At 37.6% G+C, this 144,179-nt stretch overlaps 2 protein-coding genes across 2 annotated transcripts; both read right to left on the reverse strand.

Annotated features, from left to right (window-relative positions):
* Nucleotides 1–11,598: 11,598 nt before the first annotated feature.
* LOC142200029 (5-oxoprolinase-like) lies at nucleotides 11,599–77,190 on the reverse strand. The gene is made up of 29 exons (XM_075270029.1): nucleotides 77,101–77,190; nucleotides 76,589–76,684; nucleotides 73,092–73,310; nucleotides 72,817–73,008; nucleotides 72,562–72,676; nucleotides 72,006–72,129; nucleotides 71,705–71,900; nucleotides 71,429–71,594; nucleotides 69,529–69,667; nucleotides 69,373–69,440; nucleotides 66,517–66,782; nucleotides 66,275–66,387; nucleotides 66,023–66,193; nucleotides 65,186–65,323; nucleotides 64,667–64,805; nucleotides 63,357–63,469; nucleotides 62,925–63,076; nucleotides 62,683–62,843; nucleotides 62,184–62,285; nucleotides 61,094–61,268; nucleotides 44,753–44,937; nucleotides 17,292–17,438; nucleotides 17,020–17,034; nucleotides 13,785–13,907; nucleotides 13,436–13,585; nucleotides 13,154–13,311; nucleotides 12,854–13,014; nucleotides 12,535–12,632; nucleotides 11,599–11,859 (listed from the first exon to the last, which is right to left on the reverse strand). The coding sequence occupies exons 3-29, from the start codon at nucleotides 73,257–73,259 to the stop codon at nucleotides 11,710–11,712; spliced, it is 3,885 nt and encodes a 1,294-aa protein (XP_075126130.1). The 5' UTR covers nucleotides 73,260–73,310; nucleotides 76,589–76,684; nucleotides 77,101–77,190; the 3' UTR covers nucleotides 11,599–11,709.
* Nucleotides 77,191–82,286: 5,096 nt separating this feature from the next.
* Nucleotides 82,287–89,241, reverse strand: LOC142201232 (D-aminoacyl-tRNA deacylase 1-like). The gene is made up of 2 exons (XM_075272058.1): nucleotides 89,152–89,241; nucleotides 82,287–83,866 (listed from the first exon to the last, which is right to left on the reverse strand). Exons 1-2 carry the CDS (start codon nucleotides 89,192–89,194, stop codon nucleotides 83,283–83,285), a joined length of 627 nt encoding a protein of 208 aa, XP_075128159.1. The 5' UTR covers nucleotides 89,195–89,241; the 3' UTR covers nucleotides 82,287–83,282.
* Nucleotides 89,242–144,179: the final 54,938 nt, after the last annotated feature.

Here is a 144,179-nt window from a genome sequence, read left to right on the forward strand (position 1 = left end):
GTACTATCTATAGAGACCTTATACTATCTATAGAGACCCTCTGCTATCTAAAGAGACCCTGTACTATCTATAGAGACCTTATACTATCTATAGAGACCCTCTGCTATCTAAAGAGACCCTGTACTATCTATAGAGACCTTATACTATCTATAGAGACCCTCTGCTATCTAAAGAGACCCTGTACTATCTATAGAGACCTTATACTATCTATAGAGACCTTATACTATCTATAGAGACCTTATACTATCTATAGAGACCCTGTACTATCTATAGAGACCCTGTACTATCTATAAAGACCCTGTACTATCTATAGAGACCCTGTACTATCTATAAAGACCCTGTACTATCTATAGAGACCCTGTACTATCTATAGAGACCTTATACTATCTATAGAGACCTTATACTATCTATAGAGACCCTTTGCTATCTAAAGAGACCCTGTACTATCTATAGAGACCTTATACTATCTATAGAGACCCTCTGCTATCTAAAGAGACCCTGTACTATCTATAGAGACCTTATACTATCTATAGAGACCCTCTGCTATCTAAAGAGACCCTGTACTATCTATAGAGACCTTATACTATCTATAGAGACCCTCTGCTATCTAAAGAGACCCTGTACTATCTATAGAGACCTTATACTATCTATAGAGACCTTATACTATCTATAGAGACCTTATACTATCTATAGAGACCCTGTACTATCTATAGAGACCCTGTACTATCTATAAAGACCCTGTACTATCTATAGAGACCCTGGACTATCTATAGACAGCCTGTACTATCTATAAAGACCCTGTACTATCTAGAGAGACTGTATACTATCTATAGAGACCCTCTACTATCTATAGAGACTGTATACTATCTATAGAGACCCTGTACTATCTATAGAGATCCTGTACTATCTATAGAGACCTTATACTATCTATAGAGACCTTATACTATCTATAGAGACCCTCTGCTATCTAAAGAGACCCTTTACTATCTATATAGACCTTATACTATCTATAGAGACCCTCTGCTATCTAAAGAGACCCTGTACTATCTATAGAGACCTTATACTATCTATAGAGACTGTATACTATCTATAGAGACCCTGTACTATCTATAGAGACCCTCTGCTATCTATAGAGACCCTGTACTATCTATAGAGACCCTATACTATCTATAGAGACCTTATACTATTTATAGAGACCTTATACTATCTATCGAGACCCTGTACTATCTATAGAGACCCTGTACTATCTATAGAGACCCTGTACTATCTATAGAGACCCTGTACTATCTATAGAGACCCTCTGCTATCTATAGAGACTGTATACTATCTATAGAGACCCTGTACTATCTATAGAGACCCTGTACTATCTATAAAGACCCTGTACTATCTATAGAGACCCTCTGCTATCTAAAGAGACCCTGTACTATCTATAGAGACCTTATACTATCTATAGAGACCCTCTGCTATCTAAAGAGACCCTGTACTATCTATAGAGACCCTGTACTATCTGTAGAGACCTTATACTATCTATAGAGACCCTCTGCTATCTAAAGAGACCCTGTACTATCTATAGAGACCTTATACTATCTATAGAGACCTTATACTATTTATAGTGACCCTGTACTATCTATAGAGACCTTATACTATCTATAGAGACCCTGTACTATCTATAGAGACCCTGTACTATCTAAAGAGACCTTATACTATCTATAGAGACCTTATACTATCTATAGAGACCCTCTGCTATCTATAGAGACTGTATACTATCTATAGAGACCCTGTACTATCTATAGAGACCCTTTACTATCTATAAAAACCCTGTACTATCTATAGAGACCCTGGACTATCTATAAGGACCCTGTACTATCTATAGAGACCTTATACTATTTATAGAGACCTTATACTATCTATAGAGACCCTGTACTATCTATAGAGACCCTCTGCTATCTATAGAGGCTGTATACTATCTATAGAGACCCTGTACTATCTATAGAGACTGTATACTATCTATAGAGACCCTCTGCTATCTATAGAGACTCTGTACTATCTATAGAGACCCTCTGCTATCTATAGAGACCTTATACTATCTATAGAGATCCTGTACTATCTATGGAGACCTTATACTATCTATAGAGACCCTGTACTATCTATAGAGACCTTATACTATCTATAGAGACCTTATACTATCTATAGAGACCCTCTGCTATCTATAGAGACTGTATACTATCTATAGAGACCCTGTACTATTTATAGAGACCCTGTACTATCTATGGAGACCCTGGACTATCTATAGAGGCCCTGGACTATCTATAGAGGCCCTGGACTATCTATAGAGGCCCTGTACTATCTATAGAGACCTTATACTATCTATAGAGACCCTCTGCTATCTATAGAGACTGTATACTATCTATAGAGACCCTGTACTATCTATAGAGACCCTGTACTATCTATAAAGACCCTGTACTATCTATAGAGACCCTGGACTATCTATAGAGACCCTGTACTATCTATAAAGACCCTGTACTATCTATAGAGACCCTGTACTATCTATAGAGACCTTATACTATCTATAGAGACCTTATACTATCTATAGAGACCCTGTACTATCTATAGAGACCCTCTGCTATCTATAGAGACTGTATACTATCTATAGAGACCCTGTACTATCTATAGAGACTGTATACTATCTATAGAGACCCTGTACTATCTATAGAGACCCTGTACTATCTATAAAGACCCTGTACTATCTATAGAGATCCTGTACTATCTATAGAGACCTTATACTATCTATAGAGACCCTGTACTATCTATAGAGACCCTGTACTATCTATAGAGACCTTATACTATCTATAGAGACCCTGTACTATCTATAGAGACCCTGTACTATCTATAGAGACCCTCTGCTATCTATAGAGACTGTATACTATCTATAGAGACCCTGTACTATCTATAGAGACTGTATACTATCTATAGAGACTGTATACTATCTATAGAGACCCTGTACTATCTATAGAGACCCTGTACTATCTATAGAGACCCTCTGCTATCTATAGAGACCTTATACTATCTATAGAGATCCTGTACTATCTATAGAGACCTTATACTATCTATAGAGACCCTGTACTATCTATAGAGACCTTATACTATCTATAGAGACCCTGTACTATCTATAGAGACCTTATACTATCTATAGAGATCCTGTACTATCTATAGAGACCTTATACTATCTATAGAGACCCTGTACTATCTATAGAGACCCTCTGCTATCTATAGAGACTGTATACTATCTATAGAGACCCTGTACTATCTATAGAGACCCTCTGCTATCTATAGAGACCCTGTACTATCTATAGAGACCCTCTGCTATCTATAGAGACCTTATACTATCTATAGAGATCCTGTACTATCTATAGAGACCTTATACTATCTATAGAGACCCTGTACTATCTATAGAGACCTTATACTATCTATAGAGACCCTGTACTATCTATAGAGACCCTCTGCTATCTATAGAGACCTTATACTATCTATAGAGATCCTGTACTATCTATAGAGACCCTGTACTATCTATAGAGACCTTATACTATCTATAGAGATCCTGTACTATCTATAGAGACCTTATACTATCTATAGAGACCCTGTACTATCTATAGAGACCCTCTGCTATCTATAGAGACTGTATACTATCTATAGAGACCCTGTACTATCTATAGAGACTGTATACTATCTATAGAGACTGTATACTATCTATAGAGACCCTCTGCTATCTATAGAGACCCTGTACTATCTATAGAGACCCTCTGCTATCTATAGAGACCTTATACTATCTATAGAGATCCTGTACTATCTATAGAGACCTTATACTATCTATAGAGATCCTGTACTATCTATAGAGACCTTATACTATCTATAGAGACCCTGTACTATCTATAGAGACCTTATACTATCTATAGAGACCTTATACTATCTATAGAGACCCTCTGCTATCTATAGAGACTGTATACTATCTATAGAAGTCCTATATTATCTATATAGACCCTGTACTATCTATAGAGGTCCTGAACTATCTATAGAGGCCCTGGACTATCTATAGAGACCCTAGACTATTTGCTTGTAGTTGATTCTCTAAACACTAAGCTGTAATTTTTTATACGTCGTCTTAATGGAAGGGGAATGAAAAAAATTCAGGTCCTGAAATCCATCGGCGGCTTCTTCCTCTCCATATTTGGACCATTTTGCAGGTTCCAGTCTTCATATATTCACCTAATCTAATCCTTTGCCACACATCACACAGGTCAATGCCAAACGTCACCTCACTTGCTGTAAGAGCGTAACGAAGGATTATGAGGATAATCTTGTTTCCCTTAGTCCTAACAGCGGCACAATATGGGGTATTTCTGCCCGTGTGCTGGTAGGACAGGCGGATTTTTAATTAGCCAATTAATTAATCATGGCTTGCCCTATAAGAGGGCCCAAGAACCTCCCCCCTGCGTGTATATACAAGAGTAACCTAATTATACATAGGTAACATAGTATACTTATAACAATGAGAAGTCTTGTGCCGCTGTTAGGACTAAGGGAAACAAGATTATCTTCATAATCCTTCGATCCCTGTTGTCCTACAGCGGCACAATGTGGGGAGTTAGCAAGTAATCCCCTACGGCAGGTCCTCACCACCAACTGCACTTAAACCGTGACCAAAAGCAGTAGCTTCTGAAGCCCGAGTGTCCAGGCAGTAGTGGGACACAAGGGTTGCCTCCGAGGACCAATATGCAGCAGCAAATTTGACTTAGAGACAAGGCTTTTGTCTCTGCCCAGGAGGTGGAAACCAACCTCGTGGACTGCGCCCTTGAATAAGAGAACTTTATTGTCTCCCTGACCCAGCGTGAGATTGAGGCTTTGGAAGCCTTAAGCCCTTTGTGTCTCCCCAGGAGGTTGATGAGGTTTTCCTGACTTTCTGAAGGAACGCGTAGGCTGGAGGTAGATCCTCAGGCATCTCATCAGGTCCAGTGTATGGACAGAGGAAGGAGATGGAAAAAAGCTGGTAAGGGGATCAGCTGGTTTATATTTATGGTGGAAGGAATTTTGGGTCTGAAGCCCGGAAGGAACCTAAGCAGAACCTGATCCGGAAGGAGGAGGTATATGGCTTCTCCCAAGACTTGTAGCTCAGACCCTTTTGGCTGATGAATTGCTGTTTTGTAGGGCAGGAACTTTAGTTTGACCTCTTCCAGCGGCTCAAAGGGCTTTGTGAGTAGTGCCGAAAGGACCGTATTAAGGTGCCACTGGTGGACAAGTGTGGTAACCACAGGTCTCAGCCTAGTTGCCCCTTTCATAAAGGTGCTTACTAAGGATCCTGAGACAAACGCCTCCCCAGATAGGCGGACAGAGCGGCTACATGTACCTTTAGGGTGGCAGCAGCGAGCCAACTAGTCAATGAGGCTTTGAGAATCCCCAATAATACGTATTCTAGTGTAAACCTTCCTGTTGGATTTAATATGAAATCTGCACCGAAAATCAACAAAACAATCTGCCAAGTCTAAACGTGGCCCTATCCATCGACTTACTGTAGGGTCCACTTCTGACTTTATCTTTAAAGTGGGTGTCCAAGGAGTTAATTGATCCAGAAACCTCTTGATGATGGACCTTGGAGTTACGGCCTTTGTTTCGAGCCCTGGATCATGTGATCAGAGTCAGGCCCCACCCCCGAGGTCCCTCTGCCGACTCTAGTAAAGCTAGCACCCATGTCCAACTACCAGAGTCTATCACGTTCTTATTTTTCTGTCACGTCGCTATGTGAGGGCTTATTCTTGGGGTGACGGGTTGTGTTTTCATTTGCCGCCATTTTGGGGAACATATAATGTTTGATTACCTTTATCTTTTGGGGTCCATGTGAAATATCAGACAATTCCAGCATCATTTTCTGCATTTTGTTTGTACGGCGTTGGCTCTGCATTGATAATAACATGGCGACTTTGTCCATCGGTCATTACCTTATGGCGATATCAGATTTATATCGGTATTTATTACATTTTACCCCTTTTACAAATAAGACATCACTTTTTGAACATTTTTATTGTATTGGTGATGGAGATTTTTTCTTTTTATGTAGATTATGAGCCCCATAGAGGGATACTTGATATAGGGATCACAATGTACATTTTTTCCCCTATCAGTCTGTCTTTGTAGACTGGGAGGAAATCCACACAAACACAAGGAGAACATACAAACTCCTTGCAGATATTGTTCCCAGCGGGATTTGAACCCAGGACTCCAGCACTGCAAGGCTACAGTGCTAACCACTGAGCCACCCTGTTGCCCCTGGTGACAGAGATTTGTCAGGGCTCTTTATTTGTAGGACAGGTTGTACTTTTTATTGGTACCAATGTTTGCGATGTATTTATTGCAATTTTGGGGGTAAAGAGAGGTGACCAAAATACATTCATTGGCACGTTGCGGTATATTTTTTGTTACGACGCTCTCGACGCTTACACACGTGGGGATACTGAACATGTTTGATTATTTCCCACTATATCTGATTTTTTTGTTTCCCTTGGCAAAGCCTCACACCTCACAATCTCATCATGGGGGGGATCCCATGGAGTGGGAGGAGCCATATCCACGTTCCGGAAACTCCTGTGCCCACGGCATTACGGCACCGCACTATTATGGCACTGATTATATTACTACATGCTCAATCATTTATCAGTACGGAACGCTGAGGGGTTCTTGCAACTTTGTAACATATTTTGAATCAAAGTTTCCTATTGACCCTGTACAGTTCCATGTGTCTCCATGGTAACAGACTATAGAACACACGTGTAGTCCGATCTGCAGTCATACTCCTTTCCGTGTCCTCCTCGGCTCTTACTAATTTACTAATTACCGTACATATTAATGAGATATAAGGGACAGATGACAGCGGAGAAGGCTGCGGGATCAGACCACACAGGGCGCGCTTGTAGTCTGTTACCATAGAGACACAAGGTCTAAGATAATTACCCCTCAAATCCTAAATAAATGAAATAATGTAATGTAATGTAACGTAACGTAATGTAACGTAATGTAACGTAATGTAACGTAACGTAATGTAACGTAATGTAATGTAACGTAATGTAACGTAATGTAACGTAATGTAACGTAACGTAATGTAACGTAATGTAATGTAATGTAATGTAACGTAATGTAACGTAATGTAACGTAATGTAATGTAATGTAATGTAACGTAACGTAATGTAATGTAATGTAACGTAATGTAATGTAACGTAATGTAACGTAATGTAACGTAATGTAATGTAATGTAATGTAACGTAACGTAATGTAATGTAATGTAACGTAACGTAATGTAACGTAATGTAATGTAATGTAATGTAACGTAATGTAATGTAATGTAACGTAATGTAATGTAACGTAATGTAACGTAATGTAATGTAATGTAACGTAACGTAATGTAATGTAACGTAACGTAATGTAATGTAATGTAACGTAATGTAATGTAATGTAATGTAACGTAACGTAATGTAACGTAATGTAATGTAACGTAATGTAACGTAATGTAATGTAATGTAACGTAACGTAATGTAATGTAATGTAACGTAACGTAATGTAATGTAATGTAACGTAACGTAATGTAATGTAATGTAACGTAACGTAATGTAACGTAATGTAACGTAATGTAACGTAACGTAACGTAACGTAACATAACGTAACGTAATGTAATGTAACGTAACGTAACGTAACGTAATGTAACGTAACGTAATGTAACGTAATGTAATGTAATGTAATGTAACGTAATGTAACGTAATGTAATGTAACGTAACGTAATGTAATGTAATGTAACGTAATGTAACGTAACGTAATGTAACGTAATGTAATGTAATGTAATGTAACGTAATGTAACGTAATGTAACGTAATGTAACGTAACGTAATGTAACGTAATGTAATGTAATGTAACGTAACGTAATGTAATGTAATGTAACGTAATGTAATGTAATGTAACGTAACGTAATGTAATGTAATGTAACGTAATGTAATGTAACGTAATGTAACGTAATGTAATGTAATGTAACGTAACGTAATGTAATGTAACGTAATGTAATGTAATGTAATGTAACGTAACGTAATGTAATGTAACGTAACGTAATGTAATGTAATGTAACGTAACGTAATGTAATGTAATGTAACGTAATGTAATGTAACGTAATGTAACGTAATGTAATGTAACGTAATGTAATGTAACGTAATGTAATGTAACGTAACGTAATGTAATGTAACGTAACGTAATGTAATGTAATGTAACGTAACGTAATGTAATGTAATGTAACGTAACGTAATGTAATGTAATGTAACGTAACGTAATGTAATGTAATGTAACGTAACGTAATGTAATGTAATGTAACGTAACGTAATGTAACGTAATGTAACGTAATGTAACGTAACGTAACGTAACGTAACATAACGTAACGTAATGTAATGTAACGTAATGTAACGTAACGTAACGTAATGTAACGTAACGTAATGTAACGTAATGTAATGTAACGTAATGTAACGTAATGTAATGTAACGTAATGTAATGTAATGTAACGTAACGTAATGTAATGTAATGTAATGTAACGTAATGTAACGTAATGTAATGTAATGTAACGTAATGTAACGTAACGTAATGTAACGTAATGTAATGTAACGTAACGTAATGTAATGTAATGTAATGTAACGTAATGTAATGTAACGTAATGTAACGTAATGTAATGTAACGTAATGTAACGTAATGTAATGTAACGTAATGTAACGTAATGTAATGTAATGTAATGTAACGTAACGTAATGTAATGTAACGTAATGTAACGTAATGTAATGTAACGTAATGTAACGTAATGTAATGTAACGTAACGTAATGTAACGTAATGTAATGTAATGTAATGTAACGTAACGTAATGTAATGTAATGTAACGTAATGTAATGTAACGTAACGTAATGTAATGTAACGTAATGTAATGTAATGTAACGTAACGTAATGTAATGTAACGTAATGTAACGTAATGTAATGTAACGTAATGTAATGTAACGTAATGTAACGTAATGTAACGTAATGTAATGTAATGTAACGTAATGTAACGTAATGTAATGTAACGTAATGTAATGTAACGTAATGTAACGTAATGTAACGTAACGTAATGTAACGTAATGTAACGTAATGTAACGTAATGTAACGTAACGTAATGTAACGTAATGTAACGTAATGTAATGTAACGTAATGTAACGTAATGTAATGTAACGAAATGTAACGTAATGTAACGTAATGTAACGTAACGTAATGTAATGTAATGTAATGTAACGAAATGTAACGTAATGTAACGTAACGTAATGTAACGTAATGTAACGTAATGTAACGTAACGTAATGTAACGTAATATAATGTAACGTAATGTAACGTAATGTAACGTAACGTAATGTAACGTAATGTAACGTAATGTAATGTAACGTAACGTAATGTAATGTAACGTAATGTAACGTAACGTAATGTAACGTAACGTAATGTAACGTAACGTAATGTAACGTAATGTAATGTAACGTAATGTAATGTAATGTAACGTAACGTAATGTAATGTAACGTAATGTAATGTAATGTAACGTAATGTAATGTAACGTAACGTAACGTAATGTAATGTAACGTAACGTAATGTAACGTAATGTAATGTAATGTAACGTAACGTAATGTAATGTAACGTAACGTAACGTAACGTAATGTAATGTAACGTAACGTAACGTAATGTAATGTAATGTAACGTAACGTAATGTAATGTAATGTAACGTAACGTAATGTAATGTAATGTAACGTAATGTAATGTAATGTAACGTAACGTAACGTAATGTAACGTAATGTAATGTAACGTAACGTAACGTAATGTAACGTAACGTAATGTAATGTAACGTAACGTAATGTAATGTAATGTAACGTAACGTAACGTAACGTAATGTAACGTAATGTAACGTAATGTAATGTAACGTAATGTAACGTAACGTAATGTAACGTAATGTAATGTAACGTAATGTAATGTAATGTAACGTAATGTAATGTAACGTAACGTAATGTAATGTAATGTAACGTAATGTTATGTAACGTAATGTAACGTAACGTAATGTAACGTAATGTAACGAAATGTAACGTAACGTAATGTAACGTAACGTAACGTAATGTAATGTAACGTAATGTAACGTAACGTAATGTAACGTAACGTAATGTAATGTAACGTAATGTAACGTAACGTAATGTAACGTAACGTAACGTAATGTGACGTAATGTAATGTAATGTAACGTAATGTAATGTAACGTAATGTAATGTAATGTAATGTAATGTAACGTAACGTAACGTAATGTAATGTAATGTAACGTAATGTTATGTAACGTAATGTAACGTAACGTAATGTAACGTAATGTAACGAAATGTAATGTAATGTAACGTAACGTAATGTAATGTAACGTAATGTTATGTAACGTAATGTAACGTAATGTAATGTAATGTAACGTAACGTAACGTAATGTAATGTAACGTAATGTAATGTAATGTAACGTAATGTAATGTAACGTAACGTAATGTAATGTAATGTAACGTAATGTTATGTAACGTAATGTAACGTAACGTAATGTAACGTAATGTAACGAAATGTAACGTAACGTAATGTAATGTAATGTAACGTAATGTAACGTAACGTAATGTAACGTAATGTAACGAAATGTAATGTAACGTAACGTAATGTAATGTAACGTAATGTAACGTAACGTAATGTAACGTAACGTAACGTAATGTAACGTAATGTAATGTAACGTAATGTAACGTAACGTAATGTAACGTAACGTAATGTAATGTAACGTAATGTAACGTAACGTAATGTAATGTAACGTAATGTAATGTAATGTAATGTAACGTAACGTAACGTAATGTAATGTAACGTAATGTAATGTAATGTAACGTAATGTAATGTAACGTAACGTAATGTAACGTAATGTAACGTAATGTAATGTAATGTAATGTAACGTAATGTAACGTAACGTAACGTAACGTAATGTAACGAAATGTAATGTAACGTAATGTAACGAAATGTAATGTAACGTAATGTAACGTAATGTAACGTAATGTAATGTAACGTAATGTAATGTAACGTAACGTAATGTAATGTAATGTAACGTAATGTAATGTTATGTAACGTAATGTAACGTAACGTAATGTAACGTAATGTAACGAAATGTAACGTAACGTAATGTAACGTAACGTAACGTAACGTAATGTAACGTAATGTAACGTAACGTAATGTAACGTAACGTAATGTAACGTAACGTAACGTAACGTAATGTAACGAAATGTAATGTAACGTAATGTAACGAAATGTAACGTAACGTAATGTAACGTAACGTAACGTAACGTAATGTAACGAAATGTAATGTAACGTAATGTAACGAAATGTAATGTAACGTAATGTAACGTAACGTAATGTAATGTAACGTAATGTAACGTAATGTAACGCTTCAGTGGAACTTCAGGATTTTACTGATTTGTTGTGTCCGACGTCATCCACATCTACAATAGATACATTACACAATTTCCAGAAGTCATTACATTGATTTTCCAGAGATCACATGATCATTTTGTATGTTCCAGTCTGGTCCCGTTCTCCTCATGGTCCATACACGGGTCACTCATGGATCCCAGCAGGGTCACACCGTCTCCTGGGCCATGCGATAATCATAGACACTCCCCCGTTCTGCAAAGCTGCGGCTCTGACTCTTTATAGGCATCAAGGTCTTATCACCCGCCCGGTGGTCCCCGTATCCTCCTCCGCCTGGAGTATATAGGGTGAATATGTCCTGGGGAGAGAAAATGACCAGTGTTTATTAGACGAGTGTCCTGGGACTGTGAGCAGAGGCCTAACGTGAAGCTTCTGGACTCCGATGCAAAATCGGTACCGGGCCCCCCATTATAATGTATGCTGTATAGGACAGGCCTCCTTACTTATCTGCCACCTACAGCTCCAAGGCATGGGGGCGACTGTGCCCGCTACACCCCTTTAGGGTACACCCCTGACTGTCATGGTGAAGGAGCTCAACTGGTGGAGTTTTTCAGCAGGCCAATTATGGCTGGTGATTCAAGACCAAAGATGGGGCCTGGACACAACAATTGTGAGGTCTTTGGGTCCTCATCCTCATCTTTGGGTCCTCATCCTCATCTTTGGGTCCTCATCCTCATCTTTAGGTCCTCATCCTCATCTTTGGGTCCTCATCCTCATCTTTGGGTCCTCATCCTCATCTTTAGGTCCTCATTCTCATCTTTGGGTCCTCATCCTCATCTTTGGGTCCTCATCCTCATCTTTAGGTCCTCATCCTCATCTTTGGGTCCTCATCCTCATCTTTGGGTCCTCATCCTCATCTTTGGGTCCTCATCCTCATCTTTGGGTCCTCATCCTCATCTTTGGGTCCTCATCCTCATCTTTGGGTCCTCATCCTCATCTTTGGGTCCTCCAACCTCGTCCTTTAATGACTCACCCCAGGTTCTAAAGAAACTGACGTTTTCCCTCCCAAGTTAATGGTTTTTCCTTCGTTTCGATGCAAGAGGTTGAGCCCCGGAGCACCAGGAGATCCGCCTAGAAATAAAGGGACACAGGATAAGACAAGAGTGGTTATGGGGCAGAAGACCGGTCATCCATTGACCCTCCATTCATCAATGTCCAGCCACCTGTCTATAGACTATCCCAGAATCGGCAGGTGGGGTCCTCAGGCCTCTCCCAGCTTGGTGTGACCCCTGACCCCTCTGCCATGGACCAGGGGCAGGACTAGCCCCATGGCTGACCATCTATTACCCCACCTTGGATGCCGTATGGCTGGAACACCCTTCGCTCTGTCAGAACGGACAAGATGACGTGATCTCTGAACAGCAGCTCCCGGACCACTCCATCGCCACCACAGAACTTCCCCCGACCGCCGGAGCGGGGACGTAACTGGAAACGTTTCAGGACCGCCGGGTAGCTACAGAAAGAACATGGGGTCAAGGATTTACTCCTGGAATTTTACATTTTCGCATGGTATTTTTTTGGCATTCGGTCATGGAACTGATTTGCACACGTGGACCTAACGTGGTCACCTACACCGACAGAATTCCTCGTACCGTTTCTCTAGGATTTCGGGGTCTGTAATCCGCGTGTTGGTCATGTGACTGTGAATTCCGCTTCTCCCGTCCCAGTGTGGACCAGCCCCAGCACCCCCGGCCACTGTCTCATAGTAACCAATGTTCTGGTTACCAAACGTGATGTTGTTCATACAGCCCTGGAGAAAAATACATTATGGACAAGTGACTAGAGCGCCTCCAGTGGTCATACTGCAGAAGACATAGAGCCAAGGTATGGGGGCCAGCACTGCCTGTCCAGGTGACTGACCGCCAACGTCTCACCTGGGAAGCCGCACAGACTTGAAAGGCCTTAAAGATGACATCCACAATCCTCTGTGATGTCAGCACATTGCCCCCCACCACTGCCGCATCTGCAGAGGGGTCCAGTATTGATCCTTTGGGGATGATGACCCGGATGGGCACCAGACAACCCTATAGGAAATAACCAGATAGTACAGGGTCAGAAGAAAAAAGCTTTGTATTACACAACACTGCCACCCTTCTCCACAGGTTGTGTGTGGTATTGCAGTTCAGCAGAATTAAGCATAGACACATATGGCGCTGTTCCTAGAAGAAAGTAGCAATTGTTTTTCTAATCTAGTATGAGATGGTAAGAGAATCGGCAAGTGACCTGGTTAAGAGGAATCTCCTGGCCCACCATGCAGCGCAGACAGTAAATGAGGGCGGACAGGGTGATGGCGCGAGGGGCGTTACAGTTCCCAAAGACTTCAAATCCGGAGTCCGTAAAATCAAACTGTCACGGAGCAAAGGTATACGTCTTCCTCCGGATGGTCTTTTGAATCAACAGGGACGCAAGAGGTCGGGAGACAACAGCAATTTATTGTAATCCACAAAGTTAGTAGCCGGCGGCGGTCACATCAACCGTAATAACAATAAGTCCACAGAAGTCACAATCCAATGATAGCTTTGGTTCCTTGGTCCTGTAACTAAATTCTGGCTCTCTGCAGAGCTGTGCACAGGCCGGCTAACACATACTAACTCCAGCTACAACTATATACTAAAACTGTTACACCTATATCTGTGGGTGGGAAGGGCTGAGTCACAGATCCTTCCCCCCTCACCTATACCAAGGAGAGCAGACTCCCTGTCTACTATGGACAATGCACCATCCAACATCTTCTTGGAGACACTGATCAGATTATCTCCACCCATTGTCCTCACTGGTCCTCACTAGTTAGAGGTATTTGCATACAATGTGCTAACACACTAGACCCTAATCAGCCAACTACACATTGATGTATATAACAGGTTAGAGAATACATTCCACATGAAATATATATTACACATTGCCTATTGCCGACTCTAACCATCCCGTGACAACCCCTCCCCCTCTCAAAACATGTGCATGACACAATTGGCCTACACAGGTAAATTGGGGAATGCACATCAGTCTCTATAGCTCATATGTCCTCCTGCCGGGATAACCCATCTGCGTTCTGGTGTTGGTTCCCTCGGCGGTACTGAATGGTAAAGTTGTAGGTTTGAAGGGCTGGCATCTGGCAGAAACTCCGGTCGATCCATGTTGGCGTCTCTCTGAGCTTGGCTTCGGGTCACTGCTCCCACAAAGTGGCACTGTAGATTTCCAACATCGTTGCCTAACAGAACATCGGCCGGCAGCCCGCTCATCACACCAATTGTGCATCGTTTTGGTCCATAACCATAGTCGAGTTCCACGGTAGCTTTAGGAATACGTCTTTGAGTACCCCCTGCCAACTTGATAGAAATGCCAGGGCCCTCCTCTAGGGCCTCGGGTCGCACAACTCGGGGGTCCGCTACCGTTAGGAAAGCTCCCGAGTCCCGGAATCCAACAACTGTTCGGCCATCCAGTAGGACCTCCTGCAAGTGCTTCCTCTGAAGGTTTGCGGGATGTGTGGCGGAAGGCTGAATCCCATAGACCCCTGGAGGTGGAACAGATGGGTCATTCATGGAGTCATCTGGAAATGGGGCCAAACTTTCTGTCCTAGGGGTGGTTCCCAGGTAGTGAATAGGCCGGGATGCCACGGTGGCCCGTGCCCCCATGTTAGCAGGGCAACTAGCTTGCAAATGTCCAGGCCGCCCGCACCCAAAACATCTGCGCTCTAGCATTCTTCCAGTGGGTCGTTGTCTAGGGACAGGGTTGTTCATAGCTGGAGGCCGATGGGCTGGGGCAGGGGTAGAGGGGGAATTGTAATCCTGAGGCCGGACACGAAAGGTGGGTGGCTGGCTGAAGGGTGTCTGGCGGACTGTGGTAGTTTTCCGCTCCTCTGCAAACAACCTCTTCCACTGCGGCTTGATGGTCAGGCCCTCATCTGCAAGAGAAGCAGCTTGCTCAACTGTGGCTGGGTTCCGTTCCAGCACCCACTCACGGATCTCAGCGGGGCACTGGGAAAAGAACTGTTCCTTAAGTATGACTTGGAGGATCTTATCGACTGTGACAGCCTCCTCTCCTTCTAGCCAGCGCTTGCATGCTTGCTTCAACTTGTGGGCGAACATGTGGAAGGAGCTTCCCCCATTGTAAGACAAAGAGCGGAACTGAACTCGGTAGGTCTCTGGAGTGACTGCATAATACTTCTGCACCGCTCTTTTAATGGCCTCATAGTCCCGCTGATCACTAGGGTCCATAGCTCTGAGAGCTTCCGCAGCCCCATCTCGTAGGTGCCCCACCAGATACCGGACCCAATCCTTCTCTGGGACTTCCATCAGGTGGCACTGGTGTTCGAAGTCCTGAAAATATCCATCAACATCCCCAGCCGCTTCATCAAAGGTCTTGAAGTGTTTATGGGAGACATATGGTGGTTCTCTCACTGTTGGGCTGGGGGTCGGCGTTTGATTATAATTCCTCGTAGTTATCTCAGCCATTCGCCTTTCATGCGCCATTCTTTCCTTTTCATGCGCCATTCTCTGTTCCTCCTTCTCCGTTTCCTGAGCCCTCTGTAATGCTCTACTCCTTTGCTCTGCAGTTGCTCCTAGCCCCAGCACTGCCAATTCCTCCTCATACAAAACAACCCATCTGCTCTTTTGGGTCTGTACCTGCCACTCCCGTATCTCTCCAGTCTCCTGGGGGCAGCCCTCCTCATGGTCGCTTTGCAGGGTCATCTCCTCCAGTGCCTCGATCAGTTGATCTTTCGTTCTTCCCTGGTAACTCAGGTTTAGTTCCCGGGCCCTTACTTGTAGACTTGCCATAGTCCAGTTCCTGTATTCTGAGGTTGTGGCTCCATTAATCGCTGGGCTGCTGTAGTCCATCTCGCTGTCCGCTGTTGATCCCACCGCTGCCACCAGTTGTCACGGAGCAAAGGTATACGTCTTCCTCCGGATGGTCTTTTGAATCAACAGGGACGCAAGAGGTCGGGAGACAACAGCAATTTATTGTAATCCACAAAGTTAGTAGCCGGCGGCGGTCACATCAACCGTAATAACAATAAGTCCACAGAAGTCACAATCCAATGATAGCTTTGGTTCCTTGGTCCTGTAACTAAATTCTGGCTCTCTGCAGAGCTGTGCACAGGCCGGCTAACACATACTAACTCCAGCTACAACTATATACTAAAACTGTTACACCTATATCTGTGGGTGGGAAGGGCTGAGTCACAGATCCTTCCCCCCTCACCTATACCAAGGAGAGCAGACTCCCTGTCTACTATGGACAATGCACCATCCAACATCTTCTTGGAGACACTGATCAGATTATCTCCACCCATTGTCCTCACTGGTCCTCACTAGTTAGAGGTATTTGCATACAATGTGCTAACACACTAGACCCTAATCAGCCAACTACACATTGATGTATATAACAGGTTAGAGAATACATTCCACATGAAATATATATTACACATTGCCTATTGCCGACTCTAACCATCCCGTGACACAAACACAGCGCTTCCCTGAGACAAAGGAGGACAGAAAATTCTATAAACAACATAAAACAGAGATGTGCACCCTACAGGTGTAAAGAGGAATTACAATATATAAGTGTATACAAACAAATACTATCAATACATTGTATAAGAGCTCCAGACACTGATCGTGAGATATCCATAACCAAAGACTTCTATACAGAGACCGTCCATCATAGATACATGGCAGTATTATAAGTATATAATAATAAGTATGTAAGTATTATATATAAGCTCTGCATTACCTCCTCTTTATTAATCGTCACCTTCAGCCTGATAGGAGACCCGTCATCCATATAATCCACAGACTCCACCTCCAGTGCACCCGACTGCTGCTCCCACCGCTCAGCAAACTCCCGCAGCATATCCCGTACTGCCACCTCCGCATTGGCCTGCGGTATGTGCAAGAGACACAAATACCAAAGAAAAGTGATTAATGGTGAAAACCGACAAAATACCGCAGATAGAGGGGGAAAAAATAACGTATAATATAATATAGTAGTTATATTCTAATACACAGGGGGCAGTATTATAGTAGTTATATTCTTGTACATAGGAGCAGTATTATAGTAGTTATATTCTTGTATATAGGAGCAGTATTATAGTAGTTATATTCTTGTACATAGGAGTAGTATTATAGTAGTTATATTCTTGTACATAGGAGTAGTATTATAGTAGTTATATTCTTGTACATAGGAGGTAGTATTATAGTAGTTATATTCTTGTACATAGGAGGTAGTATTATAGTAGTTATATTCTTGTACATAGGAGTAGTATTATAGTAGTTATATTCTTGTACATAGGAGTAGTATTATAGTAGTTATATTCTTGTACATAGGAGGCAGTATTATAGTAGTTATATTCTTGTACATAGGAGTAGTATTATAGTAGTTATATTCTTGTACATAGGAGCAGTATTATAGTAGTTATATTCTTGTACATAGGAGGTAGTATTATAGTAGTTATATTCTTGTACATAGGAGTAGTATTATAGTAGTTATATTCTTGTACATAGGAGTAGTATTATAGTAGTTATATTCTTGTACATAGGAGGTAGTATTATAGTAGTTATTAGAGATGAGCGAACACTAAAATGTTCGAGGTTCGAAATTCGATTCGAACAGCCGCTCAATGTTCGTGTGTTCGAACGGGTTTCGAACCCCATTATAGTCTATGGGGAACAGATACTCGTTAAGGGGGAAACCCAAATCCGTGTCTGGAGGGTCACCAAGTCCACTATGACACCCCAGGAAATGATGCCAACACCTCTGGAATGACACTGGGACAGCAGGGGAAGCATGTCTGGGGGCATCTAACACACCAAAGACCCTCTATTACCCCAACATCACAGCCTAACAACTACACACTTTACACACTCAATACCACCTCTCTGACAGTAGGAAAACACCTTGAAACATGTGTATTTGGCACTTGCAGTGAGGAGAGCTTGTCACCAGCAGTGAATTTGGCCCTTGTAGTAAGTTGAGGTTGGCACCAACATTTGTTTTGAAAATCAGGGTGGATTGAGCCTCTAACCAGCAGAGTTTGGGCAAATTCATGGTGGAGGGAGCCTCTAAAAACCCCAGTTTGGACCAATTCATGGTGGAGGGAGCCTCTAACCAGCCCAGTTTGGGCAAATTCATGGTGGAGGGAGCCTCTAAAAAACCCAGTTTGGACCAATTCATGGTGGAGGGAGCCTCTAACCAGCCCAGTTTGGGCAAATTCATGGTGGAGGGAGCCTCTAACCAGCCCAGTTTGGACCAATTAATGGTGGAGGGAGCCTCTAAACAGCCAAGTTTTGGGAAATTCATGGTGGAGGGAGCCTCTAACCAGCCCAGTTTGGACCAATTCATGGTGGAGGGAGCCTCTAAACAGCCCAGTTTGGGCAAATTCATGGTGGAGGGAGCCTCTAACCAGCCCAGTTTGGACCAATTAATGGTGGAGGGAGCCTCTAACCAGCCCAGTTTGGACCAATTAATGGTGGAGGGAGCCTCTAAACAGCCAAGTTTTGGGAAATTCATGGTGGAGGGAGCCTCTAACCAGCCCAGTTTGGACCAATTCATGGTGGAGGGAGCCTCTAAACAGCCCAGTTTGGGCAAATTCATGGTGGAGGGAGCCTCTAAAAAACCCAGTTTGGACCAATTCATGGTGGAGGGAGCCTCTAATTAGCCCAGTTTGGACCAATTAATTGTGGAGGGAGCCTCTAACCAGCCCAGTTTGGACCAATTAATGGTGGAGGGAGCCTCTAACCACCCCAGTTTGGGCAAATTCATGGTGGAGGGAGCCTCTAACCAGCCCAGTTTGGGCAAATTCATGGTGGAGGGAGCCTCTAAAAAACCCAGTTTGGACCAATTCATGGTGGAGGGAGCCTCTAACCAGCCCAGTTTGGGCAAATTCATGGTGGAGGGAGCCTCTAACCAGCCCAGTTTGGACCAATTAATGGTGGAGGGAGCCTCTAAACAGCCAAGTTTTGGGAAATTCATGGTGGAGGGAGCCTCTAACCAGCCCAGTTTGGGCAAATTCATGGTGGAGGGAGCCTCTAACCAGCCCAGTTTGGACCAATTAATGGTGGAGGGAGCCTCTAAACAGCCAAGTTTTGGGAAATTCATGGTGGAGGGAGCCTCTAAACAGCCCAGTTTGGGCAAATTCATGGTGGAGGGAGCCTCTAACCAGCCCAGTTTGGACCAATTAATGGTGGAGGGAGCCTCTAACCAGCCCAGTTTGGACCAATTAATGGTGGAGGGAGCCTCTAACCAGCCCAGTTTGGACCAATTCATGGTGGAGGGAGCCTCTAAACAGCCCAGTTTGGGCAAATTCATGGTGGAGGGAGCCTCTAACCAGCCCAGTTTGGACCAATTAATGGTGGAGGGAGCCTCTAACCAGCCCAGTTTGGACCAATTAATGGTGGAGGGAGCCTCTAAACAGCCAAGTTTTGGGAAATTCATGGTGGAGGGAGCCTCTAACCAGCCCAGTTTGGACCAATTCATGGTGGAGGGAGCCTCTAAACAGCCCAGTTTGGGCAAATTCATGGTGGAGGGAGCCTCTAAAAAACCCAGTTTGGACCAATTCATGGTGGAGGGAGCCTCTAATTAGCCCAGTTTGGACCAATTAATTGTGGAGGGAGCCTCTAACCAGCCCAGTTTGGACCAATTAATGGTGGAGGGAGCCTCTAACCACCCCAGTTTGGGCAAATTCATGGTGGAGGGAGCCTCTAACCAGCCCAGTTTGGACCAATTAATGGTGGAGGGAGCCTCTAAACAGCCAAGTTTTGGGAAATTCATGGTGGAGGGAGCCTCTAACCAGCCCAGTTTGGGCAAATTCATGGTGGAGGGAGCCTCTAACCAGCCCAGTTTGGACCAATTAATGGTGGAGGGAGCCTCTAACCAGCCCAGTTTGGACCAATTAATGGTGGAGGGAGCCTCTAAACAGCCAAGTTTTGGGAAATTCATGGTGGAGGGAGCCTCTAACCAGCCCAGTTTGGACCAATTCATGGTGGAGGGAGCCTCTAAACAGCCCAGTTTTGGGCAAATTCATGGTGGAGGGAGCCTCTAAAAAACCCAGTTTGGACCAATTCATGGTGGAGGGAGCCTCTAATTAGCCCAGTTTGGACCAATTCATGGTGGAGGGAGCCTCTAACCAGCCCAGTTTGGACCAATTAATGGTGGAGGGAGCCTCTAAACAGCCAAGTTTTGGGAAATTCATGGTGGAGGGAGCCTCTAACCAGCCCAGTTTGGACCAATTCATGGTGGAGGGAGCCTCTAAACAGCCCAGTTTGGGCAAATTCATGGTGGAGGGAGCCTCTAACCAGCCCAGTTTGGACCAATTAATGGTGGAGGGAGCCTCTAAACAGCCAAGTTTTGGGAAATTCATGGTGGAGGGAGCCTCTAACCAGCCCAGTTTGGACCAATTCATGGTGGAGGGAGCCTCTAAACAGCCAAGTTTTGGGAAATTCATGGTGGAGGGAGCCTCTAAAAAACCCAGTTTGGACCAATTCATGGTGGAGGGAGCCTCTAATTAGCCCAGTTTGGACCAATTAATTGTGGAGGGAGCCTCTAACCAGCCCAGTTTGGACCAATTAATGGTGGAGGGAGCCTCTAACCACCCCAGTTTGGGCAAATTCATGGTGGAGGGAGCCTCTAACCAGCCCAGTTTGGACCAATTAATGGTGGAGGGAGCCTCTAAACAGCCAAGTTTTGGGAAATTCATGGTGGAGGGAGCCTCTAACCAGCCCAGTTTGGACCAATTCATGGTGGAGGGAGCCTCTAAACAGCCCAGTTTGGGCAAATTCATGGTGGAGGGAGCCTCTAAACAGCCCAGTTTGGGCAAATTCATGGTGGAGGGAGCCTCTAACCAGCCCAGTTTGGACCAATTAATGGTGGAGGGAGCCTCTAAACAGCCAAGTTTTGGGAAATTCATGGTGGAGGGAGCCTCTAACCAGCCCAGTTTGGACCAATTAATGGTGGAGGGAGCCTCTAACCAGCCCAGTTTGGACCAATTAATGGTGGAGGGAGCCTCTAACCAGCCCAGTTTGGACCAATTAATGGTGGAGGGAGCCTCTAACCAGCCCAGTTTGGACCAATTCATGGTGGAGGGAGCCTCTAACCAGCCCAGTTTGGACCAATTAATGGTGGAGGGAGCCTCTAAACAGCCAAGTTTTGGGAAATTCATGGTGGAGGGAGCCTCTAACCAGCCCAGTTTGGACCAATTCATGGTGGAGGGAGCCTCTAACCAGCCCAGTTTGGACCAATTAATGGTGGAGGGAGCCTCTAACCAGCCCAGTTTGGACCAATTAATGGTGGAGGGAGCCTCTAACCACCCCAGTTTGGACCAATTCATGGTGGAGGGAGCCTCTAACCAGCCCAGTTTGGACCAATTAATGGTGGAGGGAGCCTCTAAACAGCCAAGTTTTGGGAAATTCATGGTGGAGGGAGCCTCTAACCAGCCCAGTTTGGACCAATTCATGGTGGAGGGAGCCTCTAAACAGCCCAGTTTGGGCAAATTCATGGTGGAGGGAGCCTCTAAACAGCCCAGTTTGGACCAATTCATGGTGGAGGGAGCCTCTAAACAGCCCAGTTTGGGCAAATTCATGGTGGAGGGAGCCTCTAAAAAACCCAGTTTGGACCAATTCATGGTGGAGGGAGCCTCTAATTAGCCCAGTTTGGACCAATTAATTGTGGAGGGAGCCTCTAACCAGCCCAGTTTGGACCAATTAATGGTGGAGGGAGCCTCTAACCACCCCAGTTTGGACCAATTCATGGTGGAGGGAGCCTCTAACCAGCCCAGTTTGGACCAATTAATGGTGGAGGGAGCCTCTAAACAGCCAAGTTTTGGGAAATTCATGGTGGAGGGAGCCTCTAACCAGCCCAGTTTGGACCAATTCATGGTGGAGGGAGCCTCTAAACAGCCCAGTTTGGGCAAATTCATGGTGGAGGGAGCCTCTAACCAGCCCAGTTTGGACCAATTAATGGTGGAGGGAGCCTCTAAACAGCCAAGTTTTGGGAAATTCATGGTGGAGGGAGCCTCTAACCAGCCCAGTTTGGACCAATTCATGGTGGAGGGAGCCTCTAAACAGCCAAGTTTTGGGAAATTCATGGTGGAGGGAGCCTCTAAAAAACCCAGTTTGGACCAATTCATGGTGGAGGGAGCCTCTAATTAGCCCAGTTTGGACCAATTAATTGTGGAGGGAGCCTCTAACCAGCCCAGTTTGGACCAATTAATGGTGGAGGGAGCCTCTAACCACCCCAGTTTGGGCAAATTCATGGTGGAGGGAGCCTCTAACCAGCCCAGTTTGGACCAATTAATGGTGGAGGGAGCCTCTAAACAGCCAAGTTTTGGGAAATTCATGGTGGAGGGAGCCTCTAACCAGCCCAGTTTGGACCAATTCATGGTGGAGGGAGCCTCTAACCAGCCCAGTTTGGGCAAATTCATGGTGGAGGGAGCCTCTAACCAGCAGAGTTGGGGGAAATCATGGTGGAGGGAGCCTCTAACCAGCCCAGTTTGGACCAATTCATGGTGGAGGGAGCCTCTAAACAGCCCAGTTTGGGCAAATTCATGGTGGAAGGAGCCTCTAACCAGCAGAGTTGTGGGAAATCAGGGTGGAGGGAGCCTCTAACCAGCAGAGTTGGGGGAAATCATGTTGGAGGGAGCCTAGTATTAGCAGAATTGTGCAACGCTTATGGTGGATGAGTATGAGGATGCGGAGGAATTGGAGAGGTTGAGTACAGACATGGAGTTTCATGTTGGGGTGCTTTACACAGGTGGGCACAAAAATGACGGCTCTACCCAGTGGTGGTTCATTTTTATCAAAGTGAGCCGGTCGGCACTCTCAGCTGACAGACGGGTGCGCTTGTCAGTGATGATGCCACCGGCTGCACTGAACACCCTCTCAGATAGGACGCTGGCGGCAGGACAGGACAGCACCTCCAAGGCATATAGGGCAAGTTCAAGCCACAGGTCCAACTTCGACACCCAATACGTGTAGGGCGCAGAGGGGTCGGAGAGGACAGGGCTGTGGTCGGAAAGGTATTCCCGCAACATGCGCCTATACTTCTCACGCCTGGTGACACTAGGACCCTCCGTGGCGGCACTTTGGCGAGGGGGTGCCATCAAGGTGTCCCAGACCTTAGACAGTGTGCCCCTCGTTTGTGTGGACCGGTGAGAACTTGGTTGCCTACTGGAGGAACTGCCCTCCCTGCCGCCAACGTCACATGCTGGAAACATCTCCATCATATTCTGCACCAATTGCCTGTGGCAAGCATTGATGCGATTGGCCCTCCCCTCTACCGGAATAAAAGACGAGATGTTGTTTTTATACCGGGGGTCAAGGATAGCAAAGATCCAGTACTGGTTGTCCTCCATGATTTTGACAATACGCTTGTCGGTTGTAAAGCACCCCAACATGAACTCAGCCATGTCTGCCACAGTGTTAGTTGGCATGACTCCTCTGGCCCCACCGGAAAGTTCAATCTCCATTTCCTCCTCATCCTCCATGTCTACCCATCCGCGCTGCAACAATGGGACGATTCGAAGTTGCCCGGAAGCCTCCTGTATCACCATCACATCATCGGACAACTCTTCTTCCTCCTCCTCCTCCTCCTCCTCCTCCATTAAACGCAGTGAAGCGGACAGATGTGTGGACCTACTCTCCAGCTGTGACGGATCGGATGCTATCCCTGACTCCTCTGTGTGATCTGAGTTATCCCTGATGTCAATCAGGGATTCTCTCAGAACACACAAGAGCGGGATTGTAAGGCTCACCATCGCATCCTCAGAGCTCACCCTCCTTGTGGACTCCTCAAAGACCCGTAGGATGTCACAAAGGTCTCTCATCCATGGCCACTCATGGATGTGAAACTGAGGCAGCTGACTTTGTGGCACCCTAGGGTTTTGTAGCTGGTATTCCATCAAAGGTCTCTGCTGCTCAACCACTCTATTCAACATCTGAAACGTTGAGTTCCAGCGTGTGGGGACGTCGCACAAAAGCCGGTGTTGTGGCACATGCAGGCGTTGCTGGAGAGATTTTAAGCTAGCAGCGGCTACTGTCGACTTGCGAAAGTGGGCGCACATGCGCCGCACTTTCACCAGTAGCTCTGGAACATTGGGGTAGCTCTTTAGGAAACGTTGCACCACTAGGTTGAAGACGTGGGCCAGGCATGGAACATGTTGGAGTCCGGCAAGCTCCAGAGCTGCTACCAGGTTCCGGCCGTTATCACAAACGACCATGCCTGGGCCCAGGTGCAGCGGCTCAAACCATATTGCCGTCTCATCGAGGAGGGCATCCCTCACCTCGGAGGCAGTGTGCTGTCTGTCCCCCAAGCTGATCAGCTTCAGCACAGCCTGCTGACGTCTACCAACGCCAGTGCTGCAACGTTTCCAACTCGTAGCTGGGGTCAATCTAACAGCGGAGGAGGAGGCGGTGGCGGAGGAGGAGGCGGTGGCGGAGGAGGAGGCGGTAGAGGAGGAGGAGGAGGGGGGTGTTCTTCTCGTGTCCCTGCCAGGAATGTTAGGCAGGGAGACGAGGTACACCGGGCCAGTTTGGGAAGCAGTCCCAGCCTCAACTACATTCACCTAGTGTGCCGTCAGTGAAATGTAGCGTCCCTGTCTGCATGCACTTGTCCACGCGTCGGTGGTCAAGTGGACCTTTGTGCAAAGCGCGGAACTAAGGGCCCGCCTGATGTTGAGTGACACGTGCTGGTGCAAGGCGGGGACGGCACACCGGGAGAAGTAGTGACGGCTAGGGACGGCATAGCGAGGTGCCGCAGTTGCCATCAGGTCCAGGAAGGCGGGAGTTTCAACAAGCCGGAACGCCAACATCTCCTGGGCCAGCAGTTTAGCGATGTTGGCGTTCAAGGCTTGCGCGTGTGGGTGGTTAGCAGTGTATTTCTGCCGCCGCTCCAATGTCTGAGAGATGGTGGGTTGTTGTAAAGAAACGCCTGATGGTGCCTTTGATGGTGCAGGAGAAGGAGATAAGACAGGACCAGGGGAGGATGAGGTAGAAGTCAACAAAGTGGCGGAGGCAGATGAAGTGGTGTCCTGGCTCGTCCTCTGGAGTGCATCGCCAGCACAGTCAGCAGTGGCAGTGGCAGAGGCAGAGGCAGTGGCAGTGGCGTGAACGGCAGTCGGCCTTTGTCCTGCCGTTGCTGCCTGCCACTGATTCCAGTGCTTGGATTCCAAATGACGGCGCATTGAAGTGGTGGACAGGTTGCTCTTCTCAGAGCCCCTAATCAATTTCGAGAGGCAAATTGTGCAGACAACACTATATCTGTCCTCGGCGCATTCCTTGAAAAAACTCCACACCTTCGAGAAACGTGCCCTCGAGGTGGGAGTTTTTCGGGGCTGGGTACGAACTGGAACATCTTGGGAGATTCCGGGTGTGGCCTGGCTTCGCCTAAGCTGCTGACCTCTGCCTCTGCCTCTAGCTACCCTTTTTGGTGCTGCACCTGCCTCAACATCCACACTACTTTCCCCGCTTGACATCCCCCCTGTCCAGGTCGGGTCAGTGTCCTCATCATCCACCACTTCCTCTTCCAACTCCTGTCTCATCTCCTCCTCCCGCACAATGCGCCGGTCAACTGGATGCCCTGACGGCAACTGCGTCACATCATCGTCGATGAGGGTGGGTTGCTGGTCATCCACCACCAAATCGAACGGAGATGGAGGAGACTCTAGTGTTTGAGCATCTGGATACAGATGCTCCTCTGTTAGGTTCGTGGAATCGTGACGTGGAGAGGCAGGTTGAGGGACAATGAAAGGAGCGGAGAACAGCTCTGGGGAGCAGGGACAGTTTGGGTTATTGTTCTGTAAAGCTTCGGAATTTTGGGAGGAAGGAAGACAAGACTGTTGGGTAATAGGAGGAGAGGAGGCAGAGTCTGACTGGCTGCTGGACAATGTGCTGTAAGCGTTCTCTGACAGCCATTGCAAGACCTGTTCCTGGTTCTCGGGCCTACTAAGGTTTGTACCCTGCAGTTTAGTTAATGTGGCAAGCAACCCTGGCACTGTGGAGTGGCGCAATGCTTGCTGCCCCACAGGAGTAGGCACGGGACGCCCTGTGGCTTCACTGCTACCTTGCTCCCCAGAACCATTCCCCCGACCTCGCCCACGGCCTCGTCCACGTCCCTTTCCGGGAGCCTTGCGCATTTTGAATTCCTAGTTAGAAATTGGCACTGTATACCAGTAGTAAAAATTGTGGGTGCACGTAACCCCAATATATTCTTTGAATTCCCAGTCAGAAACTGGCACTATATGGCAGTAGCAAGAAATGAGGGTATTTATAACCCCAATATATTCTTTGAATTCCCAGTCAGACAATGGCACTGTATACCAGTAGTAAAAATTGTGGGTGCACGTAACCCCAATATATTCTTTGAATTCCCAGTCAGAAACTGGCACTATATGGCAGTAGCAAGAAATGAGGGTATTTATAACCCCAATATATTCTTTGAATTCCCAGTCAGACAATGGCACTGTATACCAGTAGTAAAAATTGTGGGTGCACGTAACCCCAATATATTCTTTGAATTCCCAGTCAGAAACTGGCACTATATGGCAGTAGCAAGAAATGAGGGTATTTGTATTCCCAATATACTCTTTGAATTCCCAGTCAGACAATGGCACTGTATACCAGTAGTAAAAATTGTGGGTGCACGTAACCCCAATATATTCTTTGAATTCCCAGTCAGACACTGGCACTATATGGCAGTAGCAAGAAATGAGGGTATTTGTATTCCCAATATATTCTTTGAATTCCCAGTCAGACAATGGCACTGTATACCAGTAGTAAAAATTGTGGGTGCACGTAACCCCAATATATTCTTTGAATTCCCAGTCAGAAACTGGCACTATATGGCAGTAGCAAGAAATGAGGGTATTTATAACCCCAATATATTCTTTGAATTCCCAGTCAGACAATGGCACTGTATACCAGTAGTAAAAATTGTGGGTGCACGTAACCCCAATATATTCTTTGAATTCCCAGTCAGAAACTGGCACTATATGGCAGTAGCAAGAAATGAGGGTATTTATAACCCCAATATATTCTTTGAATTCCCAGTCAGACAATGGCACTGTATACCAGTAGTAAAAATTGTGGGTGCACGTAACCCCAATATATTCTTTGAATTCCCAGTCAGAAACTGGCACTATATGGCAGTAGCAAGAAATGAGGGTATTTGTATTCCCAATATACTCTTTGAATTCCCAGTCAGACAATGGCACTGTATACCAGTAGTAAAAATTGTGGGTGCACGTAACCCCAATATATTCTTTGAATTCCCAGTCAGACACTGGCACTATATGGCAGTAGCAAGAAATGAGGGTATTTGTATTCCCAATATATTCTTTGAATTCCCAGTCAGACAATGGCACTGTATACCAGTAGTAAAAATTGTGGGTGCACGTAACCCCAATATATTCTTTGAATTCCCAGTCAGAAACTGGCACTATATGGCAGTAGCAAGAAATGAGGGTATTTATAACCCCAATATATTCTTTGAATTCCCAGTCAGACAATGGCACTGTATACCAGTAGTAAAAATTGTGGGTGCACGTAACCCCAATATATTCTTTGAATTCCCAGTCAGAAACTGGCACTATATGGCAGTAGCAAGAAATGAGGGTATTTATAACCCCAATATATTCTTTGAATTCCCAGTCAGACAATGGCACTGTATACCAGTAGTAAAAATTGTGGGTGCACGTAACCCCAATATATTCTTTGAATTCCCAGTCAGAAACTGGCACTATATGGCAGTAGCAAGAAATGAGGGTATTTGTATTCCCAATATACTCTTTGAATTCCCAGTCAGACAATGGCACTGTATACCAGTAGTAAAAATTGTGGGTGCACGTAACCCCAATATATTCTTTGAATTACCAGTCAGAAACTGGCACTATATGGCAGTAGCAAGAAATGAGGGTATTTGTATTCCCAATATACTCTTTGAATTCCCAGTCAGACAATGGCACTGTATACCAGTAGTAAAAATTGTGGGTGCACGTAACCCCAATATATTCTTTGAATTACCAGTCAGAAACTGGCACTATATGGCAGTAGCAAGAAATGAGGGTATTTGTATTCCCAATATATTCTTTGAATTCCCAGTCAGACAATGGCACTGTATACCAGTAGTAAAAATTGTGGGTGTATATAGCCCCAATTCTATTGCTAGGGGACTTGCAGGGTATTTCTGGGGTGAAGGTGGGGGGGCACACCGTTGGAACGGGTATCGGGGTATATATCGGGTATACGGGAATACACTGACAGTGTATTCCATTCAGGATCCTGGGAAAGCTGGGTTGCGGCGATTGAGCCCGTCAGTGCCACGTTACACTGACAAGCTTCTCCCTGCAATTTAGCTCTTACAAGAGCTGTTGGTTGTCTTCTCCTTCCTATCCTAGCCTGTCCCTGCCTACCCAGAATCTAAGCCCTAGCTAGCTGGACGGAAACCTCCGTCCTCGGTGAATTGCAAGCTCAGAATGACGCGAAGCTGGGCGTCGCTGTTCTTTTAAATTAGAGGTCACATGTTTTCGGCAGCCAATGGGTTTTGCCTACTTTTTTCAACGTCACCGGTGTCGTAGTTCCTGTCCCACCTACCCAGCGCTGTTATTGGAGCAAAAAAGGCGCCAGGGAAGGTGGGAGGGGAATCGAGTAATGGCGCACTTTACCACGCGGTGTTCGATTCGATTCGAACATGCCGAACAGCCTAATATCCGATCGAACATGAGTTCCATAGAACACTGTTCGCTCATCTCTAGTAGTTATATTCTTGTACATAGGAGTAGTATTATAGTAGTTATATTCTTGTACATAGGAGGTAGTATTATAGTAGTTATATTCTTGTACATAGGAGTAGTATTATAGTAGTTATATTCTTGTATATAGGAGTAGTATTATAGTAGTTATATTCTTGTACATAGGAGTAGTATTATAGTAGTTATATTCTTGTACATAGGAGGTAGTATTATAGTAGTTATATTCTTGTACATAGGAGGTAGTATTATAGTAGTTATATTCTTGTACATAGTAGTAGTATTATAGTAGTTATATTCTTGTACATAGGAGGTAGTATTATAGTAGTTATATTCTTGTACATAGGAGTAGTATTATAGTAGTTATATTCTTGTATATAGGAGTAGTATTATAGTAGTTATATTCTTGTACATAGGAGTAGTATTATAGTAGTTATATTCTTGTATATAGGAGTAGTATTATAGTAGTTATATTCTTGTACAGAGGGGGTAGTATTATAGTAGTTATATTCTAATACACAGGGGGCAGTATTATAGTAGTTATATTCTTGTACATAGGAGTAGTATTATAGTAGTTATATTCTTGTACATAGGAGTAGTATTATAGTGGTTATATTCTTGTACATAGGAGGTAGTATTATAGTAGATATATTCTTGTACATAGGAGTAGTATTATAGTAGTTATATTCTTGTACATAGGAGTAGTATTATAGTAGTTATATTCTTGTACATAGGAGGTAGTATTATAGTAGTTATATTCTTGTACATAGGAGTAGTATTATAGTAGTTATATTCTTGTACATAGGAGCAGTATTATAGTAGTTATATTCTTGTACATAGGAGCAGTATTATAGTAGTTATATTCTTGTACATAGGAGTAGTATTATAGTAGTTATATTCTTGTACATAGGAGCAGTATTATAGTAGTTATATTCTTGTACATAGGAGTAGTATTATAGTAGTTATATTCTTGTACATAGGAGGTAGTATTATAGTAGTTACATTCTTGTATATAGGAGTAGTATTATAGTAGTTATATTCTTGTACATAGGAGGTAGTATTATAGTAGTTATATTCTTGTACATAGGAGGTAGTATTATAGTAGTTATATTCTTGTACATAGGAGTAGCATTATAGTAGATATATTCTTGTACATAGGAGTAGTATTATAGTAGTTATATTCTTGTACATAGGAGCAGTATTATAGTAGTTATATTCTTGTACATAGGAGTAGTATTATAGTAGTTATATTCTTGTACATAGGAGGTAGTATTATAGTAGTTATATTCTTGTACATAGGAGTAGTATTATAGTAGTTATATTCTTGTACATAGGAGGTAGTATTATAGTAGTTATATTCTTGTACATAGGAGTAGTATTATAGTAGTTATATTCTTGTACATAGGAGGTAGTATTATAGTAGTTATATTCTTGTACATAGGAGTAGTATTATAGTAGTTATATTCTTGTACATAGGAGCAGTATTATAGTAGTTATATTCTTGTACATAGGAGTAGTATTATAGTAGTTATATTCTTGTACATAGGAGGTAGTATTATAGTAGTTACATTCTTGTATATAGGAGTAGTATTATAGTAGTTATATTCTTGTACATAGGAGGTAGTATTATAGTAGTTATATTCTTGTACATAGGAGGTAGTATTATAGTAGTTATATTCTTGTACATAGGAGTAGCATTATAGTAGATATATTCTTGTACATAGGAGTAGTATTATAGTAGTTATATTCTTGTACATAGGAGCAGTATTATAGTAGTTATATTCTTGTACATAGGAGTAGTATTATAGTAGTTATATTCTTGTACATAGGAGGTAGTATTATAGTAGTTATATTCTTGTACATAGGAGTAGTATTATAGTAGTTATATTCTTGTACATAGGAGGTAGTATTATAGTAGTTATATTCTTGTACATAGGAGTAGTATTATAGTAGTTATATTCTTGTACATAGGAGGTAGTATTATAGTAGTTATATTCTTGTACATAGGAGTAGTATTATAGTAGTTATATTCTTGTACATAGGAGGTAGTATTATAGTAGTTATATTCTTGTACATAGGAGTAGTATTATAGTAGTTATATTCTTGTACATAGGAGGTAGTATTATAGTAGTTATATTCTTGTACATAGGAGGTAGTATTATAGTAGATATATTCTTGTACATAGGAGTAGTATTATAGTAGTTATATTCTTGTACATAGGAGTAGTATTATAGTAGTTATATTCTTGTACATAGGAGGTAGTATTATAGTAGTTATATTCTTGTACATAGGAGTAGTATTATAGTAGTTATATTCTTGTACATAGGAGTAGTATTATAGTAGTTATATTCTTGTACATAGGAGTAGTATTATAGTAGTTATATTCTTGTACATAGGAGTAGTATTATAGTAGTTATATTCTTGTATATAGGAGTAGTATTATAGTAGTTATATTCTTGTACATAGGAGCAGTATTATAGTAGATATATTCTTGTACATAGGAGTAGTATTATAGTAGTTATATTGTTGTACATAGGAGTAGTATTATAGTAGTTATATTCTTGTACATAGGAGCAGTATTATAGTAGATATATTCTTGTACATAGGAGTAGTATTATAGTAGTTATATTCTTGTACATAGGAGCAGTATTATAGTAGATATATTCTTGTACATAGGAGTAGTATTATAGTAGTTATATTCTTGTACATAGGAGTAGTATTATAGTAGATATATTCTTGTACATAGGAGCAGTATTATAGTAGATATATTCTTGTACATAGGAGTAGTATTATAGTAGTTATATTCTTGTACATAGGAGCAGTATTATAGTAGATATATTCTTGTACATAGGAGTAGTATTATAGTAGTTATATTCTTGTACATAGGAGTAGTATTATAGTAGATATATTCTTGTACATAGGAGTAGTATTATAGTAGTTATATTCTTGTACATAGGAGTAGTATTATAGTAGTTATAGTCTTGTACATAGGAGTAGTATTATAGTAGTTATATTCCTGTACATAGGAGTAGTATTATAGTAGTTATATTCCTGTACATAGGAGTAGTATTATAGTAGTTATATTCTTGTACATAGGAGTAGTATTATAGTAGATATATTCTTGTACATAGCAGGTAGTATTACAGTAGTTATATTCTTGTACGTAGGATTAGTATTATAGTAGTTATATTCTTGTACATAGGAGTAGAATTATAGTAATTATATTCTTGTACATAGGAGTAGTATTATAGTAGTTACATTCTTGTACATAGTAGCAGTATTATAGTAGTTATATTCTTGTACATAGGAGCAGTATTATAGTAGTTATATTCTTGTACATAGGAGTAGTATTATAGTAGATATATTCTTGTACATAGGAGTAGTATTATAGTAGTTATATTCTTGTACATAGGAGCAGTATTATAGTAGTTATATTCTTGTACATAGGAGGTAGTATTATAGTAGTTATATTCTTATCCATAGGAGTAGTATTATAGTAGTTATATTCTTGTACATAGGAGTAGTATTATAGTAGTTATATCCTTGTACATAGGAGTAGTATTATAGTAGTTATATTCTTGTACATAGGAGTAGTATTATAGTAGTTATATTCTTGTACATAGGAGTAGTATTATAGTAGTTATATTCTTGTACATAGGAGGTAGTATTATAGTAGTTATATTCTTGTACATAGGAGGTAATTTTTATTAGTAAAAACAAAACAAAAATACATTACATTCCAGCAGAATTAATAACTAATAATAATAATAATAATAATAATAATAATAATAATAATAATATAACATAAATCAGACATGTCTGTCAGATAACAAAAATGAGAATCACTTTAACTTAAGAGTCCATTGCTGGCAGGATAAAGAGGGGGAAAAAAAATAAATCCATAAATAAATGAACAGACTTATTTGCAGTGTTATCAGAGTATTCAGCAATCGATATATACATTTCTCCACAATTTTACATTATCAGACTTTTTTCTGACCTCCAGAGACTTTATCCACCTCAGTTCAGACATGATATATGTGACAGCGGTCATATGACGGAAGGGCTCTCTGTGTAGGGACACCTGGGTCCTCGTATGCCAGTGATAATATTTGATGACAGTAATAATAATATACAGGGTCTCCCGGTTAATGTCACCTATATTACTGGGGATGCCATATACAATCTCGGGGTATTTGAGAGACTGTAATCGGGGAATTTTCAGCCTCCGGGATATTTCCTGCCAGATCTTTCGCCCTCCCCCGCACTCTGATATAAAATGTGCCATGGTCTCCTCCTGCTGACAACCTAATGGACATGCCCGATCTGTCACACTGAGATGTTTTAGGTTGCCTCTTACAAAAAGTTTCCCATGCAGAGATAGCCAGGCAATGTCAAAGAACTTTGCAGGGAGCCTCCGACCAGTGAGGAGCCTCAGACTATCCTGCAGGGTTATAGATGTACAGTCCCTCAATGCTGGCTGGAGACAATAGAAGGTCTTACATACCCTGGTGTATAGATCTCTCCTGGTCTTACTCACCAGATAGGTCTTTTCAATACCCCATTTTTTCAGGCACCTTATGCCATAGTCCAGATACTGGGGGAGGTAGTCACGAGTCGATCGACCCCTCTTAAGGCTGCCGCCTCGCACCCAGGATTCTGCAAAAGGCAATATCCAGTCCCTGATACTATTTACCCACAGGGAGCTGTTATCTGAGTCCAGGCAACCAAAATTTACTTTTAGAAACATGGAGTCAAAAAACACCCTTGGATTTAACATATCCAGCCCACCCTCTCTCCTCTGTAGGTAGGTTATCCCTCTTTTTACTGGGTTCAACCTGTTCCCCCACAAAAGTTGGAAGAACAGGCTAAAGAGCCTAGCGGAGAAAGATTCTGGCAAAGGAAAGACAACAGAGACGTACAAGAAGACAGGGACCAGGTAAGTCTTCAACATTTTAACCCTTTCTCTATAGGTCAGCCTCCAGTTCTTCCATCGCTGAACCTTTGCATTTCCGGATTCCAACTTTTCTTCCCAATTTAGTCTGCAATTATCATCCCTCCCGAATTTCACCCCAAGGATCTTAATATAGGAGGAGGCCTGGGCAAACTGCGGCAGATCAAATGTAGGACCAGTATGACCCGTCCAGAGAGCTTGACTCTTCTCAAGGTTGACAAGAGACCCGGAGGCCTCTGAGTAACTTCTGATGGCTGCAGACAACATCTCCACCTCACGAGGCTCAGATATCACCACAGTCACATCATCCGCGTAGGCAACAACTCTCAGGGGCAAGCAGTGGGGGACCGGCGCCCCCTGAAAATCACACTCCTGCAGTGACCTAAGAAACGGGTCTATGGCAAACACATACAGTAATGGACTCAGTGGGCAACCTTGTCTCACCCCTGCCTCAACCCTGAAAGCATCACCCTGCCAACCATTAATCAGAGGAAAGCTCTCCGCCTCACGGTACAAAGTTCTCAGCCAATCCACAAATTGTCCCGGAATACCGTACTTTGTCAAAGTCGCCCATAGATACTCATGGTCTACTCTGTCAAAGGCCTTAGCCTGGTCAAGACTCACAACATATCTCCCACACCTCAGAGCTTTACATCTCTCAAACATCTCCCTTATCGAGATAACTGCTCCAGAGATGTTCCGCCCTTTAACTGTGCCAAACTGTGAGCCTGCCAACAGTGCCGAGGACAAACAAACTAATCTAGAGAACAGAATTTTTGCAAGAATCTTCCTATCGACATTCAAGAGGGCAATCGGCCTCCAGTTCTTGATGTCACTAGGCTCTTTACCTTTAGACAGCAGGATCAGGGAGGACACTCTCATGGATGGAGGCATCAGGTGGTTTTCTAGACTAGTTTTGTATACATCCACGAGAATTGGTGCCAAGAGGTCTCGGAATTTCTTATAGAACTCAGCTGTAATCCCATCTGGACCTGGTGCCTTCTTCAGATGTAACTTATCTATGGCCTCTTTCACCTCCTCCACTGTTAACTCTGCTGTCAAAGGAGAAAAGTCCAAATCATTAGTATCAGGACCTGGAGTTGCCTCCAAGAATTGAGCCACCTTCTCTCTATCCAAAACCTTCTTCTGAAACAAGTCAGCATAGTAAGTTCTCACCACCCCCAGGATACCCTCCCGAGACTCCTGTAACACACCCTGGGAGTCAGTGAGACCTGTGACCGATTTATTTGCCACCCGCTCCCTGCAATTCTCAAAAGGATCCGGAGCCCCTAAGGACCCATAATCCCGTTCAAGAACCAGGGATGTATACCTGCGGTACTGATACCGACTGATCTCAGATTTCAGCCGGTCAATCTTCTGTTGGTTATCCCCGCCCGCCGAATAGAGTGACTCTAATTCTTTCCGCAGCCTGAGATACTGGCTATACTTACTCTTCCCCTTCTTAACTGACAGTCTCCTTAAGAGGGATCTGATCTCTTCCTTGACATCCTCCCACCAGTCTGCCATGTTGTCATAAAACACCACTCTCTCAAGCTGGTTCTGAAATAGAGAGTGGACACAACTCCGGACACAGTCATCGTCCAAGAGGCTGGAATTGAGCTTCCATAGGCCTCTCCCAATATCAGGGCGTTTTGTGGAGCCCAAGCAAAAATACAAAGCCAGATGGTCAGAATAAGGGACTGTCTTTTCACTTTTCTCACTAACATGCTCAGCGGGACTGACCAGAGCTAAGTCTATCCGACTGCATCTACCAGCGCAGGAGTAAGTGAATTTGGGTTTCCTACCACCCTCAGTAAACACATCAGACAGACCAGCCTGGGAAATAATTCTGCTTAAGACCTTGCAGTCCCTGGTGAGAGGCCGACCAGTAGGTCTGTCACTGGATGACATGGTGGCATTGAAGTCCCCTGCCATGACTACCGGAACAGATGTAAACAAGTACTGCTTGACTTCATCAAACAGACGTGCCCTTTCCATCACCGACTGCGGTGGACCATAGATATTAATGAGTCGGAGCCTTCTGCCTCGGATGGTAACTTCTAAAACCAGGCACCTCCCCATCAGAACCTCAGTGAATCTGTGTATGGTGACATCAGGGGTGTTAAACAGTATAGAAACCCCGGCATAAGGTTCCACAGCCAGAGACCAGAAGGACGGGCCAGATTTCCATTCTCTCTCTGCTTCTCGTATTAGTCCTAAAGTATTTAAACGGGTTTCTTGTAAGAAATAGACATCGGCATCAAGATATCTCAGATGTTCATACACTGCGTGTCTTGTCCTCCTTGCTCGGATGCTATTCACATTACTAGAGATAACTTTAAGATAGAAACCTGCCATCAGAACAACTAGGAATATGAGAAACAGAGAGATGGGCCCCATTGTCATAGATCAGAGTCAGAGGTGTCCTGGTGACCAGCTGTTTCCATGTCTGATTCGGACTGCCCCTCATCTCGGTGGGGTCTCCTCTTAGTGGGGGGATCGCCCTCTGGCTCCTCCTCATACTCCGCCATCATTCGTGAGAGTTCTCTGTCTAGTTCTGCTTCTCCGTCTGACTCTGATAGGACACTAAATCTATTCCCCGTTGCAGTGACCTCGCCTGCACTACTTACTCTCATCTTTGTGGGCTTTTCTACCGTGGTCCACTCACCCTCAGGCTTACGGCTGGCTTTATCCTTCTTCCTCCTTTTATTATTGTTGGATGATCGGGCAGGAGAAGAGACGACCACTGAGGGTTGTACAACCTGCTCGACAACCTCCATGGTCGTCTCTATGGGACCTGACTCGGCCTGGTCTTGGGTGGTATCACCTGTATGTGGTTGAGGCTCCGCCTCCGTGACTACTGACCCTGACAATAGCGCCTCCTCCTCCTCCTGTATGTCATCAGCCGCTGCCAGCAAGTCCTCATCAGGGCTATCCTTACAGATGTTATGCCAGGCATCAGGACAATCTCTGTGGGGGTGACCGATCCTACCGCACAGGTTACACCTAATGTTTTGGCATGTGGCACTCACGTGGCCCATTTCATTACAGAGGCTACACTTTACCATGGAGCATACACTGGCCACATGGCCGGCCTTCCCACACTTGAAGCACCGGCGAGGCTGACCCGCATAGAAGCAGATCCCTTTTTCTCGGCCTATAAAGAACGAATTGGGCAGATGTTGGGTTATGTTGTTCTGCTGACGCAACTTCACCAGGACCCTCCACCCACCGGTCCAGACCCCGTCTTCATCCCTGTTCTTACTAAGATCGGACATGAGGTCACAATGCCTCCTGAGCCAGATGACTATGTCCTGAGGGGGAACGGCTTCATTCCAAAATACAATTGTGACAGAGGCTGTATCTGGCCTAGAGATGGGGATGAAACTGAACTTATCCCAACCTTCAGTATCTCTCAACCTGGTGAGATTGGCCCAGAACCGGTCCAGATCAGACATCAGCTTAAAACTAACATCGTACCCCTGGCGGTCAGGAAGGTTTATGACGGCCAAGATATCAGTCGGCACAAAGCCCATCTGGGTACATAGGAGCTCTCGGACCACAAACCTCCTATCCGGCAGATCCTCCTTGGCACCTCCGTGCCTAAACCTGACTACATTCCTCCTCCTGAAAGCCTGGCCTGTATAATTGGAGTTTGATGCAAAAGATGGAGCACCGCGGCTCCAGGCATTCCCTGAGGAGGTACGGCCAGATCCGCCATCTTGGCGTGTTTGTGGGCGCTGTGTGGGCTGCTGAGCACCTGTACCATGTGGTTCTGCTACTGCGCGAGTATCTAGAGGGGGAAAGTCCTGCACACTGGACTGTCCTGTGTCCGCCCCACCATCAACCTCTATGTCTGCAATATCACCAGACTCCAGAGACTGGACTGCAGAGGGGTCTGACGCCATAGATCGTGAAGGATCCCCCCCAGAAACACCTTCCCCTGCTGGGCCGTTATCACATACAGGAATATCCATAATATCAGGCACATTAGTCAGACAATCAGCGGCAGCAGAGTCCTGCACAGCAGAGTCCATATTAGTATTATAGTCAGCGGCAGCAGAGTCCTGCATAGCAGAGTCCATATTACCACTACAGTCAGCGGCAGCAGAGTCCTGCACAACAGAGTCCACAACCTGTAACCCCAAATATGTTACTCCCCCAGTACCTTCAGGTAAGAGTCCATAGTCCTGCTGCAATGACTTGTCTCCTGGGACTTGTGGTGTCTGCACAGCTGCTACTTCATTACCATTAGGCAGGGGTCCATGACCTGGTTGCAAAGTGCTGGTTGCTGGGACTTGTGGTGCCTTGCTGAGAACTGCTGCAGGTTTTTGCTGTTGCTGAACACTGGTCGCTTTCCCGTACAAATTCCCTTCCTTAAAAGGGAAACTTGCTGGCTGCAGAACTGGTTTTACATGGGACTGCTGGCTGCCACCTTGCAAGGGTTCAGACCCAGCTTTGGCACAAGGTGATGGTGACTTCTGGTATTCCTGGAACCGCTGCTGGTTTCTGTATGATTCTCCCACCGGTCCCATTTGCTCCAGTACAGTCTCGGTCTCCCGTACGTTCTCGGCGAGCTCTTTCGCCAGTGCGCTCAGCTTCCTGTCCAGTAACACCAGTTTCTCAGGGCATGCAGACTTTTTTAGATTATACGCACATTCAATCTGTCTCTGCAGATACATTTTACTGGCCTTCAATGTCTCCAGTCGCTTGACCAGTGCTGGTATCTCATCTGCCAGGCGCAGTTCTGGTGCTCGCTCAGTAGCTGTGACAGTCTGTGCATTGTTGGAAAGCTTTGCAGGTTGGTTACCCCCAGTATGGCTTCTGGTTGGTGTAGCCTGTGATTTCTGACATGCTACGGCTGTTGTCACTGCCATGGGCCCACAATGTCCAGACTGGGGACTATGTCCCAGTTTATTTCCAGTGACTGTACTGCTGGTACCTTGAAGCTTCCCCGCTGGTCTCCCTTTGATCTCCTCCACTGCCTTCACTACATTTTTGTAGTTACCGCTTCCAGATCTTGTCCGCTCAGACCGTACCAATACAGACTGCTGCATGTTCTCCTGCATGGTCTGCTTCTCCAGGGATGTTCTCCTCTGTCTGCAGGAGGGTGGGGTGGACTGGACACCTGCAACCTGCAATGGAGTCTGCACAGGCTGCAAAGTTTGCTCCTTACATTCAACCATTTTGCTTGGTTGTTGCACCGTACTACTGCTTGCTTCCGTTACTTCTTCCTTTACAACTTTCTTCCCATCTTGGCTTGCTGCACTAGGACTGCTGACACACTGGACACGATTCCCATTACTGGGGACTTTAGGATTTCCATCCATTTTTTTAGTTGTCTGGGAATTGCTTCCCAGAGAAGGCCTTGGAGCCTGGGCCTTGGCAGGGGAACTTCCCCACCCAGGGTGGCCCCGCCCTGGGCTATCTCCAGACATCAGGAGCCTCAGGAGAGCTACAAAAACACGTCCTCACAGCTAGGAGGTAGTATTATAGTAGTTATATTCTTGTACATAGTAGCAGTATTATAGTAGTTATATTCTTGTACATAGGAGGTAGTATTATAGTAGTTATATTCTTGTACATAGGAGGTAGTATTATAGTAGTTATATTCTTGTACATAGTAGCAGTATTATAGTAGTTATATTCTTGTACATAGGAGGTAGTATTATAGTAGTTATATTCTTGTACATAGGAGTAGTATTATAGTAGTTATATCCTTGTACATAGGAGTAGTATTATAGTAGTTATATTCTTGTACATAGGAGTAGTATTATAGTAGTTATATTCTTGTACATAGGAGTAGTATTATAGTAGTTATATTCCTGTACATAGGAGTAGTATTATAGTAGTTATATTCTTGTACATAGGAGGTAGTATTATAGTAGTTATATTCTTGTACATAGTAGCAGTATTATAGTAGTTATATTCTTGTACATAGGAGGTAGTATTATAGTAGTTACATTCTTGTACATAGGGGGTAGTATTATAGTAGTTATATTCTTGTACATAGGAGTAGTATTATAGTAGTTATATTCTTGTACATAGGAGTAGTATTATAGTAGTTATATTCTTGTACATAGGAGCAGTATTATAGTAGTTATATTCTTGTACATAGGAGTAGTATTATAGTAGTTATATTCTTGTACATAGGAGGTAGTATTACAGTAATTATATTCTTGTACATAGGAGTAGTATTATAGTAGTTATATTCTTGTACATAGGAGGTAGTATTATAGTAGTTATATTCTTGTACATAGGAGGCAGTATTATAGTAGTTATATTCTTGTACATAGGAGGTAGTATTATAGTAGTTATATTCTTGTACATAGGAGGTAGTATTATAGTAGTTATATTCTTGTACATAGGAGTAGTATTATAGTAGTTATATTCTTGTACATAGGAGGTAGTATTATAGTAGTTATATTCTTGTACATAGGAGTAGTATTATAGTAGTTATATTCTTGTACATAGGAGTAGTATTATAGTAGTTATATTCTTGTACATAGGAGGTAGTATTATAGTAGATATATTCTTGTACATAGGAGTAGTATTATAGTAGTTATATTCTTGTACATAGGAGTAGTATTATAGTAGTTATATTCTTGTACATAGGAGCAGTATTATAGTAGTTATATTCTTGTACATAGGAGGTAGTATTATAGTAGATATATTCTTGTATATAGGAGTAGTATTATAGTAGTTATATTCTTGTACATAGGAGTAGTATTATAGTAGTTATATTCTTGTACATAGGAGGTAGTATTATAGTAGTTATATTCTTGTACATAGGAGTAGTATTATAGTAGTTATATTCTTGTACATAGGAGGTAGTATTATAGTAGATATATTCTTGTACATAGGAGTAGTATTATAGTAGTTATATTCTTGTACATAGGAGTAGTATTATAGTAGTTATATTCTTGTACATAGGAGTAGTATTATAGTAGTTATAGTCTTGTACATAGGAGTAGTATTATAGTAGTTATATTCTTGTACATAGGAGTAGTATTATAGTAGTTATATTCTTGTACATAGGAGTAGTATTATAGTAGTTATATTCTTGTACATAGGAGTAGTATTATAGTAGATATATTCTTGTACATAGCAGGTAGTATTACAGTAGTTATATTCTTGTACGTAGGATTAGTATTATAGTAGTTATATTCTTGTACATAGGAGTAGAATTATAGTAATTATATTCTTGTACATAGGAGTAGTATTATAGTAGTTACATTCTTGTACATAGTAGCAGTATTATAGTAGTTATATTCTTGTACATAGGAGCAGTATTATAGTAGTTATATTCTTGTACATAGGAGCAGTATTATAGTAGTTATATTCTTGTACATAGGAGTAGTATTATAGTAGATATATTCTTGTACATAGGAGTAGTATTATAGTAGTTATATTCTTGTACATAGGAGCAGTATTATAGTAGTTATATTCTTGTACATAGGAGCAGTATTATAGTAGTTATATTCTTGTACATAGGAGCAGTATTATAGTAGTTATATTCTTGTACATAGGAGCAGTATTATAGTAGTTATATTCTTGTACATAGGAGTAGTATTATAGTAGATATATTCTTGTACATAGGAGTAGTATTATAGTAGTTATATTCTTGTACATAGGAGCAGTATTATAGTAGTTATATTCTTGTACATAGGAGCAGTATTATAGTAGTTATATTCTTGTACATAGGAGGTAGTATTATAGTAGTTATATTCTTATCCATAGGAGTAGTATTATAGTAGTTATATTCTTGTACATAGGAGTAGTATTATAGTAGTTATATTCTTGTACATAGGAGGTAGTATTATAGTAGTTATATTCTTGTACATAGGAGGTAGTATTATAGTAGTTATATTCTTGTACATAGGAGTAGTATTATAGTAGTTATATTCCTGTACATAGGAGTAGTATTATAGTAGTTATATTCTTGTACAAAGGAGGTAGTATTATAGTAGTTATATTCTTGTACATAGGAGGTAGTATTATAGTAGTTATATTCTTGTACAAAGGAGGTAGTATTATAGTAGTTATATTCTTGTACATAGGAGTAGTATTATAGTAGTTATATTCTTGTACATAGTAGCAGTATTATAGTAGTTATATTCTTGTACATAGGAGGTAGTATTATAGTAGTTACATTCTTGTACATAGGGGGTAGTATTATAGTAGTTATATTCTTGTACATAGGAGTAGTATTATAGTAGTTATATTCTTGTACATAGGAGTAGTATTATAGTAGTTATATTCTTGTACATAGGAGCAGTATTATAGTAGTTATATTCTTGTACATAGGAGTAGTATTATAGTAGTTATATTCTTGTACATAGGAGGTAGTATTACAGTAATTATATTCTTGTACATAGGAGTAGTATTATAGTAGTTATATTCTTGTACATAGGAGGTAGTATTATAGTAGTTATATTCTTGTACATAGGAGGCAGTATTATAGTAGTTATATTCTTGTACATAGGAGGTAGTATTATAGTAGTTATATTCTTGTACATAGGAGGTAGTATTATAGTAGTTATATTCTTGTACATAGGGGTAGTATTATAGTAGTTATATTCTTGTACATAGGAGGTAGTATTATAGTAGTTATATTCTTGTACATAGGAGTAGTATTATAGTAGTTATATTCTTGTACATAGGAGGTAGTATTATAGTAGTTATATTCTTGTACATAGGAGTAGTATTATAGTAGTTATATTCTTGTACATAGGAGTAGTATTATAGTAGTTATATTCTTGTACATAGGAGGTAGTATTATAGTAGTTATATTCTTGTACATAGGAGTAGTATTATAGTAGTTATATTCTTGTACATAGGAGTAGTATTATAGTAGTTATATTCTTGTACATAGGAGGTAGTATTATAGTAGATATATTCTTGTACATAGGAGTAGTATTATAGTAGTTATATTCTTGTACATAGGAGTAGTATTATAGTAGTTATATTCTTGTACATAGGAGGTAGTATTATAGTAGTTTTATTCTTGTACATAGGAGTAGTATTATAGTAGTTATATTCTTGTACATAGGAGGTAGTATTATAGTAGTTATATTCTTGTACATAGGAGCAGTATTATAGTAGTTATATTCTTGTATATAGGAGGTAGTATTATAGTAGTTACATTCTTGTACATAGTAGCAGTATTATAGTAGTTATATTCTTGTACATAGGAGCAGTATTATAGTAGTTATATTCTTGTACATAGGAGTAGTATTATAGTAGTTATATTCTTGTACATAGGAGCAGTATTATAGTAGTTATATTCTTGTACATAGGAGGTAGTATTATAGTAGTTATATTCTTGTACATAGGAGTAGTATTATAGTAGTTATATTCTTGTACATAGGAGTAGTATTATAGTAGTTATATTCTTGTACATAGGAGTAGTATTATAGTAGATATATTCTTGTACATAGGAGTAGTATTATAGTAGTTATATTCTTGTACATAGGAGTAGTATTATAGTAGTTATATTCTTGTACATAGGAGTAGTATTATAGTAGTTATATTCTTGTACATAGGAGCAGTATTATAGTAGTTATATTCTTGTACATAGGAGTAGTATTATAGTAGTTATATTCTTGTACATAGGAGGTAGTATTATAGTAGTTATATTCTTGTACATAGGAGGTAGTATTATAGTAGTTATATTCTTGTACATAGGAGTAGTATTATAGTAGTTATATTCTTGTACATAGGAGTAGTATTATAGTAGTTATATTCCTGTACATAGGAGTAGTATTATAGTAGTTATATTCCTGTACATAGGAGTAGTATTATAGTAGTTATATTCTTGTACATAGGAGGTAGTATTATAGTAGTTATATTCTTGTACATAGTAGCAGTATTATAGTACTTATATTCTTGTACATAGGAGTAGTATTATAGTAGTTATATTCTTGTACATAGGAGTAGTATTATAGTAGTTATATTCTTGTACATAGTAGCAGTATTATAGTAGTTATATTCTTGTACATAGGAGCAGTATTATAGTAGTTATATTCTTGTACATAGGAGTAGTATTATAGTAGATATATTCTTGTACATAGGAGTAGTATTATAGTAGTTATATTCTTGTACATAGGAGCAGTATTATAGTAGTTATATTCTTGTACATAGGAGCAGTATTATAGTAGTTATATTCTTGTACATAGGAGGTAGTATTATAGTAGTTATATTCTTATCCATAGGAGTAGTATTATAGTAGTTATATTCTTGTACATAGGAGTAGTATTATAGTAGTTATATCCTTGTACATAGGAGTAGTATTATAGTAGTTATATTCTTGTACATAGGAGTAGTATTATAGTAGTTATATTCTTGTACATAGGAGTAGTATTATAGTAGTTATATTCTTGTACATAGGAGGTAGTATTATAGTAGTAGTGTAATAAACTAATGTTATATTGTATAATGTCAGTAATATGACAGGTAGAGTTATAGTTTAGTAAATATTGCAGAATGAATAATACTACTACTGACCTGGATATGTGCCATGTATGCCTGCACCACTTCAAGTCCATAGAAATCAATTAACTCATTTACCAACTGGATGCCCTTCTGATTGGCGGCCACCTGTGCTCGCAGGTCTGATAAGTTATCATGGAGATTACGGGTCCCACTGCTGCCAGGTATTAGTCCTGGGGCCATTAAAGCCTCAGTGACCGCTGTAAGGACAAATGAAAGTAAGAAAGAGGGAATATTCAAGATATATTTTAAAAAAAAAAAAAATAAATAAAGAACCCCAAATACACATATTAGTGAATAATTAACCAACTTGTATTACACACACACCTCTGAAATACATTTAAAAAAAAAATAAAAATCACTTTATAAATACATTACATTACTTATCCTGTATTATACTCCAGAGCTGCGCTCACTATTCTGCTGGTACAGTCACTGTGTACATACATTACATTACTTATCCTGTATTATACTCCAGAGCTGCACTCACTATTCTGCTGGTGCAGTCACTGTGTACATACATTACATTACTTATCCTGTATTATACTCCAGAGCTGCGCTCACTATTCTGCTGGTACAGTCACTATGTACATACATTACATTACTTATCCTGTATTATACTCCAGAGCTGCGCTCACTATTCTGCTGGTCACTGTGTACATACATTACATTACTTATCCTGTATTATACTCCAGAGCTGCGCTCACTGTTCTGCTGGTGCAGTCACTATGTACATACATTACATTACTTATCCTGTATTATACCCCAGAGCAGCGCTCACTATTCTGCTGGTACAGTCACTGTGTACATACATTACATTACTTATCCTGTATTATACTCCAGAGCTGCGCTCGCTATTCTGCTGCTACAGTCACTGTGTACATACATTACATTACTTATCCTGTATTATACTCCAGAGCTGCGCTCACTATTCTGCTGGTACAGTCACTGTGTACATACATTACATTACTTATCCTGTATTATACTCCAGAGCTGCGCTCACTATTCTGCTGGTACAGTCACTTTGTACATACATTACATTACTTATCCTGTATTATACTCCAGAGCTGCGCTCACTATTCTGCTGGTACAGTCACTATGTACATACATTACATTACTTATCCTGTATTATACTCCAGAGCTGCGCTCACTATTCTGCTGGTGCAGTCACTGTGTACATACATTACATTACTTATCCTGTATTATACTCCAGAGCTGCGCTCACTATTCTGCTGGTACAGTCACTGTGTACATACATTACATTACTTATCCTATATTATACCCCAGAGCTGCGCTCACTATTCTGCTGGTACAGTCACTGTGTACATACATTACATTACTTATCCTGTATTATACTCCAGAGCTCACTATTCTGCTGGTACAGTCACTGTGTACATACATTACTTATCCTGTATTATACTCCAGAGCTGCGCTCACTATTCTGCTGGTACAGTCACTGTGTACATACATTACATTACTTATCCTCTATTATACTCCAGAGCTGCGCTCACTATTCTGCTGGAACAGTCACTGTGTACATACATTACATTACTTATCCTGTATTATACTCCAGAGCTGCGCTCACTATTCTGCTGGTGCAGTCACTGTGTACATACATTACATTACTTATCCTGTATTATACTCCAGAGCTGCGCTCACTATTCTGTTGGTACAGTCACTGTGTACATACATTACATTACTTATCCTGTATTATACCCCAGAGCTGCGCTCACTATTCTGCTGGTACAGTCACTGTGTACATACATTACATTACTTATCCTGTATTATACTCCAGAGCTGCGCTCACTATTCTGCTGGTACAGTCACTGTGTACGTACATTACATTACTTATCCTGTATTATACTCCAGAGCTGCGCTCACTATTCTGCTGGTGCAGACACTGTGTACATACATTACATTACTTATCCTGTATTATACTCCAGAGCTGCGCTCACTGTTCTGCTGGTACAGTCACTGTGTACATACATTACATTACTTATCCTGTATTATACTCCAGAGCTGCGCTCACTATTCTGCTGGTGCAGTCACTGTGTACATACATTACATTACTACATTACTTATCCTGTATTATACTCCAGAGCTGTGCTCACTATTCTGCTGGTACAGTCACTATGTACATACATTACATTACTTATCCTGTATTATACCCCAGAGCAGCGCTCACTATTCTGCTGGTACAGTCTCTGTGTACATACATTACATTACTTATCCTGTATTATACTCCAGAGCTGCGCTCGCTATTCTGCTGGTACAGTCACTGTGTACATACATTACATTACTTATCCTGTATTATACTCCAGAGCTGCGCTCACTATTCTGCTGGTACAGTCACTGTGTACATACATTACATTACTTATCCTGTATTATACTCCAGAGCTGCGCTCACTATTCTGCTGGTACAGTCACTGTGTACATACATTACATTACTTATCCTGTATTATACTCCAGAGCTGCGCTCACTATTCTGCTGGTACAGTCACTGTGTACATACATTACATTACTTATCCTGTATTATACTCCAGAGCTGCGCTCACTATTCTGCTGGTACAGTCACTGTGTACATACATTACATTACTTATCCTGTATTATACTCCAGAGCTGCGCTCACTATTCTGCTGGTGCAGTCACTGTGTACATACATTACATTACTTATCCTGTATTATACTCCAGAGCTGCGCTCACTATTCTGCTGGTGCAGTCACTGTGTACATACATTACTTATCCTGTATTATACTCCAGAGCTGCGCTCACTATTCTGCTGGTACAGTCACTGTGTACATACATTACATTACTTATCCTGTATTATACTCCAGAGCTGCGCTCACTATTCTGCTGGTACAGTCACTGTGTACATACATTACATTACTTATCCTGTATTATACTCCAGAGCTGCGCTCACTATTCTGCTGGAACAGTCACTGTGTACATACATTACATTACTTATCCTGTATTATACTCCAGAGCTGCGCTCACTATTCTGCTGGTACAGTCACTGTGTACATACATTACATTACTTATCCTGTATTATACTCCAGAGCTGCGCTCACTATTCTGCTGGTACTGTCACTGTGTACATACATTAATTATCCTGTATTATACTCCAGAGCTGCGCTCACTATTCTGCTGGTACAGTCACTGTGTACATACATTACATTAGTGATCTTGTATTATACTCCAGAGCTGCGCTCACTATTCTGCTGGTACAGTCACTGTGTACATACATTACATTACTTATCCTGTATTATACTCCAGAGCTGCGCTCACTATTCAGCTGGTACAGTCACTATGTACATACATTACATTACTTATCCTGTATTATACCCCAGAGCAGCGCTCACTATTCTGCTGGTACAGTCACTGTGTACATACATTACATTACTTATCCTGTATTATACTCCAGAGCTGCGCTCGCTATTCTGCTGGTACAGTCACTGTGTACATACATTACATTACTTATCCTGTATTATACTCCAGAGCTGCGCTCACTATTCTGCTGGTACAGTCACTGTGTACATACATTACATTACTTATCCTGTATTATACCCCAGAGCAGCGCTCACTATTCTGCTGGTACAGTCACTGTGTACATACATTACATTACTTATCCTGTATTATACTCCAGAGCTGCGCTCACTATTCTGCTGGTACAGTCACTGTGTACATACATTACATTACTTATCCTGTATTATACTCCAGAGCTGCGCTCACTATTCTGCTGGTGCAGTCACTGTGTACATACATTACATTACTTATCCTGTATTATACTCCAGAGCTACGCTCACTATTCTGATGGTGCAGTCACTGTGTACATACATTACATTACTTATCCTGTATTATACCCCAGAGCTGCGCTCACTATTCTGATGGTGCAGTCACTGTGTACATACATTACATTACTTATCCTGTATTATACTCCAGAGCTGCGCTCACTATTCTGCTGGTACAGTCACTGTGTACATACATTACATTACTTATCCTGTATTATACTCCAGAGCTGCGCTCACTATTCTGCTGGTACAGTCACTGTGTACATACATTACATTACTTATCCTGTATTATACCCCAGAGCTGCGCTCACTATTCTGCTGGTACAGTCACTGTGTACATACATTACATTACTTATCCTGTATTATACTCCAGAGCTGCACTCACTATTCTGCTGGTGCAGTCACTGTGTACATACATTACATTACTTATCCTGTATTATACTCCAGAGCTGCGCTCACTATTCTGCTGGTACTGTCACTGTGTACATACATTACTTATCCTGTATTATACTCCAGAGCTGCGCTCACTATTCTGCTGGTACAGTCACTGTGTACATACATTACATTACTTATCCTGTATTATACTCCAGAGCTGCGCTCACTATTCTGCTGGAACAGTCACTGTGTACATACATTACATTACTTATCCTGTATTATACTCCAGAGCTGCGCTCACTATTCTGCTGGTACAGTCACTGTGTACATACATTACATTACTTATCCTGTATTATACCCCAGAGCAGCGCTCACTATTCTGCTGGTACAGTCACTGTGTACATACATTACATTACTACATTACTTATCCTGTATTATACTCCAGAGCTGCGCTCACTATTCTGCTGGAACAGTCACTGTGTACATACATTACATTACTTATCCTGTATTATACTCCAGAGCTGCGCTCACTATTCTGCTGGTACAGTCACTGTGTACATACATTACATTACTTATCCTGTATTATACCCCAGAGCAGCGCTCACTATTCTGCTGGTACAGTCACTGTGTACATACATTACATTACTACATTACTTATCCTGTATTATACTCCAGAGCTGCGCTCACTATTCTGCTGGTACAGTCACTGTGTACATACATTACATTACTTATCCTGTATTATACTCCAGAGCTGCGCTCACTATTCTGCTGGAACAGTCACTGTGTACATACATTACATTACTTATCCTGTATTATACTCCAGAGCTGCGCTCACTATTCTGCTGGTGCAGTCACTGTGTACATACATTACATTACTTATCCTGTATTATACCCCAGAGCAGCGCTCACTATTCTGCTGGTACAGTCACTGTGTACATACATTACATTACTTATCCTGTATTATACTCCAGAGCTGCGCTCGCTATTCTGCTGGTACAGTCACTGTGTACATACATTACATTACTTATCCTGTATTATACTCCAGAGCTGCGCTCACTATTCTGCTGGTACAGTCACTGTGTACATACATTACATTACTTATCCTGTATTATACCCCAGAGCAGCGCTCACTATTCTGCTGGTACAGTCACTGTGTACATACATTACATTACTTATCCTGTATTATACTCCAGAGCTGCGCTCACTATTCTGCTGGTACAGTCACTGTGTACATACATTACATTACTTATCCTGTATTATACTCCAGAGCTGCGCTCACTATTCTGCTGGTGCAGTCACTGTGTACATACATTACATTACTTATCCTGTATTATACTCCAGAGCTGCGCTCACTATTCTGATGGTGCAGTCACTGTGTACATACATTACATTACTTATCCTGTATTATACCCCAGAGCTGCGCTCACTATTCTGATGGTGCAGTCACTGTGTACATACATTACATTACTTATCCTGTATTATACTCCAGAGCTGCACTCACTATTCTGCTGGTGCAGTCACTGTGTACATACATTACATTACTTATCCTGTATTATACTCCAGAGCTGCGCTCACTATTCTGCTGGTACTGTCACTGTGTACATACATTACTTATCCTGTATTATACTCCAGAGCTGCGCTCACTATTCTGCTGGTACAGTCACTGTGTACATACATTACATTACTTATCCTGTATTATACTCCAGAGCTGCACTCACTATTCTGCTGGTGCAGTCACTGTGTACATACATTACATTACTTATCCTGTATTATACTCCAGAGCTGCGCTCACTATTCTGCTGGTACAGTCACTATGTACATACATTACATTACTTATCCTGTATTATACTCCAGAGCTGCGCTCACTATTCTGCTGGTCACTGTGTACATACATTACATTACTTATCCTGTATTATACTCCAGAGCTGCGCTCACTGTTCTGCTGGTGCAGTCACTATGTACATACATTACATTACTTATCCTGTATTATACCCCAGAGCAGCGCTCACTATTCTGCTGGTACAGTCACTGTGTACATACATTACATTACTTATCCTGTATTATACTCCAGAGCTGCGCTCGCTATTCTGCTGCTACAGTCACTGTGTACATACATTACATTACTTATCCTGTATTATACTCCAGAGCTGCGCTCACTATTCTGCTGGTACAGTCACTGTGTACATACATTACATTACTTATCCTGTATTATACTCCAGAGCTGCGCTCACTATTCTGCTGGTACAGTCACTTTGTACATACATTACATTACTTATCCTGTATTATACTCCAGAGCTGCGCTCACTATTCTGCTGGTACAGTCACTATGTACATACATTACATTACTTATCCTGTATTATACTCCAGAGCTGCGCTCACTATTCTGCTGGTGCAGTCACTGTGTACATACATTACATTACTTATCCTGTATTATACTCCAGAGCTGCGCTCACTATTCTGCTGGAACAGTCACTGTGTACATACATTACATTACTTATCCTGTATTATACTCCAGAGCTGCGCTCACTATTCTGCTGGTACAGTCACTGTGTACATACATTACATTACTTATCCTGTATTATACTCCAGAGCTGCGCTCGCTATTCTGCTGCTACAGTCACTGTGTACATACATTACATTACTTATCCTGTATTATACTCCAGAGCTGCGCTCACTATTCTGCTGGTACAGTCACTGTGTACATACATTACATTACTTATCCTGTATTATACTCCAGAGCTGCGCTCACTATTCTGCTGGTACAGTCACTTTGTACATACATTACATTACTTATCCTGTATTATACTCCAGAGCTACGCTCACTATTCTGATGGTGCAGTCACTGTGTACATACATTACATTACTTATCCTGTATTATACCCCAGAGCTGCGCTCACTATTCTGATGGTGCAGTCACTGTGTACATACATTACATTACTTATCCTGTATTATACTCCAGAGCTGCGCTCACTATTCTGCTGGTACAGTCACTGTGTACATACATTACATTACTTATCCTGTATTATACTCCAGAGCTGCGCTCACTATTCTGCTGGTACAGTCACTGTGTACATACATTACATTACTTATCCTGTATTATACCCCAGAGCTGCGCTCACTATTCTGCTGGTACAGTCACTGTGTACATACATTACATTACTTATCCTGTATTATACTCCAGAGCTGCACTCACTATTCTGCTGGTGCAGTCACTGTGTACATACATTACATTACTTATCCTGTATTATACTCCAGAGCTGCGCTCACTATTCTGCTGGTACTGTCACTGTGTACATACATTACTTATCCTGTATTATACTCCAGAGCTGCGCTCACTATTCTGCTGGTACAGTCACTGTGTACATACATTACATTACTTATCCTGTATTATACTCCAGAGCTGCGCTCACTATTCTGCTGGAACAGTCACTGTGTACATACATTACATTACTTATCCTGTATTATACTCCAGAGCTGCGCTCACTATTCTGCTGGTACAGTCACTGTGTACATACATTACATTACTTATCCTGTATTATACCCCAGAGCAGCGCTCACTATTCTGCTGGTACAGTCACTGTGTACATACATTACATTACTACATTACTTATCCTGTATTATACTCCAGAGCTGCGCTCACTATTCTGCTGGAACAGTCACTGTGTACATACATTACATTACTTATCCTGTATTATACTCCAGAGCTGCGCTCACTATTCTGCTGGTACAGTCACTGTGTACATACATTACATTACTTATCCTGTATTATACCCCAGAGCAGCGCTCACTATTCTGCTGGTACAGTCACTGTGTACATACATTACATTACTACATTACTTATCCTGTATTATACTCCAGAGCTGCGCTCACTATTCTGCTGGTACAGTCACTGTGTACATACATTACATTACTTATCCTGTATTATACTCCAGAGCTGCGCTCACTATTCTGCTGGAACAGTCACTGTGTACATACATTACATTACTTATCCTGTATTATACTCCAGAGCTGCGCTCACTATTCTGCTGGTGCAGTCACTGTGTACATACATTACATTACTTATCCTGTATTATACCCCAGAGCAGCGCTCACTATTCTGCTGGTACAGTCACTGTGTACATACATTACATTACTTATCCTGTATTATACTCCAGAGCTGCGCTCGCTATTCTGCTGGTACAGTCACTGTGTACATACATTACATTACTTATCCTGTATTATACTCCAGAGCTGCGCTCACTATTCTGCTGGTACAGTCACTGTGTACATACATTACATTACTTATCCTGTATTATACCCCAGAGCAGCGCTCACTATTCTGCTGGTACAGTCACTGTGTACATACATTACATTACTTATCCTGTATTATACTCCAGAGCTGCGCTCACTATTCTGCTGGTACAGTCACTGTGTACATACATTACATTACTTATCCTGTATTATACTCCAGAGCTGCGCTCACTATTCTGCTGGTGCAGTCACTGTGTACATACATTACATTACTTATCCTGTATTATACTCCAGAGCTGCGCTCACTATTCTGATGGTGCAGTCACTGTGTACATACATTACATTACTTATCCTGTATTATACCCCAGAGCTGCGCTCACTATTCTGATGGTGCAGTCACTGTGTACATACATTACATTACTTATCCTGTATTATACTCCAGAGCTGCACTCACTATTCTGCTGGTGCAGTCACTGTGTACATACATTACATTACTTATCCTGTATTATACTCCAGAGCTGCGCTCACTATTCTGCTGGTACTGTCACTGTGTACATACATTACTTATCCTGTATTATACTCCAGAGCTGCGCTCACTATTCTGCTGGTACAGTCACTGTGTACATACATTACATTACTTATCCTGTATTATACTCCTGAGCTGCGCTCACTATTCTGCTGGAACAGTCACTGTGTACATACATTACATTACTTATCCTGTATTATACTCCAGAGCTGCGCTCACTATTCTGCTGGTACAGTCACTGTGTACATACATTACATTACTTATCCTGTATTATACTCCAGAGCTGCGCTCACTATTCTGCTGGTACAGTCACTGTGTACATACATTACATTACTTATCCTGTATTATACTCCAGAGCTGCGCTCACTATTCTGCTGGTACAGTCACTGTGTGCATACATTACATTACTTATCCTGTATTATACTCCAGAGCTGCGCTCACTATTCTGCTGGTACAGTCACTGTGTACATACATTACATTACTTATCCTGTATTATACTCCAGAGCTGCGCTCACTGTTCTGCTGGTACAGTCACTGTGTACATACATTACATTACTTATCCTGTATTATACCCCAGAGCTGCGCTCACTATTCTGCTGGTACAGTCACTGTGTACATACATTACATTACTTATCCTGTATTATACCCCAGAGCTGCGCTCACTATTCTGCTGGTACAGTCACTGTGTACATACATTACATTACTTATCCTGTATTATACTCCAGAGCTGCACTCACTATTCTGCTGGTACAGTCACTGTGTACATACATTACATTACTTATCCTGTATTATACTCCAGAGCTGCACTCACCATTCTGCTGGTGCAGTCACTGTGTACATACATTACATTACTTATCCTGTATTATACCCCAGAGCTGCGCTCACTATTCTGTCGGTGCAGTCACTGTGTACATACATTACATTACTTATCCTGTATTATACTCCAGAGCTGCGCTCACTATTCTGCTGGTACAGTCACTGTGTACATACATTACATTACTTATCCTGTATTATACTCCAGAGCTGCGCTCACTATTCTGCTGGTGCAGTCACTGTGTACATACATTACATTACTTATCCTGTATTATACTCCAGAGCTGCGCTCACTATTCTGTTGGTACAGTCACTGTGTACATACATTACATTACTTATCCTGTATTATACCCCAGAGCTGCGCTCACTATTCTGCTGGTACAGTCACTGTGTACATACATTACATTACTTATCCTGTATTATACTCCAGAGCTGCGCTCACTATTCTGCTGGTACAGTCACTGTGTACGTACATTACATTACTTATCCTGTATTATACTCCAGAGCTGCGCTCACTATTCTGCTGGTGCAGTCACTGTGTACATACATTACATTACTTATCCTGTATTATACTCCAGAGCTGCGCTCACTGTTCTGCTGGTACAGTCACTGTGTACATACATTACATTACTTATCCTGTATTATACTCCAGAGCTGCGCTCACTATTCTGCTGGTGCAGTCACTGTGTACATACATTACATTACTTATCCTGTATTATACTCCAGAGCTGCGCTCACTGTTCTGCTGGTACAGTCACTGTGTACATACATTACATTACTTATCCTGTATTATACTCCAGAGCTGCACTCACTATTCTGCTGGTACAGTCACTGTGTACATACATTACATTACTTATCCTGTATTATACTCCAGAGCTGCGCTCACTATTCTGCTGGTACAGTCACTATGTACATACATTACATTACTTATCCTGTATTATACCCCAGAGCAGCGCTCACTATTCTGCTGGTACAGTCACTGTGTACATACATTACATTACTACATTACTTATCCTGTATTATACTCCAGAGCTGTGCTCACTATTCTGCTGGTACAGTCACTATGTACATACATTACATTACTTATCCTGTATTATACCCCAGAGCAGCGCTCACTATTCTGCTGGTACAGTCTCTGTGTACATACATTACATTACTTATCCTGTATTATACTCCAGAGCTGCGCTCGCTATTCTGCTGGTACAGTCACTGTGTACATACATTACATTACTTATCCTGTATTATACTCCAGAGCTGCGCTCACTATTCTGCTGGTACAGTCACTGTGTACATACATTACATTACTTATCCTGTATTATACTCCAGAGCTGCGCTCACTATTCTGCTGGTACAGTCACTGTGTACATACATTACATTACTTATCCTGTATTATACTCCAGAGCTGCGCTCACTATTCTGCTGGTACAGTCACTGTGTACATACATTACATTACTTATCCTGTATTATACTCCAGAGCTGCGCTCACTATTCTGCTGGTACAGTCACTGTGTACATACATTACATTACTTATCCTGTATTATACTCCAGAGCTGCGCTCACTATTCTGCTGGTGCAGTCACTGTGTACATACATTACATTACTTATCCTGTATTATACTCCAGAGCTGCGCTCACTATTCTGCTGGTGCAGTCACTGTGTACATACATTACTTATCCTGTATTATACTCCAGAGCTGCGCTCACTATTCTGCTGGTACAGTCACTGTGTACATACATTACATTACTTATCCTGTATTATACTCCAGAGCTGCGCTCACTATTCTGCTGGTACAGTCACTGTGTACATACATTACATTACTTATCCTGTATTATACTCCAGAGCTGCGCTCACTATTCTGCTGGAACAGTCACTGTGTACATACATTACATTACTTATCCTGTATTATACTCCAGAGCTGCGCTCACTATTCTGCTGGTGCAGTCACTGTGTACATACATTACATTACTTATCCTGTATTATACTCCAGAGCTGCGCTCACTATTCTGCTGGTACTGTCACTGTGTACATACATTAATTATCCTGTATTATACTCCAGAGCTGCGCTCACTATTCTGCTGGTACAGTCACTGTGTACATACATTACATTAGTGATCTTGTATTATACTCCAGAGCTGCGCTCACTATTCTGCTGGTACAGTCACTGTGTACATACATTACATTACTTATCCTGTATTATACTCCAGAGCTGCGCTCACTATTCAGCTGGTACAGTCACTATGTACATACATTACATTACTTATCCTGTATTATACCCCAGAGCAGCGCTCACTATTCTGCTGGTACAGTCACTGTGTACATACATTACATTACTTATCCTGTATTATACTCCAGAGCTGCGCTCGCTATTCTGCTGGTACAGTCACTGTGTACATACATTACATTACTTATCCTGTATTATACTCCAGAGCTGCGCTCACTATTCTGCTGGTACAGTCACTGTGTACATACATTACATTACTTATCCTGTATTATACCCCAGAGCAGCGCTCACTATTCTGCTGGTACAGTCACTGTGTACATACATTACATTACTTATCCTGTATTATACTCCAGAGCTGCGCTCACTATTCTGCTGGTACAGTCACTGTGTACATACATTACATTACTTATCCTGTATTATACTCCAGAGCTGCGCTCACTATTCTGCTGGTGCAGTCACTGTGTACATACATTACATTACTTATCCTGTATTATACTCCAGAGCTACGCTCACTATTCTGATGGTGCAGTCACTGTGTACATACATTACATTACTTATCCTGTATTATACCCCAGAGCTGCGCTCACTATTCTGATGGTGCAGTCACTGTGTACATACATTACATTACTTATCCTGTATTATACTCCAGAGCTGCGCTCACTATTCTGCTGGTACAGTCACTGTGTACATACATTACATTACTTATCCTGTATTATACCCCAGAGCTGCACTCACTATTCTGCTGGTACAGTCACTGTGTACATACATTACATTACTTATCCTGTATTATACTCCAGAGCTGCACTCACTATTCTGCTGGTGCAGTCACTGTGTACATACATTACATTACTTATCCTGTATTATACTCCAGAGCTGCGCTCACTATTCTGCTGGTACTGTCACTGTGTACATACATTACTTATCCTGTATTATACTCCAGAGCTGCGCTCACTATTCTGCTGGTACAGTCACTGTGTACATACATTACATTACTTATCCTGTATTATACTCCAGAGCTGCGCTCACTATTCTGCTGGAACAGTCACTGTGTACATACATTACATTACTTATCCTGTATTATACTCCAGAGCTGCGCTCACTATTCTGCTGGTACAGTCACTGTGTACATACATTACATTACTTATCCTGTATTATACCCCAGAGCAGCGCTCACTATTCTGCTGGTACAGTCACTGTGTACATACATTACATTACTACATTACTTATCCTGTATTATACTCCAGAGCTGTGCTCACTATTCTGCTGGTACAGTCACTATGTACATACATTACATTACTTATCCTGTATTATACCCCAGAGCAGCGCTCACTATTCTGCTGGTACAGTCACTGTGTACATACATTACATTACTTATCCTGTATTATACTCCAGAGCTGCGCTCGCTATTCTGCTGGTACAGTCACTGTGTACATACATTACATTACTTATCCTGTATTATACTCCAGAGCTGCGCTCACTATTCTGCTGGTACAGTCACTGTGTACATACATTACATTACTTATCCTGTATTATACCCCAGAGCAGCGCTCACTATTCTGCTGGTACAGTCACTGTGTACATACATTACATTACTTATCCTGTATTATACTCCAGAGCTGCGCTCACTATTCTGCTGGTACAGTCACTGTGTACATACATTACATTACTTATCCTGTATTATACTCCAGAGCTGCGCTCACTATTCTGCTGGTGCAGTCACTGTGTACATACATTACATTACTTATCCTGTATTATACTCCAGAGCTGCGCTCACTATTCTGATGGTGCAGTCACTGTGTACATACATTACATTACTTATCCTGTATTATACCCCAGAGCTGCGCTCACTATTCTGATGGTGCAGTCACTGTGTACATACATTACATTACTTATCCTGTATTATACTCCAGAGCTGCACTCACTATTCTGCTGGTGCAGTCACTGTGTACATACATTACATTACTTATCCTGTATTATACTCCAGAGCTGCGCTCACTATTCTGCTGGTACTGTCACTGTGTACATACATTACTTATCCTGTATTATACTCCAGAGCTGCGCTCACTATTCTGCTGGTACAGTCACTGTGTACATACATTACATTACTTATCCTGTATTATACTCCTGAGCTGCGCTCACTATTCTGCTGGAACAGTCACTGTGTACATACATTACATTACTTATCCTGTATTATACTCCAGAGCTGCGCTCACTATTCTGCTGGTACAGTCACTGTGTACATACATTACATTACTTATCCTGTATTATACTCCAGAGCTGCGCTCACTATTCTGCTGGTACAGTCACTGTGTACATACATTACATTACTTATCCTGTATTATACTCCAGAGCTGCGCTCACTATTCTGCTGGTACAGTCACTGTGTGCATACATTACATTACTTATCCTGTATTATACTCCAGAGCTGCGCTCACTATTCTGCTGGTACAGTCACTGTGTACATACATTACATTACTTATCCTGTATTATACTCCAGAGCTGCGCTCACTGTTCTGCTGGTACAGTCACTGTGTACATACATTACATTACTTATCCTGTATTATACCCCAGAGCTGCGCTCACTATTCTGCTGGTACAGTCACTGTGTACATACATTACATTACTTATCCTGTATTATACCCCAGAGCTGCGCTCACTATTCTGCTGGTACAGTCACTGTGTACATACATTACATTACTTATCCTGTATTATACTCCAGAGCTGCACTCACTATTCTGCTGGTACAGTCACTGTGTACATACATTACATTACTTATCCTGTATTATACTCCAGAGCTGCGCTCACCATTCTGCTGGTGCAGTCACTGTGTACATACATTACATTACTTATCCTGTATTATACTCCAGAGCTGCGCTCACCATTCTGCTGGTACAGTCACTGTGTACATACATTACATTACTTATCCTGTATTATACTCCAGAGCTGCGCTCACTATTCTGCTGGTGCAGTCACTGTGTACATACATTACATTACTTATCCTGTATTATACTCCAGAGCTGCGCTCACTATTCTGCTGGTACAGTCACTGTGTACATACATTACATTACTTATCCTGTATTATACTCCAGAGCTGCGCTCACTATTCTGCTGGTACAGTCACTGTGTGCATACATTACATTACTTATCCTGTATTATACTCCAGAGCTGCGCTCACCATTCTGCTGGTGCAGTCACTGTGTACATACATTACATTACTTATCCTGTATTATACTCCAGAGCTGCGCTCACTATTCTGCTGGTACAGTCACTGTGTACATACATTACATTACTTATCCTGTATTATACTGCAGAGCTGCGCTCACTATTCTGCTGGTACAGTCACTGTATACATACATTACATTACTTATCCTGTATTATACTCCAGAGCTGCGCTCACTATTCTGCTGGTACAGTCACTGTGTGCATACATTACATTACTTATCCTGTATTATACTCCAGAGCTGCGCTCACTATTCTGCTGGTGCAGTCACTGTGTACATACATTACTTATCCTGTATTATACTCCAGAGCTGCGCTCACTATTCTGCTGGTACAGTCACTGTGTACATACATTACATTACTTATCCTGTATTATACTCCAGAGCTGCGCTCACTATTCTGCTGGTGCAGTCACTGTGTACATACATCACATTACTTATCCTGTATTATACTCCAGAGCTGCGCTCACTATTCTGCTGGTGCAGTCACTGTGTACATACATTACTTATCCTGTATTATACTCCAGAGCTGCGCTCACTATTCTGCTGGTACAGTCACTGTGTACATACATTACATTACTTATCCTCTATTATACTCCAGAGCTGCGCTCACTATTCTGCTGGTACAGTCACTGTGTACATACATTACATTACTTATCCTGTATTATACTCCAGAGCTGCGCTCACTATTCTGCTGGTACAGTCACTGTATACATACATTACATTACTTATCCTGTATTATATTCCAGAGCTGCGCTCACTATTCTGCTGGTGCAGACACTGTGTACATACATTACATTACTTATCCTGTATTATACTCCAGAGCTGCGCTCACTATTCTGCTGGTACAGTCACTGTGTACATACATTACATTACTTATCCTGTATTATATTCCAGAGCTGCGCTCACTATTCTGCTGGTGCAGACACTGTGTACATACATTACATTACTTATTCTGTATTATACTCCAGAGCTGCGCTCACTGTTCTGCTAATGGAGTTACATATACTTTTTTATTACTTTAATACGCTAGACACGCTGAGTTATATTGTTGCATTCCCTGCTTGTTCAGTTCTGCACAGAGCTATCTAAATATCACATCAGCAGAATAATGAGTTCAGCTCATTACAGAATACAGAAATAATCTGGTGCACAATTGTATTGCTTTGTCTCATGTCCGCTCACCTTCTTCTTGGAATGTTCCTTCCTTCACAAGTTTAAAAGAGATAAAAACAGCTCCTTCTTCCTTCAAGGACTTGGAGTGTGGTGGCATGGAGCCCGGGGTGATGCCTCCGATGTCAGCATGGTGGCCTCGAGATGCCACAAAGAAAACAGGTCGTGGAGTTTCTACCCGGAACACCTACAGGACAAAGACCTACAGAAATACTGCAAAAAGTGACACAAAAACAATACAATAAAACATAATGGGATTGTAGGTCCTGGATGGTCGGCTGGTGTCACACAGGAGCTCAGGGGGGTCTCCATGATTTTTTTTTTATTTTGTACACTTGGAATACCCCATAATATGTGCCCGGGGGGGACGGAGGGACATGGACAATATAATATAAATCCTATCCTATTAATATTATACATGTGACAGTTTGGATGTTTGTCCCTCAATCACACATAAACCACTGAGCGGATTTGGATGAGATTTGTCCCATAGATACTCTGTAACCTGCAGTAACACATCAGCTACTTTGTATCCCGGTACATGACATGGCTTCACTACTGTTCTGGATTTATGGTCACATACTATATTACATGTCCCATAGATACTCTGTAACCTGGAGTAACACATCAGCTACTTTGTATCCCGGTACATGACATGGCTTCACTACTGTTCTGGATTTATGGTCACATACTATATTACACTGCTCCTGCAGCCGCTTATCTCAGGTCCCAGGTCTGTTATCTCTCTATGTAACACTCAGCTAACCCTCAGTCCATTGTGTACAAGCATCTGCATATTATCTGATCTGCTCCAGGCAGTGCTGACACACTGGAGGGGAATCACCTTTATTCCACCTTGGCAGTTTGCTACTTTTAAACATGTCAGGGAAAAGAAATTTTGCAAAATTTGTTGCAAAATTCTAAAACAACAACAGCTATGAAGGAGCCAGAAGTCACAGAGTTCTCCTCAAGCAGAGCTCAGGGGGATCATTGACGACAACAACCCGCAGACGAAGTCATGTGCAGAGGCTAGTAACCATATAAAGTGTAAGCTACGTCTTATGGCAGCACATAGAAGATGCTGGGTGGGGTAGATACATACTGGTGTGATAACCGTCAGGTCCGGCAGGTGACTGCCCCCGGCACTTGGGTGGTTGCTCAGGATCACATCGCCTTCTTTCAGATTGTCTTGTAGATTTTTAATCTAAAGTGAGAAGAAATATAAATAAACTGCACAAATCTTTATTCATTACATATTTACGTATTTTATGTAACTTTTTATTTTTTCTCCGTTCCACCAGGGACTTGATCTCTTGTCTTGCAGGATAACACTCTGCAGTAGTAACGTATCAGATTCTGTGTTGTACTAAGGTTACACCCGTGGAGGCCATTGTTAGCCACCGGGGACCATAACTACCGATCGGCACCCCATTATATTAACACACAGGTCGGCCATGATGGGGAGACCCCTCAATAGACGTCTCAGTGTTTGGATGCTGCCCCTGCTCTGTATTACGGCATCTATCAGGATCAGAATGATCTCCAACCTCCACCGATTCAGCCCGCGCCATCACTGCGCCGCGCATGTACGCTGACCTCACCTGAAACTGCACGGTTTCCTGCATGGCTCCTAAGTGCACCGGAATATGGGGGGCATTGGACACCAAACCCCCATCAGGACCAAAGAGAGCGCAGGAGAAGTCCAGCCGTTCTTTGATGTTGGTGGAGATGGCCGTTCTCTGAAGGATACGACCCATTTGTTCTATACAAGACGACAAGGAGAGGTTTGATGGTTGTTGGAATAAATACACGTCTCATAATGACAAGAAGGTAAGATTCTGACCGGCGATGCTCATGAAGCGGTGGGAAAAGATGGACAACTGGATGGTGTGAAGCTCAGTTCCAATCGTTTGCTGTTTTCCGCTCCCTACGGAGATGCGGATGTCGCCGTACTCTGTAATGGAGGCCGTGCAGTCTGGCTCCACCAGCACCGTGCTGAGGATAGAAACAGGTTACTACCAGAAGAATACCCAAACTCTTAAGTCTAGACTTCATTCACATGATGGGGTTCTTCTCTTCTTAATACTAGACTTCCAGGTGTGGCCCGTACCCCCTCGGCGTACAAAGACATCCGTGTACATTATGGGCTGCCTATTGTATTGGAGATTTCTCCTACGGTCATTGATGTTACGGATGAGATTTCTGGAGCTGCTCTTTGTTCTGGAGACTTATTACTGATAGATATTTAGTATTGATGAATGGGTCATGTCCTCACCTGTTCTTATCAATGATTATGGCCGGTCCGGCGATGGTGTGGTCACAGGACAAGTCCTCCAGGAGATACACGCTGGTGTCCAGGCAGCCTTCCTCAAAGTAGCATTTAGTGACCTGTGAGGGAAAAGGGTTGTCAGAGTCTAAGAATCGAGGCGGGAACCGCGCCATAATCAGCTGTGTCTGGGGTTAATGTGTCTCTCATTGATGGTTTTCACTGAAGCAATGCTGGAATAGTCTTTATATAGTCTATTCTACTCCTCCCTTTACTTGTCCAAAAAACCATTTTATTCTCATATGTAAATGCTGCTCAGGGAACACGCCATCGCCATCGCCTCCGGTGCTGCTTTTACCAGGTCAGTACACCAATACGCTGGTATAACAAACTCAAGAGGAATGGCTGATGGAGCAAGAAGATGAAGCAAGATGAAAAAAAGATGAAGCCGGGGGCGTGAAAAAGCAGCGCTGGAGGCGGGTTGCGGCGATGACGAAGGCGAGTTCCCTGAGCATCACTTACATAGGAGAATAAAACATTTTTTTGGACAAACAGAGGTGAGAAGAAAAGTATAAAGGTTATTCCAACATCGCTTCAGGTAAAAACATGTTCTCCCAATGATAGAATCCCTATAAAGGGCTTGTTGGCGCTGCAGGTGTCCCGTGGTCTGTAGGCCCCTAAATATGTCAAAATGGTGGTTGATGGCTGAGACCTTCATCACATCATCTATAATGGAAGCATGAAAATCAAAGCGTAAAATATAAATCCAATGGGTGTGAGAGGGTGAGTGGCATGTGTGTGACATGTATGTAACAGATGAGCGGCATGTGTGTGACATGTATGTAACAGATGAGCGGCATGTGTGTGACATGTATGTAACAGATGAGCGGCATGTGTGTGACATGTATGTAACAGATGAGCGGCATGTGTGTGACATGTATGTAACAGATGAGCGGCATGTGTGTGACATGTATGTAACAGATGAGCGGCATGTGTGTGACATGTATGTAACAGATGAGCGGCATGTGTGTGACATGTATGTAACAGATGAGCGGCGTGTGTGTGACATGTATGTAACAGATGAGCGGCGTGTGTGTGACATGTATGTAACAGATGAGTGGCATGTGTGTGACATGTATGTAACAGATGAGTGGCATGTGTGTGACATGTATGTAACAGGTGAGCGGCATGTGTGCTATATGTGGTGTAGATGCAGAGGGTCCGCTATAGATTTGCCCCCACCTATATGGATCTATATTCCTCTGGGGTTTTATGGCCATTAGGGGGCGATCACTAGTAAACCTCTGGCTCTCACTCACAGTCTCCACACGAGCCGGCCGACCGCTGGGCCTAATGCGGGTCTCACAGCGGATGCCGGTGCTGCCGGTCCCTCGTACACGGATGTCGTCCACTACAATACTCCGGGATGGGATGGTGAATCCAAACTCCTTCATATACCTGGTGAGGGGCAGACGCAGCGTAAGACTCCTTATATGATTACTATAAATACAGACCCCACTTTGTGCTTTCGGTTCCTATTCTGCTGAGTCTTCCTTCTTCTTACTACAATGTTCCTTAGGACCTAACAGTTAGACGGATCTACATCTCAGCCTTTCTTGTTGCTTCGTATAGACATAAGACACACAGTTCGGAGTCAGGTTTGATACAAATTCTCCCAACATCTCAGATTTGGCTACACCCAAGCTCTTTGGCGCTATCGGTAGTTCCGTGGGATTACCGCAGTCAGTACCGACACCAGGGAGTGGCTTTGGCCACAACCAGAATAGAAGAAGGATCTTGTATTACATTTAGTCTGCAGGTCTGGTGCCTTATATTACCGGGCAGTGAAGGCCTCCTTGAAATCCCCCACACGGCAGGAGTTGGGGTGCGCTGGGTACCCCCTCGCTGAACACATCAGGGCGCAGTCAGTTCGCTCATATCGGAGATGTAGGAAGGGCTCGGTGTCGATCTGAGACCTATAGAAAATAATACAGACATTCAGGTCATGTCCAGGGAATCCATATTGACGTCCATCAGGGACCCAGATCTGGATCATTGGGGGATGGGACAGAGGAACTCACAGATTCTTATTTCACGCTAGTTATTTTATAACACGGACATGTAGGGGTGCCATGCAGGGAATGTAGGAGACGCCATGCAGGGGATGTAGGAGGCGCCATGCAGGGGATGTAGGAGGCGCCATGCAGGGGATGTAGGAGGCGCCATGCAGGGGATGTAGGAGGCGCCATGCAGGGGATGTAGGAGGCGCCATGCAGGGGATGTAGGAGACGCCATGCAGGGGATGTAGGAGACGCCATGCAGGGGATGTAGGAGGCGCCATGCAGGGGATGTAGGAGACGCCATGCAGGGGATGTAGGAGACGCCATGCAGGGGATGTAGGAGGCGCCATGCAGGGGATGTAGGAGGCACCATGCAGGGGATGTAGGAGGCGCCATGCAGGGAATGTAGGAGACGCCATGCAGGGGATGTAGGAGGCACCATGCAGGGGATGTAGGAGACGCCATGCAGGGGATGTAGGAGGCACCATGCAGGGGATGTAGGAGACGCCATGCAGGGGATGTAGGAGGCACCATGTTGGCCAATCCCATCTATAAGCATGGAGACTATGACTTTTTGGTACCTGATAGATACAAGACATGGCGCCAATCTCCTACCGGTGAAATCCTTGTTGCTGAAGGGCTGCGATGCACTGCTTCTCCAAGGCTGTGATTCTCTCCTCCAGTTGAGGGAAGGATTCTTTACCATACACCATAGAGCTCGGCTCCTGGGCCTCATGTACCACGTCTGCCAGGGCCATGCCGAACGCCGAGAGGACCCCGCCATATCTGGAGACAAACACTCGGTAAGGTGCAGCACTACATAACCCAATCATGGAGTCTAGAGGAAGAAGTGCTGAAGGAGCTCACTTGTGGATGAACACAGTCTTCATGCCGAGAGAGCGAGCGATGGCGCAAGCGTGCTGCCCCCCGGCACCTCCAAAACACGCCAAGACGTGCCGAGAAGTGTCATGGCCTTTAGCCTGCAGATTACAAGATTATTAAGACTCCTCCAATGCCAGATTATCAACTCTCAGGTGTCACAACCTATCACATATACGGGCGGCAGAGATCACGTCCCACAACCTGGACGTTACAACCCCCCTCAGTACCTGCGTCAGCGATCGGATTGGACGACACATGGCTTCATTAGCCACCCGGATGAAACCCATGGCCACCTCCTCAATGCTGAGGGAAGCTCCACCCCCTGGTCGGCCATGTTGGAATTGGTTAATGTCCGCAGTCAGCTCTATAAACTTGCATATTGTGTCTTCCTTCGAGAGAGGCTGATCCTCAGACGGGCCGAAGATACAAGGAAAGTATTCGGGAAGGAGGCGGCCGAGGCAGAGATTGGCATCCGTCACAGTCAGTGGCCCCCCTGGAGAGGAAGGAATATATTGTTATATAGGGGGGGGGGGGGGTCACAGACACATTAGACAGCTGACTCTCCGCCCAGGTGCAATCTTGTTACATAAAGAGCACCACACATCTTCTCAGGTTGTTTGTGGTATTGCAGCTCAGCCTTCATCAGTGCAATACCAGATATAACCCACAGATAGGTGTGGCGCTGGTCTTGGAAGAAAGCCGCTATGTTTTACTAATCCTGTCCAGCCCCTGACCTTACATAGGACTATAAGCCCCATATCCCTGACCTTACATAGGACTATAAACCCCATACCCCTGACCTTACATAGGACTATAAACCCCATACCCCTGACCTTACATAGGACTATAAGCCCCATACCCCTGACCTTACATAGGACTATAAACCCCATATCCCTGACCTTACATAGGACTATAAACCCCATACCCCTGACCTTACATAGGACTATAAGCCCCATACCCCTGACCTTACATAGGACTATAAGCCCCATACCCCTGACCTTACATAGGACTATAAACCCCATACCCCTGACCTTACATAGGACTATAAACCCCATATCCCTGACCTTACATAGGACTATAAACCCCATATCCCTGACCTTACATAGGACTATAAACCCCATATCCCTGACCTTACATAGGACTATAAACCCCATATCCCTGACCTTACATAGGACTATAAGCCCCATACCCCTGACCTTACATAGGACTATAAACCCCATATCCCTGACCTTACATAGGACTATACACCCCATACCCCTGACCTTACATAGGACTATACACCCCATACCCCTGACCTTACATAGGACTATAAACCCCATATCCCTGACCTTACATAGGACTATAAACCCCATACCCCTGACCTCACATAGGACTATAAACCCCATATCCCTGACCTTACATAGGACTATAAGCCCCATACCCCTGACCTTACATAGGACTATACACCCCATACCCCTGACCTTACATAGGACTATAAGCCCAATATCCCTGACCTTACATAGGACTATAAACCCCATACCCCTGACCTTACATAGGACTATAAGCCCCATACCCCTGACCTTACATAGGACTATACACCCCATACCCCTGACCTTACATAGGACTATACACCCCATATCCCTGACCTTACATAGGACTATAAACCCCATACCCCTGACCTTACATAGGACTATAAGCCCCATACCCCTGACCTTACATAGGACTATAAGCCCCATATCCCTGACCTTACATAGGACTATAAACCCCATATCCCTGACCTTACATAGGACTATAAGCCCCATACCCCTGACCTTACATAGGACTATAAACCCCATACCCCTGACCTTACATAGGACTATACACCCCATACCCCTGACCTTACATAGGACTATAAACCCAATACCCCTGACCTTACATAGGACTATAAGCCCCATATCCCTAACCTTACATAGGACTATAAACCCCATACCCCTGACCTTACATAGGACTATAAACCCCATACCCCTGACCTTACATAGGACTATAAACCCCATACCCCTGACCTTACATAGGACTATAAACCCCATACCCCTGACCTTACATAGGACTATAAGCCCCATACCCCTGACCTTACATAGGACTATACACCCCATACCCCTGCCCTCACATAGGACTATAAGACCCATATCCCTGACCTTACATAGGACTATAAGCCCCATACCCCTGACCTTACATAGGACTATAAGCCCCATACCCCTGACCTTACATAGGACTATAAACCCCATATCCCTGACCTTACATAGGACTATAAGCCCCATATCCCTGACCTTACATAGGACTATAAGCCCCATACCCCTGACCTTACATAGGACTATAAACCCCATATCCCTGACCTTACATAGGACTATAAACCCCATATCCCTGACCTTACATAGGACTATACACCCCATACCCCTGACCTTACATAGGACTATAAACCCCATACCCCTGACCTTACATAGGACTATAAACCCCATACCACTGACCTTACATAGGACTATAAGCCCCATACCCCTGACCTTACATAGGACTATAAGCCCCATACCCCTGACCTTACATAGGACTATACACCCCATACCCCTGACCTCACATAGGACTATAAACCCCATACCCCTGACCTTACATAGGACTATAAGCCCCATACCCCTGACCTTACATAGGACTATAAGCCCCATATCCCTGACCTTACATAGGACTATAAGCCCCATACCCCTGACCTTACATAGGACTATAAGCCCCATACCCCTGACCTTACATAGGACTATAAGCCCCATACCCCTGACCTTACATAGGACTATAAGCCCCATACCCCTGACCTTACATAGGACTATAAGCCCCATATCCCTGACCTTACATAGGACTATAAGCCCCATACCCCTGACCTTACATAGGACTATAAGCCCCATACCCCTGACCTTACATAGGACTATAAACCCCATACCCCTGACCTTACATAGGACTATAAACCCCATACCCCTGACCTTACATAGGACTATAAGCCCCATATCCCTGACCTTACATAGGACTATAAGCCCCATACCCCTGACCTTACATAGGACTATAAGCCCCATACCCCTGACCTTTACCTTTCCTATAACAGGCGGGTCCTGGATGGGCCCCTGCAGACTCCGGTCCTACTACAAACAATCCAGACCTGCAAAAAACACATTCAGTTTATACAGGTATACGGTATATATATATATATCACCCCTTACTGTGAGCCATCGACAGCAGACACGGACCTGAAGAAGAGCATGGAGCCCCCTCCGGCGGCCACAGTGTTCACATCCAACTGCGGAGCCTGAATGCTGATTCCAGCCGTGGTGGCTTCAAAGACGTGTTCATACTCTCCGGCATAGCGGCTGACATCAGTGGAGGTGCCTGGGGGGGAGCGATGATGTCATATATTCAGCTTTATAGGGGGGGAGCGATGATGTCATATATTCAGCTTTATAGGGGGGGAGCGATGATGTCATATATTCAGCTTTATAGGGGGGGAGCGATGATGTCATATATTCAGCTTTATAGGGGGGGGAGCGATGATGTCATATATTCAGCTTTATAGGGGGGAGCGATGATGTCATATATTCAGCTTTATAGGGGGGGGAGCGATGATGTCATATGTTCAGCTTTATAGGGGGGAGCGATGATGTCATATATTCAGCTTTATAGGGGGGGGAGCGATGATGTCATATATTCAGCTTTATAGGGGGGGAGCGATGATGTCATATGTTCAGCTTTATAGGGGGGGAGCAATGATGTCATATATTCAGCTTTATAGGGGGAGGGGAGCGATGATGTCATATATTCAGCTTTATAGGGGGGGGGAGCGATGATGTCATATATTCAGCTTTATAGGGGGGGAGCGATGATGTCATATGTTCAGCTTTATAGGGGGGCAGCGATGATGTCATACGTTCAGCTTTATAGGGGGGGGGAGCGATGATGTCATACGTTCAGCTTTATAGGGGGGGAGCGATGATGTCATACGTTCAGCTTTATAGGGGGGGAGCGATGATGTCATATGTTCAGCTTTATAGGGGGGGAGCGATGATGTCATACGTTCAGCTTTATAGGGGGGGGAGCGATGATGTCATACGTTCAGCTTTATCTCTTCTACTGGTGCAGCAAGGTTTAAGTTGACACCTTATCACAGAGCAAAGACAGAAACCTTATAAAACATTGGGAAAGTGAATTGTGCGGCGCTTGTAGGAATAATGATGGACATGAGAACATTGTAGATAATACTAAGTGTAAGCTGCACAATCACCTTCAGGGGTGACGGATGGATTTGGTTCCCCGTTTAGGTCGGGGTCCCTTATAGCGTACATACAGTCCATTTTACAGTCCCTGCAGAGGGATTTTGGCTAAGCCCATCCCCACATTGCAGAAAAGTATGTTTAGCGAACATGCTGATATTTTAAAAACTGTTGCACTTTCGGAAATTGCAGCCTGCCAGTTATACCAATGGACAGGTCAGCCATTCCCATTATAGGTATACTGGAAGCAGAAAGTTTGCAGAGGAAACCTCTGCGGACTCTGCAGAAATAACCACAAAGCATTCCCAACGCAGTATTTCCTGCAGCGCTTTGTCACTGCGGCCCGCTACGTGATGTCTTAGCCTTAAAGTGGAGCTAAACTTTGGAAGAGCTTTTCATTTTCTGTGCCATTAATCCATTTGGCATGATATATATTTATTGCAGATTTTGTCTTCCACTTCTTCACCATTCAGAGCGGTTCCTGCGTCTCACTGTATACGCCGTAGATCAATCTCCCAATCCAGACTTTGTTTCCGACCAGCGATATCTCTATAAATAATCCAGGTAGAACGGCAATCCCAGTGTCGTATGAAAGATAACAATCTCCTCCTTCATACGACACCAGAAGTTTCTATGTTTGACAATTCATGAGCTGTAACTGTACGGCGTGATCTCCTCCTACGCGGATATTCTTTGTATTACACACAAGCCCATACACCATATACAGTGAGAAGCCGGGACAGCGCTGAATAGAGACGCAAGGGGACAAAATGTGATAATAAAGTATCTGACCATATGTAATAATGACACAAATCCTGCCCGGAAATCCGAAGTTGTTCTAGAGCTTAGTTACGTGTTAGCACCCGCCGATCTCCTGTCTCACCTCCCATGTCGAAGCCAATAACAGGCTGAGGATTTTCGGGCTGATAGGTGGTGATGGCGTAACCTACCACTCCCCCTGCTGGTCCAGAAAGGATGGCGCGAGACCCACTGAAGCTGTGCATTGGGGTCAGTCCTCCGTCTGAGCGCATGAAGAGAACCTGAAGGTCCTGCAAGGAAGCGACAACCCAAATCAATCCGGCACCACCACCCAACAGACAGCGACAATTCTCTTACGCCATGTTCTATGGTGAAACAACAAAATGATTCCATGTCTCACCTTGAGTTGGTTTTCAAAGCCACTGCGAAACCCATCCAGATACCGCTGTATACATGGGGTAAGATACGCATCCGCACATGCCGTGTACCCCCTCGGCACCATTCGAATCATAGGCATTACCTCCGAAGAAAGCGACACGTGGGTAAAACCCAATGAACGCGCCAGCTCCCCTATCTGATCCTCATGGGACGACCACCTGGGGGCGACATAAAGCAGCACCTCTATAATGAAAGAATGGAAAGTGACATGGCGATAAGGATGCTAGAAGAGTATTACCCTGTACTATATAGCGCAGACTCACGTATAAGAGTGCATAAGGACCACCGCTAAGCTTCGAATCCCCCGGGACAAGACGTCTTGCAGATGGATCCTGAGTTTATCCATGTTGACGGGTTCCCAGACTTCCAGAGTATCACCCGTAGAACCTGGAAATAGACAAAGGGTTCAACAGTTCTGGTCTTAGATGATCCACCAAGAAGCCATAAGTGAGTGTGACTGAGGGGGATGGAAATGAAGCGGGATCGTCCATGACATTCAGGGGACCGTCCTGTGGGACAGAAGGGTACTTGGCACGCAGGCAATGTCTGTATCCTAGGATTGTTATAGGTGCTGTCACGTCTTAGATGGTGACGACTACTCCTATACTACTACCACCTCCAAGGCCAACATGGGGGACGTGATCATCTAAGTCAACATCTAAGACTCAGCCGAGGTGACGTCGCTCTTCCATAAAAGACCATACTTTATATACTGAAGCCATGAGGCGACTAAGACTTGCCTGTGTGTTATTAATCCCTCCAGTACTTACTGTGTGGCGCCATACTCAATGAATGGTCATACATTTGGCGGTATCTCACCTACGAATGTCTTCAGAGAAGGGTCTTTAGGAAGCTGGCAGCCCTCCTGGTGAAGAACGACTCTTTCTTCCACTTCTATCACCTCTTCATAGAGAACTTCAGGCATCCGAATTTCCTGGAGGAGAAAAAAAGTGTAAAAAACCCCAAACAGTAGATGGTTAGATGCCATACTGGTCTACGTATGTGGCAGACGGGCCCACTCCGTACCAGGACAATGGCTATCTCCGTACACCCTACAGTAATACAGAAGCTTACCAGGTCAAAGATTTTTGGCCGGGCCTGGTTTCCAATATGCAGCAAATCCCTGAAGCCTTTGGTAATGAGCAGAGCGATTCTTTCTCCTTTTCTTTCTAGAAGAGCGTTGGTCGCCACCGTTGTCCCCATTCGGATCCATTCTATTTGCTTTGTGTCCAGAGGACAGTCCCGGGGGTAAGTACAACCAGTCTCCTGGCAGAGGAATATACAGTACAATCTGAGCCTACCATATTGATGAATCCAGTGAGGGATCTCTATGAGGCAGCCGCTCTTACCTCCTCTAGAATCCGCCGGATTCCCTCAGTGGGAGCATCCTTGTAATTTGCTGGGTCCTCGGACAATAATTTCATCACACGAACCTTTCCACTAGGACATCTTGCAAAAACATCGGTGAAGGTGCCACCACGGTCTATGGCAAACTGGAACTTTTGAAGACTGGCCATCGTCTGTCAGGTGCCACCTGTTGGAGACGGACAACTTCTCCGAGTGTCCACCTGGCTGGGGAGATTTAACATAGAATGATTCACAAACAGTAATTCTGCAATGTTCTGTTATAGTATTCTGCCACGAAAGGCCTAACTAATTCACCCAACATGTCTGGGCTCATGGGCATACATGGCAAGTGCTGGATCCATTTGTAAACAGATGACTGAACTATGAGTCCAGTGGATGTAATGAGGAAGGGAGTAAACCCGCTGTGTTAAACTGGTTTGATTTTAGACTAGTCCTGAGGGCAGGATCTAAAAGATCTGTAATTTTTGCCCATTCACCTCCATATAGGGACTACTTCAGAGACTACCAGGTCACTATCTCTCAGAGTAGTCACAGTACTGGTGACAGTTGACCCAGGAAGGTTGAAGGACACCAATGTGAGGCACCTAGGGAATAGGCAGGTGAGTATTCAGAGGTATGGGCCGAGGTCAGAGCAGGCAGAGTTTGGGCATAGTCAGTAATCCAGGCAATAGGTCAGAGCAGGCAGAGTTTGGGCATAGTCAGTAATCCAGGCAATAGGTCAGACCATTCACTGAGGGAGTAACTCTAAAACATAACTTTTAATAAATTTACTTAAAAAGGATTCTAAAATATTAGTCCAACATAAATTGGTATATGGAGACAGGTTAATTATAGATGAGCCTTAAAATGAGCCGGCTATAAGATTTGCTACTATCCCTGTACCACCAACATACCACTACCCCTATGATAGTCACTAAGGGGTTAAATATTTTGTCACAGCCGTCTGATTGTGTTTCAGCTCTGACCGATTCAGCAGGTATGACCAGGGTCTTGGGCATAACAGTTCCCTAGTTAGCTCACCTACAATAAGGCTAAGATCAGTGCCGATACCCTGCCTGCACTTCTATCATTCCCCTCAACGCGTTTCTATGTCCTTATAGCAGAACAGTTCATCAGGAGGAGTTTATAGTAACAATTTAGTAGATGAAGTGCGGTAAAAAACACAATTCCCCTGTTCCGTATGGTAGGACAGGGTACTGATGTATGCCGCCGAGCGCGGCGTTTCTCGCGACTATAAATCCAAAGACACGCCCCTTCTCCCGCCTCTCATGACGTGGCACGATTCCATTGGTCGCACCCTTTTTGCTCTATCGAGGGCCGAAGCTGCTGTGTCATGTGATTGTGTGTGTCACATGACACAGGTCAGACCAGGCAGAGTTTGTGCATAGTCAGTAATCCAGGCAAGAGGTCAGGACAGGCAGAGTTTGTGTGTACTCTCTATTCTAGGCAATAGGTCAAGGCAGGCAGCACAGGCTCATAGTCAGGAAACGGGTCAAGGTCAAGCTAAAGCAGTCAGAAGTCACAACAATGGGAAGACCTTTGCAGGGACTAGCTAGGAACCAACATTACTCAATAGCCGTGGGGATAAGTGAATTAAGTAACCAGGAACGAATAGGACTGGCAGGGAACAGATTAGCCAGTGCATATCATTGCTAGAACCGCCCACTGGACCCTTACACAATAAGCTGCATGTTCAAGAAGGGATAGGTCTATGGGTAGATGTACGAAGGGGTTGAGCTCAGAGAAGGCAAAGTCTGGATCTGAAGTTTCCACCAGCTGACAGGGCAGAATCCTTCGCACATTCCTCTGAAATAATCATTAATCCTATTCTTTCTGCTTTTGGATTTGTAAAGAACATTTTATGGTTCAACAGAGACGGGGAAATTAAAGTCCAGGAAAATAGCACCGAGGATGTCCATGTGCTGGAGAAGACGATTCCCGGAGGTGACACCTCGTGTGGATATAGGACAATATTACTCATCTGCTGACGGTGGTGGATTCCATGTTACCGCCATATAGGTGGAACAAGCCGTCATCAGGACAACAGATATAATAGTGGCCATGTAACCCCACAGATGTGACCAGCCGTGACTTACAATCTCCAGATCTTTCCGGATAATCTTACTTGTTTCATAAATATACAAAGTCACCGGATACAAAGCTAATAAAGGTTATAGTCATAGTCGGAGTCCATCACCCAGTACAGTCCTAGCCCAGTGACTACATACACCAGCACAAGACCAAGTGGCTTGTTAGGGCCCAGGGCACACAATTAGGGTCGAGGGATCGGAAAAGATTGGATTGGATCGAGGTCGGAGGTTATTTCTCACAATGCTTGGCTACTGGCCAATCATTGTGGGAAAAGCTAAGAATAATTGGCCAGTAGCCAAGCATTGTGGGAAATAACCTCCGACCTCGATCCCACGGGAAAAGATAGGAATCGGAATCCGATCTTTTCCGATCCCGATCGCTCAACCCGTCACTGCAGTGAATGAGCAAGTGTGATCACACGACAGGTCTACAACACTTTTCTATCAGTCCTTGATGATTTCAGGATCTCCTTTGTTATTTGCCCCTTGAATCTGAGACTCTACCCTGGTCATGTGACAATCACACGGCACAGGACTCGTTACAATGTATTCACACCTCTGTGATTGATTCTCAGCCTCGGGATCTACATAATGGAGGATTTCATTCACTGACAGTGAGCGGGATCTACTCAATCACTTTATGGAGAAAAGGGCGTCATCCAGGGAACTCGTAAATTCTGCCAAATGTATATACGTAGGTGAACAGACGGAAGTTTCTGCAAGGTCTGACACCAGGGGGCACATTTACCAATACTGTCGAACTTTGCACAATTTCCGCTCATAGTTTTAGACATATTTACAAATCGGTTGTGCGGACCTTCACAAATATGGAGGGCTTGTAGAAGCGCCAACATTCTGACTCAGATACCATCTGACTAAACGTGTTCAGCTTCACCACGAGACAAATATTTGGTGCAAAATCTGTGGTCAAAAACCTCAACGCAGAGGCTGTAAGGTGCAAATATTTGGCACTCGAATCAAAAACCCTACAATGTTTGGCACCCATTATAAACCTCGCCCATTCTGGAGCACATTTTTTCGTGTCGAACCTGTCAAATTTTTCTGTTCTTCTAGTGCACATTGTTCATAAATAAGCAGGAATTGACGTGCACCATAAATTGTGGAGCAAATATAGACAGAAAAGTGTTGGCATTCTATCGATAAACATGTCCCCAGGGGTGGAAAATTGGCAGTGCATTGGGCGCCCGGCACTCCGTTCCTCCTCTGCTAGGGCATGCTAGTGATTGAGATGCAATAAAATATCTGTCATGTGACATCTGCGCAAGGTTTTGATACATGACAGATGTCGCCATGCAGCCCTAACCATTATGGGCGGTATACAAACTGACACTGATCTGTCCCCTCAGCCCTGGTCACATTCTGGCCACTTACCTACTTCTCCAGCACCGGGCACCGCTTCGCCAAGGTCGGCCAACAAATTCCTCCCTGTGGAGGTGAGCCAAGGATGGATTATTTCAGAATCCCTGCAGGAATAATAATGCAGGACTATGTAGTGAGCAGACACCGGGGACAAGGAACTGACACCAGGGACAAGGAGCAGACACCGGGACAAGGAGCAGACACTGGGGACAAGGAGCAGACACCGGGGACAAGGAGCCGACACCGGGGACAAGGAGCCGACACCGGGGACAAGGAGCAGACACTGGGGACAAGGAACTGACACCAGGGACAAGGAACTGACACCAGGGACAAGGAGCAGACACCGGGGACAAGGAGCCACAACATGGGCAAACACCCCCTACAGAATGCAAGGACACCATACCAGCTGGAATATCAGACCATGCAGCAGGATATTCTATAATCCACACACACACGCCCCTACAGATCCTTCCATCCGGTATATTCTACAGTATAGGTCTCCGTCCTGCAGATTTCTCACCTCCTGCTCTTCTTCTTGCTCTGCCTTACACTTGCAGATTCTTGCCTGCAGCACTGAAGGGGTTAAGAGCATTCCTGGATGTATCTTTTTTCTCACACGCCTCCTCATCCACCAATCAGAGCCTAGGTGTGGAGAGAAGTCGCCTGTGATTGGTCAGAGTATTAGTAAATCCCACCCAGCCGGTCAATCCTATATAAGATGCAGACACGTGTGTTCAGTGCATTGTGCGGGGTCATGTGACCTGGCAGCTGCAAACACATTGTGCACTGGGTGTGAACAGCGGCCAAACTTTATAAAGTATGTAATTCTGCACAGTCTCTGAGTCTGGCAGGTACAAGTGTGCACAGTGGCATCAGGGATGCGACAGACTGCACAGACATCCCATCATCACGTGTCATTGTATCAGGGAACGGTGGTAATAAATACGACTATATAGAATAAGTCCTCGTACACACCTGAGTTATGGCTTTAGTGCAGTCTCCGGTTTTGTATGGAGACGATCCGGAAGAAAATGGATGGTTATGTAGATAATCTGTTTTCCTTTAGTTCCACCAGCGGCACAAGGTTGGTACTGTGCCGCTGGTGGGACGACAGGGAATGGCGGTGTAAGGAAGCATGTTGGGAAGAGAAAACTCGTATCCATGTAAGCCGTGCAGCCGTATACTACAGGAGGCGTGAAGCCCTGGGCCGCTGTGCAGGAGCCCTAAAGGAAATCCAGTAAAATCCTTCAGGTTCTGCATTTTATAGCGTCTGACTCTTCTGTGGTCGTCTTGCGTTATATTACAGTCTAGAAGTTTCCACAACACTGCTAGGAAATGTCTCTGCAGTATGTACAGCGCTGCGGAATAGGATGGTGCCATACAAGCCTAATAAATCACAGACATCGGCAGTGAGAGGAATAAAGGCGTATTCACACAGGGCAGGTAAAACTGCATAAGGAAAACACTGCATTCTGGTTAGATGGGTTTTTTGGTGCAGTTTACCCTAAATAACGATAAAAAGAGAAACAGCGTGTTACTGGAGCTTGTAGGGGCCAACAAGACCTGCACAAAAACTCCAACGTGGCCCATCCTAAGAGAAGGTCATCAATATTAGATCAGCGAGGGTCCTAGAGTTGGGCCCCCACAGATCTCCTGCCTTGGGACAGCGGGTCCTGCCTCGCGCCTGAGCAGGTAGACATTACTGGGAGCCGCAATGTCCTGGAGCCGCTGATCTGTGGGGTCCTGGGTGTTGCACCCTCACAGATACCCTAGCTCCTCAGGATTGTTTGCTGCTCAGACCATGTCAGGTTTCTACTAAACATTGTCATTCTAATTTTTTCTATTTTTTAGGGCCATTGAAGCAAATCCTTAGTTAAAAAAATAAAATAAAAAAATGTAAATTTAGTTTTTTCTCTCCATGGAACCAAGGAATAGATTAAGCCATGCAGGAGAACTATGAAAGGGACCAAGATCCTCCTCTACCCGAGACATCGAACAGGCCACTGCTAATACTGTGGCCTCCATGTTTAGGTGTGAGAGATCCTATAGGTGAGCTCGGAGGACAGCGATGATCAGAGAGGAGGACGAGGAGAAGGTGATGGCCATCGTGGTACAGCTTATATAAGATGGTATGGCCTGAGATGGAGCCACAGCTGGAGGTTCCTCATGGACGCCGTCTCTTCTACCTGCTGCTTCTTCTAATAAACACTCGATCCTCCTTCCTCTCCGTCACTCTCTCACTTGTTTTCATTCATTGCCATCCAGTCATTCTCCTACTCACATGCCCCTCCATCATCATCCAGATCATTGCAGCAGGGTCCCAGCCCAGTAGATGTAGGCCGTCAGTAATAAGTGAGTACTGCTCTCATGGCCTCTTCATTTCTGGGTCTGACTGGAGCATGCCGGATACCTTTAGCCCTCCCTCCGATGCCGCACTCTCCTACTGTTTCCCCGCACATGATGTTCCATGACCTGGTGCAGGAGTTGGCCTTCTTCTATTAGACTCCTTCCCTTCCTCCTTTTGAAGTGAAAGTTTGTCCACGTCTACTCCAGACTCTGCCTGACATCTACTGACCACCATGACACCGCTGTTATCAACCACTTCACTCACGCACTTTCTTTCATTCGATAACCCCTCTATCATCATGGAATACTCTGTGACATGAACCGTCCATCTGCCTCCAAACTCCTCTCATCACATCTCCTCCTTTGGCCTTTTTCAGAGCCCCCACCTCTGACGCCCATAATGGAGGACACACACTGGACCTGATCTTCACCCGACCTTTCACTATCCAGCTTCTCCAACTCCTCTCCCACCATCTCTGACCACAGATTAGACTTGGAGCCTTTGCTTTTTCTTCCCTTTCCTTCCATTTACCTGGTAGGGAACGTTGGCCTGGCCGATGCTCGCTATTCCCATTGCCAACATGAGGCCACATCTGCCTAAACTGGACTAAATGTCGCTCCAGCTGTAAGACTGACACCAGCTACCATGTCTGTCATCAAACCCTAAGGCCCCAAGTAGCGAGATGGAGCAAAAAACACTGCAGAAAAAAAAAGCATCACATTTTTCTGCACTGTGGACTTTCTGTTTCCTTTAGGGTAAGTTCACATGGAGATTTTTGGTCAGGATTTTGAGGCGGTATCTGCCTGAAAATCCTGACCAATTTTTTCTAGGAGCCGTTTCTTCCGTGAGGTGCTCATTCCCTCCTCCGCACTAGGCCCCTTCATTGAGTGTGTGGCTGGATGCCGCTGCAGTGCATTGGCTTTCAGTCCCGGCTACCCGGCTTTTGGCCTCTGCCTCAGGTTCCAGTCCAAAAACCCCGGTGTGGACTTACCCTTATAGGGACGCCGCCGGCGTTTCGGTCGGTATAATTGACCAGCTGTGATTTTCCACTGTAGATACTTTTTCTGCAGTGTTTGGATGGATTCGCTGTAATCCCTTCCACTTTGCAGGTCATGTAAAGCACATTTTTATTTGCCGCTTTTATTTACATTGTTATTGTACCTGCTCGGGCCCCTGGAGGGAGGAAAAGTGTTTGTTGCAGCGAACCCCAAAGTACCGCTATTATCTCTTCAGACCCCCGAGTATAATGATCGGAGGCCCAGGGACGACGAGCGAATGTAAAAACCAGTCTTACTCACTTCTCTGGTCCTTCTATGCAAGTCCCTCCTCCTGCTCTCAATTCACAGCCTCTGTCTCTTCCCTGCTTCTGGAAAAGGACCTGTGATGATGTCACTACAAGGTCCTTCATCGTCTAAGTAATGATCTATACACTGCAGGGGCTGCAGCATCCAGTGTCTATCATAGATCTCCACGTGCACAGTAGATCTATTATATGATAGACAGAGGGAACTGCAGCCCCTGCAGTGTATAAATCATTACTTAGACGACCAAGGACCTTGTAGTGATGTCATCACAGGTCCTTTTCCAGAAGCAGCGAAGAGACAGTTAGAGGCTGTGAACTGAAAGCAGGAGGAGGGACTTACATAGAAGAACCACAGAGGCGAGCGTGAACAGAGTATGACGTGAGGGGTGCACGGGAACCCCCACGGTGCACGGTAGGACTCATTTATATATATATATGTTTAAAAGGTAATTCATTAAAACAGGGGGGTCTTCTAACAAACAATTAGCAGGACTTGAATAGTCTTTTCAGGCTAAACAGGCATATGTGTATCTAAAATAGCGAAAATCCAGTGATGGAGCCCCTTTAATCCTCAGATATTTACCCCCTAACCAGTAGCTTGGGAGCCACAACTGACCCACGACTCACCATCTGTGTGGCCGGCCATGGAAGCCTCAGGTATAGCCAGAAGTTCTGGAGAGGAAATAACAAATACCGGCAATGGATTGTGAATTTTTTTTCAAAAGACATTTTATTAGACAGTCGTCAGCAGACAAGCTGGAGGTCACACATAGACACACACTGTACGAGGGAGAGGACTCCATGAGGAAATAATACACAGCAGAAGTCTTGTCCTGGTGGCCGGGAGGTCTACACCGCCCTGGGAAGAATCACAGTCAGTTGTAGGGTGAACTTCACAAGGAGAATTCTTACAGCCCTCGGTCATAACCTGCCATATCGGCTCGAGAAAAACACTCTCGTAGTAGATACTGATCGGGAATCGGCAGGGGGAGGGGACGAGGTGAATGACAATACCAGAACCTGATCGGGAGCACAGACCGGAGGACCCCAATTATCGAAGACCTCAGGGGCAGAGATATTATCCCAATTTAGGAGCTAAATAAAGTTCTCAGTTTGTATAGGGTTATATCTTTTGAAAATTCTCCAAGGTGACAGTACGGGGTCGGAGGAACTTTTGCAACTTGGCATTTGGAACAATTGCCTCCAATTGGGCACTTGCTCCAGCCAAGGCAAAAATCAAGTTCTAGTCCTCTAGTCCTAGTCCTCTCCTGCCTTCCACCCTGACCCCACGCCACCTACACCTAAAAGAGTACCCCAAACTTTTTTCTTTCAATGCTCCCAGGAATCCCCAAGCCGAGAGAAAAGGCAAAGAAGGAAACATCTAAAAGGGAATCTTTAGCCCTTTTCTTAAAGGGGACCTTTCACAACCTGCAACTTTTTGCATTTATCAATAGGCGGCCCTCCACTGATTTTATTTCTCTAACCCCCACCATTTCCGAGTAATGCTTTCTGTTATTTACAGCACAGTTATGCTTTATGCTGTCAAGTGGGCGGTCCTGGGGTGGAGCAGAAAGACAAGCACCGCCCACCTGACAGCAGGGCAGCATTGTGCTGAAAGTAACTGCAATCCTTGCTCAGGAACGGCGGGGGGAAAGAGGAAAAATTCCAAGTGTTGTGGAATTAGTGGAGCAGCGGCTAGTGAAGGATACAAAGAGATGGAGGAGGGGGTGAAAGGGATTTAACCAAAAACACACACTTCTCACACAACACGCAGAGAAAACTCACTTTTTAAAAGCCCCTCTATACCGACACAGCAGGTCAGGCCCCCGGGGCTTCTGATCGGGGCTAATGATGCCAAGTCCACCACACACGAGACCACCAACCAATCCCTAGCAAAACTGACTGTGACTACTGAGCAGCCAAGTGAATGATGGACGTGGGATAACCAACTCCAGTCCAATGGACAGCAGAAGCCTCTTCAGTGCAGGGACCGAGACAACCTCTTTAAGGGGTTCATTACACAAAGGGAGTCTGCCATAATAACCCAACCCCACAGACAGGCAAAGACAGAAAAATCAGACTACGTCCTCCCCTCACGAACCTCCACCACTGCTGCCGAGACATCACCACTCACGTCAATAGGCAGCTGAGCTGTCCGGAGCCAAAAGGACATCACCATCGTCCAAAGAGGCAATGACCTCGCTGACCCGACCTGCAAGGGAAAAATCCCGCCTAACCCAGCTAACCCCAAACCATCCACCTACAGAGTCAGACTGACACACTTCACTCCGGGGCCAAACCCCCACCAAGTACACGCCACATGATTAAGAGGGTTTAAAGGGATTGTCCACTCAAGAGATCACCAGAGGGGCGCACAGGCATCATAGATAGGGGCCCCAGCTTAGGAATCATCTCTATGAGCCAAAATTGTATAATTCCTGCAAAGATGTGACCCGACCATGGATTACGTGTTAGTGTTTGACTGCAACGTATTCTGTCTAATACTTCACTTCTCTGTGACATGTGGGTGACTTCTGAAGTGTCCACACCTAGCATGGGGGTGAACGTAGCCTTAGCGCGGGGGTCCCCAGCAGTGACCGTCAGGGGTTCCACATCCCCGGCACCAGAGCATGCTGTCCATGGAGCTGCCACATGAAAGGGGGGGTTGTCTTTAACAGGGAGGGGGAACGCCTACATATGTCTACTGTAAGGGTTCATGCACACGACCGAGCGTGCAGGCCAAGTGTCGTCAGTTTTACAAGGTTTTCAATGGGTGGCATATGGTGGTAAAATTTGGAAGACACTTGGGCTGCACACCAGATCGTGTACGTGAAGTCTTAGGCCCACTGGAGGAGGACACGACGCATTTGCACACAACAGACTAAGCAGATATCACACCTAACACAATGGACAGAGATTTCGATCTGTACAGTCTCTACAAGGACAGCAAGCACAAACAACGGGTATTGCATATACTGTGCTGTATTCCATAAGAACACCAATGCTTTGGTCCCTAAGGAAATTTTCTCGGGGCGTTTGGACGCAGTGAATCTTAGGGCTCTCGTTCAGAGGACACGTCTCCCTCTGCTCCGCTGCTTGCACTTGGATCATCCTTGCTCCGAGGAACGCTCTTCTCCCGGCTGGACTCGGACGAGGGTCCTTTGGTTCTCGTCTTCTCCTTCCTTTGTTGTTGTTTTTCCAGCTTTGCCAGATGTTTTGGGTCGGTTGTTGAGGCCGGAGGCTCCAGCTCTATTGTGACGGGGCCGTCGTTTTGTATGTGGACTTGCATATATGCCCCGAACTTGCCGTCTTTGATGAGCTCCGGCTTGTAGACCTTTCTCATCTGCTGGAGGAAGTCATTGTAAAAGGGCTCCGCTTGCTCGCTAGGCATGGCCATGTGATAGTCAGGCTTGTTCCCCTTTAAGATACACTGCAAGGTGAACTGGCTGATGCACAGCACCTCGTACTGCTTGTCCATGACACTTTTGGACCAGTGTTTGCCGCCATCATCCTCGAATATCCGCAGGTTGAGGATCTTTCTTACCATATAATCGATATCTTTCTGAGTGTCTTCCACGGAGATTCCCAGCAATACGCAGATCCCCCGACCAATGGAGCTGATCTGTTCGTCTCCCACTGCAAGAAGCACAAACATATAAAACATAAGTTACAAGGAGCGGACCCTCGATTTACTGACATGTCAGGTAGACATTTCAAGGAACCCGTCAGGACAATTTGGGACACTAAACCATATATGCATCCTGATGGGCAGGGGGTATAATGTCCCATATTGCCTTGTTATAAAGCGGATCCTTTATGGTCACCCGACACCGCCGCTGTCCTTCAGTGAAGATGGAGGAGAACACGTCCAGTGCGCATGCGCCAGACCACGCCGGGGGACACGTACTAAGGGGCAATGAACAACTGATAGCAGGAGCACCAGAGAGGAGTCCGATGGGAGGCAAGGACACGGGCATGGATGGGACACTAAACCCCCAACCCACAAAGATCGGAGGGTGATTTAATGTCCCATATTGACCTGTCGGCTTCCATTTAAAGGTCATTCTTGCAAAATGAGAGGTCCCTGTTAGTGCATAGAAGGGGCCACAGCGGCCATAGCCTGGAGATGTCCGCCTCCAAATATGATGATACATGTCTATATTGATTTGTTACGCCATATTTCCCTAGCAAGACCTCCTGTGCAATAAGTCCTCAGCACCAGTGACACATAAGGCTTCATTCTGAGACATCTGTGAGGGAGTCTATTAATATTACACCAGGAGGGGGACATTATACTGTGCGGCACACCAGGAGGGGGACATTATACTGTGCGGCACACCAGGAGGGGGACATTATACTGTGCGGCACACCAGGAGGGGGGGACATTATACTGTGGGCACACCAGGAGGGGGACATTATACTGTGCGGCACACCAGGAGGGGGGACATTATACTGTGCGGCACACCAGGAGGGGGGACATTATACTGTGCGGCACACCAGGAGGGGGACATTATACTGTGCGGCACACCAGGAGGGGGACATTATACTGTGCGGCACACCAGGAGGGGGGGACATTATACTGTGGGCACACCAGGAGGGGGGGACATTATACTGCGGGCACACCAGGAGGGGGGACATTATACTGTGCGGCACACCAGGAGGGGGACATTATACTGTGCGGCACACCAGGAGGGGGACATTATACTGCGGGCACACCAGGAGGGGGGGACATTATACTGTGCGGCACACCAGGAGGGGGACATTATACTGTGCGGCACACCAGGAGGGGGACATTATACTGTGGGCACACCAGGAGGGGGACATTATACTGTGCGGCACACCAGGAGGGGGGACATTATACTGTGCGGCACACCAGGAGGGGGACATTATACTGTGCGGCACACCAGGAGGGGGACATTATACTGTGCGGCACACCAGGAGGGGGGGACATTATACTGTGGGCACACCAGGAGGGGGGGACATTATACTGTGGGCACACCAGGAGGGGGGACATTATACTGCGGGCACACCAGGAGGGGGGGACATTATACTGTGCGGCACACCAGGAGGGGGACATTATACTGTGCGGCACACCAGGAGGGGGACATTATACTGTGGGCACACCAGGAGGGGGACATTATACTGTGCGGCACACCAGGAGGGGGGACATTATACTATGCGGCACACCAGGAGGGGGACATTATACTGTGCGGCACACCAGGAGGGGGACATTATACTGTGCGGCACACCAGGAGGGGGGGACATTATACTGTGGGCACACCAGGAGGGGGGGACATTATACTGTGGGCACACCAGGAGGGGGGGACATTATACTGCGGGCACACCAGGAGGGGGGACATTATACTGTGCGGCACACCAGGAGGGGGACATTATACTGTGCGGCACACCAGGAGGGGGACATTATACTGCGGGCACACCAGGAGGGGGGGACATTATACTGTGCGGCACACCAGGAGGGGGACATTATACTGTGCGGCACACCAGGAGGGGGACATTATACTGTGCGGCACACCAGGAGGGGGGACATTATACTGTGCGGCACACCAGGAGGGGGGACATTATACTGTGCGGCACACCAGGAGGGGGACATTATACTGTGCGGCACACCAGGAGGGGGACATTATACTGTGCGGCACACCAGGAGGGGGACATTATACTGTGCGGCACACCAGGAGGGGGACATTATACTGTGCGGCACACCAGGAGGGGGACATTATACTGTGCGGCACACCAGGAGGGGGACATTATACTGTGCGGCACACCAGGAGGGGGACATTATACTGTGGGCACACCAGGAGGGGGACATTATACTGTGCGGCACACCAGGAGGGGGGACATTATACTGTGCGGCACACCAGGAGGGGGGACATTATACTGTGCGGCACACCAGGAGGGGGGACATTATACTGTGCGGCACACCAGGAGGGGGGACATTATACTGTGCGGCACACCAGGAGGGGGGACATTATACTGTGCGGCACACCAGGAGGGGGACATTATACTGTGGGCACACCAGGAGGGGGACATTATACTGTGCGGCACACCAGGAGGGGGACATTATACTGTGCGGCACACCAGGAGGGGGACATTATACTGTGCGGCACACCAGGAGGGGGACATTATACTGTGGGCACACCAGGAGGGGGGACATTATACTGTGGGCACACCAGGAGGGGGGACATTATACTGTGCGGCACACCAGGAGGGGGGACATTATACTGTGCGGCACACCAGGAGGGGGACATTATACTGTGGGCACACCAGGAGGGGGACATTATACTGTGGGCACACCAGGAGGGGGGACATTATACTGTGCGGCACACCAGGAGGGGGACATTATACTGTGGGCACACCAGGAGGGGGACATTATACTGTGGGCACACCAGGAGGGGGACATTATACTGTGGGCACACCAGGAGGGGGACATTATACTGTGGGCACACCAGGAGGGGGGACATTATACTGTGCGGCACACCAGGAGGGGGACATTATACTGTGCGGCACACCAGGAGGGGGACGTTATACTGTGCGGCACACCAGGAGGGGGGGACATTATACTGTGCGGCACACCAGGAGGGGGACATTATACTGTGCGGCACACCAGGAGGGGGACGTTATACTGTGCGGCACACCAGGAGGGGGGGACATTTTACTGTGGGCACACCAGGAGGGGGGACATTATACTGTGGGCACACCAGGAGGGGGGACATTATACTGTGCGGCACACCAGGAGGGGGACATTATACTGTGCGGCACACCAGGAGGGGGGACATTATACTGTGCGGCACACCAGGAGGGGGGGACATTATACTGTGCGGCACACCAGGAGGGGGGACATTATACTGTGCGGCACACCAGGAGGGGGGACATTATACTGTGCGGCACAGCAGGAGGGGGACATTATACTGTGCGGCACAGCAGGAGGGGGACATTATACTGTGCGGCACACCAGGAGGGGGACATTATACTGTGCGGCACACCAGGAGGGGGGACATTATACTGTGCGGCACACCAGGAGGGGGACATTATACTGTGCGGCACACCAGGAGGGGGACATTATACTGTGCGGCACACCAGGAGGGGGGACATTATACTGTGCGGCACACCAGGAGGGGGACATTATACTGTGCGGCACACCAGGAGGGGGACATTATACTGTGCGGCACACCAGGAGGGGGACATTATACTGTGCGGCACACCAGGAGGGGGACATTATACTGTGCGGCACACCAGGAGGGGGACATTATACTGTGCGGCACAGCAGGAGGGGGGACATTATACTGTGCGGCACACCAGGAGGGGGACATTATACTGTGCGGCACACCAGGAGGGGGACATTATACTGTGCGGCACACCAGGAGGGGGGACATTATACTGTGCGGCACACCAGGAGGGGGACATTCTACTGTGCGGCACACCAGGAGGGGGGACATTATACTGTGCGGCACACCAGGAGGGGGGACATTATACTGTGCGGCACACCAGGAGGGGGACATTATACTGTGCGGCACACCAGGAGGGGGACATTATACTGTGCGGCACACCAGGAGGGGGGACATTATACTGTGCGGCACACCAGGAGGGGGGACATTATACTGTGCGGCACACCAGGAGGGGGGCATTATACTGTGCGGCACACCAGGAGGGGGACATTATACTGTGCGGCACACCAGGAGGGGGACATTCTACTGTGCGGCACACCAGGAGGGGGGACATTATACTGTGCGGCACACCAGGAGGGGGACATTATACTGTGCGGCACACCAGGAGGGGGACATTCTACTGTGCGGCACACCAGGAGGGGGGACATTATACTGTGCGGCACACCAGGAGGGGGACATTATACTGTGCGGCACACCAGGAGGGGGACATTATACTGTGGGCACACCAGGAGGGGGACATTATACTGTGCGGCACACCAGGAGGGGGACATTATACTGTGCGGCACACCAGGAGGGGGACATTATACTGTGCGGCACACCAGGAGGGGGGACATTATACTGTGCGGCACACCAGGAGGGGGACATTATACTGTGCGGCACACCAGGAGGGGGACATTATACTGTGCGGCACACCAGGAGGGGGGACATTATACTGTGCGGCACACCAGGAGGGGGGACATTATACTGTGCGGCACACCAGGAGGGGGACATTATACTGTGCGGCACACCAGGAGGGGGACATTATACTGTGCGGCACACCAGGAGGGGGACATTATACTGTGCGGCACACCAGGAGGGGGGACATTATACTGTGCGGCACACCAGGAGGGGGGACATTATACTGTGCGGCACACCAGGAGGGGGACATTATACTGTGCGGCACACCAGGAGGGGGGACATTATATTTCCCCTTTGAGACCCCCCATTGCACAGACATAGCCCATGTGACCAATATGGCGGCCGCTCTGTGCAGAACAAGACACCGGGGCTTTGTGACGACCAGAACGGCTCTGGCTGAAGCTCTCACCCAGCTTTCCCAAACTCCTGACAGACATCACCCGCCTCAGCAATGCAGGGCTGTAGGAAAGCTGGGTGAGAGCCGCTCTGACCTTCCATAATAATACAGGCACTGTCACCCAGCTTTCCCTGGAGCAGGAATAACTTGCAGGGCCATAGAACAGGGGAAGGTTTATGCCCCCTCCCCCTAGCGCCCCCTGTTGGAGAGCAGCGCTCAGTGACTAGTGCACAGCAAGGCCTGCTGCTCCTGAAAACTAGTGGTGTAACCCGGGAAAGAAACGCAGTGTGTGACTTGTCATGAGGACGAGCCTCCATGTCTGCTGACAGGAAGGAAGTCCCGGCCGCCCTGCACGGGGAGGAGACTCTATGGTCCGCACCTCTCCCCCCTCACTAACACACAAGTGGCCGCTCCTCTGCCTGCCAGTGACAGCCTGCACTCACCGCTCACACCGGCCTGGGTCACTCTCTGGATTACCGCTCTCATCGTGCTCCGCCGGGATCAGGACCAGCAGCCTCCGCTCTGCAGCAACTCCGCCAACTGCCCACAGCGACCCCTGGTGGCGGAGAGAGAGCGGAGCAGCTGTGCGGCTATAAATACAATATCCTGTATACCGAGAGAATGACTGAAATACATAGTATATAGTCAGTGTGATAAATAGTATATAGTGAGTGTGACTGCAATAAATAGTATATAGTGAGTGTAATAAATAGTGTATACTGAGTGTAATAAATAGTGTATACTGAGTGTGATAAATAGTATATACTGAGTGTGACTGCAATAAATAGTATATAGTGAGTGTGATAAATAGTATATACTGAGTGTGACTGCAATAAATAGTATATAGTGAGTGTGATAAATAGTATATACTGAGTGTGATAAATATTATATAGTGAGTGTGATAAATAGTATATAGTGAGTGTGATAAATAGTGTATACTGAGTGTGACTGCAATAAATAGTATATACTGAGTGTGATAAATAGTATATACTGAGTGTGATAAATATTATATAGTGAGTGTGATAAATAGTATATACTGAGTGTGATAAATAGTATATAATGAGTGTGATAAATAGTATATACTGAGTGTAATAAATAGTGTATACTGAGTGTAATAAAAAGTATATACTGAGTGTGATAAATAGTATATACTGAGTGTAATAAATAGTATATACTGAGTGTAATAAATAGTATATACTGAGTGTGATAAATAGTATATACTGAGTGTGATAAATAGTATATACTGAGTGTAATAAATAGTGTATACTGAGTGTAATAAATAGTGTATACTGAGTGTGATAAATAGTGTATACTGAGTGTGATAAATAGTATATACTGAGTGTAATAAATAGTATATACTGAGTGTGATAAATAGTATATACTGAGTGTGATAAATAGTATATACTGAGTGTAATAAATAGTGTATACTGAGTGTAATAAATAGTATATGCTGAGTGTAATAAATAGTGTATACTGAGTGTAATAAAAAGTATATACTGAGTGTGATAAATAGTAGATACTGAGTGTAATAAATAGTATATACTGAGTGTGATAAATAGTATATACTGAGTGTGATAAATAGTATATACTGAGTGTGATAAATAGTGTATACTGAGTGTGATAAATAGTATATACTGAGTGTAATAAATAGTATATACTGAGTGTGATAAATAGTATATACTGAGTGTGATAAATAGTATATACTGAGTGTGATAAATAGTGTATACTGAGTATAATAAATAGTGTATACTGAGTTTAACAAATAGTATATACTGTCTGACTACAATAAATAGTATATACTGAGTGTGACGGTGATAAATAGTATATACTGACTGTGACTGTAATATATAGTATATATTGAGTGTGACTGTAATAAATAGTATATACTGAGTGTGATAAATAGTATATACTGAGTGTGACTGCAAAAAATAGTATATACTGAGTGTGACTGTAATAAATAGTATATACTGAGTGTGACTGTAATAAATAGTATGTACTGAGTGTGACTGTAATAAATAGTATGTACTGAGTGTGATAAATAGTATATACTGAGTGTGACTGCAATAAATAGTATATACTGAGTGTGATAAATAGTATATACTGAGTGTGACTGCAATAAATAGTATATACTGAGTGTGATAAATAGTATATAGTGAGTGTGATAAATAGTATATACTGAGTGTGACTGCAATAAATAGTATATACTGAGTGTGATAAATAGTATATACTGAGTGTGATAAATATTATATAGTGAGTGTGATAAATAGTGTATACTGAGTGTGACTGCAATAAATAGTATATACTGAGTGTGATAAATAGTATATACTGAGTGTGATAAATATTATATAGTGAGTGTGATAAATAGTATATACTGAGTGTGACTGCAATAAATAGTATATACTGAGTGTGATAAATAGTATATACTGAGTGTGATAAATAGTATATACTGAGTGTAATAAATAGTGTATACTGAGTGTAATAAAAAGTATATACTGAGTGTGATAAATAGTATATACTGAGTGTAATAAATAGTATATACTGAGTGTAATAAATAGTGTATACTGAGTATAATAAATAGTATATACTGAGTGTAATAAATAGTATATACTGAGTGTAATAAATAGTGTATACTGAGTATAATAAATAGTATATACTGAGTGTAATAAATAGTGTATACTGAGTGTAATAAAAAGTATATACTGAGTGTGATAAATAGTATATACTGAGTGTAATAAATAGTATATACTGAGTGTAATAAATAGTGTATACTGAGTATAATAAATAGTGTATACTGAGTGTAATAAATAGTATATGCTGAGTGTAATAAATAGTGTATACTGAGTGTAATAAAAAGTATATACTGAGTGTGATAAATAGTAGATACTGAGTGTGATAAATAGTATATACTGAGTATAATAAATAGTGTATACTGAGTGTAATAAATAGTGTATACTGAGTGTGATAAATAGTATATACTGAGTGTAATAAATAGTATATACTGAGTGTGATAAATAGTATATACTGAGTGTGATAAATAGTGTATACTGAGTGTGATAAATAGTATATACTGAGTGTGATAAATAGTGTATACTGAGTATAATAAATAGTGTATACTGAGTTTAACAAATAGTATATACTGTCTGACTACAATAAATAGTATATACTGAGTGTGACTGTAATAAATAGTATATACTGAGTGTGATAAATAGTATATACTGAGTGTGACTGCAAAAAATAGTATATACTGAGTGTGACTGTAATAAATAGTATATACTGAGTGTGACTGTAATAAATAGTATGTACTGAGTGTGATAAATAGTATATACTGAGTGTGACTGCAATAAATAGTATATACTGAGTGTGATAAATAGTATATACTGAGTGTGACTGCAATAAATAGTATATACTGAGTGTGATAAATAGTATATAGTGAGTGTGATAAATAGTATATACTGAGTGTGACTGCAATAAATAGTATATACTGAGTGTGATAAATAGTATATACTGAGTGTGATAAATATTATATAGTGAGTGTGATAAATAGTGTATACTGAGTGTGACTGCAATAAATAGTATATACTGAGTGTGATAAATAGTATATACTGAGTGTGATAAATATTATATAGTGAGTGTGATAAATAGTATATACTGAGTGTGACTGCAATAAATAGTATATACTGAGTGTGATAAATAGTATATACTGAGTGTGATAAATAGTATATACTGAGTGTAATAAATAGTATATACTGAGTGTAATAAATAGTGTATACTGAGTGTAATAAATAGTGTATACTGAGTGTGATAAATAGTATATACTGAGTGTAATAAATAGTATATACTGAGTGTGATAAATAGTATATACTGAGTGTGATAAATAGTATATACTGAGTGTAATAAATAGTGTATACTGAGTGTAATAAATAGTGTATACTGAGTGTGATAAATAGTGTATACTGAGTGTGATAAATAGTATATACTGAGTGTAATAAATAGTATATACTGAGTGTGATAAATAGTATATACTGAGTATAATAAATAGTGTATACTGAGTGTAATAAATAGTGTATACTGAGTGTGATAAATAGTATATACTGAGTGTAATAAATAGTATATACTGAGTGTGATAAATAGTATATGCTGAGTGTAATAAATAGTGTATACTGAGTGTAATAAAAAGTATATACTGAGTGTGATAAATAGTATATACTGAGTGTGATAAATAGTGTATACTGAGTGTGATAAATAGTATATACTGAGTGTGATAAATAGTGTATACTGAGTATAATAAATAGTGTATACTGAGTTTAACAAATAGTATATACTGTCTGACTACAATAAATAGTATATACTGAGTGTGACGGTGATAAATAGTATATACTGACTGTGACTGTAATATATAGTATATATTGAGTGTGATAAATAGTATATACTGAGTGTGATAAATAGTATATACTGAGTGTGATAAATAGTATATACTGAGTGTGACTGCAATAAATAGTATATACTGAGTGTGATAAATAGTGTATACTGAGTGTGACTGCAATAAATAGTATATACTGAGTGTGATAAATAGTATATACTGAGTGTGATAAATAGTATATACCGAGTGTGACTGTAATAAATAGTATATACTGAGTGTGATAAATAGTATATACTGAGTGTGACTGCAATAAATAGTATATACTGAGTGTGACTGCAATAAATAGTATATACTGAGTGTGACTGTAATAAATAGTATATACTGAGTGTGACTGTAATAAATAGTATGTACTGAGTGTGACTGTAATAAATAGTATATACTGAGTGTGATAAATAGTATATACTGAGTGTGACTGCAATAAATAGTATATACTGAGTGTGATAAATAGTATATACCGAGTGTGACTGTAATAAATAGTATATACTGAGTGTGATAAATAGTATATACTGAGTGTGCCTGCAATAAATAGTATATACTGAGTGTGACTGTAATAAATAGTATATACCGAGTGTGACTGTAATAAATAGTATATACTGAGTGTGATAAATAGTATATACTGAGTGTGACTGCAATAAATAGTATATACTGAGTGTGATAAATAGTATATACTGAGTGTGATAAATAGTATATACTGAGTGTGATAAATAGTGTATACTGAGTGTAATAAATAGTGTATACTGAGTGTAATAAATAGTATATACTGAGTGTAATAAAAAGTATATACTGAGTGTAATAAATAGTATATACTGAGTGTGATAAATAGTATATACTGAGTATAATAAATAGTATATACTGAGTGTAGTAAATAGTATATACTGAGTGTGATAAATAGTATATACTGAGTGTGATAAATAGTATATACTGAGTGTGATAAATAGTATATACTGAGTGTGATAAATAGTATATACTGAGTGTGATAAATAGTATATACTGAGTGTGATAAATAGTATATACTGAGTGTAATAAATAGTATATACTGAGTGTGATAAATAGTATATACTGAGTGTGATAAATAGTATATACTGAGTGTGATAAATAGTATATACTGAGTGTGATAAATAGTGTATACTGAGTATAATAAATAATATATACTGAGTGTAGTAAATAGTATATACTGAGTGTGATAAATAGTATATACTGAGTGTAATAAATAGTATATACTGAGTGTGATAAATAGTATATACTGAGTGTGATAAATAGTATATACTGAGTGTGATAAATAGTATATACTGAGTGTAGTAAATAGTATATACTGAGTGTAATAAATAGTATATACTGAGTGTGATAAATAGTATATACTGAGTGTGATAAATAGTATATACTGAGTGTGATAAATAGTGTATACTGAGTATAATAAATAATATATACTGAGTGTAGTAAATAGTATATACTGAGTGTGATAAATAGTATATACTGAGTGTAATAAATAGTATATACTGAGTGTGATAAATAGTATATACTGAGTGTGATAAATAGTATATACTGAGTGTGATAAATAGTATATACTGAGTGTAGTAAATAGTATATACTGAGTGTGATAAATAGTGTATACTGAGTGTAATAAATAGCGTATACTGAGTGTAATAAATAGCGTATACTGAGTGTGATAAATAGTGTATACTGAGTGTGATAAATAGTATATACTGAGTGTGATAAATAGTATATACTGAGAGTAATAAATAGTGTATACTGAGTGTAATAAATAGTGTATACTGAGTGTAATAAATAGTATATACTGAGAGTAATAAATAGTGTATACTGAGTGTAATAAATAGTATATACTGAGAGTAATAAATAGTGTATACTGAGTGTAATGAATAGTATATACTGAGTGTAATAAATAGTATATACTGAGTGTGATAAATAGTGTATGCTGAGTGTGATAAATAGTATATAGTGAGTGTAATAAATAGTATATACTGAGTGTAATAAATAGTGTATACTGAGTGTGATAAATAGTGTATACTGAGTGTGATAAATAGTATATACTGAGTGTAATAAATAGTATATACTGAGTGTGATAAATAGTGTATACTGAGTGTGATAAATAGTATATACTGAGTGTGATAAATAGTGTATACTGAGTGTGATAAATAGTGTATACTGAGTGTGATAAATAGTATATACTGAGTGTGATAAATAGTGTATACTGAGTGTGATAAATAGTGTATACTGAGTGTAATAAATAGTATATAGTGAGTGTGATAAATAGTGTATACTGAGTGTGATAAATAGTGTATACTGAGTGTGATAAATAGTATATAGTGAGTGTGATAAATAGTGTATACTGAGTGTGATAAATAGTATATACTGAGTGTGACTGTAATAAATAGTTTATACTGAGTGTAATAAATAGTATATACTGAGAGTAATAAATAGTATATACTGAGTGTAATAAATAGCATATACTGAGTGTAATAAATAGTATATACTGAGTGTAATAAATAGTGTATACTGAGTGTGATAAATAGTATATACTGAGTGTGATAAATAGTATATAGTGAGTGTGATAAATAGTATATACTGAGTGTGATAATTTGTATATACTGAGTGTGATAAATAGTATATACTGAGTGTGATAAATAGTGTATACTGAGTGTGATAATTTGTATATACTGAGTGTGATAAATAGTATATAATGAGTGTAATAAATAGTATATACTGAGTGTAATAAATAGTGTATACTGAGTGTGATAAATAGTATATACTGAGTGTAATAAATAGTATATACTGAGTGTGATAAATAGTATATACTGAGTGTGATAAATAGTATATACTGAGTGTGATAAATAGTGTATACTGAGTGTGATAAATAGTATATACTGAGTGTAATAAATAGTATATACTGAGTGTGATAAATAGTATATACTGAGTGTGTTAAATAGTATATACTGAGTGTGATAAATAGTGTATACTGAGTATAATAAATAGTGTATACTGAGTGTAATAAATAGTATATGCTGAGTGTAATAAATAGTGTATACTGAGTGTAATAAAAAGTATATACTGAGTGTGATAAATAGTATATACTGAGTGTGATAAATAGTGTATACTGAGTGTGATAAATAGTATATACTGAGTGTGATAAATAGTGTATACTGAGTATAATAAATAGTGTATACTGAGTTTAACAAATAGTATATACTGTCTGACTACAATAAATAGTATATACTGAGTGTGACGGTGATAAATAGTATATACTGACTGTGACTGTAATATATAGTATATATTGAGTGTGACTGTAATAAATAGTATATACTGAGTGTGATAAATAGTATATACTGAGTGTGACTGCAAAAAATAGTATATACTGAGTGTGACTGTAATAAATAGTATATACTGAGTGTGACTGTAATAAATAGTATGTACTGAGTGTGATAAATAGTATATACTGAGTGTGACTGCAATAAATAGTATATACTGAGTGTGATAAATAGTATATACTGAGTGTGACTGCAATAAATAGTATATACTGAGTGTGATAAATAGTATATAGTGAGTGTGATAAATAGTGTATACTGAGTGTGACTGCAATAAATAGTATATACTGAGTGTGATAAATAGTATATACTGAGTGTGATAAATATTATATAGTGAGTGTGATAAATAGTATATACTGAGTGTGACTGCAATAAATAGTATATACTGAGTGTGATAAATAGTATATACTGAGTGTGATAAATAGTATATACTGAGTGTAATAAATAGTGTATACTGAGTGTAATAAAAAGTATATACTGAGTGTGATAAATAGTATATACTGAGTGTAATAAATAGTATATACTGAGTGTAATAAATAGTGTATACTGAGTATAATAAATAGTATATACTGAGTGTAATAAATAGTGTATACTGAGTGTAATAAATAGTGTATACTGAGTGTGATAAATAGTGTATACTGAGTGTGATAAATAGTATATACTGAGTGTAATAAATAGTATATACTGAGTGTGATAAATAGTATATACTGAGTGTGATAAATAGTATATACTGAGTGTAATAAATAGTGTATACTGAGTATAATAAATAGTGTATACTGAGTGTAATAAATAGTGTATACTGAGTGTGATAAATAGTATATACTGAGTGTAATAAATAGTATATACTGAGTGTGATAAATAGTATATACTGAGTGTGATAAATAGTATACTGAGTGTGATAAATATTATATAGTGAGTGTGATAAATAGTATATACTGAGTGTGATAAATAGTATATACTGAGTGTGACTGCAATAAATAGTATATACTGAGTGTGATAAATAGTATATACTGAGTGTGATAAATATTATATAGTGAGTGTGATAAATAGTATATACTGAGTGTGACTGCAATAAATAGTATATACTGAGTGTGATAAATAGTATATACTGAGTGTGATAAATAGTATATACTGAGTGTAATAAATAGTGTATACTGAGTGTAATAAAAAGTATATACTGAGTGTGATAAATAGTATATACTGAGTGTAATAAATAGTATATACTGAGTGTAATAAATAGTGTATACTGAGTATAATAAATAGTATATACTGAGTGTAATAAACAGTGTATACTGAGTGTAATAAATAGTGTATACTGAGTGTGATAAATAGTGTATACTGAGTGTGATAAATAGTATATACTGAGTGTAATAAATAGTATATACTGAGTGTGATAAATAGTATATACTGAGTGTGATAAATAGTATATACTGAGTGTAATAAATAGTGTATACTGAGTATAATAAATAGTGTATACTGAGTGTAATAAATAGTGTATACTGAGTGTGATAAATAGTATATACTGAGTGTAATAAATAGTATATACTGAGTGTGATAAATAGTATATACTGAGTGTGATAAATAGTATATACTGAGTGTAATAAATAGTGTATACTGAGTATAATAAATAGTGTATACTGAGTGTAATAAATAGTATATGCTGAGTGTAATAAATAGTGTATACTGAGTGTAATAAAAAGTATATACTGAGTGTGATAAATAGTAGATACTGAGTGTAATAAATAGTATATACTGAGTGTGATAAATAGTATATAGTGAGTGTGATAAATAGTATATACTGAGTGTGATAAATAGTGTATACTGAGTGTGATAAATAGTATATACTGAGTGTAATAAATAGTATATACTGAGTGTGATAAATAGTATATACTGAGTGTGATAAATAGTATATACTGAGTGTGATAAATAGTGTATACTGAGTATAATAAACAGTGTATACTGAGTGTAATAAATAGTATATGCTGAGTGTAATAAATAGTGTATACTGAGTGTAATAAAAAGTATATACTGAGTGTGATAAATAGTATATACTGAGTGTGATAAATAGTGTATACTGAGTGTGATAAATAGTATATACTGAGTGTGATAAATAGTGTATACTGAGTATAATAAATAGTGTATACTGAGTTTAACAAATAGTATATACTGTCTGACTACAATAAATAGTATATACTGAGTGTGACGGTGATAAATAGTATATACTGACTGTGACTGTAATATATAGTATATATTGAGTGTGACTGTAATAAATAGTATATACTGAGTGTGATAAATAGTATATACTGAGTGTGACTGCAAAAAATAGTATATACTGAGTGTGACTGTAATAAATAGTATATACTGAGTGTGACTGTAATAAATAATATGTACTGAGTGTGATAAATAGTATATACTGAGTGTGACTGCAATAAATAGTATATACTGAGTGTGATAAATAGTATATACTGAGTGTGACTGCAATAAATAGTATATACTGAGTGTGATAAATAGTATATAGTGAGTGTGATAAATAGTATATACTGAGTGTGACTGCAATAAATAGTATATACTGAGTGTGATAAATATTATATAGTGAGTGTGATAAATAGTGTATACTGAGTGTGACTGCAATAAATAGTATATACTGAGTGTGATAAATAGTATATACTGAGTGTGATAAATATTATATAGTGAGTGTGATAAATAGTATATACTGAGTGTGACTGCAATAAATAGTATATACTGAGTGTGATAAATAGTATATACTGAGTGTGATAAATAGTATATACTGAGTGTAATAAATAGTGTATACTGAGTGTAATAAAAAGTATATACTGAGTGTGATAAATAGTATATACTGAGTGTAATAAATAGTATATACTGAGTGTAATAAATAGTGTATACTGAGTATAATAAATAGTATATACTGAGTGTAATAAATAGTGTATACTGAGTGTAATAAATAGTGTATACTGAGTTTGATAAATAGTGTATACTGAGTGTGATAAATAGTATATACTGAGTGTAATAAATAGTATATACTGAGTGTGATAAATAGTATATACTGAGTGTGATAAATAGTATATACTGAGTGTAATAAATAGTGTATACTGAGTGTAATAAATAGTGTATACTGAGTGTGATAAATAGTGTATACTGAGTGTGATAAATAGTATATACTGAGTGTAATAAATAGTATATACTGAGTGTGATAAATAGTATATACTGAGTATAATAAATAGTGTATACTGAGTGTAATAAATAGTGTATACTGAGTGTGATAAATAGTATATACTGAGTGTAATAAATAGTATATACTGAGTGTGATAAATAGTATATACTGAGTGTGATAAATAGTATATACTGAGTGTAATAAATAGTGTATACTGAGTATAATAAATAGTGTATACTGAGTGTAATAAATAGTATATGCTGAGTGTAATAAATAGTGTATACTGAGTGTAATAAAAAGTATATACTGAGTGTGATAAATAGTAGATACTGAGTGTAATAAATAGTATATACTGAGTGTGATAAATAGTATATACTGAGTGTGATAAATAGTATATACTGAGTGTGATAAATAGTGTATACTGAGTGTGATAAATAGTATATACTGAGTGTGATAAATAGTATATACTGAGTGTAATAAATAGTATATACTGAGTGTGATAAATAGTATATACTGAGTGTGATAAATAGTGTATACTGAGTGTGATAAATAGTATATACTGAGTGTAATAAATAGTATATACTGAGTGTGATAAATAGTGTATACTGAGTATAATAAATAGTGTATACTGAGTGTAATAAATAGTATATGCTGAGTGTAATAAATAGTGTATACTGAGTGTAATAAAAAGTATATACTGAGTGTGATAAATAGTATATACTGAGTGTGATAAATAGTGTATACTGAGTGTGATAAATAGTATATACTGAGTGTGATAAATAGTGTATACTGAGTATAATAAATAGTGTATACTGAGTTTAACAAATAGTATATACTGTCTGACTACAATAAATAGTATATACTGAGTGTGACGGTGATAAATAGTATATACTGACTGTGACTGTAATATATAGTATATATTGAGTGTGACTGTAATAAATATTATATACTGAGTGTGATAAATAGTATATACTGAGTGTGACTGCAAAAAATAGTATATACTGAGTGTGACTGTAATAAATAGTATGTACTGAGTGTGACTGTAATAAATAGTATATACTGAGTGTGATAAATAGTATATACTGAGTGTGACTGCAATAAATAGTATATACTGAGTGTGACTGCAATAAATAGTATATACTGAGTGTGACTGTAATAAATAGTATATACTGAGTGTGACTGTAATAAATAGTATGTACTGAGTGTGACTGTAATAAATAGTATATACTGAGTGTGATAAATAGTATATACTGAGTGTGACTGCAATAAATAGTATATACTGAGTGTGATAAATAGTGTATACTGAGTGTGACTGCAATAAATAGTATATACTGAGTGTGATAAATAGTATATACCGAGTGTGACTGTAATAAATAGTATATACTGAGTGTGATAAATAGTATATACTGAGTGTGCCTGCAATAAATAGTATATACTGAGTGTGACTGTAATAAATAGTATATACCGAGTGTGACTGTAATAAATAGTATATACTGAGTGTGATAAATAGTATATACTGAGTGTGACTGCAATAAATAGTATATACTGAGTGTGATAAATAGTATATACTGAGTGTGATAAATAGTATATACTGAGTGTGATAAATAGTGTATACTGAGTGTAATAAATAGTGTATACTGAGTGTAATAAATAGTATATACTGAGTGTAATAAAAAGTATATACTGAGTGTGATAAATAGTATATACTGAGTGTGATAAATAGTATATACTGAGTGTGATAAATAGTGTATACTGAGTGTGATAAATAGTATATACTGAGTGTAATAAATAGTATATACTGAGTGTGATAAATAGTATATACTGAGTGTGATAAATAGTATATAGTGAGTGTGATAAATAGTATATACTGAGTGTAATAAATAGTATATACTGAGTGTAATAAATAGTATATACTGAGTGTGATAAATAGTATATACTGAGTGTGATAAATAGTATATACTGAGTGTGATAAATAGTATATACTGAGTGTGATAAATAGTATATACTGAGTGTGATAAATAGTATATACTGAGTGTGATAAATAGTATATACTGAGTGTGATAAATAGTATATACTGAGTGTGATAAATAGTATATACTGAGTGTAATAAATAGTGTATACTGAGTGTAATAAAAAGTATATACTGAGTGTGATAAATAGTATATACTGAGTGTAATAAATAGTATATACTGAGTGTAATAAATAGTGTATACTGAGTATAATAAATAGTATATACTGAGTGTAATAAATAGTGTATACTGAGTGTAATAAATAGTGTATACTGAGTTTGATAAATAGTGTATACTGAGTGTGATAAATAGTATATACTGAGTGTAATAAATAGTATATACTGAGTGTGATAAATAGTATATACTGAGTGTGATAAATAGTATATACTGAGTGTAATAAATAGTGTATACTGAGTGTAATAAATAGTGTATACTGAGTGTGATAAATAGTGTATACTGAGTGTGATAAATAGTATATACTGAGTGTAATAAATAGTATATACTGAGTGTGATAAATAGTATATACTGAGTATAATAAATAGTGTATACTGAGTGTAATAAATAGTGTATACTGAGTGTGATAAATAGTATATACTGAGTGTAATAAATAGTATATACTGAGTGTGATAAATAGTATATACTGAGTGTGATAAATAGTATATACTGAGTGTAATAAATAGTGTATACTGAGTATAATAAATAGTGTATACTGAGTGTAATAAATAGTATATGCTGAGTGTAATAAATAGTGTATACTGAGTGTAATAAAAAGTATATACTGAGTGTGATAAATAGTAGTTACTGAGTGTAATAAATAGTATATACTGAGTGTGATAAATAGTATATACTGAGTGTGATAAATAGTATATACTGAGTGTGATAAATAGTGTATACTGAGTGTGATAAATAGTATATACTGAGTGTGATAAATAGTATATACTGAGTGTAATAAATAGTATATACTGAGTGTGATAAATAGTATATACTGAGTGTGATAAATAGTGTATACTGAGTGTGATAAATAGTATATACTGAGTGTAATAAATAGTATATACTGAGTGTGATAAATAGTGTATACTGAGTATAATAAATAGTGTATACTGAGTGTAATAAATAGTATATGCTGAGTGTAATAAATAGTGTATACTGAGTGTAATAAAAAGTATATACTGAGTGTGATAAATAGTATATACTGAGTGTGATAAATAGTGTATACTGAGTGTGATAAATAGTATATACTGAGTGTGATAAATAGTGTATACTGAGTATAATAAATAGTGTATACTGAGTTTAACAAATAGTATATACTGTCTGACTACAATAAATAGTATATACTGAGTGTGACGGTGATAAATAGTATATACTGACTGTGACTGTAATATATAGTATATATTGAGTGTGACTGTAATAAATATTATATACTGAGTGTGATAAATAGTATATACTGAGTGTGACTGCAAAAAATAGTATATACTGAGTGTGACTGTAATAAATAGTATGTACTGAGTGTGACTGTAATAAATAGTATATACTGAGTGTGATAAATAGTATATACTGAGTGTGACTGCAATAAATAGTATATACTGAGTGTGACTGCAATAAATAGTATATACTGAGTGTGACTGTAATAAATAGTATATACTGAGTGTGACTGTAATAAATAGTATGTACTGAGTGTGACTGTAATAAATAGTATATACTGAGTGTGATAAATAGTATATACTGAGTGTGACTGCAATAAATAGTATATACTGAGTGTGATAAATAGTGTATACTGAGTGTGACTGCAATAAATAGTATATACTGAGTGTGATAAATAGTATATACCGAGTGTGACTGTAATAAATAGTATATACTGAGTGTGATAAATAGTATATACTGAGTGTGCCTGCAATAAATAGTATATACTGAGTGTGACTGTAATAAATAGTATATACCGAGTGTGACTGTAATAAATAGTATATACTGAGTGTGATAAATAGTATATACTGAGTGTGACTGCAATAAATAGTATATACTGAGTGTGATAAATAGTATATACTGAGTGTGATAAATAGTATATACTGAGTGTGATAAATAGTGTATACTGAGTGTAATAAATAGTGTATACTGAGTGTAATAAATAGTATATACTGAGTGTAATAAAAAGTATATACTGAGTGTGATAAATAGTATATACTGAGTGTGATAAATAGTATATACTGAGTGTGATAAATAGTGTATACTGAGTGTGATAAATAGTATATACTGAGTGTAATAAATAGTATATACTGAGTGTGATAAATAGTATATACTGAGTGTGATAAATAGTATATAGTGAGTGTGATAAATAGTATATACTGAGTGTAATAAATAGTATATACTGAGTGTAATAAATAGTATATACTGAGTGTGATAAATAGTATATACTGAGTGTGATAAATAGTATATACTGAGTGTGATAAATAGTATATACTGAGTGTGATAAATAGTATATACTGAGTGTGATAAATAGTATATACTGAGTGTGATAAATAGTATATACTGAGTGTGATAAATAGTATATACTGAGTGTGATAAATAGTATATACTGAGTGTGATAAATAGTGTATACTGAGTATAATAAATAATATATACTGAGTGTAGTAAATAGTATATACTGAGTGTGATAAATAGTATATACTGAGTGTAATAAATAGTATATACTGAGTGTGATAAATAGTATATACTGAGTGTGATAAATAGTATATACTGAGTGTGATAAATAGTATATACTGAGTGTAGTAAATAGTATATACTGAGTGTAATAAATAGTATATACTGAGTGTGATAAATAGTATATACTGGGTGTGATAAATAGTATATACTGAGTGTGATAAATAGTGTATGCTGAGTATAATAAATAATATATACTGAGTGTAGTAAATAGTATATACTGAGTGTGATAAATAGTATATACTGAGTGTAATAAATAGTATATACTGAGTGTGATAAATAGTATATACTGAGTGTGATAAATAGTATATACTGAGTGTGATAAATAGTATATACTGAGTGTAGTAAATAGTATATACTGAGTGTGATAAATAGTGTATACTGAGTGTAATAAATAGCGTATACTGAGTGTAATAAATAGCGTATACTGAGTGTGATAAATAGTGTATACTGAGTGTGATAAATAGTATATACTGAGTGTGATAAATAGTATATACTGAGAGTAATAAATAGTGTATACTGAGTGTAATAAATAGTGTATACTGAGTGTAATAAATAGTATATACTGAGAGTAATAAATAGTGTATACTGAGTGTAATAAATAGTATATACTGAGAGTAATAAATAGTGTATACTGAGTGTAATAAATAGTATATACTGAGTGTAATAAATAGTATATACTGAGTGTGATAAATAGTGTATACTGAGTGTGATAAATAGTATATAGTGAGTGTAATAAATAGTATATACTGAGTGTAATAAATAGTGTATACTGAGTGTGATAAATAGTGTATACTGAGTGTGATAAATAGTATATACTGAGTGTAATAAATAGTATATACTGAGTGTGATAAATAGTGTATACTGAGTGTGATAAATAGTATATACTGAGTGTGATAAATAGTGTATACTGAGTGTGATAAATAGTGTATACTGAGTGTGATAAATAGTATATACTGAGTGTGATAAATAGTGTATACTGAGTGTGATAAATAGTGTATACTGAGTGTAATAAATAGTATATAGTGAGTGTGATAAATAGTGTATACTGAGTGTGATAAATAGTGTATACTGAGTGTGATAAATAGTATATAGTGAGTGTGATAAATAGTGTATACTGAGTGTGATAAATAGTATATACTGAGTGTGACTGTAATAAATAGTTTATACTGAGTGTAATAAATAGTATATACTGAGAGTAATAAATAGTATATACTGAGTGTAATAAATAGCATATACTGAGTGTAATAAATAGTATATACTGAGTGTAATAAATAGTGTATACTGAGTGTGATAAATAGTATATACTGAGTGTGATAAATAGTATATAGTGAGTGTGATAAATAGTATATACTGAGTGTGATAATTTGTATATACTGAGTGTGATAAATAGTATATACTGAGTGTGATAAATAGTGTATACTGAGTGTGATAATTTGTATATACTGAGTGTGATAAATAGTATATAATGAGTGTAATAAATAGTATATACTGAGTGTAATAAATAGTGTATACTGAGTGTGATAAATAGTATATACTGAGTGTAATAAATAGTATATACTGAGTGTGATAAATAGTATATACTGAGTGTGATAAATAGTATATACTGAGTGTGATAAATAGTGTATACTGAGTGTGATAAATAGTATATACTGAGTGTAATAAATAGTATATACTGAGTGTAATAAATAGTATATACTGAGTGTGATAAATAGTATATACTGAGTGTGATAAATAGTATATACTGAGTGTGATAAATAGTGTATACTGAGTATAATAAATAGTGTATACTGAGTGTAATAAATAGTATATGCTGAGTGTAATAAATAGTGTATACTGAGTGTAATAAAAAGTATATACTGAGTGTGATAAATAGTATATACTGAGTGTGATAAATAGTGTATACTGAGTGTGATAAATAGTATATACTGAGTGTGATAAATAGTGTATACTGAGTATAATAAATAGTGTATACTGAGTTTAACAAATAGTATATACTGTCTGACTACAATAAATAGTATATACTGAGTGTGACGGTGATAAATAGTATATACTGACTGTGACTGTAATATATAGTATATATTGAGTGTGACTGTAATAAATAGTATATACTGAGTGTGATAAATAGTATATACTGAGTGTGACTGCAAAAAATAGTATATACTGAGTGTGACTGTAATAAATAGTATATACTGAGTGTGACTGTAATAAATAGTATGTACTGAGTGTGATAAATAGTATATACTGAGTGTGACTGCAATAAATAGTATATACTGAGTGTGATAAATAGTATATACTGAGTGTGACTGCAATAAATAGTATATACTGAGTGTGATAAATAGTATATAGTGAGTGTGATAAATAGTGTATACTGAGTGTGACTGCAATAAATAGTATATACTGAGTGTGATAAATAGTATATACTGAGTGTGATAAATATTATATAGTGAGTGTGATAAATAGTATATACTGAGTGTGACTGCAATAAATAGTATATACTGAGTGTGATAAATAGTATATACTGAGTGTGATAAATAGTATATACTGAGTGTAATAAATAGTGTATACTGAGTGTAATAAAAAGTATATACTGAGTGTGATAAATAGTATATACTGAGTGTAATAAATAGTATATACTGAGTGTAATAAATAGTGTATACTGAGTATAATAAATAGTGTATACTGAGTGTGATAAATAGTGTATACTGAGTGTGATAAATAGTATATACTGAGTGTAATAAATAGTATATACTGAGTGTGATAAATAGTATATACTGAGTGTGATAAATAGTATATACTGAGTGTAATAAATAGTGTATACTGAGTGTAATAAAAAGTATATACTGAGTGTGATAAATAGTATATACTGAGTGTAATAAATAGTATATACTGAGTGTAATAAATAGTGTATACTGAGTGTAATAAATAGTGTATACTGAGTGTGATAAATAGTGTATACTGAGTGTGATAAATAGTATATACTGAGTGTAATAAATAGTATATACTGAGTGTGATAAATAGTATATACTGAGTGTGATAAATAGTATATACTGAGTGTAATAAATAGTGTATACTGAGTATAATAAATAGTGTATACTGAGTGTAATAAATAGTGTATACTGAGTGTGATAAATAGTATATACTGAGTGTAATAAATAGTATATACTGAGTGTGATAAATAGTATATACTGAGTGTGATAAATAGTATATACTGAGTGTGATAAATATTATATAGTGAGTGTGATAAATAGTATATACTGAGTGTGATAAATAGTATATACTGAGTGTGACTGCAATAAATAGTATATACTGAGTGTGATAAATAGTATATACTGAGTGTGATAAATATTATATAGTGAGTGTGATAAATAGTATATACTGAGTGTGACTGCAATAAATAGTATATACTGAGTGTGATAAATAGTATATACTGAGTGTGATAAATAGTATATACTAAGTGTAATAAATAGTGTATACTGAGTGTAATAAAAAGTATATACTGAGTGTGATAAATAGTATATACTGAGTGTAATAAATAGTATATACTGAGTGTAATAAATAGTGTATACTGAGTATAATAAATAGTATATACTGAGTGTAATAAATAGTGTATACTGAGTGTAATAAATAGTGTATACTGAGTGTGATAAATAGTGTATACTGAGTGTGATAAATAGTATATACTGAGTGTAATAAATAGTATATACTGAGTGTGATAAATAGTATATACTGAGTGTGATAAATAGTATATACTGAGTGTAATAAATAGTGTATACTGAGTATAATAAATAGTGTATACTGAGTGTAATAAATAGTGTATACTGAGTGTGATAAATAGTATATACTGAGTGTAATAAATAGTATATACTGAGTGTGATAAATAGTATATACTGAGTGTGATAAATAGTATATACTGAGTGTAATAAATAGTGTATACTGAGTATAATAAATAGTGTATACTGAGTGTAATAAATAGTATATGCTGAGTGTAATAAATAGTGTATACTGAGTGTAATAAAAAGTATATACTGAGTGTGATAAATAGTAGATACTGAGTGTAATAAATAGTATATACTGAGTGTGATAAATAGTATATACTGAGTGTGATAAATAGTATATACTGAGTGTGATAAATAGTATATACTGAGTGTGATAAATAGTATATACTGAGTGTGATAAATAGTATATACTGAGTGTGATAAATAGTGTATACTGAGTATAATAAATAGTGTATACTGAGTGTAATAAATAGTATATGCTGAGTGTAATAAATAGTGTATACTGAGTGTAATAAAAAGTATATACTGAGTGTGATAAATAGTATATACTGAGTGTGATAAATAGTGTATACTGAGTGTGATAAATAGTATATACTGAGTGTGATAAATAGTGTATACTGAGTATAATAAATAGTGTATACTGAGTTTAACAAATAGTATATACTGTCTGACTACAATAAATAGTATATACTGAGTGTGACGGTGATAAATAGTATATACTGACTGTGACTGTAATATATAGTATATATTGAGTGTGACTGTAATAAATAGTATATACTGAGTGTGATAAATAGTATATACTGAGTGTGACTGCAAAAAATAGTATATACTGAGTGTGACTGTAATAAATAGTATATACTGAGTGTGACTGTAATAAATAATATGTACTGAGTGTGATAAATAGTATATACTGAGTGTGACTGCAATAAATAGTATATACTGAGTGTGATAAATAGTATATACTGAGTGTGACTGCAATAAATAGTATATACTGAGTGTGATAAAAAGTATATAGTGAGTGTGATAAATAGTATATACTGAGTGTGATAAATAGTATATACTGAGTGTGACTGCAATAAATAGTATATACTGAGTGTGATAAATATTATATAGTGAGTGTGATAAATAGTGTATACTGAGTGTGACTGCAATAAATAGTATATACTGAGTGTGATAAATAGTATATACTGAGTGTGATAAATATTATATAGTGAGTGTGATAAATAGTATATACTGAGTGTGACTGCAATAAATAGTATATACTGAGTGTGATAAATAGTATATACTGAGTGTGATAAATAGTATATACTGAGTGTAATAAATAGTGTATACTGAGTGTAATAAAAAGTATATACTGAGTGTGATAAATAGTATATACTGAGTGTAATAAATAGTATATACTGAGTGTAATAAATAGTGTATACTGAGTATAATAAATAGTATATACTGAGTGTAATAAATAGTGTATACTGAGTGTAATAAATAGTGTATACTGAGTGTGATAAATAGTGTATACTGAGTGTGATAAATAGTATATACTGAGTGTAATAAATAGTATATACTGAGTGTGATAAATAGTATATACTGAGTGTGATAAATAGTATATACTGAGTGTAATAAATAGTGTATACTGAGTGTAATAAATAGTGTATACTGAGTGTGATAAATAGTGTATACTGAGTGTGATAAATAGTATATACTGAGTGTAATAAATAGTATATACTGAGTGTGATAAATAGTATATACTGAGTATAATAAATAGTGTATACTGAGTGTAATAAATAGTGTATACTGAGTGTGATAAATAGTATATACTGAGTGTAATAAATAGTATATACTGAGTGTGATAAATAGTATATACTGAGTGTGATAAATAGTATATACTGAGTGTAATAAATAGTGTATACTGAGTATAATAAATAGTGTATACTGAGTGTAATAAATAGTATATGCTGAGTGTAATAAATAGTGTATACTGAGTGTAATAAAAAGTATATACTGAGTGTGATAAATAGTAGATACTGAGTGTAATAAATAGTATATACTGAGTGTGATAAATAGTATATACTGAGTGTGATAAATAGTATATACTGAGTGTGATAAATAGTGTATACTGAGTGTGATAAATAGTATATACTGAGTGTGATAAATAGTATATACTGAGTGTAATAAATAGTATATACTGAGTGTGATAAATAGTATATACTGAGTGTGATAAATAGTGTATACTGAGTGTGATAAATAGTGTATACTGAGTATAATAAATAGTGTATACTGAGTGTAATAAATAGTATATGCTGAGTGTAATAAATAGTGTATACTGAGTGTAATAAAAAGTATATACTGAGTGTGATAAATAGTATATACTGAGTGTGATAAATAGTGTATACTGAGTGTGATAAATAGTATATACTGAGTGTGATAAATAGTGTATACTGAGTATAATAAATAGTGTATACTGAGTTTAACAAATAGTATATACTGTCTGACTACAATAAATAGTATATACTGAGTGTGACGGTGATAAATAGTATATACTGACTGTGACTGTAATATATAGTATATATTGAGTGTGACTGTAATAAATATTATATACTGAGTGTGATAAATAGTATATACTGAGTGTGACTGCAAAAAATAGTATATACTGAGTGTGACTGTAATAAATAGTATGTACTGAGTGTGACTGTAATAAATAGTATATACTGAGTGTGATAAATAGTATATACTGAGTGTGACTGCAATAAATAGTATATACTGAGTGTGACTGCAATAAATAGTATATACTGAGTGTGACTGTAATAAATAGTATATACTGAGTGTGACTGTAATAAATAGTATGTACTGAGTGTGACTGTAATAAATAGTATATACTGAGTGTGATAAATAGTATATACTGAGTGTGACTGCAATAAATAGTATATACTGAGTGTGATAAATAGTGTATACTGAGTGTGACTGCAATAAATAGTATATACTGAGTGTGATAAATAGTATATACCGAGTGTGACTGTAATAAATAGTATATACTGAGTGTGATAAATAGTATATACTGAGTGTGCCTGCAATAAATAGTATATACTGAGTGTGACTGTAATAAATAGTATATACCGAGTGTGACTGTAATAAATAGTATATACTGAGTGTGATAAATAGTATATACTGAGTGTGACTGCAATAAATAGTATATACTGAGTGTGATAAATAGTATATACTGAGTGTGATAAATAGTATATACTGAGTGTGATAAATAGTGTATACTGAGTGTAATAAATAGTGTATACTGAGTGTAATAAATAGTATATACTGAGTGTAATAAAAAGTATATACTGAGTGTGATAAATAGTATATACTGAGTGTGATAAATAGTATATACTGAGTGTGATAAATAGTGTATACTGAGTGTGATAAATAGTATATACTGAGTGTAATAAATAGTATATACTGAGTGTGATAAATAGTATATACTGAGTGTGATAAATAGTATATACTGAGTGTAATAAATAGTATATACTGAGTGTAATAAATAGTATATACTGAGTGTGATAAATAGTATATACTGAGTATAATAAATAGTATATACTGAGTGTAGTAAATAGTATATACTGAGTGTGATAAATAGTATATACTGAGTGTGATAAATAGTATATACTGAGTGTGATAAATAGTATATACTGAGTGTGATAAATAGTATATACTGAGTGTGATAAATAGTATATACTGAGTGTAATAAATAGTATATACTGAGTGTAATAAATAGTATATACTGAGTGTGATAAATAGTATATACTGAGTGTGATAAATAGTATATACTGAGTGTGATAAATAGTATATACTGAGTGTGATAAATAGTGTATACTGAGTATAATAAATAATATATACTGAGTGTAGTAAATAGTATATACTGAGTGTGATAAATAGTATATACTGAGTGTAATAAATAGTATATACTGAGTGTGATAAATAGTATATACTGAGTGTGATAAATAGTATATACTGAGTGTGATAAATAGTATATACTGAGTGTAGTAAATAGTATATACTGAGTGTAATAAATAGTATATACTGAGTGTGATAAATAGTATATACTGAGTGTGATAAATAGTATATACTGAGTGTGATAAATAGTGTATGCTGAGTATAATAAATAATATATACTGAGTGTAGTAAATAGTATATACTGAGTGTGATAAATAGTATATACTGAGTGTAATAAATAGTATATACTGAGTGTGATAAATAGTATATACTGAGTGTGATAAATAGTATATACTGAGTGTGATAAATAGTATATACTGAGTGTAGTAAATAGTATATACTGAGTGTGATAAATAGTGTATACTGAGTGTAATAAATAGCGTATACTGAGTGTAATAAATAGCGTATACTGAGTGTGATAAATAGTGTATACTGAGTGTGATAAATAGTATATACTGAGTGTGATAAATAGTATATACTGAGAGTAATAAATAGTGTATACTGAGTGTAATAAATAGTGTATACTGAGTGTAATAAATAGTATATACTGAGAGTAATAAATAGTGTATACTGAGTGTAATAAATAGTATATACTGAGAGTAATAAATAGTGTATACTGAGTGTAATAAATAGTATATACTGAGTGTAATAAATAGTATATACTGAGTGTGATAAATAGTGTATACTGAGTGTGATAAATAGTATATAGTGAGTGTAATAAATAGTATATACTGAGTGTAATAAATAGTGTATACTGAGTGTGATAAATAGTGTATACTGAGTGTGATAAATAGTATATACTGAGTGTAATAAATAGTATATACTGAGTGTGATAAATAGTGTATACTGAGTGTGATAAATAGTATATACTGAGTGTGATAAATAGTGTATACTGAGTGTGATAAATAGTGTATACTGAGTGTGATAAATAGTATATACTGAGTGTGATAAATAGTGTATACTGAGTGTGATAAATAGTGTATACTGAGTGTAATAAATAGTATATAGTGAGTGTGATAAATAGTGTATACTGAGTGTGATAAATAGTGTATACTGAGTGTGATAAATAGTATATAGTGAGTGTGATAAATAGTGTATACTGAGTGTGATAAATAGTATATACTGAGTGTGACTGTAATAAATAGTTTATACTGAGTGTAATAAATAGTATATACTGAGAGTAATAAATAGTATATACTGAGTGTAATAAATAGCATATACTGAGTGTAATAAATAGTATATACTGAGTGTAATAAATAGTGTATACTGAGTGTGATAAATAGTATATACTGAGTGTGATAAATAGTATATAGTGAGTGTGATAAATAGTATATACTGAGTGTGATAATTTGTATATACTGAGTGTGATAAATAGTATATACTGAGTGTGATAAATAGTGTATACTGAGTGTGATAATTTGTATATACTGAGTGTGATAAATAGTATATAATGAGTGTAATAAATAGTATATACTGAGTGTAATAAATAGTGTATACTGAGTGTGATAAATAGTATATACTGAGTGTAATAAATAGTATATACTGAGTGTGATAAATAGTATATACTGAGTGTGATAAATAGTATATACTGAGTGTGATAAATAGTGTATACTGAGTGTGATAAATAGTATATACTGAGTGTAATAAATAGTATATACTGAGTGTGATAAATAGTATATACTGAGTGTGATAAATAGTATATACTGAGTGTGATAAATAGTGTATACTGAGTATAATAAATAGTGTATACTGAGTGTAATAAATAGTATATGCTGAGTGTAATAAATAGTGTATACTGAGTGTAATAAAAAGTATATACTGAGTGTGATAAATAGTATATACTGAGTGTGATAAATAGTGTATACTGAGTGTGATAAATAGTATATACTGAGTGTGATAAATAGTGTATACTGAGTGTGATAAAAAGTATATACTGAGTGTGATAAATAGTATATACTGAGTATAATAAATAGTGTATACTGAGTGTAATAAATAGTATATGCTGAGTGTAATAAATAGTGTATACTGAGTGTAATAAAAAGTATATACTGAGTGTGATAAATAGTATATACTGAGTGTGATAAATAGTATATACTGAGTGTGATAAATAGTATATACTGAGTGTGATAAATATTATATAGTGAGTGTGATAAATAGTGTATACTGAGTGTGACTGCAATAAATAGTATATACTGAGTGTGATAAATAGTATATACTGAGTGTGATAAATATTATATAGTGAGTGTGATAAATAGTATATACTGAGTGTGACTGCAATAAATAGTATATACTGAGTGTGATAAATAGTATATACTGAGTGTGATAAATAGTATATACTGAGTGTAATAAATAGTGTATACTGAGTGTAATAAAAAGTATATACTGAGTGTGATAAATAGTATATACTGAGTGTAATAAATAGTATATACTGAGTGTAATAAATAGTGTATACTGAGTATAATAAATAGTATATACTGAGTGTAATAAATAGTGTATACTGAGTGTAATAAATAGTGTATACTGAGTGTGATAAATAGTGTATACTGAGTGTGATAAATAGTATATACTGAGTGTAATAAATAGTATATACTGAGTGTGATAAATAGTATATACTGAGTGTGATAAATAGTATATACTGAGTGTAATAAATAGTGTATACTGAGTATAATAAATAGTGTATACTGAGTGTAATAAATAGTGTATACTGAGTGTGATAAATAGTATATACTGAGTGTAATAAATAGTATATACTGAGTGTGATAAATAGTATATACTGAGTGTGATAAATAGTATATACTGAGTGTAATAAATAGTGTATACTGAGTATAATAAATAGTGTATACTGAGTGTAATAAATAGTATATGCTGAGTGTAATAAATAGTGTATACTGAGTGTAATATAAAGTATATACTGAGTGTGATAAATAGTAGATACTGAGTGTAATAAATAGTATATACTGAGTGTGATAAATAGTATATACTGAGTGTGATAAATAGTATATACTGAGTGTGATAAATAGTATATACTGAGTGTGATAAATAGTATATACTGAGTGTAATAAATAGTATATACTGAGTGTGATAAATAGTATATACTGAGTGTGATAAATAGTATATACTGAGTGTGATAAATAGTGTATACTGAGTATAATAAATAGTGTATACTGAGTGTAATAAATAGTATATGCTGAGTGTAATAAATAGTGTATACTGAGTGTAATAAAAAGTATATACTGAGTGTGATAAATAGTATATACTGAGTGTGATAAATAGTGTATACTGAGTGTGATAAATAGTATATACTGAGTGTGATAAATAGTGTATACTGAGTATAATAAATAGTGTATACTGAGTTTAACAAATAGTATATACTGTCTGACTACAATAAATAGTATATACTGAGTGTGACGGTGATAAATAGTATATACTGACTGTGACTGTAATATATAGTATATATTGAGTGTGACTTTAATAAATAGTATATACTGAGTGTGATAAATAGTATATACTGAGTGTGACTGCAAAAAATAGTATATACTGAGTGTGACTGTAATAAATAGTATGTACTGAGTGTGACTGTAATAAATAGTATATACTGAGTGTGATAAATAGTATATACTGAGTGTGACTGCAATAAATAGTATATACTGAGTGTGATAAATAGTGTATACTGAGTGTGACTGCAATAAATAGTATATACTGAGTGTGATAAATAGTATATACTGAGTGTGATAAATAGTATATACCGAGTGTGACTGTAATAAATAGTATATACTGAGTGTGATAAATAGTATATACTGAGTGTGACTGCAATAAATAGTATATACTGAGTGTGACTGTAATAAATAGTATATACTGAGTGTGACTGTAATAAATAGTATGTACTGTGTGACTGTAATAAATAGTATATACTGAGTGTGATAAATAGTATATACTGAGTGTGACTGCAATAAATAGTATATACTGAGTGTGATAAATAGTGTATACTGAGTGTGACTGCAATAAATAGTATATACTGAGTGTGATAAATAGTATATACCGAGTGTGACTGTAATAAATAGTATATACTGAGTGTGATAAATAGTATATACTGAGTGTGCCTGCAATAAATAGTATATACTGAGTGTGACTGTAATAAATAGTATATACCGAGTGTGACTGTAATAAATAGTATATACTGAGTGTGATAAATAGTATATACTGAGTGTGACTGCAATAAATAGTATATACTGAGTGTGATAAATAGTATATACTGAGTGTGATAAATAGTATATACTGAGTGTGATAAATAGTGTATACTGAGTGTAATAAATAGTGTATACTGAGTGTAATAAATAGTATATACTGAGTGTAATAAAAAGTATATACTGAGTGTGATAAATAGTATATACTGAGTGTGATAAATAGTATATACTGAGTGTGATAAATAGTGTATACTGAGTGTGATAAATAGTATATACTGACTGTAATAAATAGTATATACTGAGTGTGATAAATAGTATATACTGAGTGTGATAAATAGTATATACTGAGTGTGATAAATAGTATATACTGAGTGTGATAAATAGTATATACTGAGTGTAATAAATAGTATATACTGAGTGTGATAAATAGTATATACTGAGTATAATAAATAGTATATACTGAGTGTAGTAAATAGTATATACTGAGTGTGATAAATAGTATATACTGAGTGTGATAAATAGTATATACTGAGTGTGATAAATAGTATATACTGAGTGTGATAAATAGTATATACTGAGTGTGATAAATAGTATATACTGAGTGTAATAAATAGTATATACTGAGTGTAATAAATAGTATATACTGAGTGTAATAAATAGTATATACTGAGTGTGATAAATAGTATATACTGAGTGTGATAAATAGTATATACTGAGTGTGATAAATAGTATATACTGAGTGTGATAAATAGTGTATACTGAGTATAATAAATAATATATACTGAGTGTAGTAAATAGTATATACTGAGTGTGATAAATAGTATATACTGAGTGTAATAAATAGTATATACTGAGTGTGATAAATAGTATATACTGAGTGTGATAAATAGTATATACTGAGTGTGATAAATAGTATATACTGAGTGTAGTAAATAGTATATACTGAGTGTGATAAATAGTGTATACTGAGTGTAATAAATAGCGTATACTGAGTGTAATAAATAGCGTATACTGAGTGTGATAAATAGTGTATACTGAGTGTAATAAATAGTATATACTGAGTGTGATAAATAGTATATACTGAGTGTGATAAATAGTATATACTGAGTGTAATAAATAGTATATACTGAGTGTGATAAATAGTGTATACTGAGTGTGATAAATAGTATATACTGAGTGTGATAAATAGTGTATACTGAGTGTGATAAATAGTGTATACTGAGTGTGATAAATAGTATATACTGAGTGTGATAAATAGTGTATACTGAGTGTAATAAATAGTATATAGTGAGTGTGATAAATAGTGTATACTGAGTGTGATAAATAGTGTATACTGAGTGTGATAAATAGTATATAGTGAGTGTGATAAATAGTGTATACTGAGTGTGATGAATAGTATATACTGAGTGTGACTGTAATAAATAGTTTATACTGAGTGTAATAAATAGTATATACTGAGAGTAATAAATAGTATATACTGAGTGTAATAAATAGCATATACTGAGTGTAATAAATAGTATATACTGAGTGTAATAAATAGTGTATACTGAGTGTGATAAATAGTATATACTGAGTGTGATAAATAGTATATAGTGAGTGTGATAAATAGTATATACTGAGTGTGATAATTTGTATATACTGAGTGTGATAAATAGTATATACTGAGTGTGATAAATAGTGTATACTGAGTGTGATAATTTGTATATACTGAGTGTGATAAATAGTATATAATGAGTGTAATAAATAGTATATACTGAGTGTAATAAATAGTGTATACTGAGTGTGATAAATAGTATATACTGAGTGTAATAAATAGTATATACTGAGTGTGATAAATAGTATATACTGAGTGTGATAAATAGTATATACTGAGTGTAATAAATAGTATATACTGAGTGTAATAAATAGCGTATACTGAGTGTAATAAATAGTGTATACTGAGTGTAATAAATAGTGTGTACTGAGTGTGATAAATAGTATATATTGAGTGTAATAAATAGTATATACTGAGTGTGATAAATAGTATATACTGAGTGTAATAAATACTGTATACTGAGTTTAATAAATAGTATATACTGTCTGACTACAATAAATAGTATATACTGAGTGTGACGGTGATAAATAGTATATACTGACTGTGACTGTAATATATAGTATATACTGAGTGTGACTGTAATAAATAGTATATACTGAGTGTGACTGTAATAAATAGTTTATACTGAGTGTGATAAATAGTATATACTGAGTGTGACTGCAATAAATAGTATATACTGAGTGTGATAAATAGTATATACTGAGTGTGACTGTAATAAATAGTATGTACTGAGTGTGACTGTAATAAATAGTATATACCGAGTGTGACTGTAAATAATAGTATATACTGAGTGTGATAAATAGTATATACTGAGTGTGACTGCAATAAATAGTATATACTGAGTGTGATAAATAGTATGTACTGAGTGTGACTATAATAAATAGTATATACTGAGTGTGACTGTAATAAATAGTATATACTGAGTGTATGTATATATATATATATATATATATATATATATATATGCACTGGATATATGATATATGTGCACTGGATATATATAATATATGTGCACTGGATATATATAGATGTGCACTGGATATATATAATATATGTGCACTGGATCTATAATATATGTGCACTGGATATATTTATAATATATGTGCACTGGATATTTAATATATGTGCACTGGATATATAATATATGTGCACTGGATCTATAATATATGTGCACTGGATATATATAATATATGTGCACTGGATATATATATATATAATATATGTGCACTGGATATATAATATATGTGCACTGGATATTTAATATATGTGCACTGGATATATAATATATGTGCACTGGATATATACAGTATAATATATGTGCACTGGATATATATATAATATATGTGCACTGGATCTATAATATATGTGCACTGGATATCTATAATATATGTGGACTGGATATATAATATATGTGCACTGAATATATTTAATATATGTGCAATGTATATCTAATATATGTGCACTGGATTTTTAATATATGTGCACTGGATTTATGTAATATATGTTCACTGGATATTTAATATATGTGCACTGGATATATAATATATGTGCACTGGATATTTAATATATGTGCCCTGGATATTTAATATATGTGCACTGGATTTATTTAATATATGTGCACTGGATATTTAATATATGTGCACTGGATATTTAATATATGTGCACTGGATATATATACTATATGTAGACTGGATCTATAATATATGTGCACTGGATGTATATAGTATATGTGCACTGGATCTGTAATATATGTGCACTTAATATATAGATATAATATATGTGCACTTTTTATCTAATATATGTGCACTGTATATCTAATATATGTGCACTGGATATTTAATATATGTGCACTGGATATTTAATATATGTGCACTGGATATATCTATTATATGTGCACTGGATATGTATAATATGTGTGCACTGGATATATAATATATGTGCACTGGATCTATAATATATGTGCACTGGATATAGAAAATATGTGTACTGGATATATATAATATATGTGCACTGGATATTTAATATATGTGCACTGGATATAAATAATATATGTGCACTGGACATATAATATATGAGCACTGGATATATATAATGTATGTGCACTGGATATATAAAATATGTGCACTGGATATATATAATATATGTGCACTGGATCTATAATATATGTGCACTGGATATATATAATATATGTGCACTGGATATATAATATATGTGCAGTGAATATTTAATATATGTGCACTGGATATATATAATATATGTGCACTGGATATATATAATATATGTGCACTGGATATATATAATATATGTGCACTGGATATATAATATATGTGCACTGGATATATATAATATATGTGCCAGGCTCATCTATCAGGCTAGACGCTACAGCGATGCCTCTGGTCTTTGCCAGTCACTACACTGGCTGCCTATTCATTATAGAATAAAATATAAAGTTATTACTCTCATCCACAAGGCTCTCCATAAAGCCGCACCTCCCTACATTTCTTCCCTCATCTCTGTCTACCGCCCAACCCGTGTTCTCCGCTCACTCAATGATCTAACACTTACATCCTCTATTATCAGAACCTCCCCCGCTCGTATACAAGACTTCTTCCGAGCTGCACCACTTCTCTGGAATGCTCTACCCCAGACAATAAGATTAACTCCCAACTTCTACAGTTTCAGACGCAAACTAAAGACGCATCTTTTCAGACCGGCCTATCACAATTCCTAATGCACAAAATTGTCTGAACACTGTATAAGCAATGCCGCCCCTGCTACCTCTTGTGTCACCCCCTCTACCTCATAGATTGTAAGCTCTTGTGTCCCCCCCTCTACCTCATAGATTGTAAGCTCCTGTGTCCCCCCCCTCTACCTCATAGATTGTAAGCTCTTTTCAGCAGGGCCCTCAGTCCCATTGTGTGAAATGACGTTCTTTGTTATGTATGTCTGTATCTGAACCCTATAAATTGTACAGTGCTGCGGAATATGTTGGCGCTATATAAATAAAATGTATTATTATTATTATTATTATTATTATTATTATTATTTATAATATATGTGCACTGGATATATAATATATGTGCACTGGATATATTTAATATATGTGCACTGGATATTTAATATATGTGCACTGGATATATATGTGCACTGGATATATAATATATGTGCACTGGATATATATAATATATGTGCACTGGATCTATAAAATATGTGCACTGGATATATATAATATATGTGCACTGGATATATAATATATGTGCACTGGATATATATAATATATGTGCACTGGATATATAATATATGTGCACTGGATATATTTAATATATGTGCACTGGATATATAATATATGTGCACTGAATATTTAATATATGTGCACTGGAAATATATAATATATGTGTACTGGATATTTAATATATGTGCACTGGATATATTTATAATATATGTGCACTGGATATATGTAATATATGAGCACTGGATATATAATATATGTGCACTGGATATTTAATATATGTGCACTGGATATATATAACATATATGCACTGGATCTATAATATATGTGCACTGGATATATATAATATATGTGCACTGGATATATTTAATATATGGGCACTGGATATATTTAATATATGTGCACTTTATATATAATAAATGTGCTCTGAATATTTACTATATGTGCACTGGATATATATAATATATTTGCACTGGATATTTAATATATGTGCACTGGATATTTAATATATGTGCACTGGATATATATAATATATGTGCACTGGATATATAATATATGTGCACTGAGTATTTAATATATGTGCACTGGATATATAATATATGTGCACTGGATATTTAATATATGTGCACTGGATATATATAATATATGTGCACTGGATATATAATTTATGTGCACTGAATATTTAATATATGTGCACTGGATATTTAATATATGTGCACTGGATATATATAATATATGTGCATTGGATAGTTAATATATGTGCACTGGATATGTAATATATGTGCACTGGATATTTAATATATGTGCACTGGATATTTATAATATATCTGCACTGGATATATAATATATGTGCACTGAATATTTAATATATGTGCACTGGATATATAATATATGTGCACTGGATATTTAATATATGTGCACTGGATATTTAATATTTGTGCACTGGATATTTAATATATGTGCACTGGATATATTTAATATATGTGCACTGGATATCTAATATATGTGCACTGGATATCTAATATATGTGCACTGGATATATGTTAATATATGTGCACTGGATATCTAATATATGTGCACTGGATATCTAATATATGTGCACTGGATATATGTTAATATATGTGCACTGGATATATAATATGTGTGCACTGGATATATATAATATATGTGCACTGGATAAATAATATATTTTCACTGGATATATATAATATATGTGCACTGGATATATAAAATATGTGCACTGGATATATATAATATATGTGCAATGAATTTATAATATATGTGCACTGGATATATATAATATATGTGCACTGGATCTATAATATATGTGCACTGGATATATAATATATGTGCACTGGGTATATAATATATGTGCACTGAATATTTAATATATGTGCACTGGATATATATAATATATGTGCACTGGATATATAATATATGTGTACTGGATATATATAATGTATATGCACTGGATATATATAATATATGTGCAGTGGATATCTAATATATGTGCAGTGGATATATATAATATATGTGCACTGGATATACTTATAATATATGTGCACTGGATATATAATATATGTGCACTGGATATATAATATATGTGCACTGGATATATTTAATATATGTGCACTGGATATTTAATATATGTGCACTGGATATATATAATATATGTGCACTGGATCTATAATATATATGCACTGGATATATATAATGTATGTGCACTGGATATATATGTGTGCACTGGATATATAATATATGTGCATTGGATATATAATATATGTTCACTGGATATAAATAATATATGTGCACTGGATCTATAATATATGTGCACTGAATATCTAATATATGTTCACCGGATATATATAATATATGTGCACTGGATCTATAATATATGTGCACTGGATATTTATAATATATGTGCACTGGATATATAATATATGTGCACTGGATATATTTTGTATATGTGCACTGGATATATAATATATGTGCACTGGATATTTTATATATGTGCACTGGATATATATATGAGCACTGGAAATTTGATATATGTGCACTGGATATAAATAATATATGTGCACTGGATCTATAATATATGTGCACTTGATATATATAATATATGTGCACTGGATATATTTAATATATGTGCACTGGAAATAAATAATATATGTACACTGGATCTACAATATATGTGCACTGGATATATTTAATATATGTGCACTGGATATATTTAATATATGTGCACTGGATATATTTAATATATGTGCACTCGATATATAATATATGTGCACTAGATATTTAATATATGTGCACTGGATATATATAATATATATGCACTGGATATTTAATATATGTGCACTGGATATAAATAATATATGTGCACTGGATATATTTAATATATGTGCACTGGATATATCATATATGTGCACTGGATATTTAATATATGTGCACTGGAAATTTAATATATGTGCACTGGATGTATTTCATATATGTTCACTGGATATATAATATATGTGCACTGGATATTTAATATATGTGCAATGGATATATACATACTATATGAGCACTTGATATTAAATATATGTGCACTGGATATAAATAATATATGTGCACTGGATCTATAATATATGTGCACTGGATATGAATAATATAAGTGCACTGAATATTTACTATATGTGCACGGCATATATACAATATATGTGCACTGGATATATCATATATGTGCACTGAATATATATATAATATATGTGCACTGGATATTTAATATATGTGCACTGGATATATTTAATATTTGTGCACTGGATATATAATATATGTGCACTGGATATTTAATATATGTGCAATGGATATATAATATATGTTCACTGGATATTTAATATATGTGCACTGGATATATATAACATATGTGCACTGGATATTTAATATATGTGCATTGGATATTTAATATATGTGCACTGGATATATTTAATATATGTACACTGGATATATAATATATGTGCACTGGATATATATAATATATGTGCACTGGATATATAATGTGTGCACTGGATATATATAACATGTGCACTGGATATATATAATATATGTTCACTGGATATTTAATATATGTGCACTGGATATATAATATATGTGCACTGGATATTTAAAATATGTGCACTGGATATATATATGTGCACTGGATATATAATATATGTGCACTGGATGTATATAATATATGTGCACTTTATCTATAATATATGTGCACTTAATAAATGTAATATATGTGCACTTTTTATCTAATATATGTGCACTGTATATCTAATATATGTGCACTGGATATTTAATATATGTGCACTGGATATTTAATATATGTGCACTGGGTATATCTATTATATGTGTACTGGATATGTATAATATGTGTGCACTGGATATATAATATATGTGCACTGGATCTATAATATATGTGCACTGGATGTATAATATATGTGCACTGGATATATAATACATGTGCACTGGATATTTAATATATGTGCACTGGATATATATAATATATGTGCACTGGATATAGAAAATATGTGTACTGGATATATATCATATATGTGCACTGGATATATTTAATATATGTGCACTGGATATAAATAATATATGTGCACTGAATAATTAATATATGTGCACTGGATATATATAATATATGTGCACTGGATGTATAATATATGTGCACTGGATATATATATAATATATGTGCGCTAGATATATAAAATATGTGCACTGGATATATATATAATATATGTGCACTGGACATATAATATATGAGCACTGGATATATATAATGTATGTGCACTGGATATATAAAATATGTGCACTGGATATATATAATATATGTGCAATAGATCTATAATATATGTGCACTGGATATATATAATATATGTGCACTGGAGATATAATATATGTGCACTGAATATTTAATATATGTGCAATGGATATATAATATATGTGCACTGGATATTTAATATATGTGCACTGGATATATATAATATATGTGCACTGGATATTTAATATATGTGCATTGGATATTTAATATATGTGCACTGGATATATTTAATATATGTACACTGGATATATAATATATGTGCACTGGATATCTAACATATGTGCACTGGATATATATAATATATGTGCACTGGTTATATAATATGTGTGCACTGGATATATATAACATATGTGCACTGGATATATAATATATGTTCACTGGATATAAATAATATATGTGCACTGGATCTATAATATATGTGCACTGGATATTTATAATATATGTGCACTGGATATATAATATATGTGCACTGAATATATTTAATATATGTGCACTGAATATCTAATATATGTGCACTGGATATTTAATATATGTGCACTGGATTTATGTAATATATGTTCACTGGATATTTAATATATGTGCACTGGATATATAATATATGTGCACTGGATATTTATTATATGTGCACTGGATATTTAATATATGTGCACTGGATTTATTTAATATATGTGCACTGCATATTTAATATATGTGCACTGGATATTTAATATATGTGCACTGGATGTATATAATATATGTGCACTGGATATATAATATATGTGCACTGGATGTATATAATATATGTGCACTGGATGTATAATATATGTGCACTTAATATATGTAAAATATGTGCACTTTTTATCTAATATATGTGCATTTTATATCTAATATATGTGCACTGGATATTTAATATATGTGCACTGGATATTTAATATATGTGCACTGGATATCTAATATATGTGCACTGGATATATATATAATATATGTGCACTGGATATATAATATATGTGCACTGGATCTATAATATATGTGCACTGGATGTATAATATATGTGCAATGGATATATAATACATGTGCACTGGATAATTAATATATGTGCACTGGCTATATATAATATATTTACACTGGATATAGAAAATATGTGTACTGGACATATATAATATATGTGCACTGGATATATTTAATATATGTGCACTGGATATAAATAATATATGTGCCTTGGATATATAATATATGTGCACTGAATAATTAATATATGTGCACTGGATATATATAATATATGTGCACTGGATATATATAATATATGTGCACTAGATATATAATATATGTGCACTGGATATATATATATAATATATGTGCACTGGATGTATAATATATGTGCAATGGATATATAATACATGTGCACTGGATAATTAATATATGTGCACTGGCTATATATAATATATTTACACTGGATATAGAAAATATGTGTACTGGATATATATAATATATGTGCACTGGATATATAATATATTTGCACTGAATATTTAATATATGTGCACTGGATATATATAATATATATGCACTGGATATATATAATATATGTGCACTGGATATATATAATATATGTGCACTGGATATATAATATATGTGCACTGGACATATAATATATGAGCACTGGATATATATAATGTATGTGCACTGGATATATAAAATATGTGCACTGGATATATATAATATATGTGCAATGGATCTATAATATATGTGCACTGGATATATATAATATATGTGCACTGGATATATAATATATGTGCACTGAATATTTAATATATGTGCACTGGATATATATAATATATGTGCACTGGATATATATAATATATGTGCACTGGATATATAATATATGTGCACTGGATATATATAATATATGTGCCAGGCTCATCGATCAGGCTAGACGCTACAGCGATGCCTCTGGTCTTTGCCAGTCACTACACTGGCTGCCTATTCATTATAGAATAAAATATAAAGTTATTACTCTCATCCACAAGGCTCTCCATAAAGCCGCACCTCCCTACATTTCTTCCCTCATCTCTGTCTACCGCCCAACCCGTGTTCTCCGCTCACTCAATGATCTAACACTTACATCCTCTATTATCAGAACCTCCCCCGCTCGTATACAAGACTTCTTCCGAGCTGCACCACTTCTCTGGAATGCTCTACCCCGGACTATAAGATTAACTCCCAACTTCTACAGTTTCAGACGCAAACTATAGACGCATCTTTTCAGGCTAGCCTATCACAATTCCTAATGCACAAAATTGTCTGAACACTGTATAAGCAATGCCGCCCCTGCTACCTCTTGTGTCACCCCCTCTACCTCATAGATTGTAAGCTCTTTTGAGCAGGGCCCTCAGTCCCATTGTGTGAAATGACGTTTTTTGTTATGTATGTCTGTATCTGAACCCTATAAATTGTACAGTGCTGCGGAATATATTGATGCTATATAAATAAAATGTATTATTATTATTATTATTATTATTTATAATATATGTGCACTGGATATATTTAATACATGTGCACTGGATATTTAATATATGTGCACTGGATATATAATATATGTGCACTGGATATATATAATACATGTGCACTGGATCTATAAAATATGTGCACTGGATATATATAATATATGTGCACTGGATCTATAATATATGTGCACTGCATATACATAATATATGTGCACTGGATATATATAATATAAGTGCACTGGATATATAATATATGTGCACTGGATATATTTAATATATGTGCACTGGATATTTAATATATGTGCACTGGAAATATATAATATATGTGTACTGGATATTTAATATGTGCACTGGATATATTTATAATATATGTGCACTGGATATATACAATATATGAGCACTGGAAATATAATATATGTGCACTGGATATTTAATATATGTGCACTAGATATATATAACATATACGCACTGGATCTATAATATATGTGCACTGGATATATATAATATATGTGCACTGGATATATTTAATATATGTGCATTGAATATATATAACATGTGCACTGGATATATAATATATGTGCACTGGATATTTAATATATGTGCACTGGATATTTAATAATTGTGCACTGGATATCTAATATATGTGCACTGGATATCTAATATATGTGCACTGGATATTTAATATATGTGCACTGGATATATATTATATGTGTGCACTGGATATTTAATATATGTGCACTGGATATAAATAATATATGTACACTGGATCTAAAATATATGTGCACTGGATATATATAATATATGTGCACTGGATATTGAATATATTTGCACTGAATATTTAATAAATGTGCACTGGATATATATAATATATGTGCAATGGATATTTAATATTTGTGCACTGGATATTTAATATATGTGCACTGGATATATAATATATGTGCACTGGATATATAATATATGTGCATTGGATATATATAATATATGTGCACTGGATCTATAAAATATGTGCACTGGATATATATAATATATGTGCACTGGATCTATAATATATGTGCACTGGATATACATAATATATGTGCACTGGATATATATAATATAAGTGCACTGGATATATAATATATGTGCACTTTATATATTTAATATATGTGCACTGGATATATAATATATGTGCACTGAATATTTAATATATGTGCACTGGAAATATATAATATATGTGTACTGGATATTTAATATGTGCACTGGATATATTTATAATATATGTGCACTGGATATATACAATATATGAGCACTGGAAATATAATATATGTGCACTGGATATTTAATATATGTGCACTAGATATATATAACATATACGCACTGGATCTATACTATATGTGCACTGGATATATATAATATATGTGCACTGGATATATTTAATATATGTGCATTGAATATATATAATATATGTGCACTGGATATATAATATATGTGCACTGGATATTTAATATATGTGCACTGGATATTTAATAATTGTGCACTGGATATCTAATATATGTGCACTGGATATCTAATATATGTGCACTGGATAATTAATATATGTGCACTGGATATATATTATATGTGTGCACTGGATATTTAATATATGTGCACTGGATATAAATAATATATGTACACTGGATCTATAATATATGTGCACTGGATATATATAATATATGTGCACTGGATATTGAATATATTTGCACTGAATATTTAATAAATGTGCACTGGATATATATAATATATGTGCAATGGATATTTAATATTTGTGCACTGGATATTTAATATATGTGCACTGGATATATTTAATATATGTGCACTGGATATTTAATATATGTGCACTGGATATCTAATATATGTTCACTGGATATTTAATATATGTGCACTAAATATATCTAATATATGTGCACTGGATATCTAATATATGTGCACTGGATATTTAATATATGTGCACTGGATTTTTAATATATGTGCACTGGATATGTAAAATATATGAGCACTGGATATTTAATATTTGCGCACTGGATATTTAATATATGTGCACTGGATATTTAATATTTGTGCACTGGATATCTAATATATGTGCACTGGATATTTAATATATGTGCACTGGATATATATAATATATGTGCACTGGATATTTAATATATGTGCACTGGATATAAATAATATATGTGCACTGGATCTATAATATATGTGCACTGGATATATATAATATATGTGCACTGGATATTGAATATATGTGCACTGGATATAAATAATATATGTGCACAGGATCTATAATATATGTGCACTGGATATATATAATATATGTGCACTGGATCTATAATATATGTGCACTGAATATATATAATATATGTGCACTGGATATATTTAATATATGTGCACTGGATATCTAATATATGTGCACTGGATATTTAATATATGTGCACTGGATATCTAATATAAGTGCACTGAATATTTAATTTATGTGCACTGGATATATATAATATATGTGCACTGGATATTTAATATTTTTGCACAGGATATTTAATATATGTGCACTGGATATTTAATATATGTGCACTGGAAACCTAATATATGTGCACTGGATATTTAATATTTGTTCACTGGATATTTAATATTTGTGCACTGGATGTTTAATATTTGTGCAATGGATATATTTAATATATGTGCACTGGATATTTAATATATGTGCACTGGATATTTAATATATGTGCACTGGATATATATAATATATTTGAACTGGATATGTAATATTTGTGCACTGGATATTTAATATATGTGCACTGGATATTTAATATATGTGCACTGGATATATATAATATATGTGCACTGGATATTTAATATATGTGCAATGGATATCTAATATATGTGCACTGGATATTTAATATATGTGCACTGGATATATATAATATATGTACACTGGATATTTAATATATGTGCACTGGATATAAATAATATATGTGCACTGGATCTATAATATATGTGCACTAGATATATAATTTATATGTGCACTGGATATTAAAAATATGTGCACTGGATATAAATAATATATGTGCACTGGATATATAATATATGTGCACTGGATATATATAATATTTGTGCACTGGATATCTAATATATGTGCTCTGAATATATATAATATATGTGCACTGGATATTTAATATATGTGCACTGGATATTGAATATATGTGCACTGAATATTTAATAGATGTGCACTGGATATATATAATATATGTGCAATGGATATTTAACATTTGTGCACTGGATATTTAATATATGTGCACTGGATATATTTAATACATGTGCACTGGATATTTAATATATGTGCACTGGATATCTAATGTATGTTCACTGGATATTTAATATATGTGCACTAAATATATATAATATATGTTCACTGGATATCTAATATATGTGCACTGGATATTTAATATATGTGCACTGGATATGTATAATATATGAGCACTGGATATTTAATATTTGTGCACTGGATATTTAACATATGTGCACTGGATATTTAATATTTGTGCACTGGATATCTAATATATGTGCACTGGATATTTAATATATGTGCACTGGATATATATAATATATGTGCACTGGATATTTAATATATGTGCACTGGATATAAATAATATATGTGCAGGGGATCTATAATATATGTGCACTGGATATATATAATATATGTGCACTGGATATAAATAATATATGTGCACAGGATCTATAATATATGTGCACTGGATATATATAATATATGTGCACTGGATATATAATATATGTGCACTGGATATATATAATATATGTGCACTGGATATATTTAATATATGTGCACAGGATCTATAATATATGTGCACTGGATATATATAATATATGTGCACTGGATATATAATATATGTGCACTGGATATATATAATATATGTGCACTGGATATATTTAATATATGTGCACTGGATATCTAATATATGTGCACTGGATATTTAATATTTGTGCACTGGATATTTAATATATGTGCACTGGATATATTTAATATATGTGCACTGGATATTTAATATATGTGCACTGGATATCTAATATATGTTCACTGGATATTTAATATGTGTGCACTAAATATATCTAATATATGTGCACTGGATATCTAATATATGTGCACTGGATATTTAATATATGTGCACTGGATTTTTAATATTTGTGCACTGGATATCTAATATATGTGCACTGGATATTTAATATATGTGCACTGGATATATATAATATATGTGCACTGGATATTTAATATATGTGCACTGGATATAAATAATATATGTGCACTGGATCTATAATATATGTGCACTGGATATATATAATATATGTGCACTGGATATTGAATATATGTGCACTGGATATAAATAATATATGTGCACAGGATCTATAATATATGTGCACTGGATATATATAATATATGTGCACTGGATCTATAATATATGTGCACTGGATATATATAATATATGTGCACTGGATATATTTAATATATGTGCACTGGATATCTAATATATGTGCACTGGATATTTAATATATGTGCACTGGATATCTAATATAAGTGCACTGAATATTTAATATATGTGCACTGGATGTATATAATATATGTGCACTGGATATTTAATATTTGTGCACTGGATATTTAATATATGTGCACTGGATATATTTAATATATGTTCACTGGATATTTAATATATGTGCACTAGATACCTAATATATGTGCACTGGATATTTAATATTTGTTCACTGGATATTTAATATTTGTGCACTGGATGTTTAATATTTGTGCAATGGATATATTTAATAAATGTGCACTGGATATTTAATATATGTGCACTGGATATTTAATATATGTGCACTGGATATATATAATATATTTGAACTGGATATGTAATATTTGTGCACTGGATATTTAATATATGTGCACTGGATATATATAATATATGTGCACTGGATATTTAATATATGTGCAATGGATATCTAATATATGTGCACTGGATATTTAATATATGTGCACTGGATATATATAATATATGTACACTGGATATTTAATATATGTGCACTGGATATAAATAATATATGTGCACTGGATCTATAATATATGTGCACTAGATATATAATTTATATGTGCACTGGATATTAAAAATATGTGCACTGGATATAAATAATATATGTGCACTGGATCTATAATATATGTGCACTGGATATATATAATATTTGTGCACTGGATATCTAATATATGTGCTCTGAATATATATAATATATGTGCACTGGATATTTAATATATGTGCACTGGATATTGAATGTATGTGCACTGAATATTTAATAGATGTGCACTGGATATATATAATATATGTGCAATGGATATTTAACATTTGTGCACTGGATATTTAATATATGTGCACTGGATATATTTAATACATGTGCACTGGATATTTAATATATGTGCACTGGATATCTAATATATGTTCACTGGATATTTAATATATGTGCACTGGATATTTAATATATGTGCACTGGATATGTATAATATATGAGCACTGGATATTTAATATTTGTGCACTGGATATTTAACATATGTGCACTGGATATTTAATATTTGTGCACTAGATATCTAATATATGTGCACTGGATATTTAATATATGTGCACTGGATATATATAATATATGTGCACTGGATATTTAATATATGTGCACTGGATATAAATAATATATGTGCATGGGATCTATAATATATGTGCACTGGATATATATAATATATGTGCACTGGATATAAATAATATATGTGCACTGGATATATATAATATATGTGCACTGGATATATAATATATGTGCACTGGATATATATAATATATGTGCACTGGATATATTTAATATATGTGCACTGGATATCTAATATATGTGCACTGGATATTTAATATTTGTGCACTGGATATTTAATATATGTGCACTGGATATATTTAATATAGGTGCACTGGATATTTAATATATGTGCACTGGATATCTAATAAAAGTGCACTGAATATTTAATATATGTTCACTGGATATATATAATATATGTGCACTGGATATTTAATATTTGTGCACTGGATATTTAATATATGTGCACTGGATATATTTAATATATGTTCACTGGATATTTAATATATGTGCACTGGATATCTAATATATGTGCACTGGATATTTAACATTTGTTCAGTGGATATTTAATATTTGTGCACTGGATATTTAATATTTGTGCAATGGATATATTTAATATATGTGCACTGGATATTTAATATATGTGCACTGGATATCTAATATATGTGCACTGGATATATATAATATATGTGCACTGGATATTTAATATATGTGCACTGGATATTTAATATATGTGCACTGGATATATATTATATGTGAACTGGATATTTAATATTTGTGCACTGGATATTTAATATATGTGCACTGGATATTTAATATATGTGCACTGGATATTTAATATATGTGCAATGGATATCTAATATATGTGCACTGGATATTTAATATATGTGCACTGGATATATATAATATTTGTGCACTGGATATTTAATATATGTGCACTGGATATAAATAATATATGTGCACTGGATATAAATAATATATGTGCACTGGATCTATAATATATGTGCACTGGATATATATAATATTTGTGCACTGGATATCTAAAATATGTGCTCTGGATATATATAATATATGTGCTCTGGATATTGAATATATGTGCACTAAATATTTAATATATGTGCAATGGATATATTTAATATATGTGCACTGGATATTTAATATATGTGCACTGGATATCTAATATATGTGCACTGAATATTTAATATATGTGCACTGGATATATATAATATATGTGCACTGGATATATTTAATATATTTGCACTGGATATATTTAATATATGTGCACTGGATATATAATATATGTGCACTGAATATATTTAATATATGTGCACTGAATATATATAATATATTTGCACTGGATATTTAATATATGTGCACTGGATATTTAATATATGTGCACTGGATATATATAATATATGTGCACTGGATATATAATATATGTGCACTGGATATTTATTATATGTGCACTGGATATTTAATATATGTGCACTGGATTTATTTAACATATGTGCACTGCATATTTAATATATGTGCTCTGGATATTTAATATATGTGCACTGGATATATATAATATATGTGCACTGGATATATAATATATGTGCACTGGATGTATATAATATATGTGCACTGGATGTATAATATATGTGCACTTAATATATGTAAAATATGTGCACTTTTTATCTAATATATGTGCACTGTATATCTAATATATGTGCACTGGATATTTAATATATGTGCACTGGATATTTAATATATGTGCACTGGATATCTAATATATGTGCACTGGATATATATATATATATATATAATATATGTGCACTGGATATATAATATAAGTGCACTGGATCTATAATATATGTGCACTGGATGTATAATATATGTGCACTGGATATATAATACATGTGCACTGGATAATTAATATATGTGCACTGGATATATATAATATATTTACACTGGATATAGAAAATATGTGTACTGGATATATATAATATATGTGCACTGGATATATTTAATATATGTGCACTGGATATAAATAATATATGTGCCTTGGATATATAATATATGTGCACTGAATAATTAATATATGTGCACTGGATATATATAATATATGTGCACTGGATGTATAATATATGTGCACTGGATATATATAATATATGTACACTAGATATATAATATATGTGCACTGGATATATATATATATAATATATGTGCACTGGACATATAATATATGAGCACTGGATATATATAATGTATGTGCACTGGATATATAAAATATGTGCACTGGATATATATAATATATGTGCAATGGATATATATAATATATGTGCACTGGATATATAATATATTTGCACTGAATATTTAATATATATGCACTGGATATATATATTATATATGCACTGGATATATATAATATATGTGCACTGGATATATATAATATATGTGCACTGGATATATAATATATGTGCACTGGACATATAATATATGAGCACTGGATATATATAATGTATGTGCACTGGATATATAAAATATGTGCACTGGATATATATAATTTATGTGCACTGGATATATATAATATATGTGCACTGGATATATAATATATTTGCACTGAATATTTAATATATGTGCACTGGATATATATAATATATATGCACTGGATATATATAATATATGTGCACTGGATATATATAATATATGTGCACTGGATATATAATATATGTGCACTGGATATATATAATATATGTGCCAGGCTCATCGATCAGGATAGACGCTACAGCGATGCCTCTGGTCTTTGCCAGTCACTACACTGGCTGCCTATTCATTATAGAATAAAATGTAAAGTTATTACTCTCATCCACAAGGCTCTCTATACAGCCGCACCTCCCTACATTTCTTCCCTCATCTCTGTCTACCGCCCAACCCGTGTTCTCCGCTCACTCAATGATCTAACACTTACATCCTCTATTATCAGAACCTCCCCCGCTCGTATACAAGACTTCTTCCGAGCTGCACCACTTCTCTGGAATGCTCTACCCCGGACAATAAGATTAACTCCCAACTTCTACAGTTTCAGACGCAAACTAAAGACGCATCTTTTCAGACTAGCCTATCACAATTCCTAATGCACAACATTGTCTGAACACTGTATAAGCAATGCCGCCCCTGCTACCTCTTGTGTCACCCCCTCTACCTCATAGATTGTAAGCTCTTTTGAGCAGGGCCCTCAGTCCCATTGTGTGAAATGAAGTTTTTTGTTATGTATGTCTGTATCTGAACCCTATAAATTGTACAGTGCTGCGGAATATATTGGCGCTATATAAATAAAATGTATTATTATTATTATTATTATTATTATTATTATTATTTATAATATATGTGCAATGGATATATAATATATGTGCACTGGATATATAATATATGTGCACTGGATATATAATACATGTGCACTGGATATATTTAATATATGTGCACTGGATATTTAATATATGTGCACTGGATATATATATAATATATGTGCACTGGATCTATAAAATATGTGCACTGGATATATATAATATATGTGCACTGGATCTATAATATATGTGCACTGGATATACATAATATATGTGCACTGGATATATATAATATAAGTGCACTGGATATATAATATATGTGCACTGGATATATTTAATATATGTGCACTGGATATTTAATATATGTGCACTGGAAATATATAATATATGTGTACTGGATATTTAATATGTGCACTGGATATATTTATAATATATGTGCACTGGATATATACAATATATGAGCACTGGAAATATAATATATGTGCACTGGATATTTAATATATGTGCACTAGATATATATAACATATACGCACTGGATCTATAATATATGTGCACTGGATATATATAATATATGTGCACTGGATATATTTAATATATGTGCATTGAATATATATCATATATGTGCACTGGATATATAATATATGTGCACTGGATATTTAATATATGTGCACTGGATATTTAATAATTGTGCACTGGATATCTAATATATGTGCACTGGATATCTAATATATGTGCACTGGATATTTAATATATGTGCACTGGATATATATTATATGTGTGCACTGGATATTTAATATATGTGCACTGGATATAATTAATATATGTACACTGGATCTATAATATATGTGCACTGGATATTGAATATATTTGCACTGAATATTTAATAAATGTGCACTGGATATATATAATATATGTGCAATGGATATTTAATATTTGTGCACTGGATATTTAATATATGTGCACTGGATATATAATATATGTGCACTGGATATATAATATATGTGCATTGGATATATATAATATATGTGCACTGGATCTATAAAATATGTGCACTGGATATATATATGTGCACTGGATCTATAATATATGTGCACTGGATATACATAATATATGTGCACTGGATATATATAATATAAGTGCACTGGATATATAATATATGTGCACTGGATATATTTAATATATGTGCACTGGATATATAATATATGTGCACTGAATATTTAATATATGTGCACTGGAAATATATAATATATGTGTACTGGATATTTAATATGTGCACTGGATATATTTATAATATATGTGCACTGGATATATACAATATATGAGCACTGGAAATATAATATATGTGCACTGGATATTTAATATATGTGCACTAGATATATATAACATATACGCACTGGATCTATAATATATGTGCACTGGATATATATAATATATGTGCACTGGTTATATTTAATATATGTGCATTGAATATATATAATATATGTGCACTGGATATATAATATATGTGCACTGGATATTTAATATATGTGCACTGGATATTTAATAATTGTGCACTGGATATCTAATATATGTGCACTGGATATCTAATATATGTGCACTGGATATTTAATATATGTGCACTGGATATATATTATATGTGTGCACTGGATATTTAATATATGTGCACTAGATATATATAACATATACGCACTGGATCTATAATATATGTGCACTGGATATATATAATATATGTACACTGGATCTATAATATATGTGCACTGGATATATATAATATATGTGCACTGGATATTGAATATATTTGCACTGAATATTTAATAAATGTGCACTGGATATATATAATATATGTGCAATGGATATTTAATATTTGTGCACTGGATATTTAATATATGTGCACTGGATATATTTAATATATGTGCACTGGATATTTAATATATGTGCACTGGATATCTAATATATGTTCACTGGATATTTAATATATGTGCACTAAATATATCTAATATATGTGCACTGGATATCTAATATATGTGCACTGGATATTTAATATATGTGCACTAAATATATCTAATATATGTGCACTGGAAATCTAATATATGTGCACTGGATATTTAATATATGTGCACTGGATTTTTAATATATGTGCACTGGATATGTATAATATATGAGCACTGGATATTTAATATTTGCGCACTGGATATTTAATATATGTGCACTGGATATTTAATATTTGTGCACTGGATATCTAATATATGTGCACTGGATATTTAATATATGTGCACTGGATATATATAATATATGTGCACTGGATATTAAATATATATGCACTGGATATAAATAATATATGTGCACTGGATCTATAATATATGTGCACTGGATATATATAATATATGTGCACTGGATATTGAATATATGTGCACTGGATATAAATAATATATGTGAACAGAATCTATAATATATGTGCACTGGATATATATAATATATGTGCACTGGATATATAATATATGTGCACTGGATATATATAATATATGTGCACTGGATATATTTAATATATGTGCACTGGATATCTAATATATGTGCACTGGATATTTAATATATGTGCACTGGATATCAAATATAAGTGCACTGAATATTTAATATATGTGCACTGGATATATATAATATATGTGCACTGGATATTTAATATTTGTGCACTGGATATTTAATATATGTGCACTGGATATATTTATTATATGTTCACTGGATATTTAATATATGTTCACTGGATACCTAATATATGTGCACTGGATATTTAATATTTGTTCACTGGATATTTAATATTTGTGCACTGGATGTTTAATATTTGTGCAATGGATATATTTAATATATGTGCACTGGATATTTAATATATGTGCACTGGATATTTAATATATGTGCACTGGATATTTAATATATGTGCAATGGATATCTAATATATGTGCACTGGATATTTAATATATGTGCACTGGATATATATAATATATGTGCACTGGATATTTAATATATGTGCACTGGATATAAATAATATATGTGCACTGGATCTATAATATATGTGCACTAGATATATAATTTATATGTGCACTGGATATTGAATATATGTGCACTGGATATAAATAATATATGTGCACTGGATCTATAATATATGTGCACTGGATATTTATAATATATGTGCACTGGATATATAATATATGTGCACTGGATATATTTTGTATATGTGCACTGGATATATAATATATGTGCACTGGATATATATATGTGCACTGGAAATTTGATATATGTGCACTGGATATAAATAATATATGTGCAATGGATCTATAATATATGTGCACTGGATATATATAATATATGTGCACTGGATATATTTAATATATGTGCACTGGATATATAAAATATGTGCACTGGATATTTAATATATGTGCACTGGAAATAAATAATATATGTACACTGGATCTACAATATATGTGCACTGGATATATATAATATATGTGCACTGGATATATTTAATATATGTGCACTGGATATATTTAATATATGTGCACTCGATATATAATATATGTGCACTGGATATTTAATATATGTGCACTGGATATATATAGTATATATGCACTGGATATTTAATATATGTGCACTGGATATAAATAATATATGTGCACTGGATCTATAATATATGCGCACTGGATATATATATATAATATATGTGCACTGGATATATTTAATATAAGTGCACTGGATAGATAATATATGAGCACTGGATATATAATATATGTGCACTGGATATATTTAATATATGTGCACTGGATATATCATATATGTGCACTGGATATTTAATATATGTGCACTGGAAATTTAATATATGTGCACTGGATGTATTTCATATATGTTCACTGGATATATAATATATGTGCACTGGATATTTAATATATGTGCACTGGATATATACATACTATATGAGCACTTGATATTAAATATATGTGCACTGGATATAAATAATATATGTGCACTGGATCTATAATATATGTGCACTGGATATATATAATATAAGTGCACTGAATATTTAATATATGTGCACGGCATATATACAATATATGTGCACTGGATATATCATATATGTGCACTGAATATATATAATATATGTGCACTGGATATTTAATATATGTGCACTGGATATATTTAATATTTGTGCACTGGATATATAATATATGTGCACTGGATATTTAATATATGTGCACTGGATATATATAATATATGTGCACTGGAGATATAATATATGTGCACTGAATATTTAATATATGTGCAATGGATATATAATATATGTTCACTGGATATTTAATATATGTGCACTGGATATATATAATATATGTGCACTGGATATTTAATATATGTGCATTGGATATTTAATATATGTGCACTGGATATATTTAATATATGTACACTGGATATATAATATATGTGCACTGGATATATATAATATATGTGCACTGGATATATAATGTGTGCACTGGATATATATAACATATGTGCACTGGATATATAATATATGTTCACTGGATATTTAATATATGTGCACTGGATATATAATATATGTGCACTGGATATTTATTATATGTGCACTGGATATTTAATATATGTGCACTGGATTTATTTAATATATGTGCACTTGATATTTAATATATGTGCACTGGATATTTAAAATATGTGCACTGGATATATATAATATATGTGCACTGGATATATAATATATGTGCACTGGATGTATATAATATATGTGCACTTTATCTATAATATATGTGCACTTAATAAATGTAATATATGTGCACTTTTTATCTAATATATGTGCACTGTATATCTAATATATGTGCACTGGATATTTAATATATGTGCACTGGATTTTTAATATATGTGCACTGGATATATCTATTATATGTGCACTGGATATGTATAATATGTGTGCACTGAATATATAATATATGTGCACTGGATCTATAATATATGTGCACTGGATGTATAATATATGTGCACTGGATATATAATACATGTGCACTGGATATTTAATATATGTGCACTGGATATATATAATATATGTGCACTGGATATAGAAAATATGTGTACTGGATATATATCATATATGTGCACTGGATATATTTAATATATGTGCACTGGATATAAATAATATATGTGCACTGAATAATTAATATATGTGCACTGGATATATATAATATATGTGCACTGGATGTATAATATATGTGCACTGGATATATATAATATATGTGCGCTAGATATATAAAATATGTGCACTGGATATATATATAATATATGTGCACTGGACATATAATATATGAGCACTGGATATATATAATGTATGTGCACTGGATATATAAAATATGTGCACTGGATATATATAATATATGTGCAATGGATCTATAATATATGTGCACTGGATATATATAATATATGTGCACTGGAGATATAATATATGTGCACTGAATATTTAATATATGTGCAATGGATATATAATATATGTGCACTGGATATTTAATATATGTGCACTGGATATATATAATATATGTGCACTGGATATTTAATATATGTGCATTGGATATTTAATATATGTGCACTGAATATATTTAATATATGTACACTGGATATATAATATATGTGCACTGGATATCTAACATATGTGCACTGGATATATATAATATATGTGCACTGGATATATAATATGTGTGCACTGGATATATATAACAAATGTGCACTGGATATATAATATATGTTCACTGGATATAAATAATATATGTGCACTGGATCTATAATATATGTGCACTGGATATTTATAATATATGTGCACTGGATATATAATATATGTGCACTGAATATATTTAATATATGTGCACTGAATATATAATATATGTGCACTGGATATTTAATATATGTGCACTGGATTTATGTAATATATGTTCACTGGATATTTAATATATGTGCACTGGATATATAATATATGTGCACTGGATATTTATTATATGTGCACTGGATATTTAATATATGTGCACTGGATTTATTTAATATATGTGCACTGCATATTTAATATATGTGCACTGGATATTTAATATATGTGCACTGGATATATATAATATATGTGCACTGGATATATAATATATGTGCACTGGATGTATATAATATATGTGCACTGGATGTATAATATATGTGCACTTAATATATGTAAAATATGTGCACTTTTTATCTAATATATGTGCACTGTATATCTAATATATGTGCACTGGATATTTAATATATGTGCACTGGATATTTAATATATGTGCACTGGATATCTAATATATGTGCACTGGATATATATATAATATATGTGCACTGGATATATAATATATGTGCACTGGATCTGTAATATATGTGCACTGGATGTATAATATATGTGCACTGGATATATAATACATGTGCACTGGATAATTAATATATGTGCACTGGCTATATATAATATATTTACACTGGATATAGAAAATATGTATACTGGATATATATAATATATGTGCACTGGATATATTTAATATATGTGCACTGGATATAAATAATATATGTGCCTTGGATATATAATATATGTGCACTGAATAATTAATATATGTGCACTGGATATATATAATATATGTGCACTGGATGTATAAAATATGTGCACTGGATATATGTAATATATGTGCACTAGATATATATGTGCACTGGATATATATATATAATATATGTGCACTGGACATATAATATATGAGCACTGGATATATATAATGTATGTGCACTGGATATATAAAATATGTGCACTGGATATATATAATATATGTGCAATGGATCTATAATATATGTGCACTGGATATATATAATATATGTGCACTGGATATATAATATATGTGCACTGAATATTTAATATATGTGCACTGGATATATATAATATATGTGCACTGGATATATATAATATATGTGCACTGGATATATAATATATGTGCACTGGATATATATAATATATGTGCCAGGCTCATCGATCAGGCTAGACGCTACAGCGATGCCTCTGGTCTTTGCCAGTCACTACACTGGCTGCCTATTCATTATAGAATAAAATATAAAGTTATTACTCTCATCCACAAGGCTCTCCATAAAGCCACACCTCCCTACATTTCTTCCCTCATCTCTGTCTACCGCCCAACCCGTGTTCTCCGCTCACTCAATGATCTAACACTTACATCCTCTATTATCAGAACCTCCCCCGCTCGTATACAAGACTTCTTCCGAGCTGCACCACTTCTCTGGAATGCTCTACCCCGGACAATAAGATTAACTCCCAACTTCTACAGTTTCAGACGCAAACTATAGACGCATCTTTTCAGACTAGCCTATCACAATTCCTAATGCACAAAATTGTCTGAACACTGTATAAGCAATGCCGCCCCTGCTACCTCTTGTGTCACCCCCTCTACCTCATAGATTGTAAGCTCTTTTGAGCAGGGCCCTCAGTCCCATTGTGTGAAATGACGTTTTTTGTTATGTATGTCTGTATCTGAACCCTATAAATTGTACAGTGCTGCGGAATATATTGACGCTATATAAATAAAATGTATTATTATTATTATTATTATTATTATTATTATTTATAATATATGTGCACTGGATATATAATATATGTGCACTGGATATATAATATATGTGCACTGGATATATAATACATGTGCACTGGATATATTTAATATATG

Source organism: Leptodactylus fuscus, chromosome 4, assembly GCF_031893055.1.
Source record: "Leptodactylus fuscus isolate aLepFus1 chromosome 4, aLepFus1.hap2, whole genome shotgun sequence".
Lineage (NCBI taxonomy): Eukaryota > Metazoa > Chordata > Amphibia > Anura > Leptodactylidae > Leptodactylus > Leptodactylus fuscus.

Bases quoted from the DNA above. Each gene is read 5' to 3' on its own strand.
- LOC142201232 (XM_075272058.1), bottom strand. From the start codon at position 89,194: ATGAGAGCGGTAATCCAGAGAGTGACCCAGGCCGGTGTGAGCG. The intron at 83,867-89,151 runs GTGAGTGCAGGC...TGCTTCTTGCAG, and splicing joins GACCCAGGCCGGTGTGAGCG to TGGGAGACGAACAGATCAGC.
- LOC142200029 (XM_075270029.1), bottom strand. From the start codon at position 73,259: ATGGCCAGTCTTCAAAAGTTCCAGTTTGCCATAGACCGTGGTGGCACC. The intron at 73,009-73,091 runs GTAAGAGCGGCT...TTCCTCTGCCAG, and splicing joins TCCGGCGGATTCTAGAGGAG to GAGACTGGTTGTACTTACCC. The intron at 63,470-64,666 runs GTGAGTGAGAGC...TTTCCCTCACAG, and splicing joins GGCCGGCTCGTGTGGAGACT to GTCACTAAATGCTACTTTGA.